Raw genomic sequence first — 144,179 nt, forward strand, 5'->3', positions numbered from 1 at the left:
AGACCTCAGATGGGGATGTCAGGAATCCAGATGATTGCCTCGCTCATGCCAATGCCCAGCTTCCATGTGCAGAAAATGATCATCTTTAAGCCGAGTGTCATTGATGACCCCCCACCCACCTGCTGAGTGTTGCCAGCCAATACACCCAGCAGAAGGAAGGCAAATCTCACCAGTCTTTCCCCAACAAAGCCAGCTGGGTGCCTGGAGCAACACACACTGCCTGGTCCACTGTGGCAGCCAAAGATGCCAGCTGTCACCTGGCAGTCTTTGCATGATGCAGAGATTCAGGGAAGCGCCATGGCTAAGTCAGTAACACCTCCCCGCCCCATGTGGCAGCCACAGACCCACAGCATGAGCACTGAGGGAGTGTCTTCGCTTCCAGACACCGTGCCAGTGATGGGTGGGAGTGCCAGGCAGGCTGGTTCCCATGTGCAGCCTAGCACACGGGCTTTCCCAGTCGTTGGCATCTGAGCTCAGGAGTCCATAGATATAACTTCTCTGAGTTTACTACCACTCGAAATTAATCAGTAGTCCCTGTTGTCTCAGACTTTCTTTATGAGAAAATAGATGCACAAACCAGGCAAAGAGTTACTTATAGTTATTTGCATTTATGAGTTCTGGCTAGAACCCAGGGGCCCTTCTAAGTCTTGGTCTTCAGCCAGGTGTTGAGTATATGCTGTGTGCCAGGCACTGTGTTACGTGCAGATAAGTGTATGTCTACTGAGAGAGAAACATGAAGTTATGAATGTTACCTTAGAAGTGATGGTACAGGAATAAATGTGGGTCACCTGCCAGGGGGACCCCAGAGTAGGAAATATATACTTCTGTGGTAGAGAGGGGAAGCAGGTGGGTGAGGTCTTGAAAGTCTAGGGCAAAGGTAATGCTTGAGCTGTCTCCTGCTCTTTCCAGTGAGTTACTTGAATTTTCCATTTGCTTAAACTCGTATTAGAAGTTTAAAAATTCACTTATTTATTTTAGCTTCAGTTTTGTATAAGTTTGAGCATTTACTTATGAAGAAAGCATTATCATCAAAGCTGTGTGAATTTTAGCAGATTCACAAGCCTCTCTTCCAAGGGGGCTTGGGTGAGTTAAAATATATACAGTGTTTAGAATGAGGCCCTGCACTGTATGCTATGATTCTTTCCTTCCATCCCAGAGGACACCCTCAGGTGGAAAGTGGGTCTGAATTAGTCGCAGTAGCAGTTCAGACACCTGCAGTTTCCAAATTGTGCCCCTGGAGGCTGCAGGAGCCATGTCCAGCTTCCGTGAGCTGGGGTCTGTGGGTGCAGCCCATGGCTCGGTTAACCTGCAGTGCTGCTCTGAGGATCGCGGTGGGAGATCATTGGGGATATGGACATGAAGCTTACTATTTCTCAAAAGACAACCATGTGGCCCGTGGGTTTGTTTTTGTTTGCCATAGGCCAGCATGTGTCTCATTTGCTAAAATGCACAAACAAAAAAGTCCACACTGCAAAACACTGCTATTGAGAGGCATGTTTGGGCAAATCAGGAGAGAGTAAAAATCCACCACAGCCATTTTCAAAGTCTGCTGTGCTTGCGACGAGGCTTGGGGAGGTTCTGCACAGAAATGACATGCCTCATCAGGTCTCGGGTCTTGGGTCTTTGGTATTTGCTGGCATCACGTCAAGGGAGGGGTGCGGGCTGGCAAAGCCCAGGACAGGTTATCTGTGAGGGAAAGTTTGGATTTTAGAACAAAGCAGTAGGTAGAAGCTTATGGCCAAAATCTCAGTCCCTAGGAGTGAGACCCACTAAGAAACATCTGGGGTGGGAGGACCAACAGCTAGCTGGTCCCAGGTGCTAGGGGTGGCTGCACACAAGCCGATATGGGAAACAAGCAGTGTTTGTCTGGCACTCAGGATACTGAGCATCTCCAAGTCCTCACAGCCTGAGGGAGGCTGGAGGAAGCTCGGGATCTGGGATATGCCAAGGTGAAATGAGCTCAAAACTCAGCTGTGCTGCCCATTGGAGCACACAGACTTTGCAACTGCTCTGTCTCTGTGCCTTCAAGGATGTCACTGTCCCTCCCCCTTCCCCAGGATTTTGTCCTCCAGAGGAGTCCCCCATCTACAGCTTCCTTGCTGGGGGACTTGCTGAATGATTCATGTCACTGCTTGAACACCTTCAACAACTGTCCCCAGAATACAGAATTAAGTCTAACCCATAAACTCAGCGCCTAAGGCAGCTTACTCTGCTATGGCCCTGAAGTCCCACTGCTTCCTCTGCTCCATGTTTCAACTCCACAATACATGCTCACCACAAATGAACCCCTATTTACTACCTCTGGGCCTCTGCTGATGCTGTTTCCTCTGCCTGAAGGCCTATGGTCTTCTCTCATCCTTGTCATTCATTACATGAGAGACTGTCTATTATGTGGCAGAGACTATTCTGATGCTGCTTGAAATGGCCATGGTAGTAGACTGCAAGAAAGACCATAAATCCTTCCCCTCTTTGACTCCACCTGCCCTCCTGTTCTGACTCTGGGTTCAGCCATGTGACTGGTTTTGGCCAATGGGATAATAGTGAATGTGATGCAGGCAAAGGCCTGAAATGTGCTTGTACTCTTTCAGCTTCTCTTGGAAATCTTCTGCCTCTGTGTGAATGAGCCTGGGATAGCCTGGGGGACCCTGAGAAATCTTGTGAAACAGAGATGATGGCTCAGCAAAGGGCCCTAGACCAGTCAGCCCCAAGCGGACCCCATGTCTGTTCACAGATGCCTGAATGAGTCCAAACTGTCAACCACAGAATCCTGTGCTAAACAAATAGTCGTCTTAAGTTACACTTTTTGGGCGCTTTCTTGAACACAATAGATACCTACTGCAGCCATTGATTTGTCTTATCAGTCTAATCTTCTACCCCTTCTATTGGTACTAGCAACCTGTTTTTATAGTGATTAACACCCTCCTCCAGTCTATGCTGGGCTTCCCAGTGGTGCCAGTGGTAAAGAATCCACTGACCAGTGCAGGAGATGCAAGGGACATGGGTTTGATCCCTGGGTCAGGAAGATCTCCTTGAGAAGGAAATGGCAACTTACAGTATTCTTGCCTGGAAAATCCCATGGACAGAGGAGCCTGGCAGGCTACAGTCCCTGGGGTCACAAAGAATTGGACACAACTAGGCACACACACCTAATGCCATTCCATGCTATGTGCTTTTGGTGAAGCTAATCCACCTGTTCCTCTGACTCCAAGACAGTCAATCAGTGTCCATCAGTGGCCCCTAGGATGGGCACATGATAAGATTCACATCTGGGATTTTTGTTGGAATTCCTAAAGTAATAATGCTCTTTTTCCAGCACAGTGGCTAAGCTAGGAGGTCAGCCTCGAGTGCTCACATAGCTCCCACAGAAGAGAGAAGGACTGAGACAGAGTGAGTCCTGCCAACCCAGTTTCCAGGGTTGGCCTGTGTCTATAGTTTCATCTCTCCCAGTTTTTTTCTTTTTTTTTTTTTTTTAACAAGACAAAAAAATTTTCCTGTATTTCTGTTTAAGCCAGCATGAGTGGAATCTCTGTCATTTACAGCTCCAAGTTACTGACTGATACACTCCTCAAATGCCACCTTCTCCAAAAAAACTTTTCTTCATCTCCCAACAAGAATGGAGGTTTCTTTAGATTCTTGCACATAGTCAAGAACACTAACTTCAAGTCAGAGACTTGACCTACAGTGATCACAGGGCTTGTTTTGGAGATGGGCATGTGACCCATGGATAGGCCAGTGGCCGTCAGTTCTGGGACTTTTACTGGAACTGTTAAAGAAGAGAAGTTCTTTCTCTGTGGCATTGCTAGACTAGAAGGATGAAGCCAGGAGTTCATAACCTCCATCTTACAACCAAAATGAAAAGCCTGTCTGGGAGTGATGACAACACAGAGGGAAAGGAAAAGTCAAGGCAGGAGATGGGATGGTGACAGCTTTAAGTCCCTCTATCCAGCTGAACTTGAAGACCAACATACCCCTAGACCTTTTAGAGAATCTAGTCAATATCTTCTCTTTTTTGTTTAAGCTGGTCACAATTGGGTTTTTGTCACTGAAAGAGACCTGAAGAACCTCTCTCTGCCTCAGGGTTGTCCTCTGTGAAATAAGGTTTGACAGGACCCCTCCCACACATGTGAGATGTCTAGCACAGCACTGGCACAGAGTGGGGGCTCCACACTGGTCATGGTCCTCTGGCCTCTGGCATCTCCCAGGAAGCAGCTCTTCCTCTGTTGGCCAGCTGACTGTCAATTGCCCAGAAGGCCAACAGCCTTCTTTCCTTGTTGCAAATAGCATCGTCTCATCTGAGTGGACAGTCGGGCTCAGTGGAATGTATATTTGTCCCTGATCTCTGGTTTCTAATTGTCACCCAGGATGTGCCCAGCAGGCAGCCTGCTGTGTTCTGTGCACCACAGCCAGATGATAAATCTTTGATTTTTGCTCTTCTCTGCTTCCTGGGAATAATGGGTCCATAATGAATTGTGTCCACAAGAATAGCTGTAATTGTAACAGTGCTGCAGAGAGAGAGCTGGCAAATCAACCAGTCCCGTGAAATGTGCCTACTTTGTTCCAATCACTTTCTTTGGAATGGCTACCAACTTTATTTTTCCATCTCAAACTTTTAATAAGCAGTGGGCTTTCTGTGAGAGAAGAATGAAAGCTATACAACTGGGAGATTTTATTCTTTGTTTGTTTGTTTTATTCCCTTATCTATACAATTTCCCTAAGAATTTTATCTCAAGGGGTAAAAGCCTCAGCACTCCTTCTTCTCAAATATCTCAGCCACCCTGGTATTGTATCAAGGGATTGACACCTACCTGATATCCGGAGATGTGGAAATCACTTAGTTGCTGTCCAAGGTGCTGATAGCTGCTATTATTATGGAAATCTCAGAGGAGATCTCGAAGCTGCACTGTGCACAGTCACAGAGACCAGTGGTTAGGGGACAGGGTGTGTGTGTGTGTGAAAGTGAAAATATATGTCACTCAGTCATGTCTGACTCTTTGCGACCCTGTGGACTATAGTCCGCCAGGGTCCTCTGTGCATGGGATTTCCCAGGCAAGAATACTGGAGTGGGTTGCCATTCCCTTCTCTAGGGGATCTTCCCCACCCAGAGATCAAACCCAGATCTCCTGCCTTGCAGGCAGATTCTCTACCATCTGAGCCACCAGGGAAGCCTCTGTGTGTGTGCGTGTGCGTGTGTGTGTGTGTTTGCAGGGCTGAAAAGATTGGTACGAGGGGGTGGGGCGGCCCTGATCATCCTGGGTTGTTTCCTGTAAGCATGTCTTCTTGGAAGTTCACAGCCATCTTGACTCTGAGACCCTAGGATTCAAACAGAACCATATGATGAGCAGTAAAGAGTAAGGATGGTAAATATGACTTTCTAACATCCATCTTGGATTATAGATAAACATAAGAAGAATCAGTATTAATTATATTTAGCACCTTTTATAGTACTGTTTACTTGCTATATGCCAGGCACAGTGCCAAGTATTAGTATCCATTTTCTCACTTAACCCTTAGAACATCCCAGTAAGTTAGGTACTATTATTGCTTCATTTTTTTTAGTCAATAAAACTGGAACTTGAAAAATGGCTAGACTCAGGGCAGAGACTGAGTTTTGACCTCATAACCCACCTTGTAGATACCATGTCAGGCCTAGTGAACTTGCCTGGGACTGCATTCTAGAAGACCCAGAAGGTTAGCCTCCAGCTCACTGGGTGACTTTAGAGCAAGTAAAATTTCTCATATGGGCTTTGAATTCTTCAGCTAAATGAGTGGATCAGCTCTAAATCCTCCAGGTAGCCCTGATTCAGTGGCCAGATGCCTATCATTGGAAATACACCTTAGTCTTATCTAGGGAAGTCCATGGTCACTAAGTCACAGAGGGGGTTCAATCATGGGACAGTGAGATATGTACCCATGACCTTTAGAGTTCTTCCTCCTATGAGAGTCTGATGCCAATTTTTTTCCATCTGTTTTCAAATCTAAAAGGCCAACATTTGTGCTCCCTGAAGCTTGGTCATGCTGATTGCAAGGTAGCTCTATTTTCCAGCTGCAATTTGCTCAAGTTACTCAGGAAGCAGGGAGGAAACACCCATCCATCACTCAGTCTTCCTCCTGAAGACCATGCTTGGCTGAGCACGGGACACTGGGTGGGAGGACCCTGAGACAATTACTCAAAATACGCTTGCTGCTGGTGCCGCCATTGTCTCTGAAGACACCTCATTTCCCTACCCCCAGCAGTGCTCTCACTTGGTTGAATGCTGAATGTACATTAGGGAAGCTCATCCCTTTCATATTTCTGGGGAAAGTCTGACACAGAAGGATAGGTACCACTTAAGATGTCAAGGCCACAGCGCAACTGGCAGGTAAATTTCTGCGTAAAAATTCCACTTTCAGCTTTGGAGCAAGGAGATCATGTAAGATTCTCTGATGTCAGTCAGACATGAGGACTGCCTTCAGCCAGAGAGGAAGAGGGATAAACAATCTCGGGAATCCAGCCAATTCTTTCACCAGCTGAAGATTTCAGTACTGACTGCCTCTACCCTCACAAGTCCAGTCTTTGTACAAGGCCTCTCCCAAGATCCCTCTCCATGTCTGCCATAGATCAACACCTCCTACAGTATTACCTCTTTTCTATTTCTACTGCCATATCCTCTTGGAATAATGTCCTAACTTATCTTCCTGCCTCTAACATCTCTGTATGACAATCCATTCTGTAGAAAGTTGCCATTTGAAGACTGTTGAAGGGGGATTCTGGACAGCAGCTTTCCAGCATAGATTTCCAAGGCTTCTTGAGTATTTACAGAAAACAACACTTCTATGGCCCGTTCTCCAAGCCTAACACTTATTGTGTGCTTACTCCATGATGGCAGGAATGGCACTAGCCACTTCATGCATTAACTTGTCTTTCACAACAGCCCTATGAGGTGAGTAATTGTCATTTAGCTGCTAAATCATGTCCAACTCTTGGCGACCCCATGAACTGTAGCCTGCCAGGCTCCTCTGTCCATGGGATTTCCCAGGCAAGAATACTGGAGTGAGTTGCCATTTCCTCCTCATAATACAGCTGAGTAAACTGAGGCTGAGAGATTAAACAGCCTGCCTAAGATCTCCCAGTTTATAAGTGCCTAATCCAGATTTAAACCTGAACAGTCTGCATTTTCCCTCTTTTTTTAAATTACTTTTAATAGACTTGATTTTTTAAAGTAGTTTTGGGCTTATAGAAAAATGAAGTGAAAAGTATAGAGAGTTCCCATATATCCCATTATCTTTGTCCCTCCCCAATAATAGAGTGTCCTCTATTGTTAGCGTCTTGCATTGGTGTGGTACATTTGATGAACTAATATTGATACATGGCTATTGACTATATAGTAGTCCATAGTTTACATTAGGGTTCACTCTTGGTATTGTATATTCTATGGGTTTTGACAAATGTGTAATGACATGCATCCACCATTATGATATTAAACAGGATAGCTTCACTGCCCTAAGAATCCCCTGCACTCCATCTATTGATTCTTTCCCCCAACTCTTGATATTTTTATTGTCTCCAACTACAGACCCAGCTGCCTAGAGGCCCTTCATAGTTTCTAGCTTCTTTCACTCTCTGGAAGAATAAGGCAGGGTGGGATTTGACAAAGTCAGAGCCCATCATCATCACCAACGGTGGGAAGGGACTTCTTAGACTGATTAGCCCTGGTTCTTAATGGACTCTGTTTGCCTGTCTCCACAGACTTGACAGGTGGCTGGGGGTGGAGAGATGGGACTAAGAGTATCATCAGCAGAGTCAGAGAACTCAGTAGATGGAGCAGGTGATGGAATGAGGCAGCAAAGAGCTGTTGGGTGGGCTCGCTCCGGCCACAGCCATGAGGTGGCTAATGCTACTGCACCTGCCTGTGGCAAACATACCCACAGCACGTCCTTCAGAAGCACCACCTCCAACCACTTACGCAGTGCCGTTTCTCTGAGTCTTTCATGTGCATGTGGGTTTCCTGGGCATCTTGTTAAAATGCAGATTCTAATTCACTAGGTCTGAGGAGAGGCCTGATAGTCTGCATTTCTAACAAGTTCCCAGGTGATGCTGAGAGAAGCAGGGATGTAGGAAACAGAAGATGAATTTACATTGGGCTCATTGCCTGTTTTGTCATTGGGCTTGCTGCCTAATTTCCTTAAAAGCTCTGATTATTTCTTATGCTTCAGAGAAATACTTGCACCTGGCTGAGTTCAGTCCTAAGTTCCACCATTAAATAGGGACATTTTCAACCTCAATGTGCTCAGATGAAGGCACCCGGGATGGATAATGAGGCAATTATTCAATAACCAATTTAGTCTTTCAATAAATATCTGCTGAGCTCCTAGAGTGTGCTGAGCACTGTCATCTTGAGACCAGTCTAGCAGCCAAAGGAACCAAAACTAAGCAAACAATCAAAGTAATTTCAAGTTGTGATAAATGCGTGGAAGGACGCTAACAAAGGCCTAAGTTGCAGACTATTGAGAGGGAAGGGAATATTTTAGAATAAGTGGTTGTACAGGTTTCCTACTGCAGGTGTAACAAACCAACACAAACTTAGTGGCTGAAAACAAAACAAGTGTATTCTCTTTCAGTTATAGATGTGGATGAAGTTCAGAATCAGTCTCACTGAATTAAGGGTCAAGGTGTCTGGGGACTGCTTTCCTTCTGGAGGTGTTGGGGAGAATGTTTCCTTGCCTCTTCCAGCTTTCAGAGGTTACCCATATTCTTTGGTTCATGACCCTTTCCTGGAATCATGCCACCCTCTGTGTCTGTTGTCACATCGCCTCTCTGACTCTGGTCTTCCCACTTCCCTCTCATAAAAAGACCCCTGTGATGACACGGGGCCCAAGAAAATAATCCAGAATAATCTCCCCAGCTCAAGATTCTTAATCAGGGGATTCCCTGGCAAGCCAGTGGTTAGGACTCAGCTCTTTCATTCCTGTGGACATAGGTTCTATTGTCGTTTGGGAAACTAAGATCCTACGAGCTGCATAGCATGGCCAAAAAAAAAAAAAATTCTTAATCACACCTGCAAAGTCCCTTTTGCCACGTGAAGTGACAGACTGACAGGTTCCGGGGATCAGAATGTGGACATTTTGTAGGGGGTCGGGGAGCAGATGTTATTCTGCCCACCACAGAGTCAAGAAAGCCTCTTTGAGGAAAGAATATGTAAGCTGAAAACTCAGCAGAAGTCAGAAATGAGAAGAGGAGAAGGAACAGCTTTCTCAGCAGAGCAAACAGCAAGGGCAAAGACCCTGGGGAGAGAGCTTTGAAAGCCCAAGCACTGGAGATAACCCCAGGGTGGGGAAGTACAGGAAGCAGACAAGATGAAGGGGCAGCAGACGGCAGGGGCCACATGGGCTATGATGAGGACTTTGGGTTTTATTCCAAGTGTGATCAGGAGCCACTGGAAAGCCCAAGCCTGTTACTGATGTGACCTGACTTGTGTCTGAAGGGACGATGGTTAGAGTTCTCCTTACCAGATGAAGGAAACCATCAGTCCTGTGGGGAGCTGAGTTTGGGTGTAGTGTGGTAGTGTGGTAGTGTGGTAGGGGGAGGTATCTTGATCCTAACTAGCTTGTTTCCAGGCGACCCACATATACAACTCCAAAGACACTCCTTTTAGAGTTCTTTCACTGGTTCACACTCTTAACCTCCAGTCCCACAAACTAGACGTCTCTCATTTCTCTAAACCCTTTGATGATGTTGCCTTGAGGATTTGTCCCTTTTTCTCCCCTGTTTCCATCTTTACTCATCTCTGCTCAGGCTCATTCTCTTGACTTTAGATGTCCATATCCCTGTCTTCCCTACCAAAGTGTCATCTCTTCAAGGGCCTCTCCCATATATCTCTCATCTTTGCATCTTGTCACTAATTGGAAGCATGGCTCTAGTAATCCCTCTGTACAAATACAGGGCTGACAAACAAATGGTTTCAGCTGCAGATCAAAAACTACTCAAATATGAGATGAAGATGGATCATTCAAAGTAGCTCCCTCAAAATCCAAGGTGCTGGCATGAATGATAACACCACCAGGAGTGGACTATTGAGAATAAAGTCCATATGGCAAGAGGGTGGGGGATGGTAGAGATGGTGTTGGTAAAAACATTCATGCCTTCAATAAATATTTTTGTGCATCTACCACACCTCTGGAGAAAGAAATGGCAACCCACTCTAGTATTCTTGCCTAAAGAATCCCATGGAGCCTGGCAGGCTACAGTCCATAGAGTTGCAAAAGAGTTGGACACCAATGAATGAAGCATTTCCTGTTCCCACCCCGAAAGAGGTAACTGGATAGTCTTCAACTTCCTCTAAATGCTGGGAGTGAATTTCCTTTGCTTCACTAAGCCCTTAATACTCCAAGATAAACTGGGCTCTTCTTAGATCCAGATTTACTGGTGCATGGCATTGAATCACAGGGAAAACTGGGCCAAAAAGATCCCTGTATTTGTTAAGAATTAAAAAAAAAGAAAGAAAGAAAAGAAAGAAGAAAGAACTCCCTCTCCCTTCTCCCTCTCCTTTTATCCCCATATGTTCAAATGGTCACATGGAAGTTGAGTCAAGATGTGGCCTGTACAGGCCTATTATTATGCCAGAGACACAGCGGGGGGTGGCATTGTTTTGACAAACTTGAAAGGCTTCAAAACCCAAAAGGCTTAAATGTAACATGCTGTCTCTGTAAGCTGTCACTCAGAAACTGCTCCAACCATTGATCTGGGGAGAGTGAGGACAAATCAATGATTGGGTAGGGAGAGGTCTGCCTTTCAAGTCCATGCTTCTCTTATTTGCTGTTTCTGGCCAGGGAGAGGGATGGTGGGGGCGGGGGTGGGGAGTGTGGCGGGGGTGGGGTGGGGAAGGCACTGGGTTATTTTGAAAACCTTACCTTAATCACAAGGAATAAACATTAGAGACTGTAAGCACAGGACCCTCATCTTACAGATATTATGAGTGAGGAGCCTTACTACTGACTTTCCCAATCAATTCCTCCACTCACCTCACCTTAAACCCTCCCTGGGATTAAGGAGTCCCAGAGGAGGGGAAGGTCCTTTTCATCCTGGTCACTGACATATAGAGGGAAAAACTGAGGGCTATCCAAAAGTCTGAAACAACTCAGTTGGTTAGTTTAAGAATATGGTTCCTGTGTGACAGACGAATGCACGTTTAAGTCACAACTGTTTGAATGAAGACAAAGAACTGCACTTGGCCGAATGATTATACTGTTTGAAAGCCTAGACTTAATTTTCATGCCTCAGGCCCAGGATCTGCTTCTGTAAAACAGCTTTCTCTGCCCCACTCAGCCACAATTTGGCACTTTGTGCCTGATGAATTCTTCTGAGAAAGCTTTTGCTGAAACAATTGCGGTTGTTTGGAAGCACTGTCCACGGTGTGTTAGTCCATCTCCTTGAGAACAGGCTTCCTCGGTGACCCCGTGGTAAAGAATCCACCTGCCAATGGAGGAGACACGGGCTCGACCCCCCCTGGAGGAGGGCATGGCGGCCCACTCAAGTATTCTTGTCAGGGAGATCCCATGGACTGAGGAGCCTGGGAGGCAACAGCCCATGGGGTTGCAAGAGTTGGATATGACTGGGTGACTGAGCATGTACACACCAATGTCTCACTGATGAAGAAATAAACACTTGACCACACAACCCTATATTATGTTAGTTATAGAAAAAGATGAAAGGGGGTGTGTCTAGTTCTGAGTCAGAAGGAAACAGGAAGATAGAAAATGAGGAAAAGGAAAGAATAATAAAAGAGAGGGACAGACGGTAAGGTTCCAGGAGGGAGACACAAATTTAAAAGGTAGGGGCTCAGCTGACAGTGAATTCTTATTATCACTCCTCTCTGAAGTGCTAATGAAAAGATTAATGGCAAAGAACTCCATTGTTCAGACTTCTTTGGCTGCTCTTTATCTTCTGCAGTTCCACTCTGAAGGGGACAGCTTCAGGGAACTAATTTTCTGTACTGCAGCCTAAAAGGCAGAATGCTACCACGAAAGCTGGATGAAACCAGATTTGGCTCCTTGAGATGGCTCACGGGGATCTTTGTCTGTTGGTTGAAAAGCAAGGTTTTTTGCATCTACTCTGATCACCCATAGAACTGGATATCGTTCTCCCTGCTCAATCACATCTGTCACAAAAAAAGAGAACCACAGAGAAAAGCAGAGGATAAGAAAGGCACTTTTGGGGTTCCCCACTTTCCATTCATTGAAATCCTCAGCAGTTGCATGGGTCATCTCATTTAATCCTCACCTTTGGGTAGGTACTTTTATTATTCCCATTTACAGATGAGGGAACTGAAGCTGAGAATACATAACTTGCCCAAGATCAGAGATCTGATCCTCATTAGAGCCCAGATTTGAGACCAAGATGGTTTGATTCCAGAGCCCACTCCCTTCACCAGGATGTTGCTGGACTCTGCCCACCAGGAGGCAGACTATCACTGATGGGTGTGGCGTGACGGCAATGATGTTTGGTGGTGGTGGTGATGATGACGACACGTGAAAGCTAGTTTATTATTACTGAGGGTGTTTTGTGCCTAACATCATTACTAAGTGATTTACCTACATTGCCCTATTGAAACCTCCTGACAGGTAGGTGAGGTAGGTTTTATGGTTTGTAGATAGAAACTTGAAGTCCAGAGAGATTTAGACTCACCCAAGGTTGGAAGGACTGATGCTGAAGCTCCAATACTTTGGCTACCTGATGCAAAGAGCCGACTCATTGGAAAAGACCCTGATGCTGGGAAAGACAGAAGGGGATAACAGAGGATGAGATGGTTGGATGGCATCACTGACTCAATGGACATAAGTTTGAGCAAGCTCTGAGAGATGGTGAAGGACAGGGAAGCCTGTCATGCTGCAGTCCATCATGACTGAGCGACTGAACAACAACAACAACAAAGGTTGTCCAGTGAAGGGTGCAGTGGTGGACCTCAGAATTGAGATCAAGTCTGCTGCTGCTGCTGCTGCTATTAAGTGGCTTCAGTCATGTCCAACTCTGTGTGACCCCATAGACGGCAGCCCACCAGGCTCTGCCATCCCTGGGATTCTCCAGGCAAGAACACTGGAGTGGGTTGCCATTTCCTTCTCCAATGCATGAAAGTGAAAAGTGAAAGTGAAGTCTCTCAGTCTTGCCCGACTCTTAGCGACCCCATGAACTGTAGCCCACCAGGCTCCTCCATCCATGGGATTTTCCAGGCAAGAGTACTGGAGTGGGGTGCCATTGTCTTTTCCATGAGACCAAGTCTACCTGGCTCTAAAAATGATGGTAAGGCTTGGAAGGGTTAAACCAGAGGACATCTTCACTGACCAGACTTCAGTCTGACCCACAGAACCCCCGTGGAGAAAGGGATCTTCTAATTCATCCCTTTGCCTTTGGAGGGATAAACCACTGTTATCTGCTTCTGATAGCTGCAATGGGGTCAGAGGCTTTTAAGGGGCTTGTTCAAGGTCACAGATTGTTTGACATCATCTCAAGTCCCCCCTACCCAAGACTGTTAAATGATTAAGAGTTGTCTGCACTGCCTCCCTGAGTTCTCTGGCCACTCCATTTCATTCCCCCACCTGGTACCTAATGTCCACTTGATGTTCCTGCGGTGCTGCGTTCCTTCTTATTCCTGCCTTTGCTGCCTTTCTTGAATCCTTTTTACTCACTAGAATTTATCTTGCCATGTCCCTCCTGACCCTGCCAGGTGGCTAAAGTCAATTTGATCAAACTCATTTGCACTAAAGCATTAATGGCTTATTATAGCAATCCTTCTGGGTAAGTGCTGCATTTTAAAACACCTCATCTAAATCCTGGACCAATGCTGTACACTGCAATATAGTGGCAGGCAGCCTGAGAAATATTTTGGTGAGGGTTTCTTTCTGGTTAGGCAAATCACTTGACCTGGACACTAAGGCAAGTCTCCCCAGCATTCACCAATTCAGAGACGTCTTTCCTTGGCAGATCTTCAGTTGCTTTCATCTGCAAAATGGGGATGGGGTTTTTTTTTGCCTGGAAGGAGGGGGTTGGGCCTGCCATTCTCCAGCAGCATTAAGATCAGTTTAATTCCAGAAATCTAATCCAGAGAGGCAGAGACTGTCAGGCAGCCAGAAAAATTAATGAGAAAATTGGAGTAAACATGATGTGTGTCTTGTTGACTGGAGTTGGGAGAAGGTGACTTGATGCCAGTCTGCAGAGTCGGGCTCTCTGGGGTGTGTGTATGCGGTCTACGTGCCTCTTTGGAAGTGCTGTGCATGCCGAGCTAATGAATTCAAAGGCACGGATGAGAGCTTAGAAAAGAATGCCTATACCTGGATAGTTTCTGGAGAACCTTTCATTTACTTGAATCACATCTTAGATCTACCCTCTGTGATCAAATTAATGAGGAGTAGCACACACACAAAGCCCCTTGGTGTCGGATAAAAAAGACATCATGCTCAATAGGAATGGTGAGAGGGAAAAAGCAATAAGAGATTGAAGAGCTTCTGTTATTCTCTGCCTGGGTATAAGCTTTACAAAGCAGGATTTCTTCTTTTCTCTGCCCTAGAGATGCAAACATCAGAAATGAAAGTTGCCATTTGATTGAGTCCCTTGTAATGGGGAGATTCTTTTGCAAAGGATGTACACAGAAGGAGCTGCCATTACCTGACAACCCATTTGCTTTAATCGATCCAATATTTTTATTACTGGCTCATTCTTTTGAGAGAAAATTTGCTTGGCAGAAAACAGGTACAAGATGGATAATGGGGACCTAGTTCCTTCATCTGTGCTCAAGGGAGGAGAGAGTCAGGGACAAGGGGAGCTTACAGTGAGAGTGGCTCAGATTATCTTAATGACTCGAGGATTTTTGGTGACCTGGAAGGTCATATGTTACCATTTTAATCTCTATTACAGAGGGACGATAGCATAGTGCAAAGGCAGTGCCCGCAGGGAGACAACAGGTAACATAAATGGTAAATTGATTCGTGTAGGAAACACAACAGGCCAAGCCCAAAGGTAAGCAGTACTTACCCTGGATTTCTGGGCTCAGCTGGTAAAGAATCAGTCTGCAATGTGGGAGACCTGGGTTTGATCCCTCGGTTGGGAAGACACCCTGGAGAAGAGAAAGGCTACACACTCCAGTATTCTTGCCTGGAGAATTCCATGGACTATACAGTCCATGGGGTTGCAAAACATTGGACATGACTGAGTGACTTTCACTTTTCACCCTCAATTTCTAGAATATAATGGGGAGTGGTGGGTACTGTGCTGAGCTACAATGCACTTGAACTGTCAGGGATCAACCTCTGGAAACTAGTTGTAAATACACTTTATTGAATCAAAAAAACCTAGATTAGAGCTCCAGTTCTGCCTCTTACTGGTTATGTGACTGCGGGAAAGTTATTTAACCACATAAAGTGAAAACAGGAAGTTAAAAAACAGCATGAGAAGGATGATTGCTATATTGGTCAGTTTAGGCTAAAATAAACTGCTGTAACAAACATCCACTGTTATAGGTTGTATTGTGTCTCCCTAAAAATCATACATTAAAGTCCTAACTCCCCAGTACTCAGTTCAGTTCAGTTCAGTCGCTCAGTCGTGTCTGACTCTTTGCGACCCCATGAACCGCAGCACGCCAGGCCTCCCTGTCCATCACCAACTCTGGAGTTTGCCCAAATTCATGTCCATTGAGTTGGTGATGCCATCCAGCCATCTCATCCTCTGTCATCCCCCTTCTCCTCCTGCCCTCAATCTTTTCCAGCATCAGGATATTTTCAAATAAGTCAGAATGTAACCTTATTAGAAAGTAGGGCCATTACATATACAATTAAGATGAGGTCATTATGGTGGGCCCTAATCAAATATGACTAGTATCCTTATTAAAGAGAAGAAATTTAGACACAGATATGTATATTTGCAAGATACCAGGTGAAGATGAGGCAGAGGGGCCTTCCCTGGTGGTCCAGTGGTTAAGACTTTGCTTCCAAAGCAGGAAGTACAGGCTCAATCCCTGGTCAGGGAGCTAAGATCCACATTCCTCACAGCCAAAAAATAAAACAGAAGCAATATTGTAACAAATTCAATAAAAAGTTTAAAAATGTCCACATCAAAAACAAAAAAATCAAAGATGAAGGCAGAAATCAGGGTAATGCTTTTACAAGCCAAGAAATGCCCAAGATAGGTAGTAAACCACCAGAATGTAGCAGACAGCATGGAACAGATTCTCCTGCACAACCCTCAGAAAGGATCAAGCCACAGTAACATCTTAAACTTGAACCTCTAATCTTTAGAATTGTCAGACAGTAAGTTCGGGTGTTAAGCCATGCAGTTTGTGGTACTTCGTTACAGTATCACTAGCAAACTATTGTATCTACTAAGTTCTAATGGCTCAAAACAAGTTTATATTTTGCATATGCTACATGCCCATTTGGGGTTGGCAGGCAGCTCTGCTATCATAATCTTTCAGGTACCCAAAATGATGGGAGAGTCACCATCTCAACTTGAAGCTTCAGGGTTTACCTTAGTGACGAAAGAGGGCATGGAGATTAGCAGGTGCTTGTGTGCTAAGTGGCTTCAGTCATATCCGATTCTTTGGAACTCCATGGACCGTAGCCCACCAGGCTCCTCTGTCCATGGGGATTCTCCAGGCAAGAATACTGGAGTGGGTTGCCATGCCCTCCTCCAGGGGCTCTTCCTGACCCAGGGATCGAACATTTTGTCTTATGTCTCCTGCATTAGCAGGTGGGTTATTTACCACCAGCGCCACCTGGGAAGCCTGGAGAATAACAAACAAGTCCTTAAATACCCTGCTCACATTTCATTGACCAAACCAAGTCATACTGAAACCAAGCAGGACCCTATGGTCCTTGCCCTCCATGTCCTCAGCCTACCTTTTGTCTGTGGAAAAACTTTAGCAAAAGAATAAGTTTAATCAGAGAAGTGAGAAAATGCAGAAACAGGAAAATAGTCAGATGAGACCAAACACTAATGGTTAGGTGAGTAAGCAAACCCAAGGACCGTTACCTCCTTCTCAAAGGCTATAGATGATATTCTGAGCCATACTCTGTGAGCTGTCTTATAGACACTGAAACCCCCACCAGGTAGAAGAAGTTAACTACATGATGACCAGCCTGTAGCCATGACATAAGCTGCCACAATTTCAAGAATTGGCCTCAAAGAAATGGGAACAAACCAACCCTGGAACTAAAGACTGACTATACTTAAGGCGATCAAGATGACGCTGATCAGGCCACTGCATGACCAATTGCAAGATGACCGTCAGAGCTGACTGTGCTATTTATTTATGTAACATAAATAGGTAAATGGATAAAAGATCTTATCCACTGATTGTCAGTGGAGCAGGGGGAGTTGGCCTTTGGACAGGACTCGCTCTCCCTTTTGGCATCCAAAACAAAGCAAACTGCCCTTTCCACCAACCTTCCCTCTTTATTGGTTTTTGAGTGGCAAGCAGCTAGACTTCTCTTTCTATAACAATATGACCATGCGGAATATCAAGGGTGGGGGTGGGGGTGAGAGGAAGGAAGTATAATTGTCTAAAGTATCTAGAAGGAGAAGAGAGCCAGATGATAGACATGAGTAATGTCTATCACAATTATTCATGAATATCAGTATAGAAAAAACAATTGGATAAAAATTTACCAAAAAGGGCTGATTGATGTTAGCTTATACTTGAATTAAATATTTTCCTGTATTTTCTAATATTTTCACAAAAGATATATGTATATCACCTTAATAAGCAGCAGGGAAACATTTACTTTTAAAAATAAAGGTTATATAACTTATCAATGGTTAATGAATAGATGAACCACTTAATAAATGCATGGGCCAAACAAATTTTTTTAAAGGCAAAAACCCCAACTCTAAATCTCTCACTTTTTTTTTCCTGTAAAAGGAATGGATAAGGTTGTCATTACATGTAATGAAATTTCCTTATTTGAGAGACTTTATATATAAGATGGAAATGAACACAAACACCACTAGGTTAGTTTCTTATCGTGTAGAAATTTGCTGATAGAGTAGATAACTTTGAACTGTGTCATCCCGTTTACCATGTTTATATTGATGAGATAAACTTCCACAAAGGAGACTGATGAAGATCATGGGGAGGGGATGTTTATTCAAGGGAATATACTCTCTAGGCCCAGAGGAAAAGAAGGTATATGATGGATGAGAGGTGGTGTCTTAGGGCAGGTTTCCCAGAAGAAGACCCTGAGATGATACTGTGCTCGCATGTTATTTATTAAGGGAATGCTTTGAGGAGAAACTGGTGAGGGAGTGTGGGCAGCAGAAAGAGGCCAGGCAAAGCTGTGATTTCATGCTCAGTCCCAGCCTGACCCCTGGGGGAGCTCTGGACTGTTAAGTGACTACCTTAGGTCTGGCCCTGACTTGAGGCAAGAAAGCTGAATTTTCAGACCCCCGCCCTCGTTGGTCATTGGTTCTCAGGCATTTCCAGCTCTCCAGAAGCGAGGGCAGAGCAGATCCAACAGCTGGAGGCAGGCCTCTGCAAAAAGTAGCAGGTGATTCATCAGAAGAGCACACAGAAGCTGGCTGAGGGATCGCAGAAATGGTGAAGGGGATCCAAGGGCTCTGGGTGGGACACGACGGATGGAGTAGTGGAATAGTGCCCACTACAGATGGAGATTCCCTGCAGACTGAGGTCCTGGCACCCAGATAACTTGGGCTTCATAGACTGTGAATGGGGCTTAAGTAAGAGCCCATGAGAAAGAATTTTAATCAAGACAGACAACATGGCTCTTAACCATGCCAGTTTCTTGCTGGCAGTGGTTGGGGGGGACCCATGTGGCTTTTGGCCGTAGATACCTGATATGCTACTGTTGTGAAGGACTGGCAGGTGGTTTCAAGTCTACATGAATAGCTGGGGGAAATGTGCATTGTATTGACTGTGTTGAAATTTTTTACAAACTTGAGGGATGAAAAATGACTTGTTGGGTGGGCCTGGTGCCCTTATGAAGATGTGACCTCTCTTACTATCATCTTGCCCTCTCTTACTATCATCTTGACTGGAATCCAGCCTGCTTGCTTCTCGCTCTCCCTCCCTCTCTCCTGCTAAGGACTAGAAGGCTTAAGTCAAAGTTGTCTAAGGCCTGCATGAGAGAAAGCACAGGAAAAACACTTGTAGAGAATCAGTCCTGGGTTCAAAACCTGGCTCTGTCACTTACCCTGAATCTCAAGTTCCTTACATATAAAACTGGGAGTGATAACCCGTTTTGTGCTGTGCTGTGCTCAGTCTCTCAGTCGTGTCTGACTCTGTGATTCTCATGGGCTGGAGCCTGCCAGTCTCCTCTGTCCATGGGGATTCTCCAGGCAAGAAAACTGGAGTGGGTTGCCATGCCCTCTTCCAGGGGATCTTCCCAACCTAGGAATAGAACCCAGGTCTCCCGCATTGCAGATTGATTCTTAACCATCTAAATCACCAGGGAAACCCAACAGCTATACCCGTTAGGACTCTATTGAAGTTATAGGGGACTGGACCCCTATATTCTGAGTCTTAATTTATTCATCTATACAGCAGTGTAATAAATGAATGATAAATGATGATTATGACAATGTTGATCATTCTTACCTCTCAGAATTGATGTGGTGGGGTGGTGGGGGAGTGGTTAAAGAACTAAATATAGCAGTGTGCTGTGAATAGGTTACTGCCCCTGGCCTATCCTGGGTGCTCCTCTAACCCTCAGTCTCTTTAAAGGAAAGAAGAGTGGCTCTTTCCACAATTGCCACTACTGCTCAGGACATTTTTCATATAGACGTGAAGCTCATTTGAAGTGCTGCATCCTGTGGTTTCTAATAGAAATCCTATTGCTTTCCCCCCAGCCATTGTGAGCTTATGACTATGGCTGTCTGTGGGTGAGTGGACACAGGGCCTTCCAGTGGGAAAGAAAGCCCATCAGACCAGATCTGCTGGGTCCAGGTGGAATAACTATGAACGGGGAAATGTCAAAGCCTTCTCTTTCTCCTAGTAAAGGCCTTTGACCAAAATGGACCTGTTTAATTTATAGGTCGGAAGCACAAACTGAATCTTGTACCATATGCATTTGTCTCCTCTCTCTTTTCTGCAGGAGTCTGGGGCTGGGGGAGGGATTAATAGGCTTACTCTAAGAAGGAGAGACGCAAGGAGTGCCATCGAGTCCTTTGTGTTTACAGCACTTGAAAGGATGGATCTCTAACAAGTCTAATTTAATCTTGGCTCAAGTGAAGGAACAGTGAATTCCAGGCTGGGAAGAATAAACTGAGATGCCATAGGACATTAGAGATAATTTAATTCAACTCCCTCTCTCGTTAGATAAGGAACCTGAAGCTTGGGGGTGGAGAGCGGGCACTGGTGTGTCCACAGCCACGTAACAAATTGCTGCTGACTGAGCCTGGGAGCTGAACTGAGTCCTGGGCCAATGCTCGGGGCTCTGCCATTCATTTCTGTGCCCTTGTTGTGATTTTTGTCATATTTACATGACATCTGTACCTCTGTTAACCTGGTTTCTTTATTAATTGAGTTGATTTGGTTTTTTATTCCTAAATAAATTTATTTTGAAAGGAAACTGCTGCAAAGGGAAAGCAAGGATCATTTACCACAAATAGAAGGTGACTGTAAAAATAAATGCTATGAACCGAAGCAACACAGTTCAATTTATCAAGGTAGTGCTATATGTGAAGAGACTACTCAGTCTTTGAAAAGGGAGAGTCATAATGTTAAAGAGAATTTAAAAGGGAAAGTGTTTTTATTTTAACCATAGGAGAGGATGTTTTTTAATGTGTTGTGAACTATCTAAAATTCTCTCATATCATGAGTGACTAAGTTTATCAGGAAAGAAAATGGGTGTGAAAGTTTCTAAGGAAGTCTAATACTTTACCTAGATTAGAATTCCAATTGTGTCACTTACTTTGAGCAAGTTAACTTAACCTCTTTCTGTTTCAGTTTTTTCACTCATAAAATGGGAACAAAAGTGCGTGTGTGCCATGGGATTGTTGCAAGTATTCAATTAGACAGTACATATAAAGCTGTCAGAACGCTGCTTGGCACAGAGCAAGCACGTGACAGCATCAGGTATTCCTGTAATTATCATTATTAAAATTTTAAGTGGTATTTACTCTCTAGTAGAATTACAAATTTATTTGTAAAGATTTACATAGTAAATATCTTAGGCTCTGCAGTTTGTATGGTCTCTGTTGCAACCACTCATCTCTGCCACAGCAGCCAGAAAGCAGCCAGAGGTAGTACATAAACAAATGGGCATGACTGTGCGCCAATAAAACTCGATTTACTAAAATAGGCAGCAGGCGGGACTTGGCCTGCAGGTTACAGTTTCTGCTAGAGGCTCATAGGTATGGAAGACAAAAGCATTCTATCTCACACCTTCATTCAAATCCCCAGTTTTTCAAGCCAACCTCACACACCTGAAACGTGGGTTCTTTCATCTTAACTGACTCCCAAATGACCATGGGGCTGGACAGCCACTGAACTTGATGTAGAGGATCAAAGTTAAAAGCACAGGTTTGGGTGTCAGGATGACTTTAGTTCCCTGCTCACCCTTCAAGGGGTATCATTTTCTTTTTACACAGGAGGAAATTGCAGCTCAGCAGGGTGAAGTAATTTGCTCAATGTCACACAGCCAGCAAATTGACGTCTATTCCACAAACATGAAATTTGGTTCTAATCCAGAAACCCCAGGGCCAGCAGCATGTCCTCATGACAATTCCTTTGCTGGTTTCGAATCTCTGTGGTAAGGGAGGGGAGGGCCTGAGGAGGATTGATACAGCACTGGGAATAATGCTGCTGGCTTAGGGTATGATTATGACCTTGGGAGGAGGGAGAATCTAGTTCTCAGAGACTAGAAGACCGAGCGGAGAGTGTACAGGGCCAGACAGTTCCCTCTCTCACTGGGGAGCCCTAGTTGTGTACTTGGGCAATTCTTATCTCTCTGTGCCTCACTTCCCCTAAAAGTAACAATAAGAAGCAGCATTTTATTAGTACACAGGGCACAGTGCTTTCCAATACCTTAATCTCATTTTCTCCTTGAAAGTTGAAACTGCCCTGAGATGTTTATCCCCACTTCAGATGAGTAAGGTGAGGCTAAAAAAGTTCATTTCAATTGCCCAGGGTCACAGAACTAGAAATAGCACAGCTGGGATTTGAGTACTAGTCTGTCTGGTTATGTTTTTCCAGTTCAAAATATCCCTCAATGGAGTCTCTCTTTGGGGACTCCTCAGGTAAGAGGGATGTACATGGATGCTAATTCCAGAATCAGAGATAACTCAGGTCACACTTTTAGCATGTGCTTGGCACTGTGCAAAGTCAGTCCTTCCAAAAGACTTTATAAATGGGTGTGGGGGTGGGGAATAACAGATCTGCTAACCGAGGTTCCTAGACTTTATGTAACTTGTCCAAGTTTACTCAGCCACTAAGAGCCAGTTAGGCTTTGAATTCAGGTCAAACTCATTCCCAAGCCCATGCTCTTAATAGAGCTTATCATTCAATCAAGGACACCTTTGAGAGAGAAAGGCACTATCAACAATTATGCCAGGATAGCAGATAGAAACAGGGGTGTGTGGTCATTCCGGTTCCTGACCATCGGGTTCTCTGCATCCCTCAGGACCACCCCAAATCAGGATGACATGGAGAGGAAATCTACTACAGCTGACAGAAGCACCAATTTAATTATTACAATTAACATTTACATTGATCTTAGGAAGCATTTTAGGGAAGAGGTAAAGTCCTGTGGAAATAAGGCATTTGGGGTTTGGTGTTTGACATTTTTGGAAGCGGTGAATTTAATTGCCTCTAGAGTTGCTACAAGAAGTAGTCAAAGAGCAGCTGGCACCCTCCCCCTAGAGACTGGTTTTCTTTCACTCTCTGACTGCATGCACTAAGTGAAAAAGAGAAATAGATTAAAACAGTCTCCAAGGAAATGGAGATAAACAACTTTAGATTTGCTATGATAAGAAGACCAAGGAATTTCTTAGATTCAGGAAAGAGACCAAACTACTATCAGACTATTGCTTGAAACCACACATACCTCTAACTCAAGGCTAGTATCACACGTAGGCAGTGCTGGTGGCTGTCTCCACTGGACACTTGGAGGCATGCTGGGGAGAGTTTTCTGCATCAGAATTCCTAGAATTCTCTCTGCCCTAATGGCCTTATCTCTTTGGGTAGAGATTTTGTTCCTCTAGGAGCCCAATTTTAAAAATAAACAACCTTACAACCATTTGAGTTCATTTTCAGTCATATGCATGGTGGAACTTCTTACATATCAGATCTCCTTTTGAATTTGACTGTTGGCTGGGATATAAGAAAGGTAAACTGTGCTAGGGAAATGGTCAGAGGGGAAGCCTCAGGACATGGATTTTTGTCAAAGGAGGTTACCTCAGTGTGGGGTCCTGGGCAGCCAGGAAGCAGCAAAAATGTTTTGAATAAGTGGTTCTCAGTAGAGCAAAAGTGTTGGGGGTGGGGGTGGGGGGAAGATGGCACTAGGAGGGTAAAATCTATCACTGCAGCCTTGCCCATGCAAAGCTCCTAGGTGATGGCCCTGTAGAGAATGGCGAGGTCATGGGAGTCAAAGTGGTAAAAGGCAAAGAGGCCAGGGAACCAGGACCCTGGGAGGGAGGCTGGCATGACTCTGCTAATGTGAGGCTCTAGGCAGGTTAATTGCCCTGTGATGCCTCACCTACCAAGCATGAAGTTTGGCTGAAAATGAAATAATCTCTGAGGTCTTTCAGCTCTAATACTAAATGCGATTCTGGACTGAGTGCCTAAGTGAATCTTGCTGTGCATAAGTGGGTGGCTTAGGGCTAAGAGGCTCTTGACTAGAGTGCAGACATGATCCAAACCACAGATCTCTCCCCTCCACGTCATCCCTTCTCCTCACCTTAATTCTCTTGATGACCAAGGAAAGCTTTTAACTTCTCCTTGTCCTATTCTTTTCAACCTATGGGAAGGGGAGCAGAAAAGAAGGGACAGCAAGAGGGAAGAGTGGCTGAACAAAAGCTTCTGATGGGTCCTCTCTGATCGGGTGCCACCTTGGCTAAGAGGACACTGACGAGAGTCAAGATGTTTGGCCATTAACTGCAGCAAAGAGGAAAACCTTATCTGGAGATGGTCCAGGGACTGACCACAAAGACTGGGAAAACACACTGGGAAATATCAGCTAAGACATTTACCTTCTCAGTGTTTTGCTTTTTCATCTTTAGTGAGGAGTCAGATTTGAAGTAATATTTAATGAACATCTACCCTCATAGGGTGCTTGGTGAGAGCACTGTCCCAGGTGGGCCGTGCATCTTAATCACCTTGGTTTCCTCCTGAGAGCATCTTCTCAGGTGTGCTGTATGTCTCCTTTGGAGAGCTGACCTCAGGCTGAGACCTTGCTGGCAGATGTCAACCATCCAGGATCTCAGGAAGATGTGGTTAGCAGCTGGGAACCTGCTCAAAGTTTGGTGGAAGATGTCTTCTCTGGGGCTGAGATTGCAGCAGCCCCTTGCCTTCTGGCTCTGGCTGTCGAAAAACTGTCTCTCTGCCTCCCGGCTGGGGAGGGGCCAAAAAAAATACGACACCCAGTTGGGGATATGATGGGTGATGGAAGTAAAGTCTGATGCTGTAAAGAGAAATATTGCATGGGAACCTGGAATGTTAGGTCCACGAATCAAGGCAAATTGGAAGTGGTCAGACAGGAGATGGCAAGAGTAAATATCGACATTTTAGGAATCAGCGAAGTAAAATGGACTGGAATGGGTGGATTTAACTCAAATGACCATTATATCTACTACTGTGGGCAAGAATCCTTTAGAAGAAATGGAGTAGCCATCATAGTCAACCAGAGTCCAAAGTTTAGTACTTGGATGCAGTCTCAAAAATGACAGAATGATCTCTGTCCATTTTCAAGGTAAACCATTCAGTATCACAGTAATCCAAGTCTATGCCCCAAACAGTAATGCTGAAGAAGCTGAAATCGAATGGTTCTATGAAGACCTACAAGACCTTCTGGAACTGACACCCAAAAAAGATGTCTTTTTCCTTCTAGGGGACTGGAATGCAAAAGTAGGAAGTCAAGAGCTACCTGGAGTAACAGGCAAATTTAGCCTTGGAGGACAAAATGAAGTAGGTCAAATGCTAGCAGAATTTTGTTAAGAGAATGTGCTGGTCATAGCAAACACCCTCTTCCAACAACACAATAGAAGACTCTACACATGGACATCACCAGATGGTCAATACCGAAATCAGATTGATTATATTCTTTGCAGCCAAAGAAGAAGCTCTATACAGTCAGCAAAAACAAGACCGGGAGCTGACTGTGGCTCAGATTATGAACTCCTTATTGCTAAATTCAGACTTAAATTGAAGAAAGTAGGGATAACCATCAGACCATTCAGGTATGACCTAAATCAAATCCCTTACGACTATACAGTGGAAGTGACAAATAGATTCAAGAGATTAGATCTGACAGAGTGCCTGAAGAACTATGGATGGAAGTTTGTGACACTGAACAGGAGGCAGTGATCAAGACCATCCCCAAGAAAAAGAAATGCAAAAAGGCAAAATGGTTGTCTGACAACGCCTTACAAATAGCTGAGAAAAGAGAAGTGAAAGGCAAAGGAGAAAAGGAAAGATATACCCATTTGAATGCAGAGTTCCAAAGAATAGCAAGGAAAGATAAGAAAGCCTACCTCAGCCATCAGTGCAAAGAAATAGAGGGAAACAATAGAATGGGAAAGACTAGAGAGCTCGTCAAGAAAATTAGAGATACCAAGGGAACATTTCATGCAAAGATGGGCTCAATAAAGGACAGAAATGGTATGCACCTAACAGAAACAGAAGATATTAAGAAGAGGTGGCAAGAATACACAGAAGAACTATACAAAAAAGATCTTCATGACCCAGATAACCATGATGGTGTGATCACTCACCTAGATCCAGACATCCTGGAATGTGAAGTCAAGTGGGCCTTAGGAAGCATCACTATGAACAAAGCTAGTGGAGGTGATAGAATTCCAGTTGAGCTATTCCAAATCCTGAAAGATGATGCTGTGAAAGTGCTACACTTAATATGCCAGCAAATTTGGAAAACTCAGCAGTGGCCACACGACTGGAAAAGGTCAGTTTTCATTCCAATTCCAAAGAAAGGCAATGCCAAGAATGTTCAAATTACAGCACAATTGCACTCATCTCACATGCTAGTAAAGTAATGCTCAAAATTCTCCAAGCCAGGCTTCAACAGTACGTGAACAGTGAACTTCCAGATGTTCATGCTGGATTTAGAAAAGCCAGAGGAACCAGTGATCAAATTTCCAACATCCTCTGATCATTGAAAAAGCGAGAGAATTCCAGAAAAACATCTACTTTTGCTTTATTGACTATGCCAAAGCCTTTGACTGTGTGGATCACCACAAACTGTAGAAAATTCTTCAAGAGATGGGAATACCAGACCACCTGACCTGCCTCTTGAGAAACCTATATGCAGGCCAGGAAGCAACAGTTTGAACTGGACAGGGAACAACGACTGGTTCCAAATAGGAAAAAGAGTACGTCAAGGCTGTATATTGTCACCCTGCTTATTTAACTTATATGCAGAGTACATCATGAGAAATGCTGGATTGGATGCAGCACAAGCTGGAATCAAGATTGCTGGGAGAAATATCAATAACTTCAGATATGCAGATGATACAACCCTTATGGCAGAAAGAAAGAAGAACTAAAGAGCCTCTTGATGAAAGTGAAAGAGGAGAGTGAAAAAGTTGGCTTAAAATTCAACATCCAGAAAACTAAGATCATGGCATCTGGTCCCATCACTTCATGGCAAATAGATGGGGAAACAGTGGAAACAGTGGCAGACTTTATTTTTGGGGGCTCTAAAATCACTGCAGAACGTGACTGCAACCATGAAATTAAAAGACGCTTGCTCCTTGAAAGAAAAACTATGACCAATCTAGACAGCATATTAAAAAGCACAGATATTACTTTGCCAACAAAGGTATGTCTAGTCAAAGCTATGTTTTTTTCAGTAGTCATGTATGGATGTGAGAGTTGGACTATAAAGAAAGCTTCACCCTCAAGAATTGATGCTTTTGAACTGTGGTGTTGGGGAAGACTCTTGAGAGTCCCTTGGACTGCAAGGAGATCCAACCAGTCCATCCTAAAGGAAATCAGTCCTGAATATTCATTGGAAGGACAGATGCTGAAGCTAAAACTCCAACACTTTGGCTACCTGATGCAAAGAACTGACTCATTTGAAAAGACCCCGATGCTGGGAAAGATTGAAGGCTGGAGGAAAAGGGGACGCCAGAGGATGAGATGGTTGGATGGCATCACTGATGCAATGGACATGAGTTTAAGTAGGCTCCAGGAGTTTTGGTGATGGACAGGGAAGACTGGTGTGCTGCAGTCCATGGGGTTGCAAAGAGTCAGACACAACTGAGCGACTGAATTGGCTCACTTTTATTCTATGCTGCATGCGGCCTTCTGTTAAATTCCTGCTGGATTCAAGTGCCATATGTGAAAGCAGCCCCACTCTCATCAAAACTGCCATCTTGATGTTTAGATGGTTCATAAAGAGCTTTCACAGTATTTCATCGTTTGATCAGCACAACTAACCCATGAGGTAGGAAACAGATAAGGTAAGACTTGAGACACATAGCTGGAAGTGAAACTAAAACTTTTTTTAACTCCTAAGCCCAGAGCTTTTACATATTATGTTATAGAGAATGAAAATGAATTCTTTCTGAGCCTTCAGTTCATCTGGATAGATAGATGGCTATGTTTAAAAAGAAGGAGGAAAGAGCAGGCCCTGGAATATCCCAGATCCAGGGAGGGATACATTCAAGCTAGGCTCCTCACCACTCCCCTCTGGAATTGTTGAGAATTTGGCTTCTTGATATAACCTTGAAGTAACTGCCCTACGCTATCTAATTTTGCCCCTGGGCTGTGTCTACCTGGACAAGGCCGACTTTACTCCTTCTCAGCCTTTCCTTGGGAGCTGGTATCCATCAAACCCCATCAGGGACTTCTTCAAATGCTTTCATCCTGATGTGTTGCCTTCCAAAAGCAGTGAGGATGTGGGCTGCGGCTGATCTCCAGGAGGAGCTTGGCTTGGTGTTGAGCATGAGGCTTTAGGAGGCAATAACAGACATGTCCCCAGGTCCCAGCTGGGCCTGCATGGCCACCCAGGTACCACGTGCTGTTTTCCACCCAGGGTCTACATTAGGCCCTTGGCTGTGGGAGGCAGAGCAGCCGTGAGCCTTGCTGTCCATTCTGCAATACAACAGTGGCCTCTCGTGGCTGTCAGCAGAACTAAGACATTCCTGTCTGTCTCTGGGTTTTCTTCATTTTTTCCTGTTTGTATGTATTGAAACCTACTGAGTGTCAGCTATGGTTCTAGACACTCTGGACATATCAGTGAACAAAACAGTCTTTACCCCTCATAAGGTTTACACTTTCTTGTGTGAGTTGTGGGTAGGGGACAGAAAATGTACATACATATATGTGTAAATATACATGAAAAACTATAGAAGAAATATAGAAAAAGAATTATAGAAAAGTAAGGCAGGGAAGAGGGTTTGTGGGGGGAGGGGAGGGGAGGGGAACACTTTGCAATAAAAGCAAAGTCTCATTAATAGGTGACACCTAAGATGGACATGAGAGAGATGAGGGAGGGACACCCAGGGAGTTGCTACAGCAAGGATTAAAGGCCTTGAAGTGAGGGACACCTGGCCGTGTTACGAACAAGGTGGCCAGTTTGAATGGAACAGACTGAGTCGGGGAAGAGCAGCAGGAGCTGCTGTCTGAGAGGTGGTGGGGCCAGATCACACAAGGTGCTGGGTCTCCAAGTGTGGCCCCCAGCTGGGCAGCGTCAGTGTCACCTGGGCACTTGCTAGAAATGTAAATTATCAGGCCTTGCCCTGGACCCACTGAGTCAGAAACTCTGGGAGTGGGTTCCAGTGGCCTGTGTTTGAACAAGCCCCCCAGGTGAATCAGATGCTGTTGCATTGTGAGAACTGCTGACGTGAGGCCCCCTGGGCCATCTTGAAGACTCTGACTTTTATTCTGAGGTGAGAAGACATTAGAAGTTTGGGGGGCAGAGGAGTGACGTGATCTGACTTAAAAAGAGAAAACCACACTTGTGCCCTGGTCCTACCCTCAGAGATTCTAATTTAATTAGTCCGCGATATGGGCTGGGCAGTGAAATTTCTGAAACTTTCCAGGTGATTCTAATGTGCAGCCAAGAGTGTAGCTCCTCTGGCTTCCAGGTCAAGAACAGACTGCAAGGGATCAAGGGAAGAAGGAGAAGCTCAGTTGGGAGGCTACTGATGTAATATGGGTGAGTTAGGAGGATACTGCTATTATACAGGCAAGGAGTGATGTTGGCTTAGACCAGAGAGGCAGCAGTGGAGGTAATGAATAGTCAGGTTCTGGATCTATTCTGAAGGTAGAACTGTCAAGATTTTCTGATGGATTCGATGCAGAGTGAAAGAGAAAGTGAAAAGTCAGATGACTGTCATGTTTTTACCCAGTAACTGGGAGGACACAGTTTCCTCTTTGCTAAGGTGGGGAAGACAGTGGGAGGAAGAGGTTTCCCCCATGGAGCAGGATCAGGAATCAAGATTTTGAACATGTTGACTTTGGGATGTCTATTTGAGATCCAAATGGAGATGCTGAACTAGGTTCAGGGGAAATGCTCATGCTGGACATTCTGTGTGTGAGATGTCGGTGTAGGTGGTACTTAAAGCCCTAAGACTGGCTGAAGTCACTTAGGAAGGGAGTGTAGATGAAAAAGAGAAGTTCAAGGGAGGCTCCAAGAGCCAGAGGTATCCCAGGAACCTAAGTGGTAAAGTGTTGCAGGAGAAAGGGAGTGGCCAACTGTCACAAGTGGATGACCAGGCAAGTAATGTGAGGACTGAGACCTGGTCGCCGGATTTAGCAGCATCAAGGTCACGGGGAACCATACTGACTGAGAACAGTGTCAGTGGAGGGACTGGGAGGGGGCAGAGGCCTGTTCATGGAATGGGAGAGAGGAATTAGAGACACAGAAGACAAACAAATCTTTTATGAAATTTTGCTGCAAAGGGCAGGTGTTGGAAGAGAATAGAGTGAAGAAAGGTCTTTTTTTAAAATACGAGAAACATAAAACATGTTTCTATCTTTTGTTGGGAACACTCTTCCAGTGCAGGGAGATTAGTAGATATGTTAATAGTAACAAACATATATTAAGCACATTTTTATCCTCCTGGCACTGTTTTATTCATGGTGCACATGAATTATTCTCCTCACATTTTCTCCTCACCACCATCCTATGAGAAGTTTCTATTATTATCCCCAGTTTACACCTAAGGAGCCTGAGCTCTGAGAAATAAATGAATGTTCCCAAAGACACACTGCCAATAAGAGGGGAAAGCAGAGGTTCCATCCTGGAATTGGCTCCAGAGCTACAGCCCTTGATCCCTTCTCTCCAAGCCCCATTGTCTGCCTTCCTGCATGTGGGTTGCCCTTTTAAATCCTTGCATTTTGGGTGCTCAGCTAGAAGGGAAGAAATGACTCAAAACAATACCAAAGCAACCAACAATTAATTAGAAGCAATCATGCCAAAAGCACCACTAGAAAGTCTCCCAGTTATAACTAGAAGGAAAACTTACAGTTTTCTCTTTCCACTGCCCCTCCTAACACGATGTTGCTGTCTACGGCCTGGAACGTCCTGGGTGCACAAGCTGGCCTTTCCCGCCCTGTTGTAGCCATCTGCAAGGCAGTCTCACAGGTTCTGCTCAACACATCTCCTTCCTTTGTTGCCAGCCTTGATGCTCAGGTGTGCTCCCTACCTCTTCCGCACAGAGTGCCCCTCTGCCCCAGGCTGAGTGGCCTCCCCAGCTCAGGGTCTGCTGGCAGACACTGTTGTAACAGTCCATACCCTTGGTAGAAGCAAAAGAAAACAGTATCTTGACTGGGTTGAACAGTGTCCCCTGAAGCTTTATGTCCACTTGGAACCTTTGGATGTGACTTTATTTGGAAATAGGGTCTTTGCAGTGTAACTAGCTGAGGTCATTCTGGATTACAGTGGGCCCTACTCTACTGATGGTTGTTTTTATAAGAGAAAACAGACACACAGACAGACCCTCAGGGAGAAGGCCATGTGACGACCGAGGCGGGGACTGCAGTGATGCAGCTACAAGCCCAGGAATACCAAGGATTGCTGGCAACACCGGAACCTGGGAAGAAGCAAGGAAGGATTCTTCTGTAGACTCTTCAGAGAGAGCATGGCCCTGATGACCTTGACCTCACACCTGAACTTCCAGAACTGGGAGAGAATAAATTCCTTTTGTCTTAAGTCACCCCATTTGTGGGAGAAGTTTGAGGAAACTAATACAGTATCCATTGGCCAACATTTGGCAGTGCTCCTGTGAGGGATTCTGTGATACTTCCATGCGCTATGCCTGTCAAGTAGCACAGCACTGCATCAAGATCACCATTAAGAATGCATGAAGGAAAGGGGCAGAATGATACATCCGGGAGGATCCTTGGAGATAATATAGCACAGCCAGCTTCTTTTAAAGATGTGGAAGATAAAGTCGAAGAAGCCACGTCAAGGTCACGTGGCTATTTAGCTTATGTTCCACCCCTGTAACCTGGAACCCTGCTGGTACCTAGCAGGTGCTCAATAAACATTTGTCCGATGAATGAATGAATGGGACCCAAATGCCTGATTGTGTTCTCAAGACTTGCTAAGATCAAAACCCATACTACATTATTTAAATTAGCAATTCTTTTTCCCCAAATGCCACGACTAATACTATTAGCTATGAATCGATTTCTATTGCTGAAAATGTCAAGGCTTCTTGGAGAATCCAACCAGAGAAAATTTCTAAAATTGAAGCATAATGCTTCATAGGTTTTCCTTTACTACCCAAAAAGGACTTTCTTGTTCCATTGGACATTCTTCTTTAATAAATGGCTGAGTTTCATAAAAGTAGTGCCACCTAAAATTTGCTAATATTATACCAACCCATTAACTCTAGTTATGCTTATCTTCAGGCCTTGGAGATAAATTCTTCACTGGTTGTTCATAAGCATAAAGGAAACATGACTAAAAACCACCATTCATCAGGTAACAATGGTATGTTGGATATTTGTCAGGCACTTTGCTACATTATTACCTATCTTCACAATAAAGATTGATAACACCTTTCAAGATATTGATTGTACCTGTGTTGTCCACCTGAGTGGATCTGAGTGTCCACCTGAGTGGATAATACCTTTCAAGATATTGATTGTTCCTGAGTCTGCCACCAGTCTCAGAATGAGCTCTTTTTGGAGGTCTGACATTACCAGTGACAGGCTGATGGTTTGGTGAACATGCAGGAAGATGTTCTTCTGGGTTTTAAAACTTATAAGAACTTATGTTACAGATAAAGTTTCTCAAGTGTGCAAAGAGATATGTCCAGAGATAGTTGTTACAGAAATGTTTGCAAGAGCAGAAGATAGGAAACATCTAAAATGCCCAACAACAGGGGTTGGTTAAAGGGCACATTCAGTTGATAGGATTCCAGAAAGCCACTCAAAAGGATGAGGCAGATCTACAACTATTCCCATGGAAAAATGTCCAAGATGTGAGGTCTGAATAGTACAGTCCCATTTGTGTAAAGCAAATACAATGATAAAAAATATACAAAGGAAGGAAGGTGGGAAAGAAGGATGATATAGTCTTATTTGTGTAAAATAAAGATAATTACATAGGGTATATATAGAACGGGAGGGAGGGGAAACATTTCTGGAACAATGTATAAAATACTGATCATACATGGGGAGTATAATAACTAGGGAACAGAAAGTAGGAAGCAAAAAAGATTTTAACCTCAAAACCTTCTTCACGCTTCATATTTTAAAACAATGTGCATGTATTAAACTAATTTAAAACCCAGTTATTTAAAAATACTAAGAAAAATATTGAGTATATGACTTGTTATTAACACCCTTGGGGTTTACAAAGAGACCACAAAGAAACCATGCAAGCTCATTTCTGCACTGATGCTCAGAAACCAAGAAAATGTTGGCTCTTAGCAGAATTTATACTGATTCATGCAACATCAGCTTAATAAGATGCTCAGAATAGACAGACTAGGGCTAGTGTCACAACACATTCAAAAGAGAGTGGCCAAGTGATAGAGGAAAGATACTCCAGAGCACAAATGTTGGACAGATGGATGGTGCAAGATGGTTCCCAAAATGTTACGAATTCTCCAAAGGATACAGAAAAATGTAATACGTAGCATGAGTTCTTAATTCATAAGGGGCCACTTTTTTCCTGAAGCAAACATTCATTTCCAATTTCTTTTTCCTGCTGTAGTGGGCTAATGTAAGTCAACAGACATTAAGCTGTAAAATTACAGAGTGATCTTTATATCTCCTGATTGCATTTTCTGTGCCAGGCATTTTACACTTCACAGCCATCTGTGAAGTAGGGGATTCACAAATAGGTAAACTGGCTTTCAAAGAAGTCAAGTAATCTGTCCAAGTGGAGCCCCGCATTGAGCCTCCTGTCTGCTAAGCTATGTGTATCTCAGCATTTCAGGAAAGGGGCTGGCTTAGGCATCATCTCATCCTGAGGGAGAGGAAGCTGAGGTCCATGGAGGAAGAGACTTGCCGAAGGGTCCCTACACCAGGGTCCACTGGTAGTGGCTGAGGCGGGCCTTGAACTTGGGCATCTGCTTGCAGTACATGTTCACCCACCTTAACTTTCCTTTAACTCTTAGGTATATGGAAGGTGTTTCAGACAATGTTGAACTGAATTAAATTGGGCTCTTACATGTACTGTATTGTGAGGCCTCCAATAACGAGGCTCCTTTCTGAAACTTGTACTTCCCAAATCTGAACGTCCTCTTCTCAATTTTTGCACTGTCCCTATGGCCCTTGTCAATTCCATACTTTGTGGATGGTTGATATATATGGCACCACTTAACTTCCTCTAAACCAAAAATATGTGTGAAAGCATAGAGCTTAACGGTTATTTCCTTCTAACATGTATTTTGAAGGGTAATGCTGATTTTGTTACTCCCTTCTTTAAAACCATTAATTTTTAGAATAAAGTCACAGGTTCCTATCCTGTGTTTATGGAAGGAGGGGTCCTCAATCTGGTTCCCTGACACTACGGCATTATCAGGAAACTTGCTCATCTTAGTTTTTCTGCTCAAATGCAACTTTGTCGTTCACACCTTCTGAACATGCTTTTCCACCTGCCTGGAACATTCTTCCCCTGAGCAATTCGTCTGTAGGGATTAGCTTAAAGGCCATTTCTTTGGGGAGGTGTTTCCCAAGCCTCAGGGCAGGCTTTTGAGGTTCTTGTCACCCTTGTACTTCCTGGGTCACTGTAATCTTTCCCAGCAGCCTGTGGGCTCCAAGAGGGCAGAAACCACATTTCTCTTGTTTATCACTCTGGGCAGTGTTCTTAGTGGTCAGCCTGCAGGGACTAGTGTCTTACTTGTTGAGTAAGTAAACAAACAAAAAAAAATGCAATATACATAAAAGATCTCAGGTTGTATAGAAAAGGTGTACACATCTGTGATTTCATAGTTTATCACTATTTTATACCCAAGTAGATAATGTAAGCTTATAATGATATTCCCAAGTTATTGACAAAAGACTCTACTCAGTGTGCTGCCAGAGAAAGTGGCAATGAAATTCATTTGAAAACTATCTCCATTAAAGCGGTCAAACTGAAAAAAATCTTCTTACAATGGGAACATTAACTATCTGGAAAAACAAAACACTTAGCAAAATACCTATTGATGCCAGCAAAACAAAGTGTTATTCTACTCTGAATTAACATAAGCTGTATTTATGAATTTTTATATTACAAATGGGTACATTTCATTTTCCCCCATCTTATTTACTCCCCAGGAGGTTCACGGGTAATAGAACAAATGAATTTCTTTCTCCATTAGCCTGTCATTGCCACTTTCAAATGGCTTCCTGCCCATATACTCCAATATTTTTCTCATAATAAGTGGTAAAGCCTTCAGTCTTCTCATTTCTTAACCATGTCCTTTGTGTTCCAGATGAGATAAGCAGTATAGTACCTTCCATCTGCATCAGGGAAGGAGGTAAACTGAGGCAAAGATGCTAAATGATTTAAGTTTATGTAATCAGAATTCATCCATCCACCTGTATCAGTGGTGCAACAAATTTTTAGTGATTGTCAATTTGGTGCCCAGCTCTGTTTTAGTTGCTGATAATAGGAAATAAGGTAATGTCCTTGTTTTCATGTAGTTGATACTGTAGATAGGGGGAATAGACAAGGAGTAAGTAAATAAATATCTAAAGGAGTGATAGATGGAATATTTGTGTTCCCCCAAATTTGTATGTTGAAATCTAATCTCCAGTGTGACAGTATTAGGGGGTAGTCAGGTGGGGGGTCTTTGGGAAGTAATTAGGTCATGGGGGTAGACCCTCACGAATGAGATTAGTGTCCTTATAAAAGAGACCATGCTGAGCTCTCTCACCTGTTTCTACCACATGAGGACACAAGAAGAAGAAAGCCATCTGCAAGCCAGGAAGCAGGTTCTTACCATACACTTAATCTGCTGGCACCTTGATCTTGGACTTCCCAGCCACTAGAACTGTGAGAGGTAATTTTGATCTACTCAGTCTATGGTGTTCTGTCACAGTAGCCCAAATGGACTAAGACAAATAGTGACAAACACTATGGTAAAAATAAAAGTTATTATTAGAGTTATTTAGCCCTGACTCTAATCCCAACCCTGGGCATACCTACTATTGTGTGGAAGCCTCTCTGAAACAGTGATGGCATTGTTGAGATCTCAATGCCAAGAAGAAACCAGTGAAGGGAACATCTGGAGGAAGGCATTCTAGGCAGAGGGAACAAGACCAAAGGTTCTGCAGTGGGAGCAAGCTTGGTATGTTCAAGGAACAGCAAGGAAGTCAGGGTGGCTGGGATGCAGAATGAGGTGTGTGGTGGGCGATGAGTGTGGACAATTGAGGAGCCAGCTTATAGCGAATCTTAAAGGCCACAGTGAGGAGTATGGACTGTCTTTCAGAATTTTCTTCCAGTGATGGGAGACACTATAGAATATAAGCCGAGGATAACATATGGCTTATGCTTTTAAAGTTCAGTCTGGTTGAACTGTTGAGAATGGATGGATCACCTGGGAACAATAGTGGGGGACATCAAATAATACAGGCAAGAGAAGATGGTGTTCTGGACCAGACACCATCAATGTCAAAGGAAGTAGAGGGCAGTGGATGGATTAGATATATGGTTTCTGAAGTTAAACAAGAGAAATTGCTAATCTATTGAATATTGAGAGTAAGGGAACTTGAGTCAAGGATGAAACCAATTTTGGGCTTGAGCAAATGACTAGATGATGGTGCTATTTACTGAGAGAAGATGGTGGGGATAGAAACGAATGTATTCCTTTGTTATCAGGGCAGGGAATAAAAAATTCTGTTTTGGACATATTAATTTTGAGATGCCTTTTAGAGGTACCTGGCCAATTGGAGATGCCAAGTAGTGAAGTGTTAGATTCACAAGTCTGGAAGAGAGCACTTAGAGGTAGAAATATCAAATTGGAGTCACCAGTGTGGTGATGGTATTTAGAACTTGAACGCCACTGATGTCTCCAAGGAAGAGAGTGCTGTCGGAGAAGGGGCAGCCACACCTCCCCAGCCCTCACCCCTAAGTCCCATATTAAACAATATGGTCATACACCATGCCACAACAATTTCGCTCCCTCCCATCCAACATCCAATTACATTAGACAAAACATTTATTGTCTCTTCTGTAAGAAAGGTGTTACACTAAGGAATAAAGGGCTATAAAGATAGGTGACTAATACATGATGTCATCTCTCAAGTTGCTCATAAACTGGTAAAGAAAAGAGCAAATATAAAAGGTAGAATGTTATTTTATTTCCAAGAGAGTGGAGGGGTCTTTAAAAGGTAGACTTGGGAAGACACGCTGGGAGCAGATCATGTACATGCCTGCTAAGTCACTTCAGTCGTGTTTGACTCTTTGTGACCCTATAGACTGTAGCCCAGCAGGCTCCTCTGTCCATGGGATTCTCCAGGCAAGAACACTGGGGTGGGTTGCCATGCCCTTCTCCTGGGGATCTTCCCCACCCAGCGATCAAACTCTTGTCCCCTGCATCACAGGTGGATTCTCTACTGCTGAGCCACTGGGGAAGCCCAGAAGATTATGGGGAGGTCAATTTTTTTTTTTTTTTTTTTTTACTGCCAAGAAAGTAGGACCGTATTGAAGATTTCTGAGTTTCATGACCAGATCAACACCTTTCCTTCCCTGTCGAAGTCTTGTTCGGCCTCTCTGGTCTGCCTCAAATCTCACCCTCTTCATATTATTGCCCACCCTCTATTATCACTCACTTTTCATCTTTAACTCCTTCAGCTTTTCCTATCTAGTGCTAATCCATTTAGTGCTTGATGCCACACTGTCTCTTTCAGATAGTTCCTTTTTCAAGATGTCTATAAATTCCTTCTGAGTAGGATCCTGGTCTTAAATTCATAGTCTCTGGCTCAGGAGGGAAACATAATAAGCCCTCAAGCAATGACTGCTGCTTCTAGTGTCACTTCAGTGGATTCTTCTTTGACCTCTGATTAGATCCAGATCTCACAGACTCATTTTCTAGCACACCTCTCAGTTTTTAACTATCTACCCTACATATGGGGGCTTCCCAGGTGACTCAGTGGTAAAGAATCTGCCCGCCAAGCAGTAGACATAAGTTAGATCCCTGGGTTGGGAAGATCCCCTGGAGAAGGAAATGGCAATCCACTTCAGTACTTTTTGCCTGGGAAATCCCACGAACAGAGGAACCTGGTGGGCCACAGTCCATGGGGTTAGAGTCGGACACGACTGAGCAACTAAAACAACCCTACATGTGACTATTTGAATAGGTTCTGTCTTTCCATAGGCTATTAGTTCCCAAAGAACAGGAACCACTTCTGATTTTGCTCATGATGATATCCTTCATTTGTGTGCAACAAACATTTGTTGAAAAACTGAACAGGCAGGGCCTTAGGTGTTCAAAGGGTCAGGGGCTTGAGCAGAGCAGCCTCAAGCATGATCCATCCACCTGCTTGTAGTTTCTGAAAGAGCAATGAAATTCACATGGCAAAACTACCCTTAGATGGAATTCTTTCTGATTAACTTCCCTTCTGCTTAGGGACAAACTTTCCCAGAGAGTGGCTCTTCTCTGGTAAGGAGGCCCCCTAGAAGGCTGATTTATTGTCACTTAGGACACTTGAGTCTTCCTTCTTCACACAGCTGAGCAGGAGGCAAAGCAGTGTTCCCAACTGTCAGGAAGAAGCGGCCTGCTGGCAGCAGCTATGATCATCCAGGCAGATGGAGAGACATATGTATATTTACATATATATTTCCTAATCAATAGGTTCCAGTGAAAACATGAAAACTCATGAACATGATTGGAATTTAAGGAGCTCTGAAGGAGTTTAATTCCTTAAAGAAAATTAGCAAATTGGAATTTTTTTCAGCTGCAGATAACTCCAGGACAAAAATGAATAGTACTATTGAATGATCAAACTTTCCTACCTACATTGCCAAATCCCCTCTTCCAAATTAGGTACTGCTAGCATTTCCTCTGAAGAAATAAACTTTGAAATATTTTAACCTTATTCCCGGCCCCTGTATGCTTTTCTGACAGTCTTTCCTCATAGCCACACAAGCTTACTTTTCTTTTAACAACAGGCCAAGCTTGTCCCCTAGGATTTTTGTTATTGCTTGCTCATAGCATGTGGCCAGTACATATCTGTTCATGAATAAATAGGTTAAGATAAGCCAATTATGCCCCAACAGAAACCCATAACTTGTCTGTCTGCTGTTTGAGCCAAGTGGAGATAATATAAGTGATGACTTGAAGATTTAACCTAAGATTTAATGCTGATTCTTGCATGTGTCAACTGGAAAAAAACAAACAAACCAACAAAAAAAACCACCACCACAACCTAAAAGTTGAGAATTATGTTTTATTCAGTGGACTCCAAGGACTTTATACTGAGGACCTAAGTCCAGGATCCAGGCTCCCAGAGAGCTCTGAGGGATTGTTCTGAAGAAGTAACAGAGGAGCCAGGTACATGAGTTTTTGCAACAAAAGCAGAAAGGTTACTGCAGAAGCTTACTGTAAATCAAAGAAAACCCCGATATCTCAATTTAGTGAACTGAACACTTCTCTATGTCTGGGAAGATGTGAGTCTGGGTCACTGAAATCATCCCTTTGATAGGCACCTTACCTATCTAAGGCCAGTATCCTGCTAGTCTCCATCCTGAATCCCCTTATGGTGCACAACTGGGGAAGGCTGCAGTGGCTGATGGCTTGATGGCTGCACCATCCTTTGTTTACAGATATAGCAGGTGACATCTGTCGTCCACACATGTGATTATCAAGGAACACAGCTTGCAATTTTACCCACCACAGAATTGCATTTTACTCCTGTAATTCACATGAAGATGAACTTGTTGCAATTACCAGTTGCCCACAACTTCCGTTCCTCCCTCCTTTCTTAATAGAACACTTTGGGGAAGTGTGTCCAGTTAAAAAACATACAATTTCATCTTCCCAGGCTTCCTTACAGCTACAGCAGGTAGCATGGAACCCAGTTCTGGCAGTGAAGTCAGGTGAGGCTTCTGGAAAGCCACTGCCTTCCTAATACAAAGGTACAGACTCAGCGGCTGTGTCTGTTGCTTCTCCCTGCCTGGAATGTACACGTGATGCTGAAGGGAAGCAACTGTCCTATGTAGTAGGTACCATCAGAACTCTGTCCATAACCTTTTGAAACTCACGTGAAATTGTTATATTGACTACAGATTTTTCTACTGAAAGCTCCTGTACCTCTGGCAGAGGGCTTCTGCTGGCTATAGGATCATGCTTAGCCTGGTCGGAAGTACCAGAGAGTTAGTGATGCTTGAAGCAGCCCTCACTGACAGACAGAAGTTGGTGTATAAACATCCAAGCTCCTTGGCCTTCAGATGGGACAACTTTGAGGTGTAAGCTACAAACACAAGGGGCAGATAGAGTGTCCTGACTCCCCCAGAGGGCCTGAGCCCAGTTGCTCACAGAAATAATGAACTCATTCTGTACTGGCTCCCTTTTTCATCTCACTCCTGGGTTCACCTTCCAGATAAACTACTTGTAGAGGAATCCTTTCTCTGGGGAACCCAATCTCAGACATCTTGTGACTGTGCAGATGAAGGCTACATGCTAAGGATGGAAAGAAATCTAGAAGTCTTTCGATAAAAAAAGACTTGGATGGAGCCCTTGATGCCAAACTTGGGCTGTTCTAGCCTAGGGCTGAGTTTCTCTGGACTTTGTGTTATTTAAGAAAAATAAACCTCTTACTTGGGTAGGCCACCACAACTGGGTTTTTGTGGCATGCAGCCAAATGCAACTGTAACTGAGAGACATCTGGAGGAATTCTCAGTTGAGTCCAAGTGCAACCAGTCATCAGCTGGACATGCCTGCTAATAAAGCTGACGCTATGGCTACGTGATTACCAGACCCTGTGAGAGTTGGACTGTGAAGAAGGCTGAGCGCCGAAGAATTGATGCTTTTGAACTGTGGTGTTGGAGAAGACTCTTGAGAGTCCCTTGGACTGCAAGGAGATCCAACCAGTCCATTCTGAAGGAGATCAGCCCTGGGATTTCTTTGGAAGGAATGATGCTAAAGCTGAAACTGCAGTACTTTGGCCACTTCATGGGAAGAGTTGACTCATTGGAAAAGACTCTGATGCTGGGAGGGATTGGGGGCAGGAGGAGAAGGGGACGATGGAGGATGAGATGGCTGGATGGCATCACTGACTCGATGGACACTGAGTCTGGGTGAACTCTGGGAGTTGGTGATGGACAGGGAGGCCTGGCGTGCTGCGATTCACGGGGTCGCAAAGAGTCGGACACGACTGAGCGACTGAACAACTGAACACTATATTGCATGTCATAGCTTGCACAGTATTTGCTTACATGTTGCTGTATTTAATCCTCATGTTAATTTTGTGAGGTAGGTGTTATCAACTCCACTTTACTGAAGTCCAGAGAGGCCAAGTCCCAAGATAGGGGCTAAATGGTCATTCTAAGGAGTCTGTGGCATTTAAGAAATGAGTTGACATCTACTTGTTCTTTTTGCCTGTCTCCTGAGATCCTGTGCTTTTCCATGCCTGCTTCACTGCCATGGGACTGCAGACATTTGCTCTCCCCACTGCCACACCTCATCACAAACTCTACACACTAATCATAAGCTCTGTAAGACAGGGGTCCCCAACTGCCCCAGCCTCAGACTGTTACCCCTCTGTCGGTGGCCTGGGCTGCACAGCAGGAGGTGAGCGGTGGGGGAACAAGTCAAGCTTCCTCTGTATTTATAGCCACTCCCCATTCATCACATTGCTGCCTGAGCTCCACCTCCTGTCAGGTCAGTGGTGGCATTGGATTCTCATAGGAGAACCCTACTGTGAACTATGCATATGAGGGATTCGGGTTGTGCACGTCTTATGAGAATCATCCTGAAATCATCCTGCCCACCCTCACTCTCACCCACCCACTTCCCCTGCTCTGTCTGCCCATGGTGCCAAAAAGGTTGGGGACCACTGCTCTAAAACATGTGCTAAATTATCTCTAGGCCTTTGCTCAAGCTCTGCCTTTCCTAAGAATGCTTTATTTTAGAAATGGGAAACTGCTGTACTTGCGCCAGGTGAGGATGGTCTGGTAACTTCACTCTCATGCCAACTGTAGGCAGGACACCCATCTCAGTATGGCTCATAGCACCGAGAACATATAGATGCTTAGTAAACATCTGTAAAATTTAAATGGGTAGACATAGTAGCATCCAAGTTGACTTCAAATTTACTCCTGCTCAAAATCATTAACATCAAATTCCACCAACATAAAAATGAATACATCTCTACAGAAGACTTCAGACAAACAAAATATACTCCACTGAACATTTAATGCATTACATTCAAATACAACTTTTTTTTTTTTAAAAGGACAAAATTATAAGTATTCATTAAAAAGGTAACTATTTAAACATTATCTGAACCATATTAAGTAACTCATTTACTTTTATGAAATGTGTTGAGAACCTAGAGGTTATGCATAAGGCTTAGCATTTTTAACATTGCTGGCCTAGGAGAGAAAAGACTGTATTCTTTAAATGGTGATTCAAGAAACCTGATATATTCAATACTTGTGTTACAATAGCTGGTGTGTAGAGGTAAGACTAGCACCCATGACTGGCTGGGCCCTGGAAACAAACATGCCATGCTCCCATGCTGCTCTGGGATACAGAATACAAAATCTGACCTAGGCTGAAACAACGTGCAGGGCGTGGAGAGGACTATGGCGCGGGTTCACTGAGGACAAAAGGGAAAGCTGGGAATTTTCACTTTAAAATATGTGTTAAGTGAGGTGAAGAAGCCAGGAGCCTTCTCACAACCATTCGGTGTCAGCAACTCCCAAGATACTTATATCAAGGTGGCTGGGAGGAAATAAAAATGTCCACTGGGCCCGACTCAAGAACTGAAGTGTTGGAACAGATACAACTTTGAGGATAGGTTTATCAAACAGCTTATAAACAAGTGGCATACCAGTGCAAAAGATGCCTGACTGGTAAGGAATTTCAGCTGGCAAGGAATCTCTAAAAATGTTTATATGCCTTGTCTTGGTAAATTTATTTTACAAAGCCACCATTTCATTTCACAAGGATGATAAGGGTCATTAAATCCCAATACAAGACAAAATTTATAAATGAGATGACAGAACTATTTCAAATCCAATTTGCTGAGTAAAGGCATGTTCACCAATTATAAAATCTAGCAAGACAGAAGGATAATTACACTACCACTATTGTCAAAAGACTGTTAGACTGTAGCTGAAGTTCAAAAGGTTAAGGATTCTACAAAAAGATAACAGGAGTATTAATTATATATGAAGAGTATTTGATTAGCTAGAGAAAATGTTAGCGAGTGTGATTTTCTTCCTGTGAACAACTATTTCAGATTTAGAAAGTACCAGCTCCACTTAAATTTTGACCTACTTTATCAGTGGCACCATAACCTGGAATACTCAGAGTAATCCTATTACTTTGGCCACTAAATTGTCACCATTACACTTCTAAAGTAATTTATCCAGGATACACTAGAGTAGCCTATATCTGTTATACAGTATTGTGCAACTTACAGTTTTTTTCTGAATATTTCTTGTTTTTCCCAAGCCCTGTTTCCCAGGACTTGGATCGTTAAATATGTCTACCTTAAGGTTCCAAATACCTATGTCTATTATGAAAACATTGGGGGGGGGGGGTAAATTCATTCTCTTTAATGTGACAAGCTACATTCTAAAAATGACCCCAAACCTGCTATATAGGTACAGGTTATGAAGTGTTATCTAAAGATCTGAGGGACATTTAGGGGACAGACTCAGACCTTAGGAAGGGATTTTAAAGAATTTTAAATTCTAAAGAGAAACATTCTGGGAAGGGAAGAAGTGTTCTATAATCTAGGGCATGTTCCAGAGCCCTTGTTCTCATAGCCAAATGTATGAAAACAGTTTTCTTTAAAGGAATACAGGTCTATGAGCCAAGACAAGATTTGGCTAAATGATTGGTAGCTTCTGTTTGGCTCTGGAGGTTTCCATGGAAACAGCCTGAGAGACAGAAAAGGCAGCATTATCGTCTTTATCTGAAATGCCACCTGATAAAACTGCATATTGATTCATTCGTGCTATCCAGAACCAGATGTATGACTTCTGCTAAGCCTTCACAAAGGGAGGCAGGAGTTCTATCTGGTCACACTTCAAATTTCCTGCCTTCCTCCATTTGAAACCTTAAATTAAAATTCTGATAAAACCTCCCCTGAACATTTCCCTCAGGAATCTCTAGTTCAAGTAAAGCTTCAGTAATCAGAAGCCAAATGAAGAAATTTGAAGCACACAGAGCTCCATTGCCAAGTTCTTAAAATTATATGACGCCAAGCTCACTGTAGTTGAAGAAATGACTCTGAAGAGTATTTACAATTCCATTATATCAGATCTCAGCCAGGCAACAAATACTGTCCGAAGTGTTTATTATACACAGTTGAATCAAGTGGCATCATTCATAATTTTTCTCCCTTTTTATGTCTAGATCATTTGTGTGTGTGTGTATATATATACCTATATATCTGTATCTATATATTTAATATAGTAACACACAGCACACACCATTATCTAATCTTATTTCAGGTTAGTGCTTCTCAGAAAGGCCACAAAAGCAGCCCTAGCTTAAAATTCTACATCTGATGTACACAAAAATAAAAACCTCAGCAACAATAAAATATAAACAAGACAAACAAGGTAAGGAGGCATGCAACCTTTAGCACCGTATTTAAGACGATAGAGTAAAGAGTGTTGACAGAGGTCTAAAGAGGAATTCAGCTGTGGGTTTCCCTCTGGAATGAGATCACAAACACAGAACTGTCTCATAGAGTCCAGTACTTTTAAAAGGGAAAGCCTGAGAAATTCCATTAACAGAAATGTCAAAATCCATAATTTACCAGAGACAGATGATTTGACACTGCTTCTTATTCTAAAAACAATAAAGACATTATTCTTTAGGAACAAATTTTTCACTTTGGGAGATCAGCTGAGAAATCACTGCCAGCTCAGTGAGCTAAATGATACCTCAGTAAGTTAAAAAGACTGCTATACCCTCACAAGGACCAATTTACTCATTGAAAGTAGCTTACTCATGGAAAGTAGCTTACTCATGAGCAGTTAGGTCCCTGATATCTGTATAGCAATATATTCATGGGCGATACTGGAAAGATTCAATAGAGCATATACAATTGTATGCTCTACCAGCAAGACATCCGAAAAAGACCCACACCTCTATGCACAGCATTGATGTGGGAATCCAAATCACAGAATAAAATCTCAGGTAGGTCCTTTCTGTAAAAAGGGACTCAAAGTCTAGGGAAGGGTTTATTTAGAAATGAGCTGAAGATTCTTATGGTTTAAAGGTGGCAGGTAAGAAGTCAGAGGGCTAGAAAGGACTTTACATATCATCTAGTGCAAATCCCTCATCTTACTGGCGGGAAAACTGAGGCTTCAAGAGAAGTGTCAGCTTTAAGCAATGAAAGAACTGTGACTAGAAGAGAAGTCATGTAATTTTGGGTGTGGTACTTTCCCCGTTACACTGATCTCTCAGGCCCCTTTAAATCTCAATGTGTATCTTTAATCAAGCTTGGGGAAAATGACTGAGAAAGATCAGAAAGGAAACATGCTGAATTTTTAGAAAGATTTTGGTAATAATTCATGTTCTGATAGGCTTAATATTAATGAGGGGGAATCCTACTTATTTTTTGATAAAAATGTTATTTTCTGCATGAAACATGTTCTTTTTCTGCAAGCTGTTTTTGTAGGTATGAGGGTAGCTCACAGTTGGCAGCTTTCATATGACCCATCTTTGTAGTTAGAGTTCGATTCAGTAGATCCTGTATCATCAGGTGGGCTGAAATGACTGCTGTCTTGAGAATCAGTATCAATACTTTTCGTCTCTGACTGAGGGTGGACAGAAACTTGAACTGCTATCTCCTGGCCTTGTTCACTCAGGGAACCATCATCTGAATCTCCTCCTGGTGAATTACTCCGGCCCATCTCTGGGTTAATGACAAAGATGCCATCTTGCGCATTCAAGGCAGGTCTCTCTTTAATTCTCTCTCCCATCTCATCAGGGTCATCCACTCGCACAGCCTCAAACATCTCCTCTACAAAGGCCCGGCAGTTTAGAATAAGGGGTGGCAGAGGGACGCTTCTTGCCAGTTCTTCGATATAACGAGCAAACTCCATGGTTTTAAATTGCGTGACTTTGGCAAGTTCCAGAGTCTTGGCCGAGGTGATGATGGGGATGCGTTTTGCAATCTCAAAGGCCTTCTGGAGTTTCTCTGCCCCTTCAGTTCGGAAGAATTCATTGATGGCTTTCTCAGTTTTACGAAGATGGCTGCTCATCATGCACAGCCGTGTAACATTCAAGATGAGCGTGATTGTAAAGGCAATCAGGCAAACAACCATGTAGTAGACACTCATGTCTCCCGAGGTGAAGATAACACGCAGGGTGACCGAGTAGGAGGCACGGGTTGGAGAGGTGATATGACACGTATAGAGCCCACGGTCAGCAAAGGCTACGTTGGTGATATTCAGGAAGTTATCAGAAACCAACCATTTTCCACCTGATAACCCAACAGAAATAAAAAATTACAGCATAAAGAATACTATTACTAAATATGCAAACTGCCTTATCAATATTTCACCTCTTCATGAAAGCACGTTACATCAACTCATCTATTAGGTTCTGCTATTTTGTTAAATGATGTAAGACAGGGCAGACTTTTATGTTCAGAGTCTGAATTTTAAACAGGCTGGAACTTAAAAAAGGGAATCAAGATCTTCCTGAAACTAACGATTATTGTGGCTGCCTTTTCACTGCTAGATGTAAGACACCTTTCAGGGAGACAGGTGTGTCAACATAATGCTAAGTGACTAACCTTAAAAAGAAACGTTTATATGTATGTGTGTACGTGTCTATATCACAGTCTCTACCTACACATTCTCATAAACTAGAAGGCTATGTCTCAGAAATACTAACTGGCTTACTAATAGTTACACAGTCTCTACCTACACATTCTCATAAACTAGAAGGCTATGTCTCAGAAATACTAACTGGCTTACTAATAGCTAACAGTTACTAAGTAACTGTTCCATTACTAACTGGCTAATCTGGCATGCCTTATACATGTTAATTTGTCTTGTTAGAAAAGGTTGGTTGATGATAACATCTTGATTTTCTGGCCAGAGTAAATAAACAATGGCTATTTATAGGGTAATGAGTAATTTTTACTTCCTTTTTAACTTTCAATAATTTACTGTTTACTTATTTACTTAAGAAAAGACAAACTTATTTTTTAAAAACCCTACCAATTTAATGTATTTGTTCAATTACTAACTGGCTAATCTGGCATGCCTTATACATGTTAATTTGTCTTGTTAGAAAAGGTTGGTTGATGATAACATCTTGATTTTCTGGCCAGAGTAAATAAAGCACAAGCCAAAAGCAATGTCTCACAAGTGAGGGTAAATGAACAGCTTGGCAGAGGGAATAAAAGTTGCCCTAACATGCCTAGGCTTCTATTTTAAATTGAAAACATGCTGCCTTTCTCCCATACACGAAGTTATCTTCATTCAGGAATTTGTATACAAATGTATAGGAGTATGAAAACCAAAGCACAAGGACGAACAGCCTTGAATAACATGGCTCTGCCTGCACAGTTCTCACCTCTCTGCTAAGTCCTCAGTGTGCTCTGTGCTTTAACTATACAAGCCATTCAAAGATAGGATAGTACAAAAAAAAAAAAAAAAAAGATAGGATAGATGGGCTAACATGGGGTGGAGGGTATGGATCCCCATGCCTACAGGTGGTGGCCCAGAGGAGGCTGGGGGACTGCTTGTTAAGCACTGCTTCAATGCCTAATCTTCCAGCTCCCTTTCATCCCTTGGATTCTACGGTTCAGGATTTAGGGGCACTTCAATTAGTAAGCACTATGGACCGTGCCCATTCTTATCTACATCAACATTTATCTAAATTCTGTAGTTATATTTTTACTAATGTAAAAAGAGAAGGAAAACATGTAGCTATGAATATAGTCATTATTTTACAAGCTTCTGTCTATAAACCTGGAGCTATAAAAAAGATATCTTGTGAATCCACAGTATATGAACTATATACATAGACTCCATTCATCAACCACTATAACCACAATCTAAACTCTCTAGCTCACTTGCTGATAATAGCTCAAGATTTATGAACCTTATACTAGACTGACATGCTCTTTAAACTCCTCTCACTTGAGATTCATAAAATTTAATACAATTGTCCAGAGCTGCTGCTGAAAGCATCAGTGATAGATGTTAGTGGTTTTCAAAGTAAAGGCAAAATAGAAAAATAAAACTGCCATTCCACTTGGCTGGTCTCCTAAAATCGGTTTATACGACCAGTCTATAATAATCACACTGACTGAGTAACTCACATCTTAGATGTGTTTGTCAGGACCCTAGGGCCAAAAAAGATAAGAGTCTAGTTCAGTGGCTCCAAATAGGGAACCCCAAATCATGTTCAAAATACATGTTCAGGGCACCACTCTAGACATTCTGATTTAACAGATCTATATTCTTAAGAAGCTCTGTTCTTTCTAACATTCTAACTCTTCAATTCCTTGGTGGCCAGTTTCTCAGTCTATAGAAGGTTAAAATGTTTAGCATATACTTTAGAAGGAAGCACCATCTGTCTCCTTTTCTGTTTTCCAGTCCAAGATAAATAGCCAAGAGATTAGACTATCTTTCTAACAGAAAATATAAGCAGGCCTTTTCCAAAGTGTAGCTTGTGAGTATACCATTATTTAATCTTTACCCCATTGATATTTCATGGCGATTTCTTTCTAAGGTATTTTAACACAGGTAGTCTTCAAAAAAAAATCTAACAGAACACTAGTTAAAGGAAACAATATTCTGATTGTGTACACAGGTTCTTAAATAGCAAAATCAAATAAAAACCTGTCAAAAGGTAGACCTTGGTCACCTTACTACGATGCCTGTGTGATTTTTTAAGACTGAGAGACAAAAATATGTAAAGAGAAACTTTCCTATTTTCATGCAGTTAAGGTACAGAATTAAAAAGAGAAATGAGCTGGAAGGGCTTATAAAGTTCCTCCTCAATGCCCTTCTGATTCTCAGAGGGAGTTAAAACTTTTATGTACTGATCTTTATAACCATTTTCAAAAACATCCGGGATTCCTCCAACATTTTTAGTAATTCATTTCTGAGTAAAAACAAAAAAATTATTTATGACAAGTTCACTTAACCAAAATCCTTCTTGCTCTACTCATACAGGGCCAGCACACTGTACTACTCCCATTACAGTCTAGGTAAATGGTGCCCCTGGAGCTGTACAGTACAGAGTCCACACAGCTGTGTGCAGCAACCCTGATGGAGCCAACCTTGAATGAAGAAGGAAACCAGTTCGCCAAGAGGGGAGGAAACAGCTCACCATCATTATGTGAACACTTCTTAAATTTGTAACTATACTTTATTTTTTTTCTTCTTCTGGTTCAGTAATTACCATTATTTCACTTTTCCTGATAGGTATAATACCCCGGGCCTTTCAAAAGTTTTAACTATTTATTGTAGTACCTCATCTTGGATATTTCTTGTTGAATATGCCATAAAACCAAGATTGAAGTAACAGGAAATGAGTAATCTTGACTAATTATGCTTTGGGATAATTACCTCTGTCTCTGTCATCCAGCTGCTGTCCTTTTGAGTTGTACCAAGAGACCTGTTCATAGTGGTCGACTGTGAGAAGACACTTGATTGAAACACTAGTTCCCTCTCTGGCTATGATGACGTCATCACCTGAGTGGGAATCCGCTGACAGTTCAAAACTTGGAAGAAATGATGCATTGGAAGAACTGTGATTTGTTCCCAGTGGGATCATTTGGTTGAAGTCTACATCTTCCAAAGCAAAAGCAGCTGGCACAATAACACTCACCACTAAAGTGGATAAACAACGAAGTGGCTTCATGGGAAAAGGGGAGAAAATCTTGTTTATATTTGGAGAACTCAATAGCTTCTATCTTATAACAAGAGCACAGTGGGTCATGGATTGCTTGGTACCGGAATTTTCCAAAAAAAAAAAAAAAAAACCAAACAGGTAGATCCAGGTATATTCTGGAGTCTTCAAGATTAAAAGATATGAGTGGAGACCAACCTGAAAGAGAGCCAGATATAAAATTTAACCAACAAAGACTCATAATGGAGTGAAAGTTTATGTTCAAGAAATAAATAGATGTGAAACTGATTAGAATAACTGACATAAATATTATGAAGTGAAACAGTGAAAATACCACCTAAAAATTTCAACAGAGTCAGCAGAAAGAACACTGAACTGGGAAATGGCAGATCTAGATTCCGGTATTAGCTTTGCTAATAACTAGCTGTAAGCCCTTGGCAAATAGCTATGCTTGTTTTCTCATGTGTCAAATGGGGACTAGATGAGACAATCTCTAAGGGCTCTTCTAGTTCTGAAATGTTGTGATTCTATTTCACTCTGACAAATTCCATGCAAGAGGGAGCCAATGAAGGCTAAAATATTTAACTTAATGATCTTTTATTCCAACCTGCACCATTACCATCTGCTGTTATATCAATAATGTAAATCAACTGCTACATAATAATTATAACCATGGAGTTCAAAATTTGAGTAATTCAAGTATACAGACATTAGATATAAATAATGCAGGGCTACCTGAAGTAGTTTTTTTTGTAATATTAGAAAATTGCACCACTATGCATAAATAAATAGTTACTGGCTTTTGAGGCTATAGAACTTTCCTCTTGGGTAAGAAGATTAAACAAAAGAATTTTCCTTTAATAATTTTTTCAATATCAAGAGATAAAACACAGTATATTTAATAAGCTTGTAAGAATACCAAATTTCTAACTCAAAGTCTATAAACTAGCTATGGGAGGAATTGACACCTTAAATGTCTAGTTAGCAGAAATACAAACTACAGAGAAAGATTGTTAGACACATTTAGAAGAAGAGTAAAATATCACAAATAAAAGCAAAATAATATCCCATTTCAAGAATCTATGTGATTATGATCAACTTCCTGGTCATCTGATTCCTCTTTTAAAATCACTGACTCTTAAAAATTTCATTTCAATTTCTATAAAATATGGGATGAAACACCTAGCTTTATTTCTTGTAAGGGCCAAACTAAAGAGTTTTGGAAATGACACTTACTTCCCTGTATACTCATACAAAAGCTGCTTGATCATGTAACACAAAAATCAACAGATCATTGTATTTTGCCATTAAACTGCTCAGAGTCTAAATTTGACAGTTAAGTTGTAAATATCATATAAATTTCATTAGTCCTTGAAAGGATGGTTAGATGATGACAATAATTTTCTCTATCTTGCAAATTTAAGGAGGGACCATTTGAAGTAAAACAAAGAACTTCAGAGTTTGCTATACATAATAGATGAACACTGTATGTTTTCATTTCTTCCCCAAATCCCATTAAAATGACACAAAGCTCTTGGGCACTGAAAGGGATTACGGAAGTGATCTGATCTAACCTCTTCACCCTGACTTGCTCTTCATATTATATAGTAAGCAGGAGAATCCTGGCCTCTATTGGGAGGGAGTTGAGAGTGGAAACAATGGAAATAAAAGCTTACAGAATGACTGAAGTAAGCCAGGCACTGTGCTCAGGCTTGATATATATAAGTTCTCAACTTCTTTTCTACAACAACTGGCAAATAAGATTTTTGTCCTTTATTCTAGACTACTGGTTCTCAATGGTGATAGGAAACGAATGTGCTGAAAAGTACTCCAAGTTTCACCCAGGACTTCCATAAGGAGATTCTGTGGCTTCATCCAAGTTGGCATTTCCCAAATTTCATTCATTTCTTCTACTGTCATGATTTGTTTAAAAACTATATCTTTTTATTATTTTATGCTTTTCTTAAAATTATATTTTATGCTTTTCATAAATTATTATTTATGCTTTTCTTAAACTCATTGTCTTTCACAAAGTCTGGATAAAAGTAACTGTACACTAGGCACAATGCAAACAAAGCCATGTTATTAACTTGCAGAGAAACTTCTGTTGAAGGCTCTGAGCTGCAGGCCTGCTCTCTTTGTAGAGAAAACAAAACAAACCTCCCACAACTCATTTATTCTAATAGCACCTCACTTCTTATCCTGCCATTCCTTTCCTCCCCACTGCTTCCTACCACTAAGTCTATAACCTGCTATCTTAGACTAGGGGTATACATTTTCACCTATTCAACAGTGTCTACTGAGTACCTACTATGTGCCAACCTACTGTACCACAGACACTGTCTCTGCCTTCATGGAACTCAGTCAGGTGGAGGACATGGCCATTAAATATATTCAAAATACACTAAATGCTACCCAAAGGAAAGTACAGGATGCTATAGGGAGCTAACCATGTCGCAGAAAGCTTCCCTGAGAAAGTAAGGTGTGTGACAGGACCTGGGGGATAAATGGGAATGGAGAATGTTGGGGAGAGCCATCGAGGTAAAGGGACACGGGGCAGAGAAAAAGCAGATCAGTCATTGGTTAGCGAGGTAGTCAGGAAAAAGAGCTACAAGCAGTCATAATGAGAGACGGTGGCCAGAGAGTCATGGGTCTCATTCCTGATCCTGAAGAGGAGCAGTTTGGCCCGAGATAAAAACTGGAGATAAGACTTTGGGAACTGGAGTGGGAGGCTGAAGTGAGTGAAGGAAACTCACTATAATTAAGAATTGTCCAAGGTGAAGCAGTCAAAGAACTGAGAGGCTCAAAAGTGAGGTAGATCACCTGTGGGGGTGCTACTGTCACCCCAGGATCAAGGAAGAAGACACCAGGAATGGAAGAAATGGACTCACTCTCTCTGCTCTGAGATGTAGGCATTTCAGGGGAACGAACAGCCTCCACGTGAGGGGGCTGTGGGGCAAGTGTCCCGGCAGTGTTACCGCAGTGTGGAATTCCTTCTTCACGCAGCTTCCCCAAGCCTCCTCGCAAGGCCTGCTGCTTCTTCCCATCCAGCTCAGGAGTTTACCTGGACGCAAGACGGCTATTCCCTGAGCCCTGTGGCCCTCACCAGTACACGACTCACCTGGCTCTGTACTTCCAGGCAGTCTACTCCATCTCACCTATGAGCCTCTTAAGCACAAGGACTGTATTTTTTAACACTATGTGTCATAACTAGCACATACTCAATAAATACTTAATGATGAATAGTTTAAATTTGATCAAGTATGTGATGGATCTTTGTAAACTGACAAATGTTATACAACAGGGATCATAATTATTTAGACTTACGTGCATTTACTAGCACTTGTGATTCTTTTCTGAGACAAAAAGAGCTACTGCTAGTAACCTCAAAAGATCTTAAAGGCATAATGCCTAAATGTATTCCTTGAACCGACCACTAACCCTCAATGTCTTCACTTACCATCGTGTCCCAGGAAATAATGGTGGGAATAAAAGATAACCAAGACCAGTTTCCAAACCAGGTTGAACATCTCAATCTCCTAGAGAACTTGTTAAAAATAAAGATTACTGGGTCCCACCCCAGACCAGTGAATAAAAATCTCTGGGTTTGGACCTTGTAATTATGGTTTTTAATTAGCTCTCTGGGTGATTCTGAGGCAGAGGGCTCATGGACTAGCAACCCCTAATATACTTCCTCATTTCCTCTGTAACAGCCCTACCTAATGGTGCTCGACTATCTGAACACTTTAAGCACAAAAGAGCTATCACTCAGATTCCACTCTGGATTAAGTTCACCCTAGAAACTCATACTTGCAGGCCTCTGATAGGCAGAGTGGCAGAGAACTTCAGTGAACACTCTCTAACCAGGTTTCCTAGGCTCGACTCTAATCAGCCTTGCAACTTGTTAATGACTTAATCTCTCTATGCCTCAGTTCCCTCATCTTTAAATGAGGGAAAATAATAGCATCTACTTTCACAAGACTATTGCAAGGTCTGAAAAAGACAGTATGTGAAAAACAGAGTCTGGTAACAGTAATCACTGATAACTCTAGTTATTATTATTGTTGACATCACTTCGAGTACTAAAATCAACACTTTACAGCAAAACCATTATTTAAGATATATAAAACACTTTTACTTGGAATACCATGAAACCACTTAAAAATTTTGGAGGGGGAAGGGGTAACATCATAAGGTAATTTCAGTCTTTAATTTTAAATTTCACACTCCTCTCTCAGTGCAAATATTTCACAAAAATATGGATCAAAAAGGCATTGTAAAGAGACCTTGGAGACCAACACGACGTTACATTGTTTTCACCGCATCCTAAGTTTGTGCCAGAGAGCCTTTGTTGTTCCTTTTTTGGAGCTCTGCCTTCTTGGATCCAGGAGGAAGTCAACTCACTAAGAAGAATGTTCCCTTGGAATGTGGACTGAGACACTGTGGGTTAGGGACATTTGAGGAAGAGAAGGATTACAGGGAGCTGAGGCAACCGCGTTAAAGGACAACAGGGATGCAGAAGGGAAAAAGAGCAGCCAGGAGATGGGGTCTAGGGAGGCGGGTGGTGGTGGTGGAAAGAGTTACAGAGGGGAAGAGAAAGAGGCTCACACATGGTGCTCTGGCTCTTGACAGAGTTCTACTTCCTGGCTCCAATAAGGCTTTTTTTTTTTTAAAGAAATAAACATCTTTATCTAATTTCATTCGAAATTAAAACCACAAAAATGAAAACTGAATGTGCAAACAATGAAAGAAATGGAGAACTGGTCAGGTGGGAGAAAGAAGATTAAGTTCAGCAAAACCTGGAAGACAGGAAAAGAAAGGGCTAACTATATATAAGACAGGGAGAAGTACTGAACAGAAGTGTAATTGTGCTCTGAGCACAAAAGAGAAAGGGAGACTTCATAAATTTTAGGAATGCAATTCAGTTTTAAGTTTGGGACTTTGTATATCATGCCTGCTATTCTCAATGGGGCAGCTGACATATGGAGGAAGGGTAAGAAGAGTTCAAAAAGGAAAATCAAAGTGCCACTTCCTGTAAACAGTTAAAAAGAGCTATGCTATGCTTGTGGGTGAAGTTACTTAGTAGAATGTTTTATTACCTGTCTTCTGCATGAATAGGAATAACAGAAGAGTGTGATATTTAAATTTAATCTAACTCCTTTTTCATCTTTCAGGTACATAAAATGTTAGCTTCTCTAGGATCATGAATAATCAGAAATATAGATGATTTTAACCTACAGAACCATTCTGGATATTGGCTGTATCATTAAAAAGGAAAAAGAAAAGTGCCTAAGTTATCATCCCTAACAGACTGCCTTGTTGCTGTGCCTGCCAACTTCTGAGAGAAGAAATATTTCCATTCTGTTCCAATTCTCAACAGAGAATAAGGAAGCAACGTGGCTAATTTCCATTCTCGTGGCTCAATATTAAGTTGGCTGAAGAAATGGCTGTTTGCAGAAATAGTTCTGGGATAATTCAAAGGAAGGAAAAACACTGAAGCCCAGATGGTACTGGGTTTTGCTCCAAGAATACTGGGATCGTAATGGTTCATTCTCCATAATTAAATGCATTCGAGCTGTATTTACAACTCATCCACTATTCTCTGCCTGCACTGTTACACTTGAAAAATGGAGAAGTTCCCTTACACAAGGCACACAAATGGTCAGTGACATTCTGAATTGGCAAAGGGGAGAAAAAGGAAATGAAGAGCAGACTATTAGCACTCCTCTATCCTTTCAGAGAACAAACAAAAAGCTGTTCTGCTTACACGCAAGCCTTACTATAGCAATCTGTAACATACAAAGGTTAGTAATACACAAACAGAAATCACCATTTTGAGGGCCATTTTCCAAAAAGTTTCTAACTTAACATAGCCCTTATGCTCCCAACAGAATCTTGGAGCCACTGCATACCTCATCATTGGCGCTTAGGCACTCAAACGTCAGCATATTTTCTGGCACACTGAGGAATACCCTCTTCTGTATTTGCTGAAGCTGTGCTTCAAACCCAAGGTTATTTGTTTTGCCCCTGACTATGATCATTTTTGCCATAAGCATCTGCTGAAGCTACACAAAGACACTGATTTCCTTGCTCATTTTTTTCCCCTCTGTGGTCTGACCCTACCCCCAAGTATCTCAAATTTCAGGATAACTAAAAAAAAGCTCTTTATTCTCACCCTCAGATCTACCTGTCTAGCATATATATAACTTGAATGATAGCCACACAATACAAATCTTCCAGTTTTGCAAGATCAAAGTTACAGTATCATCATGGCTGTGTGGTTAGGAGTGTGGATTAGGATTAAGAGTGCTTGATCCTATCCTTGTGTGAAGCTATGGGATCAAGAGGCCTTAGTATATACATCTATTGAATAAGGTTATTAACAGTAACCACCTCATAAGGTAGTTGTGAACATTAGATGAACTAATGTACATTTTAAATTCATGCCATTATTATTCACCTTCTCCTTCTTCCTTCTAGATGTTTTTCAATTAAGTCCTGCTGTCCCTGCCCTAGGTCACCTGGGTCCTTTTACCTTACCTGGGTACCACACTATCCTCTTAATTCTTAAATGGGTCTCCTTAATTCCCACCATATCCCTCTGATGTCCCAAATATTGCTCCCCTCAGAACTGGTCCTCAACACAAATCCAAAAGAGTCAAGGCAATTTTAAAATCCTCTACCCATGAAATAAGCTTCACATTTTATGGTATCCATAATTCTTCAGGAATGGATTCAGGTGGTAGAACAGAAGCACGAAGTTGCAGCCCAGCTGTGCCTGCATGTACACTAATTCCTTGCTAAAGGAATGAATGGATTAGAAGTCAAATTTGGTCTTTAGTTACACCTGTCACTAATCAGTTATGATCTCTAGGGGTCTTAGTTTTCTTACAAACTGATTATCATTCCTATTTTCCTTTAAATCCTATAATTTCCCCAGCTTCCCTATCATGGCTCAAAGCTTTAACTATACTTATTTCACTCTCTATTATCTCCAAATAACTTTCCACTTAAAATTTTTGGTTCTAATTGTCCCTTCTGCTTGAAACTTCCTGCCCTCCCCATCTTCCTGTGGAATTTGGACCTTCTCTACAATATCCAATGTGTTTTTGATCTTATTCAAGAAGCCTTCCTACCTAAGCTCTCACTCTTCCTTCTGGATTTCAGATGAATTCTTTTGCTGTCAGTCCCCTAGCACATTCACAGCACTCAACTGTAAGACTTCTCAGTTTCCTTCTTTTATGAGTTATCTGTATGTCCAAAAGACTGTAAGCTTACCAAAGACAGAGTCTAAAACCCCCTTGGTAGGGCAGTGGAATCAACATTCTGAATTCAGACACCCATTAATGTGGCAGTCAGAAAGGGACCTGCTATAAACGTCTTACTGACTTTTTAGTCTCAATCTCTGGAAATTGTTAATGGAGAGATATGAAATATGGAAATATGGAAACATAGTTTTTCTCTTTTTTGGTGGGCCGAACACTCTAGAGTTCATTTGATCTATAACTCGTTTTCTCAAAATGCAATTCTTAGATCACTTAAATTAATCTGGGGTGCTTATTAAAGATGCAGATTTCTTGGTCCCACTCAAACTTAGCCCATATATCTTTTAATTTTTCATAACCATATTGTTATTCAGCAATTTGCAAAATGTGTTGCAGGGGTCCCTGGGGGACCCTGAGACGTCTTCAAAATGATTTTCGTAACAATACTAGAACATTATTTGCCCTCTCACTCTCATTCTCACACAATAGGTGCTGTTTTCCAGAGGCTACATAATGAATGATATCACAAGAGAATGAATGCAAAGGAGGTATGACAATCTAGCTGTTGTCCATTAAGTCAGATATTAAAGAAACTTGTAAAAATGCAAAACAATGCCATTTCTCTCAAAAATTTTTTTTGCCGGCAAACTATTCTTCATAGACATGCCTTTTATGTTAACATTTAATGAATTTAATTATTTTAAATAAATAACTCTTTGGAAAATTGTTTTGACATCTAAAATGGCATAATAATAGATATAAGCCACACAAACAAAACCTCTTCAATATTCTCTAAAAGTTTTAGAAGTCTCAAGAGATTCTAAGATCAAAAAATTGGAACAATTTTCACTACAATTATCATCAACACTATTTAAAAGATAAGATTAAGACACAGTTAAGCGGCAATGGCACCCCACTCCAGTACTCTTGCCTGGAAAAATCCCATGGACAGAGGAGCCTGGAAGGCTGCAGTCCATGGGGTCGCTGAGGGTCGGACAGGACTGAGCGACTTCACTTTCACTTTTCACTTTTATGCATTGGAGAAGGAAATGGCAGCCCACTCCAGTGTTCTTGCCTGGAGAATCCCAGGCAGGGACGGGGGAGCCTGGTGGGCTGCCGTCTATGGGGTCGCACAGAGTCGGACACGACTGAAGCGACAGCAGCAGCAGCAGCAGCAGCAAGCGGTTTACCAAATTTCTATTCTTAAACTCCGAATTCTATGCACTTTCCATTACAACAGAAGATCAGAAGAAAACACCTATTTTATACTTATAGTGTTTTTAGTTTGGGGGGAATACACATTTTTAACATGCTTCCAGGTGATACTGATGCCCCTAAATTTAGAGGATCACCATTGAAGCAAATAAACTATCTGAAGGGTTTTAGGAAGTGACAGTTATTATGTCTAGATATTAAAATAACTCTGAAAACATGAAATTGAGTTAGAAGTCTCGGGTTCTTAAAAGGTCAGGTGCCTTCACCTCTCTGGGACTTTTTTCACATCTGTACATCTGTACAATGAGGGTGTCTGTGTAACTTTTTTCTGGCTATCAGTTTGGTTTCACGCATTCTCATTGCCCAAGAGCAAATGAAGAGGTACATCTTTTTGATGAGGGGTCAGGGGTAATTCAAAGTCATAAATCACAGCATGTTACTCTTCAGCACAGAAGCCTTCAAATGCCTTTCCACTGCTTTTCAAATAAAAGTCAAAATTCTTATCTTGGCTCACAAACCCTACAAAATTCGGCCAGTTTAAGTTCCTGGTCTCATCTTCCTCTTTTCGGCCCACTCACAGTGGCCCTTTGCCTTTTCCTTAACCCGGCTCAGTTTGTTCCCATGATAAGGCCTTTGCAGTTGCTATTCCTTTTGTTCCTAATACTCATCAGCAGCTCTTCATAAGATTTACCCCTCGCTTCGTTCCATCACTTTGTTCTGCTTAATTTTCTTTAAAGCACGCACTACTATCTTAGATAACCGTGTTTGCTTGTAAACTTGTTTATGGTCGGTTTCCTCCACTAGGCTGTCAACTACTTGAGCACAAAGCCACAGTCTCTCGTAAACCAGGGCGTCCCAAAAGCCCAGAGAAGTGTCTGGCAGGTAGGTGGAGCTCAGTAAATATAGGATGGCCGAAAACCTGCAGCAGCCCAGGCCAGGCTTGCAAAACGGCCACGGATACTCCAGCTTCTTTTACCTTGTACCCTAACCCACCGGCTCAAACCCACGTCTCGGGTGCCCCACTAAACTCTCCACACCCTACAGCGACCCCGATCTAACCCTCACTCACCAGACGCCTGCCGAGCTCCTTCCGGCCGGAGCTGCTGCTTGACCCGGAAGTTCTCTCGGTTAAGCGAGGCCGTCTCCACCCTGAAAGAGGACTTCCGGGGCAGTAGTAGCAGCTTGTTGAAGAAGGCAGTGGCGGCGGTGAGGGAGGAGGCGGCCTGGGTGAGGGGCTTTCCCGGAGGAGGCGGGCCGGGTGTGGGGTCCCGGGGTCGCCGAGGAACGGGGGGAAGCAGCCTGGGGCTGGGCGGCTGGCCCCTCGCGGTGGACGCTGATGCTGCGAAGCCCGTGTGAGGAATTCTCGTCGTTGTCAGCGTCGGAGAACTTAGGAGCCCAGGTTTACGCCAGAACTCCCGTTGGGCACCCGGTCTTGTAATTGGGAAGAAGGGAGAGCAGATTTTGTCCGTCTTGAGACAAGTGGTTATTTTAGTAAAGATAGTAATGCTCCAGGCAACCACTTCGTACTAACAGCTGCTGTTACCCGTGAGCGATATGTGCCAGGCTCTGTTCCGAGCCCCTCACGTCCACTGGGTCGTTTTGTCTTTCTAGGAACTCTGGCATGTAGGTTTTACACATGTGGAACCAGAGACTCAGATAGGTGACTAATCCCACAGTCACTCAGGTACAAAGTTGGAAGAGTGTCAGCCTAACTCCAGAGCCCATTATATTATTATGTACTATATATAACATCTAATGTGTGTGTTAAGTACATATCACTGTGTTTTGTAGCTTGGCGAGAGCACACGGATAGCAAATAGATGGTAAAAGAAAAAGTAAATATGTGTATTCAGCTACAGGAAACATTGATGGAACTTTGTGCAAGAACTGTGTAGCTCTGGGAGTTCTCTGGTGGTCCAGTGATTAAGACTGCACCCTCACTGCCTAGGACTGGGGACCAGGGCAACTAAGATCCTACAAACCACGCTGTGTGGCCTAAATAAATAATTTGATTAAAACAACAACAAAATAGCAACTCTGTAGCCTTTCCTGTTAGGCCCCTGTAAGTAGGCAGAAATTGTCTTAAATTAATTCCCAGTCTCCAAAACTTGTCATACAGTTCAGTTTAGTTCAGTCCCTCAGTCATGTCTGACTCTTTGCGACCCCATGGACTGCAGCATGCCAGACCTCCCTGTCCATCACCAGCTCCCGGAGTTTACTGAAACTCACGTCCATTGAGTTGGTGATGCCATCCAACCGTCTCATCCTCTGTGCCCCATTCTCCTCTCGCCTTCAATCTTTCCCAGAATCAAGGTCTTTTCAAATGAGTCAGCACTTTGCATCAGGTGGCCAAAGTATTGGAGTTTCAGCTTCAACATCAGTCCTTCCAATGAATATTCAGACTGATTTCCTTGATGTTTTAGAAGTGTATAATGTATCATATAATGTATGGTATATCATATACTCTATGGGCTAGGATCTATGATGTTATATAAATCTATCTTTCTAGCTTTATGCCTCCCCATCATTCTCCTTCTCATAACAACTACTTCCGGTATCTGTCTGCATTCCACACTTTAATATCTCAGACCTTTGAGCTTTCCTTTGTGTAGTTTCCACACCTTTGAATTCTCTCATTGGCGTCTTGATCTGTCAAAATCCTCAAAATCCTAAGTGCCCTTGTGCTGGCTTTGGCAGCTAATATACTAAAATTGGAACCACCCAGAGAAGATTATCAGGGGCCCTGCTCAAGAATGACTCCCAAATTTGTGAAGCCTTCCAAATTTTTTGGCTATGCTCCAGTGTCTTGTAGTTTATAGTCCATGGAAACTTGAATAGAATTTGCATTCTACTATTATGTGAAAATTGTATAAATCTTAATTATGTTGGTTTGATTCACAATGCTTTTCAGGTAGTAGACCTGTTTCTCTCTATATTCATTCTATTAATGGATATTCATTTTTCTAATTCATTCTATTAGTGGATATTCATTCTATTAATATCCTTCTATTTCTCTGTATATTCATTCTATTAATTTTTGAGAGTTTTATATTGAAACTCTGACTAAAAATCTTAGTTTATCTATTTAAAAAAATAATTGTAATATATAGTGGATCCATATGTAACCTTGTTCAGTTTTTCCAAGTCTCCTGTAAATGTGTTATCATGCTTTTGTAATAAAAAAAAAACTAAAAAAGACCAAAATCCTAAGTGCCCTTTAAGGCAGATGTTACAAGTTCAGATGCCTACAGAGGTTACTCAGGTAACATAAATGAGTCAAGTGGAGTTGGGTGGAGATTATGGGGATCTAGAGAGCACTACCCTGTCTAAAAGATCCCAGCAAATATTTGGCATGAGGCAGAGAAGGCAATGGCACCCTACTCCAGTACTCTTGCCTGGAAAATGCCATGGGCAGAGGAGCCTGGTAGACTGCAGTCCATGGGGTGGCTAAGAGTCGGACAGGACTGAGCGACTTCACTTTCACTTTTCACTTTCATGCATTGGAGAAGGAAATGGCAACCCACTCCAGTGTTCTTGCCTGGAGAATCCCAGGGACCGGGGAGCCTGGTGGGTCTATGGGGTCGCACAGAGTCGGACACGACTGAAGTGACTTAGCAGCTGCAGCAGCAGTTATTACCAAGTTGAATGTGGGCCCAGTGTTGTCAGATCTTTCGGTTTTACAAAGGAAGTTGGAGATTTCTATTTGTATATGAAGTCTGATTTTTAAATGTTAAACCAATTAGTATAAAAAAGCATTAAACACTCTGCAGGCCAAACAAAAACCTCTGTAGGCTTGATTTGGAACTCAGAATTCCAGTTTGTGATCACTGTTCTGTGCTATTTAAAGTTTTTAAAGGTATTTAAAGTTGAATGTTATTTCCTGATCCTCGCATACTTTTCCTTGCTGCCTGTCCTTTAAATTTTTTTGTGTACCTCAATTATAGTGCTATTTACAGGCTGCCTTAGTTGTTGTTATGTCTCTCATTTTTAGTATGTTAGAAATGTTTTGATGGCATCGATGGATTGGATCTAATTATGTGGTTAGATTGTGTATGTGTGAGTTAGTCTCCTCTGACTCTTTGCAACCTCATGAACTGCCCCTGTGTCCATGGAATTCTCCAGCAAGAATACTGGAGTGGGTTGCCATTCCCTTCTCCAGGGGATCTTCCCAGTCCAGGGATTGAACCTGGGTCTCCTGCATTGCAGGTGGACTCTTTACCATCTGAGCCACTAGGAAAGCCCGTGGTTAGTATATATAGGTACAAGATATGTGCTTATTCATACTTAAGGTCTGGGTGTGTGTATGTATGTGTGAAATGCATTTTTTTTCCTCCCCTGGTGATACTTTGTTATCTCAGAAACCAGCATCTCCTGTTTGTAAATACACCAGTAATATCTTTGTTTTAATCGCTAAAGCTCTGTACTTCTGGAAGGAATTGAATTGGTTAACTTTGCTGTTCAAAAGCTGGCGTGATGTAAATCTTATCCTGATAGCTGAAATTTCATAATCTCTCTGAAAAATTGAGGTAGGGACGATTAAGAACTAATAATGTTTTTAAAAAAATGTCAATTAAAGGAAAAGTTAATAAATCGGACTTCATTGAAATTTAAAAGTTTTGCTTTGTGAAAAATTATGAAGAGGTTGAAAAGATAAGCTACAAACTAAAATAAAATATTTACAAAGCACATATCTGACAAAGGACTTGAATTGAGCTCTCAAAACTTAACAGTAAAAAAAAAAAGTCCAATTAGGAAGCGAGCAAAAGATAAAAATAGCTGTTTCACTGAAGAGGATATACAGATGGCAAGCACATGAAAAGATGTTCAGTATTATTACCATTAGAGAAATGCAATGTAAAGCTTAAACCCATATTAGCGCACCTATGTCAGAATGGTTCAAATAAAAAAGAACACTGCCAAATGCTGATGAGAATAAAAAGAAACTTGATTTCTCGTATATTGCTGGTAGAAATGTAAAATAGTTCAACTACTTTGGAAAAGAGTACGGCAGCTTCTTAAGTCCAAGATTGCCACTAGTGGCTCAGACGATAAAGTGTCTGTTTGCAATGCAGGAGACTCGGGTTTGATCCCTGGGTTGGGAAGATCCCCTGTAGAAGGAGATGGCAGCCCACTCCAGTATTCTTGCCTGGAGAATCCCATGGACTGCGGCGCCTGGCAGGCTACAGTCCATGGGGTCGCAGAGTCGGACACGACTTGAGCGACTTCACTTTCACACAGCTTCTTACAAAATTAAGCATGCACCGGTCATTTATTCCAGGGAAATGAAAGCTTATATTCCCATAAAAGCCTGTATATAAATGTTTATAGGCATTTTAGTTGTAATAGGCCTAAACTGGAAACAGCCCGGGCATCCTTCAACAGGTGAGTGGTGAAACAACTGAGATGCACCCATACCAAGGAGCACTGCTCAGCAATGAAGAGGGAGAAACTACTAACGCAGCGACTTGCATGGATCTTGAGGGACTTTTGCTGAGTAAAAAAACTCAGTCTCAAAAGGTTACATGCTGTATGACTGCATTTATGTAACATCTTGAAATGACAAAAATAGAGAGATGGAGAGTGTCAGTGATTGCTGTGGGTTAGGAGGTGGGTGGGAGTGGCTAAAGATAGCTAAAACACAAGGGATCATTGTAATCGAATTATTCTGTATCCTGACTGGTGATGATTACATGAATCTGCATGTGATAAAATTACATAGAAGTAATTATGCTTGCACGAATGAGTGTAAAGCGGGTGAAATTTTGAGTTAGATCAGGGGATGGTATGTATCGGTATCCTGGTTATGAAATGCTATAGTTACACAAACTGTTACCTTGGGGAAAATTGGGTGAAGAGTATATTAAGAGCTCTATTATTTCTTACACCTGCATGTGACTTAGTGATAATCTCAAAAAGTTTAAACAAGTAAAAAAAGCCTATAATTAATTTTTTGGGGTCGGGGGGCTTTTATTTTACCAGGCAATGATCTAATCATGTCAAATAAAGATGATCTTGAGACTGCAGTGATAACTGAAGCAACTCCCATCCGTGAAGATGAGAACTTTGAGCCAGTCAAGAATTTTGAGTCAGTTGACCAGAGTGCCAACTCGGAGAGTAAATCAGAACCCGCAGCTTCTACTCGGAAAAGACCAGAGTCCAAACCTTCTAGTGACCTTGAGACAGAAGTTTTCCCTGTTCAGGCATCACAGGCTGCAGGCAAAGTAGAGTATCTATTAAAACACTGAAATTAAAAAATATTGGAGCTAAAAGGAACATGGAATCAATACAAACTTGGAATTATACTTATTTACTTCCTTTTAAAACCATAAAACACTAAATTTTCTCAGTTCTATAAATGCTTACATGCAGTTAACATACATCTGCCAGTCAGTACATTTCTTGAGCCACACAGTATGTGTTTGTTCAGCCATACTTTTGGCCAATAATTAGCTACCTTGTGTATGCACTCTGACTTCCCTCTAATTTTTTCATTTTTCTTTGGTTTTTCTGGCTACTGGGAAAAATAGGAGACTGTTTCCAAAGATGTACCCCAGTCCGGATGGGGCTATTGGGGCAGTTGGGGCAAGTCCTTGCTGTCCTCAGCCTCAGCTACAGTAGCCACAGTAGGTAAGGTCATCAGTCATTTTGTTAATTTTTGTGCATATTTTGCTACAGATCTGTGTTAAAAATGACTTTGTTAATCATTCTTCCATGATTATGCAGAGGCTTTATAGTTTGAGGATGCATTAGAATGATGGGCTGATTTATATTGCCACTAAAATTTATAATTTTCATTAGAAGGTTGACATTTAAGAATTATAAATATAAAACTATTATTTAGTGATAATCAATTTTTGGGGGGAGGAGATAAGGATAAACTCCCCAAAATCAGTTATATAAGGTCAAAGTAAAGTCTTGTAGTTGTAATGAATTTTAAAATCTGTGGGTTTGAATTTTGGTTTGTTTCTTAAGTTTTGGTGGCTAATTGCAAATAATATTCAAATATGAAAATGTTATCATTTTTCTCATCAGGACAAGGTATTTCAAATGTCATTGAGAAGGCAGAGACTTCCCTTGGAATCCCTAGTCCTAGTGAAATTTCAACGGAAGTCCAGTATGTAACAGGTCAGTATGTGGAAATGTTACAGCCTAGAATTATAGATTGAAATGGAATAGTTCAGCTCATTTCTTCAGTAGATGTTTATGAAGTGTGATGTTCAGAGTGTCATGGGACTGATGAGAAAGGAGACTTGAAATCTTTGACTGACAGAGATGTATGTCCTTTAACCACTTAGGTGTCTGTTTTTCATTATTTATGCATTGGGATGATATTTTATATTGCAGAGGACTGTTATAAACATTAAATAAAACCATGAATATAGAATGTAAAAATTGCCTACCTTTTTGCTTGGCACAATTGAGTAAGAGTCTAATAAGAGTTAGCTGTATGTGAATCTATTGTGGCTTGAAAAAATATTTTAATGTATTAGTTTTGGTGTTGTTGCACTGTCACTAAAGTTGGTTCATTTTTTTAAGCCTTTTTTTCCTGTCCTTCAGTTTGCATAGTTTTTGTTGTGGCTTTGCTAATCTTTTGCTGTGTCTAATGCTATTAAGTCTACTCAATGACTTTTAAAAGGACCTGGGTTCCATCCCTGGGTTGGGAAGCTCCCCTGGAGAAGGGAACAGCTACCCACTCCAGTATTCTGGCCTGAAGAATTTCATGGACAGAGGAGTCTGGCAGGTTACAGTCCATGGGGTCGCGAAGAATAAGACACGACTGAATGATGTTCAGTTTTACTTTCATTATATTTTCAACTCTAGAAATTCCATTTGTTTCTTTTTTCTTTGAATTTTCCATTTCTCACCTTCCGATGTATTTATTTTAGTGTCCCTGTCTGCTAATACTGTCATCTCTGACATTTGAATCTATTTTTGTTGACTAGTATTTTTTCTTGGTTATGGATCACATTTTTCATTTCTTTGATTCTCGAAATTAAAAATGTTACATAGTTGAGTGGATTTTGTTGTCTTTTAAAGGGAGTGAGTTTTGTTTGGAGGGCAGTGAAGATATTTGTAGCTTGTGTGCATGCTTAGTTGCTCAGTCATGTCCAACTCTTTATGACCCCCTGGACTGCAGTCTGCCAGGCTTCTCTGTCCATGGGGTTCTCCAGGCAAGAATACTGGATTGGGTTGCCATGTCTTCTTACAGGGGATCTTCCCAACCCAGAGATCGAACCCAGGTCTCCCACATTGCAGGTGGATTATTTACCGTCTGAGCCACTGGAGAAGCCCAAGAATACTGGCGTGGGTAGCCTATCCCTTCCTCAGGGAATCTTCCCGACCCAGGAATCGAACCGGGGTTTTCTGCATTGCAGGCCAATTCATTACCAGCTGAGCTACCAGGGAAGCCCATTTGTAGATTAGGTTGATCTTTTTAAGACTTCATTTTAAGCTGCTTTAGGGTGAATCTAGGGTAGCCTTTATAAGTGCTAGTTTAGCTTAGCTACTAAGCCTCTGATCCTTCTGAGGTTTCTATCTAATTTCTAGGTGTTTAACTAGGTCTGTCTACTTGATTGTTTGGAAGTCAAGTATCTCTCAGCCTAGCATGAGCTTTGGGCATTGTTTAGTTTACAGCTTCATGGTCATTCTTTGCCCAGTATCATGGAGTCTTCCAATATAAGAATAGCTTAGTATTCAGCCCAAGACTCAATGGCATGCCTGTGTAGATAGCTGGAAATCTTTACCTCTGTAGCTCCCTCCTCTTCAGGAAGGCCTTCAGGAATCCCGTCTGCTGGCTGGCTGTGCCGGCTGCTCTGCGTCCCGTGTGTCTCACTGTGGCCTGTGAGCTCCTGGGACGCTTGGCTTTCACTCGGGCAGTGGAGGGGACTGCTGAGGGAGGTTTATGACGCCCTTGGTGACAAACGTGATTTGAGCTCCTTTATAATCAGTAACTGCCTGCCTGCCTGCCAAGAACGACCACGCCTCTCTACTTTGCCCGTTACTGAGGGTGACAGAGTCAGTCACCGTTGTCCTGTTTCGTTCGCCTTTGGAAATGTTGAAATCCACACCCAGCTAGTGACCAGTGACCTAAAGGTGATTCCCCTAGTAAGACGGACTTTCCTAGAGAAACCTGAGGACTGCGTGCTTGGTATATTTTAAATGTTACATTTTATTTAAGAGGATTAAAGCCCTGATATTATTTTCCTAAAAAAAAAAAAAAAAAGTCAAGTCTGAAGATATTGTGGGTTCAGTTTCAGGCCACTTCAATAAAGTGAATATTGTAATAAAGTGAGTCTCACAAGTTTTTTTTTTTTAGTTTTCAAGCACATGTAAAAATTTATACTATGTTATAACCTATTAAGTGTGCAGTAGCATTATCTCTTAAAAAAAGTGTATATACCTTAATTAAAAAATACTTCATTAATGAAAAATACTAACCATTATCTGACAATGGAGGGTTACACAAACCTTCAGTTTGCTAAAAAAAAAAAAAAAAAGCATTATCTGAAGAGTGCAGTAAAGTGCAATAAAATGAGGTGTACTTGTACTCTGACCTGCAAATTCCAGGTGCTTCAGCTTTCTTGCCTGTTTCTTCCACTTAGTAAGACTACCATGCTCTGCTTGGGTTTCCCTTCCTTGTGCTGTGGTCTGGAAAGCAAACCAATCAGAATTCTCTTCATTTTTTTCTTTTCTCTCCTGAACCATAGTCCAGTATAGTCTGTTGTCTAGTATCTGGAGATAATTGTTCTTCATATTTTGTCTACTTTTCTAGATGTTGTGGTAGAAGGGCAAGTCTGACATCAGATAATCCATCATAGTTGGAAGCAAAAGTCCTCCCTACAGTAGATTTATTTGTTGATCTTCTATAATAGATTTTAGTGTTAATAGTACAGATTAAAAAAAAATCTCCCTAATGCATGTCTGAATCTTATGAAGAAGGATAATTTTCTAGGATAAAGTTTAAAATAGTCTGGATTTGAAAAAAAAAAATCAGATTTATTGAGTTAATAATTTACATAAAGTTTGCTCTCTTTAGGTATAGTCATCCTGTAATGTCCATGGGGATTGGTTCCAGGAGCCCTCCAGTAGATACCAAAATCCTCAGATGCTCAAGTCCTTTATATAAAATGAGTATCCACAGGTTTGACATCACAGAACAGAGGACCAACTGTTTATAGTTTTATGTATTTTGATAAGCATTAAGTCCTCTTTACACTGTGTAATCATAGTCCATTGTGGCTATTCAGATATAGAATATTTCCTATATCTGTCTATACAGGACACAAGAATATTTTTACACCACACCCCCCATGCCCCTTTGTAGTCATTCCCCTCCACCAGTTCTTCACTCTCAGTGACCACTGACCTGTTTTCTGACCCTGTGGTTTTACCTTGTGCAGAAAATCATGTTGTCTCTTATATATAATCAGTAGGTTGTTCAAAAGACTGGATTTTGTTTTGAAATGAAAATGAAAAAAAGTTGCCTTAACTTATATTTTAAATAAGCAAATGGTTTAAAATGCTTGAGAAATGCTAAGGCCTTGTATGTTGGAAGTAAGATCTGATTTTAAAAAACTCATATAGATGCTAATAAAGCAAACCTATTTACGGACTGTCCATATTTACACATCCCTTCCCTACTATAGGAGAGACAAGTGCCAAAGAGAATGGAAACTCCTCTCCAATGAGTGGGCCGTTTGGGGTATTCTCGACCATCTCTACTGCTGTTCAGAGCACAGTGAGTAAAAATTGCCAAGGTGGCCTGCTTCCTTCCATGGTTATAATGGGTTTTGTCTCTCTCTCTTTCTTTTTCCTTAAAAGTCACGGGGACTGATTACTCTTATGGTAGTTCAAATTGCCGAAGATCATTCACTTTGATCTTAAGTGTAGAGTGAGAGCTACTTGCAAAACTTAGAAGTAAAAGAGGGAGGAGGAGATGAGTAATGGAGAGGTAATGTACATAATATTTTATGGACTAAGAATTCTTAGTTTGTTGATCCTAGAAAAACCTCTCTGCTTTACAAAAATATTTTTCTCATAATTACATCTTTTAGATGAAGGGAAAATGAGATGTTTATGATGAGTACTTATAAAGGCATAGATGATTAGAAACATTTTTGAAAGGATTATATAGGAAGCTTAATATCTCCTGCATGACAATAGCTAGTACTTTTTATTTTAACTTTTTACTTAGTATAATCTATATTCAGAAAAATGAAATCATAAGTGTTTGGTTTTAATTTTCACAATGTGCTCATACTCAGATTGAGAAACAGCATGGTGGTATATCAGATGTCTCCCTGTGCTGTCTCCCTGTCTTCTATGCCTCCCTCTCTTGCCTTCTAAGGTAGCTACAATTCTGTCTTCTACCAACATACATTAATTTTGCTTGCTGTATAAAGAATCATAAAGAATGTACTCTATTGTATCTGGTTTCTTTCATTCAGTATTATGTTTGTATAATTTATTCATGGTATAGCTGTGTGGTATATTCCATTTTCTTTGTTGTGCTTCATTGAGTGACTGTGTAACACTCATTCCAGAGTTGGTAAGTGTTGAGGTAGTTTTCAGTTTTTAGCTTTTATAATAGTACTCCTGTGAACATTCTTGTGTGTGTTTTGATGAACCTCTACACAATTTTTTGAGTTTTTAACCATGGGTACAGTTGCTAGGTCATAGGATATTCATATATTCAGACATACTCATAGTTTTCCAAAGTGGGTATACTGCTTTACATTCCCATAAGTACAGTATGATTGTTTTAGTTGCCCCACTTTCTTGCCAGTTGGTATTGTTATCCACTATTTTACATGATCAAAACATGCAGGTGTCTTTCTTCAACATTATTGTGACGAGGTTACATGTGTTTCCTAGGGAAAGAGTGTTATCAGTGGGGGTTTGGATGCCTTAGAATTCATTGGAAAAAAGACAATGGATGTAATAGCAGAGGGGGATCCTGGATTTAAAAGAACCAAGGGTCTGATGAACCGGACTTCTACGCTGTCTCAGGTACTATTTGCATTTATCTGTTTACTTTCTGTTTCTATTTTGATGTGTATTTTTGCCTGTGTTAACTTGGAACCTTGTTAGTATTTCCTTTTGAGGACTTTTTAGTGAAATTTTTTTTAATTAAGGTTTTTTTTTTTTTTTTGGTGAGGGGATGCACAGCTCTAATGCTTAGAAAAATGCGCAGTTCTTTTTTTTTCCTCCTCTTTCCTTCCCTCAGAATGTCTTCTCAATGTAGTATAAGATGCCAAGCCCTTTTAGGGTTGTTTATTAGATTAATAGTAAAAACCATGTTCAGAAAAACACTTGGTTCCTAGGGTGTTATTTACCCTGTGTAGGAGCAAATTATGTGATCATATTTTCCCTGCAGCTCCTGAGCCTATCTGATTTGAATCACAGTTCCATAATGAAAGAGCAGTGTTATTCATCTCAGTTTTGCTTCCCTCGACTTTCAAAACTCATCCTTAAGCTTTTGTTATGTATTGCAGTATAATGCCTCCACCTCTCTTTCAGGTTTTACGAGAGGCAAAGGAGAAAGAAGAACTATGGACTTCCAATGAGGTTACCATGGAAACAGACAAGAAAACTCATTATGGGCTACTCTTTGATGAATTTCAAGGCCTTTCACATCTAGAAGCTCTGGAGATGCTCTCTCGAGAAAGTGAAATAAAGGTAATTCCAAACCAAAAATTTCATCTGGGGTAGTCTTTCAGCAAAAGCACACTGCATAGTCTCTTTGCCTTTGTGCAGTTGGAAAATGAAATGTATGTCAGGTAGAGGCATGAGACACTCTGAAAATACTATGCCAAAACAAACAAATTAATATTTGCATTAATTGCTAGAAAAGAATGAGTCAAGTGTTGTTTCTCTAAATTTTTAAAGACAAATGGACAGATTAACAAAGATGTCTCAATAGTACATCTATTATTTGTCCTTCATCTTGTTCTTTTTTCCAAGTTTCTTTGGCTTAAGATGCTGATTTGGATTTAGTTACCTGTTAGCTTTTAATTGATTCAAGACTGTTTCATTTTCTCCTAATTTTTAAGCTGAGTTAAGCACTAATTTCTATACATTTCTGGTGTATATTGTTTTTGACTAGATGAAGTACATTCAGGGTGGTATGGCTGTAGTGGTTTATATTGTTTTTGGAAGCACAAATTCTCCCTATCTTTCCTCTTGTGTTAAGGTTCTTAAGAGCTTGTGAATTCATAATTTTCATTTTACTATGGTCTATAACCTCTTCTGCATTTGAGAGTGTTTTTCTTTTTCATGCTTATTATCTTATATCAATTCAGGTGAAGTCTATTCTTAATTCTCTAAGTGGAGAAGAGTTAGAGACTCTGAAACTTGAACTGGAGCAACTCAAAGAAGCATTTTCCCTGGCAGAGCTCTGTGAGGAAGAGGAGGAAGAGAAGAAAGGTAATATGGAAATCCAGCATTTGAGTGGGAAAGATGTAGTGTGTTTATGTGCAGTACGTATGTAGATGTCAGTACATATATAACCATCATATGTCCTAAATATTTTATACCAGTCTTGCAAAATTATAATTTTTCCTTGGACACTTTATATACCTTTGAAACTAGCTTCTGAAGTAAGTACAGGGTATCTTGTTGGCTATTTATCAAAGAACTTGAACATGGCAGTAAATGGTCTGTGTATTGTATTAGAACTGACTTGTGAGGAAAATCTAGATCATCAAGGTCAGCTTTTAATATCTGGGAAAATAAGTGGGGCTTTCAGCATAGCCCTGTGGCATTAGAGTCCCTATATATTATTCATTCCAAGTGATGAAGGCAAAAAGATATTGGTCACCAGAATGTACAGAGATACTGAAGAATGCACTACAGAGATCTATCACAGAAAACAAGTCACTATTTTAGAAATATAGGACAGTAAGATATGGGGGTTTGGCACTACAGAATGGCAAAGAATAATAGCATTGATTGATCTCAAGACTTTTACAAATCTCTAACTTTTGCCATTAGATTTTTTAACCAGCAGATGGGGAGTGTTAAAGGGTTGGGGCAAGGCACAATATGCCCTGTCTCAATGTAAGCTGATAGCATAGATTTTTTTTCTTCCATGGCCTCCTACCTGATGGGGTATTAATTAATGAATATTGGGCAGGGATCTATTCTGGTCTGTGGTAATTTTAATGGGTGATGTGGAATATATTTTATTTATTTTTAATTGGAGGATAATTGCTTTACAATGTTGTGTTGGTTTCTGCCATACATCAACATGAATCAGCCATAGGTATACATATGTCCCCTCCTGTCTCCCTCCTGCCTCCCACCCCATCCCACTCCTCTAGGTTATCCCAGAGCCCTGTATGTACCACATCTTCTTAAAGCATTTGTCTGGTTATATAATATCTTGCTAAATAGATAATATTTATATAGTATCTTACTCTGTGTTAAAGAGTCCTGGTACGAAATGGTCCTTGAATATGAATTTTTAAAGCTGTCTTGACATACTGAGAAGACAGTAAGCATGGTAGATAAAAGGATGGATTTTGGAGTTAGACCTGGGTTCTCAATCAAGATCTGCCATTTATTAAGCCTTGTGACTTGAGCTTGTAACCCTGAGCTTCTGTTTCTTCAACTATAAGTAGAGGTGGCTAATCCTTCTCAGTTTGTTATAAGGACTAAATGAAATGTTATGTTTAATGTGTGGCTCATAGTAAACACTCAACAAATGGTGGCTATTATTTTCGTTATTAGAATGGCAGAAGTAAATAAATAAAGATGTTCATTTTCAAAGTCTCACTCAGCAGGACACCTATAAATTGATTTTTGATTTGCTTAAGTTGCTCCATTGCTGCTAAGTCACTTTAGTCGTGTCTGACTCTGTGCGACCTCAACAAATGGTGGCTATTATTTTCGTTATTAGAATGGCAGGAGTAAATAAATAAAGATGTTCATTTTCAAAGTCTCACTTAGCAGGACACCTATAAATTGATTTTTGATTTGCTTAAGTTGCTCCATTGCTGCTAAGTCACTTCAGTCATGTCCGACTCTGTGCGACCCCAGGGACGGCAGCCCACCAGGCTCCCCCGTCCCTGGGATTCTCCAGGCAAGCGCACTGGAGTGGGTTGCCATTTCCTTCTCCAATGCATGAAAGTGAAAAGTGAAAGTGAAGTCGCTCAGTCGTGTCCGACTCCTAGCGACCCCGTGGACTGCAGCCTACCAGGCTCCTCCGCCCATGGGATTTTCCAGGCAAGAGTACTGGAGTGGGGTGCCATTGCCTTCTCCGAGTTGCTCCATTATTCCTAACCAATTCCTGGTTATTTTATGAACTTAATTTAGGTTATTTATACATAATACCATTAACAGTATTTGTTTAATTTAGTCAACATCTCACTTTGTATAGTAATCAGAAATCCTGATTTTCAATACCATTCAGAGGACTCTAGGGAATTTCTAAACAGATGGATTTGTGTCTATGAGATTTTTATTACCTACCTGTTTGCCAGAGATCAGGATTCTTCAAAGACAGCATTGGAGTGCTGCATGCCACCCTTTCCAACAGACCTCCCTAGTGATTCTGGTTGAGAATGCAACACTGACCTTGGTATTTAATTATATCTCAATGAAGTTTAAAAAAAAAAGTATGGTAGGATAGAGGAGAGAAAACCACAGAGCCTGATTCTGGTGATATTGATCATCTTCAGTTTCTGTCAGCATCCTTAGCCTTTACCCTTCTATCTTATGTACCTGATCCCTTCATTTTTGTAGGAGACTTCCTGCTTGTGGTGCCAGCCTATCTTCTGAGCCCTCCCCCCCCCAAAGCACCAACCCGGTCTTCCTTTTGTCTTTGTATACTTTTGTTCTAATACAACAACTGCTTTTTATGCTCAAATTAATGGGGAGTACATGACAAAGATCTCCATTTCCCCCCTGTATTTTATCTTTTCAAAAAATACTTATTTGTTTTGTTTTTTAGATTCCACATATAAGTGATAACGTAGTTTTTATCTTTCTCTGTTTCACTTATTTCACTAAGCCTAATACCAGGTCTGTACATATTACAAATACAGACATTTTTTGATTAACCTTCAGCAGTAAAAGTTTTTTGAGCACTTAAACCCTAATATGTGTGTGTGTGTTTATATATATATATATATATATATATTTGAATGTGTATAAATTATAAACATGTCCCCATAATAATATGTTAATTTACATTTTAAGTGTATCCTAGAAAATAACTTCTTAAAGAGTGAGATAAATGGCTATAAGTAAAAGTCATTTTTTTTCCCTCCTACACTTACTCTTTGAGATGCTTGCATCCCACTTGAATGCACATTCATCCCTTGATCCCAAATAATTTAGAGCTTTGCTGGGAAAACAAAATTCCCTGCTAAGAGTCAGATTTTTAGTAGGCTATGATTAGGAGTTGTTTAAACAAGTTACAAAGGTCACAGTTGTATCATTGAGTGGGGTCAGTTTTTCCCAAATTGTGTTATGTCTGGGATCACTAAACGATTTGAATGGTCTGCCTTGAATCCCAAGGGAGGACAAAAGACTAGCAGATAGAGAAGAATCAAGGCAGATTTTCTTCCCCCTAAGGATTTTGGGGAGAAAGCAGGTATGAAGCTGTAATAATTTGCTTTGGTAACCATGAACTAGTGACTGAGAGATACTCACATAGATTTTAAGTGCTAGGAGATTTCTGTATACAAGAGTTCTCTCTGTAGTCTTTGGTGCAGAAAACACTTGGGCTCTGCTTCAAAGAGGAGATTGGCTAGTATTTAGATGAATAGAGAGAAACAGAGAATTTCCTGTCATTTGTTTGGATGTGTTGATTGTTTTTGATCTTGACTCACCTATTTGCTTGCATGTTTCTCAGGTATTAAGTATTCCATGTTTCACATCATTGTTCATCAAGCTTATTCCAATAGCTTCCTCACCATCCTTCCAACATCTTGGAATCCTTTTTCCTCTTCCTTTCTTATTATCTACCATTATTCTTATCTGGATCCTGGATTATTGCCTCAGCCTTCCTGCTTTCCTTCATGTTTCTCTTGGATTCCATTCCTACCAGAAAGCTAAAGTGATCTTTCTAAAATTTTAATTGGATTTACCTGTCTGTTTAAAATCATTCAGCAGCTCCTCACTCTCTTTGTGGAAAGTTCTGAATTCTTCACCATGGTTTATAACATCCTTTAATACCTGAATCCTGCTTACTTGCCTAGCTTCATTCTATCCCTCTTCTCCTTCTTCCATCAGGACAATCCCAACGTATGGAACTTCTTGCCTTGCTTTCTGGATCTTTGTACTTGTTTTCTCTGCCTGAAGCCATTCTCCTGGCTAACTTGTACTCATCTTTTATGTTCCAACTTAAATTTAGTTTCTTGGGAAGCACATGTGTAGTACTCGGTTAGTACTCTGCCTTCATCAGTTCTCCATTCATGCTTATAGGATGGAATACAAAGAGCACAGGCTGTGGATTGGGGGTGGGAAGGGCAAGGTTTGACTCCTAATTTGTTATGAGATTTGGGGGATGTAAATTAACCTCTTCAGGCCCTATTTTCTTCATCTCTAAAATGGGATAATGATGCCTTTTTTTTTTTTTAACAAGCCCATTAAAAGAATTCATAATAAAATATACATTAAAAAGGATTTTGTAACCACTAAAGCACCTTGCTCGTATAATTCGCTTCTGCTGTTAGTACTACTGCTGCTGCTAGTATTTCTCTTTTCTTCCCCTGCAATGATCCACTCCATTCTTTGTACAGTGTTTTACATCGGACTTGTTTTTCTAGGGGATGAAGACTTTACCAAAGAGATAACAGAGCTATTTTCCCAGCTGCATGTCTCCTCCAAACCAGAGAAACTTGCCAGGGTAAGTTTTTCCTCTTGGTGGGTTTCAGTTTTTTCAGTTTTTTACATACATATGTTTAGTGGATAAAGAATGTAAGGTTGTAAATTCCTGGCAAGGATGTCACCAACACCAAGGGTACATTCTGAGATCCATACCTTGTATCCGCTTTTTGGTTTCACAGGTTAGTGTGCTAAACTCACACTGCGCCTCCCACCTCCAATGCCCCTACACGTCTGCCATCCTCACCTGTTTTCATATGGATTGCTTTGCTTGTCCTAAAGCTTAAATTAGGCCCCGGCCGTTGGTTGTGCTCACCAGCCATTGTGATACCAATGGGCTAGTTCTCTATTGAGGTCTTACTCTCTGTTGACGTTCTCAGGGCTCTGAGTGATTCACAGATGATGGCATGACCCCTGCAATTAGGTAACTAGAGGTTGCCATTTCCCAGAACCCAGTAACTCAGATAATGACCATTTAGCTTGTGGAAATGAGAGTTCTTGGCCTGGACCTTGCTCTTTGGTGGTGGTGCCTGAGCTGTCTTCACACAACTGGAGCACGGAAGGACTTTGGTCAGAGCTCAGAGTGGGTCGGGAGAGACTGTTAGCAGAGTAGGACCCGCCTACCATTTACGCCAGTGTGCCAGCTCTTGGGAACTATTCTCTGGGTCTTGGGCTGCCTGCTGCCTCTTCACTCTCTTCTCCTAATCCCGAGAAACGTCTTAGAATCAGCAGGTACACATTGCTTCCTGGCCAGGGAGAACTGACAGCCATTAAATAGACATCAGAGTCATCTCTTGCGTACCCCAGGGTAAGAAATATGATGCTTGAGGGAAGTTATGCATTGCTCTGTCATTACCAGTGAAAATGCTGCATTCTCCAAGAAAGCTTTCAGCACCTAGCCTCAGCAGCTCCTCTCCCTCATCTTGTCTGTAGCATTTTATAGCTTGGATCATAATGTTTTTGTTTTGGAAATAATATCCAGCTTAGAAAAAAGTTGCAAGAATAGTACAAATAGCCATTCATATACCTTTTATGCAGATGTACCTGATAACATTTTACTTCTGTTCTCTTTTTCTATCCCTTTCTCTCTACCTCCCTCATACACACATGCACACACATGTTGTAACTATTATTGGGATTATTTCTGGCCCTGTCATGTGCAACGCAGGATCTTTAGTTCCACAACCAGGGATCAAACCCATGCCCTCCACAGTGAAAGCACGGAATCTTAACCACTGGGCTGCCAGGGAAGTCCCTGGGACTATTTTTTTTAGAGTAAATTGTAAGTATGATAGCCCTGTACTCCTAAATATTTCAATATGTGTCTCTTAAGAATATGGATATTCCCTTCCATAACCACACTAATTATCAACTGCAATGAATTTAACATTGATACCATACTTTATGTAGTCTGTTGTCTGCATTCCAGTTTTGTCATGACCTGATAATGTCCTTCATTTTTTTCCTCTAATGTTGGAGCAAGAACATGATCATAAATTGTATTTTTTTGTCACATACTCTGTCTCTCTTAATCTGTATTTGCTTTGTTTTTGTTTGTTTAGTCTCTTTTAATATGGAATAGTCCTTAGCCTTTCTTTGTCCTTTATGATTTTGACATTTTTGAGAAATACAAGCCCCTTCTCCCTTTATAGAAGTAGAGTATTCCTTACTTGAGGGTTATCTGATGTTTTCTCATGACTAAAGTCAGGTTATGCATTCTCAGCTGAAAGAGCTCATAAATAATGTTGTATCCTGCACAGGGTACAACATATCTAGAGGCACATGATGTCCATCTGTCCCTTATTGGTGGGGTGTTGTCTGATTTCTTACTGTATGGTTATGATTTTGTTCCTGTGCTGCTAATGAGCTTTCTGTGGGGAGACATTGTTAAGACCATACAAATACCCTGCTGCTCATAATTTAGCATTCTAGATTTAGCAACTATTCATGATTCTTGATGCACCAGTCTTTACTGTGAGGATTGCCAAATGATGATTTGTTTCAATCCCAGTACATGCTTCACATTTACCAGTTGGCTGTCAGCATTCTGCTGAAGAGTTAAGAACTTTCCCTTCTCCCTTTGTCTCTTTATTATCTGTTATTGGTATGGTCTCATGGGTTTCTATTTTTTTCCCCATTGGTTTGTAATTCATTACTGTCCTTAATTACTTTGGTGTTCAAATTGTCCTTCAAGCTGACTCCTGTATGATGTGTCCCTATTAGTCTTTGAGTACTTCCTTATTTGGGGGCATAATAAGATCTTGTGCCTTCCATATTTCTCCCTAGAATCAACCTGAAATTCAAGGAGCCATGGTTCGTTTTTGCTATTTGAAGCCAAAACTTGGGTGCTAGATGTACTCATTGCTTAGGATATCTTTGCTTCTAGGCTTGTTGGCAGAGCTGTGTGTGTATGTGTGTTTGTTGGCAGAGCTGTGTGCATGTGTTAAGTTGCTTCAGTTGCATCTAGCTCTTTGTGACCCTATGGACTATAGCTCACCAGACTCCTCATCCATGGGATTTTCCAGGCAAGAATACTGGAAGGGATTGCCATGCTCTCCTCTAGGGGATCTTCCCAACCCAGGGATCGAACCTGTGAGTCTTATGTCTCTTGAGTTGGCAGGCAAGTTCTTTACCAGTAGTGCCACCTGGGAAGCTGCAGAGCTAGGAAATGTATTTAACTACACACATGTGCACCACCCTGTGTATATGCATAAGTGTATGTATGTGTGTAAATGTGTATACTCATATACTTATTTTAGAGATCATGAGTTCATACCAATAACCCCAGTTTCAGTCCATTTTTATGGATTCTTCCTTGCCTCTCCCCATTTTACATTTGTCTCTTTCACAGTAAGAACTCTGTCTCCCAGTAACATTACCACACTTTCTACTTTCCTCTATTCTGTAATGCATTTGAAATGTATGCTTGCCCATACTACTATAAAACCAATCTACAAAAAAATTTATGATTTATTTACTGTCTCCTCTGGTTAATTTAATTTCATCTTTGAATATGTAGAGGATTAACATGTTTTCAAGTCAAAACTTCAAAAAAATATACACAGAAGTGTCGCTCCCTCCCAATTCCTATCTACTCCATTCTCCACTCTCCTTTTATATTTTGAACTTTCTTGTTTTCCAGCATATTCTTCCTATGTTTCTTTTTTAGATAACAGATATATTTTTTTATCTCCTTCTTATATAAAAGTATACGTAGTATATGTATACTCCATGTAGCACTTTATTCACTTTAACTGTTCAGAGGTACTTCATAAAATTATCATTGGTTCTTATTTGTTTTTAAATGTGTGTATCTTACCTCCCATTCTAACAGTTAAATTTCTTCAAGGCTGGATCTGTGATATGCTTTTTTGTTCTTTAGATCCCACCTCTGCCATCTTACTTTCTGTGCAGTCTTAAACAAGTTGCTCAATCTCTCTGTGCCTCAGCTTCTCTGTCTGTGAGGCAGGGATAATGTAGGGTTCCTGTAAAGATTTAATGTGTTAATACACACAGAGCATTTAAAAGTGCCTGGCCCATAGTAAATATACATTGTTTATGGTCCTGAAGAAGCTATCTCAGTGTGTTATACATTTAGATGTTCAATAAATATATGTTTACAATAAACCTTTATTTTGCTAGGTGCTAGGGAAAAAGTAATGAAAGAGACATAGATTCTTTGCTCAAAGAGATTATAATAATAAGTTATTAGTCCTAGTCATTCTCTGAAAGCAGTTTTCATATTGTTTATATTTTGGGTTTTGAGACTTAAGATATACAATGGTTAAGGATAAGGGCCTGATTATTTCCAGGAATTTATATGAGAGTCTGTATGATTCAGAGGAAAAGCAATGAAGTAAAAATCTGAGAGCACAATTCTGATTCTTATTCTGACCCTCACATGTGATGTGGGCAAATCCCATTCCTTCTTCAGGCCTCACTTTTTTTAAGCAAAATAAATAAATAAGCTGTTGCAGAAGCTAGGCTCAAAGGTGCCTTTTAATTTTTAGGTCTTCCCTAATGGCTCAGTGGTTAAATAATCTGCCTGCAGTGCAGGAGTTGCAGGTTATATCACTGGATCGGGAAGATCCACTGGAGGAGGAAATGGCAACCCACTCCAGTATTCTTGCCTGAAAAATCCCACAGACAGAGGTGCCTGGCCGGCTACAGTCCATGGGGTCGAAAAGAGTTGGACATGACTAAGCATGAGCCTAGAGGCTCAGATAGTAAGGAATCTGCCTGCAATGCAGGAGACCTGGGTTTGATCCGTGGGTCAGGAAGATCCCCTGGAGAAGGGAATGGCTGCAAACTCCAGTTCCCTTGCCTGGAGAATTCCGTGGACAGGAGAGTGACAGCTTATGGGCTATAGTCCATGGGGTTGCAAAGAGTCGGACACAACTGAGCAACTGACAACAGCAACAAGCACTGATGAGTCTAGATCTCAGACTAGTTCCAGACTGATCTGGGTGTGGAGGGTGGCTACCGTTGGTATTTTTTTGAAAAGGATGATAAATTACACTGAGTTGATACAATAGACTGTAATAACGTCACTTAATGTATTTATTACTAGAGAGGTTATTTTAAGTATATATTATGCCTACTAAAATGATTCTTAAGTATGTTAAATTTATAGTATCAGTTTTCTTTCTGTTTTATATGGCCTTATCTCTTATTTTTCTTTTTTCCATCTCACATAAATCAGTGTCTGTTTTTTCTCTCATTTTATCTCCTCAAAGAAATTGTAAAGACTTTCACATATATTTAGACTATTCGTCAACTGTTAGAATTCTTAACAGCCTCATCTTTCACTATTCTCTTCTATATAAATTTTACCTCCCCAACCTCATCTTTTATCACACTTCTCCCATATTGACCTTGGTTCTGTTCCTTGAATATACCAATCTGGTTTCCCTCTGCTTATGTCTCTCATTGTCTAAATATTTTATATGGCTAATACCTCTTACATTTCATAATTCAGCTCAAATATTGCTCCTCAGAGATTTCCTGCCCACCCAAATGGAATCTGCTTTCTACTCACCCACTCTACACTCTTTAGCACTCCATTTTATTTTCTTCATGCATTTACATGTTTGCTTGTTAATTGTCCTTTGGTAGTAGAATAAAGATCAGGGCTGTAGTTTGTGTTAGTCACTATATTCCCAGCATCTAGGACACTATGTGCTACATATTTGTAACAAATGAATGAATGTGCCCTATTATCTGGTCTTACCAGTTATCTGACAGTTTTCTCAGTACACCTTGTGTTTTCTTGCTTCCAAACCTTTATATAGTTAATGTGTTTATTTATTTATTAATTTTGAAGGTTAATGCATAAGTAGTGGGAAGGTTATAGATCAGAGCCAGATTATGCCTGAGGGACTTTTGGGAGTCCCTGTATTACAGGGGAAAGAACCTTGAAGTGAATGTCGAGTACATAGATTTTACTCTAGCTCATTCATGTGTACCCTTGGTTATAGTACCACTTATTGATCCTTAAAGGCTCAGCCCTAATACTATGTCTGTAATAAAGCCTGCAATTCTCTCAGTTTTCAGTTGGAATGACTCTCAAGGTCTTCTTTGGATTCCTATTGCTTAGTTACAGCTCTGACCACATTCTGTCTATATAAAGTCACTCAAGTGGGTTAACTCATGTAATGACAATAAACATTTCCTTAGAAACCTGGACTCTCTTAGTTGCAAGTGACAGAAACTTAAGTCAGACTGGATTAAGAGAAAGGCATATTTATTAGCTCAAGAAACTAGAAAGCTGGGGCTTCCTTGGTGGCTCAGTGGTAAAGAATCTGCCTGCCAATGCAAGGAGACCTGGGTTCAGTCACTGGGTTGGGAAGATCCCTTGGAGAAGGAAATGGCAACTCACTCCAGTATTCTTCCTGGGAAATCCCATGGACTTAGGAGCCTGGTGGGCTACAGTCCATGGGTTTCAAGAGTCGGACACAACCTAGCAACCAAACAACAACAAGTTGAAAAGGTATTTAGGGGACTGTAGGCATACATAAAAGGGTTGTTGAGGTGCCCATCTCCTGGGCTGTCTTTGAAAGTTACTTGGAGCAGACAGTGTTTGGATGGAGAAATGAAAGAAAATTGAATTGCCTTGATTTAAGGGGAAAAAATGGGAAAGACACTCTGGAATAAGTAAATAACATGAAAGAACAGGCACATTATTGGACATTATTAATCAGTTCATAAAGTGGAAAGTGGTGAGAGAAGCTGGAGAGGTAGGTAGACTAGATCATGGGCACTTTTTAGATCATGTCAAAGAGCATGATCTAGTTGATGGGGAGCCATTGAAGAGAAGCGGAGAAATCAGCTATGGGCTTAGATAGATCACTGGTACCACTGTGGAAGATGGATTTTAAGATGAGCCAAATTGGAAGCAGGGAGACCAGAGTGCTATTGCCATAAAGTATATCTGGACTCCTGTGGTGGTAACAGGAAGAGGAGAGGCAGATTGGAGAAATACGTAGGCTAAAATCAGACCATGTTGGTGCTTGGAAAGGAAGAATTTAGGATGGCTCAGGTATTTTGGCTTGGATGACTGGTGGTTCTTCTAAAGCTCAAGGGAATAAGAGAGGATGAAAAAATTAGGGGTAGGGAGAGAAAGATGACATTTAATTAAATTTTGTCCATGTTACACATGATATAGATGCCATAGGATATCCTGATATGTATGTCAAGCAAGGATTTGGAATATGTTGTTTTCAGGAGAAGTTAGTGCTGGAGGTAAGGATTCAGGAGTCAGCAGCAGATAGGGAATAGTTAAAACTACTGAGTTAGGACTGATGGAGAGAGAAGAGAGTAGGGTGAGAGAAGTAGAGAGCCATGACTGCTATTTGGTTTGAGCAGTATTGACTAGGAAGGGCTATGGGGGACTTTCTAGAGGGATGGGAATGTTCTGTATCTTGATCTGGGTCACATAAACATAAATATGTACACATGTAATGTGTCATACTCTGAAAATTTGTGCACTTTATGTAAGTTACACCTGAGTTTAAAAACAGCCAAAGGATTAGAGAATTCAAGAGGGAATGAGTGGTCATAGATGTTAAGAGTTTTATAGCGATCTGGTGAGTTCAGCACTGAGAAGTTCAATGGTATGTTTGGGTGAGAACAAGAACGCTGACTTCCATTGTGCTAAAATGTTTCTGATGGAGGCACAGGAATCTTGGTGAGCTAAATTAAATTGCTGATGGACTATACAGCTATCCCTTGACAGCCTCAGAAGTATCCTGCTTCCAGGGACCCCTCTTGATACCAAAATTCAGGGATGCTCAATTTCCCGATACAAAATGGTGTAATATTTGCATATAACCCATGTACATCCTCTAGTATAAGTTAAATCATCTCTTGATTACTTATAATACCTAATACAGTGTAAATGGTGTGTATATAGTTGTAAAAGCAATATAAATGCTGTTGAAGTTGCCAGCCTTTGGCAAACTCGGGTTTTGCTTTTTGGAACTTTCTGGATTTTTTTTTTCTGAATATTTTCAGTCCATGGTTGATTAACTCTGAAGATGTGGAGCCTGTGGATATAGAGGGCTGACTGTAATCTTTTTCTTATTTAGGCAAGAAATACAGCCTATGAGTGGATCAGGACATCTCTGGCCAAACCGTTGAAAGAGAAGGAAGAAGGAGAAAAACATTTGGAAGCAGAAAAACAGTTGGAAGCAGAAAACATTGAACAGATCAATAACAAATCAATAGAGGTAAAATGAAAACAACTAAGGCTTTTTTTTTTTTTAATTTAAGATGGGAGTATCGTAAGAGAAGGCCCTAAGCTATTTCTATTTTTGTTGTACTGCTATCCATAATTTCTACTTTGTGATCCAAGATCCCAGCATCTTAGTTCCAAACTACAGGATGGAAAGAGTGAAGAAAAAGAGACAAAGGGTGCATGTGTGTGGCGTCATGAGAAGGTTCCCAGAAGCTAACATCTGACACTTTTTATTCTAATCGTTTGGCTAAAACTTGGTCACATGGTCACACTTCAGGGGAGCCTCTTTTTTACATCTGTGAGCCCAGTTATAAAATTATGTAACAACTCTAGAAGAAGAGGAGGTTTATTGACGGGCAGGTACTAGTCTTTGTTGCTTTCAAGGTACTGAATACTTCAGTATGGGAGAAGCAAGGTGGTGTCATTTCCTCTTGTATAAAAAAAGCCAAGCGCTCAGACTTGTTATGCTTTGTTTTGTTTTCCATCCAGGATATCCATGCATTTGCAATCCGGAGCCTAGCAGAACTGACTGCCTGCTCAATTGAACTTTTTCACAAAACAGCGGCTCTGGTTCTACATGGCCGGAAACAGGAAGTAACAACCATAGAAAGGAGCAGAGCCCTTTGCCAGTGAGTGTAATAAGTATCCCTCTAAAAGGAAGCATATTGCTGTAAGAGTTTTCTCAGTTTTCTTTCCAAAGTTTTAGAAACTTTCCTCTCAATAAGATGTTATTCACGTTGCACCATTCACATCTTTGAGGTTTATTTTGGATTTTGTTTATTTTCATTGAGCCTTAAATCTGCATTAGAAATTTACCTTTTTTAATTAACCAACTCATACTCTGAAAACTATTTTTTCCCCAGATTATTGGCCTTAGTTGGAATAGAATTGTACATAAGTGAAAACAGAAAATAGTTCTGAGAACCTCAGTTTTTTTTTAATTTAAAAAAAAAATTATTTATTTATTTTTGGTTGTGCTGAGTCTACATTGCATAACAGTTGCTAGATTTTGAGTGCTAACTATATGCCAGGTACCATGCTAAGTGAAGTGAAGTGAAGTCGCTCAGTCGTGTCTGACTCTTAGTGACCTCATGGATGGCAGCCTACCAGGCTTCTCCGTCCATGGGATTTTCCAGGCAAGAGTACTGGAGTGGGCTGCCATTGCCTTCTCCATGCTAAGGGATACATATAAATGTATCATTAGTAATCTTTAAAACAAACTTCAAGATAAGTGATCAGTCCAGCTTTAAAAATGAGGAAACGCAGACTTAAGTAAATTGCCAAGTTTTGCAGACTGGGATTTAAACCCAGGTCTAAGTTTCAAACCCTTTTTTTTTTTTTGGTTTGTTTTTTACTATATTGATGATTTTGAACAAAATTTTTAAAAATAATAGAATGTAGATAATTACAGGAGGAAAAAAAAAAACCCCTACTGTTTTCTATAGTCACAAGAGGGAGAAAACAAAATCCTACTGTTTTCTAACTAAATCTCCTAATTAAATAATGAGAATTTTCATTGGGAAAAAAACGTGAGTGAGAGTGTCTAGTGTATTAGGATTAGAAGAGACCCTTGATGGTCTCTGGGCCTCTTCTTCACTACACTGTTGCTGCCCCTCTACAACATTCCATAAGGAGGGGGCCTAGTCTTGTTTTAAACATTTTTAGGATGAGAAGTGAAGTTGCGCAGTCATGTGCGACTCTTTGTGATCCCATGGACTATAGCCGACCAGGCTCCTCCATCCATGGAATTGTCCAGGCAAGAGTTCTGGAGTGGTTTGCCATTTCCTTCTCCAGGGGATCTTCCCGACCTGGAGGTCAAACCCAGGGCTTCTGCATTACAGGCAGACACTTTACCGTCTGAGCCACCAAGGAAGCCCCATCCTTAGGATGAGGGATTCACAAACCTACAGCATCCTGTTCTTTGGGAAAGTAGCTATTTCCACTGCTTGGAATGCTTTTCAAGTCATGGCTCTTCGCCTCACTGAATTCAGTTTTTACTTCTAAGAGGTTCCTTTTTTCACCTCCAATCTAAAATGCTATCTTCAACCATTTTCTCATTCTTTTTTCCCCTCTGACTCTTTCAGTATTACATAGATCAATTTAACTTCCTCAAGGTTTGGATTTATATTTTATTTATTTATTTATTAAGATTTATTTATTTTATTTTTGGCTGCATTGAGTCTTCATTGCTGTGCACAGGCTTTCTCTAGTTGTGGCAAGTGGGGGCTACCCTTCAGTGTGGTGGGCAGTCTTCTCATTACAGTGGCTTCTCGTTGCAGATCTCAGGCTCTAGGCGCCTGGGCTTCAGTAGTTGTGGTTTACAGGCTTAGTGACTCTACAGCATGTGGGGTCTTCCTGGACCAGGGATTGAACCTGTGACCCATACGTTGGCAGGTGGATTCTTAACCACTTGACTACCAAGGAAGCCCATTTTGTTTTGTTTTTTAATTTTTTTTAATTAAAAAAAAGTTTTATACAGTTTTTAAAGATTACCTTTATTTTTTTTTTTAATTTTATTTTATTTTTAAACCTGAAACACTGTATTAGTTTTGCCAAACATCAAAACGAATCTGCCACAGGTATACATATGCTCCCCATCCTGAACCCTCCTCCCTCCCCACACCATCCCTCTGGGTCGTCCCAGTACACCAGCCCCAAGCATCCAGTATCATGCATCGAACCTGGACTGGCAAAAAGTATAAAGATCCACAGTTATTACAGAATATTGGCTTTATTACCCATGTTGTATAGTACATCCCTGAGCCTGTCTTAACACCCAATAGTTTGTACTTCCCACTCCCTCACCTACATATTGCCCCTCCCTCCCTCTCCCTACTGGTAACTGCTGTGTTCTCCATATATGTGAGTCTGCCTCTTGTTTATTTTATTCATTAGTTGTATTTTTTTTACTCCATATATGTGATATCATACAGTATTTGTCTTTCTCTATCTGACTTATGTCCTCTTAGTCCATCCATGTTGCTGCAAATGGCAGAATTTCATTCTTTTTTATGGCCAAGTAGTGTTCCGTTGTCTATATATACTGCATCTTTATCCATTCATCTGTTGATAGACACTCAGGTTACTTCCATATCTTGGCAATTATGAATAATACTGTTATGAACATTGGAGTGCATGTATCTTTTTGAGTTAGTGTTTTTTTTTTTTTTTTTGATATATACCCAGGAGTGGAATTGTTGAGTCATACGGTAGTCCTATTTTTAGTTTTTTGAGAAAACTATACTATTCCCACAGTGGCTGCACCAATTTACATTGCCACCATCAGTTACAAGGGTACCCCCTTTTCCACATTGTTGCTAACATTTGTTATTTGTGTTCTTTTGGATGACAGCCATTCTGACAGGTATGAGGTGATATCTCATTGTAGTTTTCTAAAAAAATTTTTAATTTTTAAAAATTAAAAAAACTTTCATTGGAGTGTAGTTGATTTACAATGTTGTACTAGTTTCAGGGGTACAGCAAACTGAATCAGCTGTACATATGTCCACTTTTTTTTTTTTTTAAGATTCTTTTCCCACGTAGGCCATTAGAGTACTAAGTAGAGTTCCTTGTTGTATATATAGCAGGTTATTATTAGTTATGTATTTTATATATAGTAGTATGTATACATCAGTCCCAATCTTCCAGTTTATCCCTCCCCACCCTGGTAACCATAAGTTTGTTTCCTATATCCATGACTCTACTTCTGTTTTGTAAATAAGTTTTTTTTAAAGATTCCCCATATAAGTGATACCATATTTGTCTTTTTGTATCTGACTTATTTCACTCAGTGTAATGTTACTGTCTTATTGTGGCTTTGATTTGCCTTTTCCTGATATATTTTTGAATTCTTTATTTTCTTAGCTCATATCACCATTTAGTGCATATTATGTATATATAAATATATCTATATGTTTATGTCTGTGTATAAATGTATACATACATAACTATAAACATATACAAATACCCATCTCTTTCTATATTTATAGTCTCCCTCTTAATCAGCAAGTAAGTCAGTATTCATGAACACTGGTACTTTGCTTGTTTACTAATATATCCCCGGTGCTCAGAAGTACCTGGCACATAGAAGCCTTTCAGTATGTGTTGAATGAATGAATAAGTATTTTAACTATTTTTCTAAATGAAAAGTAGGATCTTTCAGGTACTACCTTGTGTCCTTAAAATGTATCTTAGTTATTTCCTTTGATTTAATTTGAAAGCATAGTTTTTTCCAGAGAATTTTGTAGGAAAATATTTCTCTAAGGACTAAACCTTCTCTTCCTGTAGTATGGGCCTCCAAATACTTGCTTTAAAAGCTGCCTTCTTACATTTAGTATCAGGTGTGGGGTTTTTTTTTTTTTTTTCTGATAGTAGCTTTATTTTAAAAAACAAAGAGAAAATAATAAAACAGAAAAGAACCCTTCTCTTTTCCCTTCTTTTCTAGGATGACAGTTTTGTTGTGTAAAGAATTGTCCTGTCTGTCTAAAGAGTTCACCACCTGCCTAACAACTGCTGGGGTAAGAATTCATGACTTTTATTGGGCTAATGTCTGTTTTGTTTTGTTTTCAGAATAGCTTTATTAAGATATAGTTTACATATCTTAAAAATTTGCCTATTTAAGTGTACATTTTAGTGATTTTTAATGTATTTACAGAGCTGTGTAGCCATCACCATAATCTAATTTTAGATCTTTTTCATCACCTCTCAGAAAACCTCACACCATTAGCAGTCACTTACTTTTCCCTTCCCCTCTGTATACTTCTAACCTTAAGCAACACTAATATATTTTCTGTCTATAGATTGGCCTATTCTGGGCATTTACTATAAATGGGATCACTCAGTATTGTGGTGTTTTGTGTCTGGTTTCTTTCACTTGTTTGTGGTGGTTTAGTTGCTAAGTCGTATCTGACTCTGCGACCTCATGGACTATAGCCCACCAGGCTCTTCTGTCCATGGAATTTCTCAGGTAAGAATACTGGCATGGGTTGCCATTTCCTTTTCCAGGGGATCTTCCTGACCCAGGGATCAAACCTGCGTCTCCTTCCTGACAGGCAGATTCTTTACCACTGAATCACCTGGGAAGCCCTTCTTTCACTTAGCATAATGTTCTTGAGATTCGTCCACATTGTATCAGTATTTCCTTTTTATTACTAAATAGTACTCTATTTTATGGATATACCTTATTTATCTGTTCATCAGTTGATAGACATTCGGATTGTCTATGCTTTTTGATTGTAATGAATGTTGTTACTATAAACATGCATATATGTTTTTATTTCTCTTGGGTGGATAGTTAGGAGTAGAATTTCTGGGTCATATGGGTAATACAGACCATTAAGGAACTGTCAGACTGTTTTCCAAAGTGGTTGTACCATTTTACACCCCTGCCAGCAATGTATGAGGGTTCCAGTTTCTCCACATCCTTGTTGACACTTGCTATTTTCTGTTTTGTTTTTAAAAATTTTACCTGAGCTAGTAGGTGTGAAGTATTATCTCATTATTGTTTTTTTTTTTTTTTTTTTGCATTTCCCTGTTGGCTAATTATGTTGAGCATCTTTTCATGTGCTTGTTAGCAATTTGTATGTCTTTGTTAAAGAAATGTCATTTCAAGTCCTTTGCCTCTTTTTAAGGTTATCTTTTTATTGTTAGTTTCTAAATTGGGATGTTTATTATTTCTTATTTATTCTGATTTTAATTACTTGTCTTTTATTATTTACGATTTATTATTGAGTTATAGGGGGCTTCCCTGTAGCTCAGACAGTGAAGAATCTACCTGCAATGTAGGAGACCTGGGTTTGATCCCTGGGTTGGGAAGATCCCCTGGAGAAAGGAATGGCAACCCACTCCAGTATTCTTGCATTGAGAATCCCACAGACAGAGGAGCCTGGTGGACTACAGTTCATGGGGTTGTAAAGAGTCAGACATGACTGAAGGAGATGGTGAAGGACAGGGAAGCCTGATGTGCTGCCATCCATGGGTTGCAAAGAGTCAGACATAACTGAGCAACTGAAATATTGAGTTATAGAAGTTCTTTAGTTTTTCTAGATACAAATTCCTTACAAATATACGATATGCACGTTTTCTGCCAGTCCATGGGCTATTCTTTCACTTTCTTGATAGTGAATAGTGATATAATCCAAATTGTCAATATTCTCTTTTATCACTTGTTCTTTTGGTATTGTATCTAAAGAATCATTGCCTCACCCAAGATTATGAGGATTCATTCATGTTTTTTTCCTAAGACTTCTTTGTTGCAGCTCTTATGTTTATGTCTGTTATCCATTTTTTTGTGTAGGATGTGAGGTAGGGGCTCAACTTTATTTTTTTTTGCGTGTGGATATCCAGTATTCCCAGCATCGTTTGTTGAAAAATTTTCCTCTTTTGAATTGTCTTAGCCCCTCTCTGTCTAATATCAACTGACTGTAGACATGTGGATTTCTTTCTGGACTCTTATTTCTATTGCATTGATCTGTATGTATCTTTATGCCAATATAGATTACTGTAGCTTTGTAGTAGGTTTTGAAATTAAGCAGTGTAAGTTTTCCAACTTTGTTATTCTTTTTCAAGACTTTTTTTGTCTGTCTTGGGCCCTGTGCAATTACATCTGAATTTTAGGATCAGTTTATCTACATCTAACTGAATTTTGCAACTCATTTTTGTTCTTTTATATACAATCTTCAGTATATTTTGTGCTGCTCTCCTGAGACCTGTGATGAGAATGTAGACTTTGGTAAGATAAGAATTCCGAAGTTTGACTCTAGTGTTAAGGGCAGCGCCTTACTTTGACTATGGTAACTCTAATATTTTGCAGTTGCCAGCCAGTAGAAGAGTTGTAGTTAAAGCTAAAGTTTTTTTTGTTTGTTTGTTTGTTTTGTTCTGGTTTAAGGAATTGTAAAAATTTACTGACGGTGTGTGAACTAAGGAAGATGATTCAGACATCAGTAATCATGAATTGGGATAAAATCAAGGGCGTTTTAAATGGACAAATAAAAATCATTTTGTAGTAAACCAAGCTCATCCATACAGAGAACAGATAGGTGGTTGCCAGAGGCAAGTGGTGGGGCTGGGCCACATGGGTAAAGTGAGTCAAAAGATACAAACTTTCAGTTATAAAATAAATAATGTACAGCATTGGGGATGTAATGTACAGCATGATGTCTATAGTTAATAGTACCTATTGCATATTTGAAAGTTGCTAAGAGAGTAGATTTTAAAAGTTCTCATCACAAGAAAAAAATTATTTATGTATAGTGATAGATGTTGACTGGTCTTACTGTCCTCATTTTGCTGTGTATGCAGATAACAATCATTATGTTGTACATCTGCAAAAATACCTGCAGTTTATATACTGTTATATGTCAATTATACCTCAATTAAAAAAAAAAAAATCAGCTGGTGGTAAGTATCAGTATGGCAGCAAAGTTATTCTGGGCCCTTACATTTATTTTAGTTAAGAGCATGGCCCAAATTAATTTTTCTCACTTTGAATTTAGATTTTTCCTGTAGGGGACAATTCTGTTATATAGCTTCTTTTTTCCTCTTAGTGTTTTCTTTAAAAGAATTTCTGGGTTTCCTAAAGTTAATCTTCTGAGGCTAAATTTTTCTATGTATTTCATAAAGATGTCACAGCAAGTTGGCTCTGAGGTGCTAGCTAATACATGGAAGTATTAAATTTGCATTATTTGTTTTCATGTTTTCCAAATGGTGTATCTTAAAAAATCAATTGAGTCTTTTGAGCACGAGTTTTATATCTGCAGATTTTGTTTTAAAAATTTTTCTGGTTTTCATGGTCAAATAGACCATTTCTATCCCCTTCTGAAATGAAGATACTTTTTAAAGTTAGTAAAAACTACAAAGGAGTACACTCTCAACTTGGATATCACAGAAGGATAGAAAGAAGGAAATATAAAGCCCTTCCTGCTCTGATTCAGACTTTTTCTATGCTTATATTTATGTATGGGTGTGTATGGGTGTGTTTCAAAGTGGGGTCATACTGTACCTATTTTTTCTTTTTTAAATATGCTATGCTCCCTTAACATATTATCCTTTGTTCTAGGTTAAGGAAAAGGCTGATGTCCTTAATCCATTAATCACTGCAGTATTTCTAGAGGTTAGTAGTACTAATTATTATTATTATTTTTTAAGTCTCTAACTTCTAGGGCATTGTGTATTAATAACTCTTCTTAAGTGTTTTTTTTTTTTTTTTTTTTTTTTTTTGTGGGGGTGCTTCCCTTGTGGCTTGGCTGGTAAAGAATCCACCTGCAATGTGGGAGACCTGGGTTCAGTCCCTGGGTTGGGAAGATCCCCTGGAGAAGGGAAAGGCTACCCACTCCAGTATTCTGGCCTGGAGAATTCCATGGACTGTATAGTCCATGGGGTCGCAAAGAGTTGGACATGACTGAGCGACTTTCACTTTACTTCTAAGTTTTTATTTTTTGGCTTTTTAAAACTACTTTAGCTGTGTTGATGCAGGTATGACCAAAATGATGTATATTTGATACATATTTCCTGTCCTTTAATTACAAAGCTTAAAGATGCCAGGTAAAGTGCAGAGGAAGAAGCAGTTAGGCTGTCATTACTTAGTACTACCCCTTGGTAATTAGTGGACAATTCTCAGTAATGAAACATCTTCTGGAGACCAGCTGGTAAACATGAGGGGCTGGAAATTACAAATAGGCTAGTATTGCTACTTGAAGGGCTAAGGTTTATGCAGAGGAGATTAGTTACAAAACAAAAATAAAACATTTTGTCTTTTTCCTTGCCTGGGAATTTTCTTTATTTTGTCAAAAGGGTACATGTATTTATATAACCCTCTTCAATTCATTAGATTTAAGGAGGTGGGTGGTTTAAATCCATGGATGGATTATAGTCCCTCCATATGGGATGCTTTCTGGATTCTGTGGTTTAAGAACTCTTATCTTGTAAATTAATTGTGCAAAAATTTAGATGTTTGATTACCTATTTAAAGCATATTATCTAAGTCTAAGGGGAAAAGTATATTTGATAATCAGTTAGGTTTTAAATATGAATTAAATATTTTTGCCACCAGACTGTTACTTCTTTAGTTTTAGATTCTTTTAATGTTACCAATGAGGGAATGCCTTTCATTGCTTAACTGAATCGTTTTCCTTTAATAGTTAAGGAAATCATTCTGATCACTTAAGCAATTAAATATGTTTATGATTTAATAGATGACAGAGTGGTATAGATGAAAGGAGCTTGCAAACCAGGAGCCCAGTCCTGTTCTGGATCTCCCCTGATTTGCAGTATGATCATGGACCAGGCATTTACCTTCTTGGCAGTCTTGTTATGTTTATATACAGAATAAGAGATTTAACTAGATGTGCTGTGAGGTCTCTTTTGGCTTGAAAGTTTGGCATCAGATGTCACATTGAAGTTAAAATAACCATTTAAATTTATGCTACTGATAAATCAAAAAAGGGTTAACACACTTGATATGGGTACCTTTCTGCTATTTTTGAGTTGGTTGTTCCTGCTTTTAGATTTGAACACTTTTGTCCTTGAAATTATACTTTTTTTTTAATGTAATGAACTCTGTTCTTCTGGAAAGTCAGAACTTGTCAGATATTAATGAAGTCTGGTAAACTCTGGGCATAATGAATCCTAGCTTTTCATAAATACATCTCTTATACTAAGCAGAAACATATCTGTACTTTATCATCTTTAAAAGTAGTATTCTTTGTTTATACTTGTGAGCACCTGTTGCATGTTCACAACTGTGCTGAGTCCATGGAAGAGGAGCAGTCACAACGGACTATAAATTCTGTTGATTTAGAATTCATAGCCTTCTGAAATCCTCTTTGAGTAATTGAGTAAAATGCTTGTGACAGGATCTACCCACTCATTCAAGGAGTCAATAAGCTTTGAATGCCGAATTTGAGCAAGATGCCAAAGAATGGCTATTATTTTTGATGGACCAGTTGGACAAAAATGGTGACATTCTTTTTTTGTGTTATCATATCATCTTAAGAGCTGGGTCATTCTTTTCCTTTTAACTTCAGTGAAATGATTAAGTCTGTATTCTTATTTGCCAGGCTACAGATTTAGTTAGATTATAAAAATTAGTTTGGTTTTTGTTGTCTTATATTTTCTCTTTTAAGAGACAGCAATATTTTCATTTTCTTATTTTTCATTTCTTATTCCTGTAGGCATCAAACAGTGCTTCCTACATTCAGGATGCCTTTCAGCTACTTTTACCTGTATTGGAGATCTCTTTTATTGAGAACAAGACTGAATTACCAGAGGCATGAGCTTCATGTCCAGAGGCCTTTGTCCGAACATTAAGGAACAGAGAAGATTCTACCTGAGACTTGTGATGGCTGAGAAATGCCACTCACTTCTGGGTGGCCCTGCAGAAGTGAGGGAGAAAGGTTATTTTGGTATATAAAAATGCTGGCAGGAGAGCAGATTTGAAGGAAGTTTGTTGTCTTCACTGCTTGACTGAAGTATTCAGGTCCTCACACTGCTCTTCCCAGTTGTTATAATTAATAAATTATTTGAAAAGAAACTTTTATAGACAGTTCAAAAATAATAGCTCTAGGTGAAAGTTAATGGGATACTCAGGCAAAGATATTGATCTTTCTTTGGCAATATGTAAAACACTTAATATTTTTGTCATGGATGTCATTTTATAGTCCATGGATATAATTGGTTGTTAAGAGGAAAAGAAATTAAAAAAAAAAAAAGAGGAAAAGGAATTCAGTATTTTGGAATTCATGTGCTTGATCTGTTAATGCCATTTTCTTTCTCCTTTCTATAATAAAATCTATTGCTTTTAAGAAAACTGAGTGTGTATAAACTCTGTAGTGATTGCCCTTTATTACATGGATTTTTGGAATTGGTTAGAAAATTTCATCTACTCTGTAATTCTCAGTAGATATGTGGCATTGAGGAGAAGTTTATAGAATATACCTACCTGTAGCCACATTAATTAACTATAGCCAAGTGTCCTTTGACTTCAAGTTGCTCTCCTGTCCCACGATGGTAAGCTTCAAGTTGTTGTTGCCTCCCACTCTACCAGATTCAAGACAAAGAAATGCAATTTGGAGAAACAGTTTCATGTTTGTAGATATTCTGAGTTTCTAGGATGTTTTTCATGCATACCCTGTATGCAGGATGACTTCTGTAATAGCTAGCTCAAAAGGAGGGTTGAAGCTCTTTCAGCGATGGAGATTTTGTTACTTGGTTGAAATGGATTGTAGAGTCCCATGAAAATGATGTTCATGTATAATAGGATTAAGACACAGTATATTTTTCTTCATTCTTTTTTGTTTCTTTTAATGTATTCTTTAGCATGTTTATAAATATAACTTTTATCCTTCAGATTCTAAGCCGCCTTTTGCTTTCTTCAGCAATTTAAAAGATTTATAAGTCCTCTGGAAAATCCCATGGACTCAGGAGCCTGGTAGACTGCAGTCCATGGGGCCGCTGAGAGTCGGACACGACTGAGCGACTTCACTTTCACTCTTCACTTTCATGCGTTGGAGAAGGAAATGGCAACCCACTCCAGTGTTCTTACCTTGAGAATCCCAGGGACGGGGGAGCCTCATGGGCTGCCGTCTATGAGGTTGCACAGAGTCGGACACGACTGAAGCGACTTAGCAGCAGCAGCAGCAACAGCTATTTTGCTCTCCACTCTTTTGGAAAAAAAAACAAAAGTTCTCCAACTTGGTGATTTTTAATGTTTCAGGTAACTTTTATGAGCTCTGCCCCATATCTTTTAAACCTTTAAGTAAAATGTAATAATTCTGTTAGTTTATCCTTTTATTTAGTTTTCCAAATGTAAGCCCCAGTATTTTCCCAGACCAAAGAAATAGCAAAGTGAAGCTATAACATAGGTTGATACCAAGACTATTTCTGTGTGTCACCTTATTTGGGGTAGGGGGCAGTTTGTTAAGCAAGGCAGATTTGGAATCAAAAGGTTCACTGACATCACTAAAATGTTAATTCTGCTTATACTATGTTCTAACATGATGAGAAAAGTTTTTGAGTATTTTTTTTAATAGACACATTTCACTGTTCCCAAAGTGAGCAATTCTGTAATTTCAGAAAAGCAGTTGTGTTATGGTAAATAAAGCTGGTGTTCCCAGCCCTAATGTGTGCCTCAAGCTCAGTTGCTCTGTCTGAACTCAACATGGTATTCTTTTGAGCAAGGTTTGGAAACTGGTCACGCTGACTATTACCTGTTTGGACTCTCATATAAAGGCAATTTTCAGCTTTTACTCTTCTATCTGGAAACATATCTAAGGTTTTTCTTTAAGAAAGGGGTATAGAGTGGGAGATAGAACAGTGACTGTTTATGCCTCTGTCCAGATTGCAGCCCCCAATTTCACCTATTTGAGATTAGACCTTACAAAAGGCCAATGTGACTTACCGCCTCTTCTTTTTCTCTCATCCCTCTCATCAGCTTCACCCGCCCACCCACATGTGTTTCAGTGGATTATGGAGACCACCAATGAAGTGATGAAAGGGCCAGTTGATTCTGCATAACAGTTGCCTACCTTTCACCTAGAATATAATGAAAAAGAATGAAAGTTCCTTGATGTAGTAGAGTTGAGGGAATAAGAACGTAAACATTCATTGATAGGTGAAGTAGGTAGGTTGAGGGGGCATATTGGAACCTGTTGGATTAAGGTGATGGTTTTGGATGATGCATGCTTCATTATCCTATTTGGAGTGAGTACATGATGTAGTTTGGTGACGATTCCTACTTTTTTTTGGTGCTGCTGCTGCTAAGTCGCTTCAGTCGTGTCTGACTCTGTGCGACACCATAGACGGGAGCCCACCAGGCTCCCCCATCCCTGGGATTCTCCAGGCAAGAACACTGGAGTGGGTTGCCATTTCCTTCTCCAATGCATGAAAGTGAAAAGTGAAAGTGAAGTTGCTCAGTCGTGTCAGACTCTTAGCAACCCCATGGACTGCAGCCCACCAGGCTTCTCTGTCCAGGGGATTTTCCAGGCAAGAGTACTGGAGTGGGGTGCCACTGCCTTCTCCCTTTTTGGTGCTACTTCCTTTAAATTTTCTGGTATCAAAGATTTACTGCTATGTCTTAGTATGTGCCACCCACCTCTTCCCAATTCACTTAGCACCTTGATAGATTAAATGTTATTACTAGAGTAAATGTTCCTATTCCTACTATTGGATTTTTTAAAGGCTGTGATTAAGAGACTTCATTAATTTGATCTAAAGGAAATACAAATGCTCATAAACTAATGTCAGCCCCACATTTATCTCCAGTGTACACACTGGCCAGTGCTATGCTTTTAAGCTAGTTCTGAAGGGAAGTCGTTTTCCCAAATCTGCTGTACATGTACCAGTATCCTTAATTTTTTAAAGCACATTTTAAAAATTGGAATCTGTCACAAATTTTCTACCAGACAATTCAGCCAATTTCAGCCAAACTTGTTTAAGCCTGAGTTGTTTACATCATAATTGTGGCTGTTTATGTCATATCCGAAGAACTTCTCTTTAGTACAGCCTGCTCTTTGTTGCTTCCAGTTGCATTACTGAGCATAATGAAAACTTCATGGTTAGCATGTATGTTGAAGCAAAAGTTTCAAAGTAAGAATTGAGTATTCTTAGGCGTTTAGAGGGGCTTCTCAGGTGGTAAGAATCAGTGGTAAAGAATTGCCTGCCAATGCAGGAGATGCAGGTTCGATCCCTGGGTCGGGAGGATCCCCTGGTGAAGGAAATAGCCCACTCTAGTATTCTTGCCTGGGAAATCCCATGGATGGAGGAGCCTGGTGGGTGACAGTCCATGGAGTTGCAAAAGAGTTGGCCATGACTGAGTGACTAAATAACAACAATAAAGGCATTTAGAGCATTCAGTAAATCAACAAACACTTAAGTACCTGTTTTTCTGTGTTTGTTTTGCTCACCATTGCATTCCCAGCTCTTGGTATTGGGTCTGGCACATGGTAGGAAATACTGTCTGACTGTAAGAAAGAAGGAGCAAGGGAAGGAAAAAGAACAGGATGCTTAGTGCTTTCCTGCTACTAGAGAATATGGAGCTAGAATATCAAACATATAAGGTGGAAACTTCTGCTTCTGTTAGGTCCATACCATTTCTGTCCTTAATTGTGTCCATCTTTGTGTTAAATGTTCCCTTGGTATCTAATTTTCTTGGAGAGATCTCTAGTCTTTCTCATTCTGTTGTTTCCTTCTATTTCTTTGCATTGTTCACTTAAGAAGACTTTCTCATCTCTCCTTACTGTTCTTTGGAACTCAAGAAGAAAGGCTTCCCTGACCAGGAATTGAACCTAAGCCACAGCAGTAAGAGCACCAAATCCTAACCAGTAGAAATGGTATGGACTTAACAGAAGCAGAAGATATTAAGAAGAGGTGACAAGAATACACAGAAGAACTGTACAGAAAAGGTCTTAATCCAGATAACCATGATGATGTGATCACTCACCTAGAGCCAGACATCCTGGAGTGTGAAGTCAAGTGGGCCTTAGGAAGCATCACTACAGACAAAGCTAGTGGAGGTGGTGGAATTCCAGCTGAGCTATTTCAAATCCTAAAAGATAATGCTGTGAAAGTGCTGCACTCAATATGCCAGCAAATTTGAAAAACAGCAGTGGCCACAGGACTGGAAAAGGTCAGTTTTCATTCCAATCCCAAAGAATGTTCAAACTGCCGAACAATTGTACTCATTTCATATGGTAGCAAGGGTATGCTCAAAATCCTTCAAGCCAGGCTTCAGTAGTACGTAGACTGAGAAATTCCAGATGTACAAGCTGGATTTAGAAAAGGCAGAGGGATGGGAGATCAAATTGCCAATGTTCGTTGGATCATAGAAAAAGCAAGGGAATTCCAAAAAAACATCTGCTTCATTGATTATGCTAAAACCTTTCACACAACAAACTGGAAAATTCTTAAAGATGGGAATACAATACCACCGTGCCTGCCTCCTGAGAAATCTGAATGCAGGTCAAGAAGCAACAGTTAGAAGCAGACATGGAACAACAGACTGGTTCAAAATTGGGGAAGGAGTACGTCAAGGCTGTATATTGTCCCTGTTGATTTAATTTATATGCAGAGTACATCATGCGAAATGATGGGCTGGATGAAGCACAAGCTGTAATCAAGATTGCTGGGAGAAATACCAATGACCTCAGATATGCAGGTGATACCACCCTAATGGCAGAAAGCAGAGAAACTAAAGAGCCTCTTGATGAAGGTGAAAGAAGAGTGTGGCTGGTTTAAAACTCAGCATTCAGGAAATTAAGGTCATGGCATCTGGTCGTATCACTTCATGGCAAATAGATGGGGAAACAATAGAAACAGTGACAGACTTTATTTTCTTGAGCTCCAAAATCACTGTGGATGGTGACTACAGCCATGAAATTAAAAGATGCTTGCTCCTTGGAAGAAAAGCAATGGAAACCTAGACTGCATATTCAAAAGCAGAGACATTACTTTGCTGACGAAGGTCCACATGGTCAAAGCTGTGGTTTTTTTCAGTAGTCACGTATGGATGTGAGAGTTGGACCACAAAGAAGACTGAGCACCAAAGAATAGATGCTTCTGAACTGTGGTGCTTGAGAAGATGAGAGTCCATTGAACAACAAGGAGATGAAACCAGTCAATGCTAAAGGAAATCAGTTGTGAATATTCATTGGAAATACTGATGCTGAAGCTGAATCTCTGATACTTCGGCCACCTGATGCGAAGAGCTGGCTCGTTGGAAAAGACCTTGATACTGGGAAAGACTGAGGGCAGGAGAAGGGGGTGACAGAGGAAGTGGTGGTTGGATGGCATCACTGACTCAATGGACATGAGTTCAAGCAAAGTCCAGGCATGGTGAAGGACAGGGAAGCCTGGCGTGCTGCATTCCATGGTGTTACAGAGAGTCGGACATGACTGAGCTACTGAACAACAACAACAAGGTGGAAAATGCTCATTTCACAGCTGGGGACATTGAGGCCTCATAGAAGGATGTGACCCCCAAAGTCACATGGCTTGATAGAAGGCTCAGTGGAGACTTGAACCTGGATCTTTGGATGCTGGCCTTGTCACTCCATTACACCAGAGCCTCCCTGGGGTTCTGTACATGTTTACTGGGATAAGGGCTGCAGGGAGCAGACTGCAGAATGTGTAGCTTCTATCCTGTAGGAACTCCGTGGATGCCACTGAGTGATCTCTGCGTGGTAGCTGTAAAACCTGAGAAAGAAGTGAGGCAGCTGCTCTGTTGTAAGGGATTTTGAGGCTGAGTTGGATGGACTCATCCCAAATGTGGTTGTGATTGTTGGGCAGGTCACATTGTAAATGTTGGAAGATGCATCCTCAAAACCCTCAGATTTCTGTTTTGGTGGTTTGTGTCTTAGGCCTGTTTCTGCTGTATATAGAACTATAGAGTGATGTATTGTTCATCAGCCACCAGTAGTTACAAGGGGACACTAACACGTATGGAGCAGGTTGACTCCCAGGCACCATGAAAGACACTTCTTTGTACATCCTTATAACTGCTCGAGGCAGGGCACTGCCATTTCCAGTTCATGGGCCTTCAGGGTGGCATAGAGGTGAGAAGCAAAGACAGGCTCAAAATGGATTCTCAGTTCCCTCATTTTCCAACTGTGTGATCGTGAGCAAGTGACTTAATCCCTTAAAATTGCAGCTTTGTCATCTGTAAAACTGATCTTATAATAGCACTAATAAATAAAGTCATTGATAGTATTAAATAAAATAATCTGCATAAAGTGCTTAGAATAGTCTGCCACATAGCAGTGGGAACTAATGCTTAGTAAATGCTATGTGCCAGGCACTGCTGTGAACATTTGTTTTGTGTGTATTAATTTAATTCTGATGAGGTAGGAACTGTTTACAGATGGAAAAACTGAGGCACAAGGAGGTTAAATAACTTGCCTGAGATCTCATACCCAACAGGTGATAGAGTCAGGATTCAAACTCAGGCAACTTGGTACCAGAGTTCCTGTTTTTAGCCATTACATTACCCTGCCACCAAAAGCTGTCGATAAACCTTTCCAGCTATCAGCTACTTTATTATGATTATGAAACAGATTGAGCATTAAGTGACTCTCGTGAGACTTTACCACGGTAAATAGCAGAGCCCCTGCCATGTGAGCCCACGTTGTCTGGCTCGCAAACTCATGTTTGTTTTATTTTATTTCTTTTAGGAGAAAGGCTTGAAGGTGCCTATCTAGTGATAAGTGTCTGTAGGGGAGCATCTGGGCAGATTATCCAAAGCCACTAGGAGCTGGCACAGAAAGGATGGTGTGGTGATGAGTCATGTTTGCAGCCGCAGGAACAAAGATCTCAGTGAACTAAGAGCATCTGTATCAATTAGTGATCAAAGTGGATAGAGGAGTACATGAATGTTCATAACAGCTTTATTTGTAATAGCTCCAAACTGGAAGCTCGGTTTGAAGATGTCCTTTAGTGAGTGAATAAATGGTGGTGTGTCCCCACCATGGGTTGCTACTCAGCAGTCAAAAGGAACAAGCAAACTACATGGAAGATCTTGGCTGACTCTCAAGGGAATTACACTGAGTGAAAAAAAATCCAATCCCCTCAAAACTGCTTAAGGTATATAATTCCATTTCTGTAACAGGAATGACAAAGTTACAGAAATGAAGAACAGATGAATAGCTGTAGGGGGTTAGGAATGGGGATGGGGGAAGAGGTAGGTAGGTGTGTTTTTAAAAGAACATCATCCTTGTGGTGATGGACTAACTTGGCTGTAATGGTGGCCACAGGGATCTAGTAATAAAGTATATAGACTAAATGCACACACACATACACACATACTGTGCACAGGAAACCTGAGGAATCTGAATGAGGCAGATAGATTGTATCAATGTGTATCCTGGTTGGGAAATTTTAGTGTTGTAAGATGTTACCATTGGGAGGAATTGGGTAAAACATACACAGACTTTGTTTCTTATAATCAAATGTGAATCTACAGTTATCTCAATACTTCTTTCAATTTTTTAAAAAAAGGAGGGCTTTGGGCCAACAGAGCCAAAGAGTCAAGAAACATTGCCCACTTCCTGGGTTTAACAAAGGCCTCGGGGCCTCTCAGGTGACTGTCCCTGTTACAGGGGCTCAGAAGCAGGAACGGTAGTAAGTATAGCACCATCTGGCTCCTCTTCATAAGCAGGTCCTTGGGGAGTAGGTTCCAAAGTGGAAAGTGTTTGAGAAGTTTTTTGGGATAATTTTAATCCATCGTTGTCACTGCAGATGGTGACTGCAGCCATGAAATTAAAAGACACGTGCTCCTTGGAAGAAAAGTTATGACAAACCTAGACAGCATATGAAAAAGCAGAGGCATTACCAACAAAGGTCTGTCTAGTCAATGCTATGGTTTTTCCAGTAGTCGTGTATGGATATGAGGGTTGGACCATGAAGAAAGCTGAGCGCCAAAGAATTCATGCTTTTGAACTGTGGTGCTTGAGAAGACTCTTGCAAGTCCCTTAGACTACAAGGAGATCAAACCTGTCAATCCTAAGGGAAATCAGTGCTGAATATTCTTTGCAAGGACTGATGCTGAAGCTCCAATACTTTGGTCACCTGATGCGAAGAACTGACTCATTGGAAAAGACCCTGATGCAGGAAAAGATTGAATGCAGGAGGAGAAGGGGACGACAGGATGAGATGGTTGGATGGCATCACTGACTTGATAAACATGAGTTTGAACAAGCTCTAGGAGTTGGTGATGGACAGGGAAGCCTGGAATGCTTCAGTCCATGGGGTCACAGAGTCATACACAACTGAGCGACTGAAGTAACTGTTCATTGAAATCCACCCATTTAGTCGAAAAGATATTTGTGGAATTCTGCTTCCAGCATTATCAAAGCCAGATTCTGCATCAAACGGGTGAAAGAAGCATTATGAATTAAATAAAAGTTATTATAAACAAAGGTTTGAACAGAAGCTACACAGGACAGCGGGATTGTAATGCTGGTTTAGTTTCTAACTCTCAAGATTTATATGGAGACACTTTCAGTGTATTAATCTTGATAATGATAATAGATAATGTTAACACTGATTACTATGTGTCAGGCTACTGTGCTGAAGGTTTTAAGTACATTATGCTATTTATTTTCACAACAGCCCAACAAAGCCAGAACTGTTATGATGGCCTGCAGAGGTGAAGACATTAGCCTGAGGTTATATGATGTGTGGTGGGGGTGGGGGGCGGGGTGTGGCAAGCAGACTCACCACCAGCCCTGCCTGCCTTTATAGCCACTGCACCGATGGCAGCTTGGTTCTCAGCCGTGAAAAGAGGAGATTGGGCTGTTGGGTCTGGATTCTCCATGGCTCTAATGGATGCTGAGCCAATTAGCTAGTTCTCACCTGAACCTATCAGGGGGTAGTAAGGAAATAATGTAAGAACTGCCAATCTTGCCCTACAGGGAAGAAGGTAAGTCTGGGCAGGCTGAGGGTCAGAGAAGGTAACGAAATTATTTTTTACCCTTCAAAGGGATGTGACTGACTTAGGACTTCCTGTTATAGCCTAATTAAATCTGAATAATAAGCCCTCTCTCTCCAGTAGACTTAGGATCTCTAAAGAGTCCTGATGGTTGAAAGTATATCATAGCCTGTCTCTTGATTACTTGAAAGACAAGCAATGCTGCTGCTGCTGCTAAGTCACCTCAGTCGTGTCCGACTCTCTGTGACCCTATAGATGGCAGCCCACCAGGCTGCCCCATCCCTGGGATTCTCCAGGCAGGAACACTGGAGTGGGTTGCCATTTCCTTCTCCAGTGCATGAAAGTGGAAAGTGAAAGTGAAGTCACTCAGTCGTGTCTGACTCTTAGCGGCCCCATGGACTGCAGCCTACCAGGCTCCTCCGTCCATGCGATTTTCCAGGCAAGAGTACTGGAGTGGGGCACCATTGCCTTCTCCAAGACAAGCAATAGGATGAAAAATATTGGTATTCTGGTTCATCCAATTTCACATTAAGCCCTCCTGGAAAAGCAGCTGGTGCTGTTAACATACCATAGGAAGGAAACCAGGATAGGACCCCTGTTAGCCAAGATAAATACCAAGATCCAACAGGAGAGGACAGATAACACACACCACCACAAACAAGCAGAATTACTGCTGAGGAGTTTTCTTCTGCATCTCGAAGTTCCTCTGGGCTTAGGGAGACTACCTTTGGGTGGTTTTTGGTTCTATACTTCAGGGTTAGCATGTCTTAAAAAGGGGGTCAGTCAAATGAAATTAGGGTGAGAGAACGCTTCTCCCTAGAGTGGGCGGGCCCATCAGCTGTCAGCAGCTGCTTAAAATCCACTTCAGCTTGCAATCCTTACCCTGATCACTTTCCCTGAGGAGGCAGAATGGCAAGATGATTTAGAGCAAGGGTGAGCCCTGGAGCCACAGAGCCTCAGTTCACTTCCCAGCCCCAGGCTGTGTGACCTGGCAAGTTGTTGAACCTCTCTGCTGTTTCATGCCCTGTAACATTGGGTTGGCATCCGCCCCACAGAGTTGGGTGAGGTGTTACACAGTTGCTTGGCACAGTGCCTGGCCACAGAAATCCCTCCATAAATGTTAGCTCCAATGATTATGACTCTAAGATATCTGAGGATATTATAAGGTCCCCAAGGCTTCCTGATATTCTGCAAGCCAGAGTAGTTTCTGTCTTCATTAGGCTCTAGGACCTCCAGGGGGCAGAGAATGGAGAAATGGGACTTCTTGCCTTAGTCCTTTAGTTTTTCTTTTTGACTCTCAGCTTCCTCACCTATAATATGGGAATACTAGGATCTACCTCTGTTCATCTCATAACACCTTTGTGTATCTCTTAAGACACTGTATATGAGAGCACTTAAAGAAGAATTGGCACCATGGGGCCTAGAATGTTAAAAGATATTCTTGAGTAAATGATTCCCATTCTGAGACTGTCTCTTCCACTGTGGAATACGGGTAGTAATCCCTAACTTCCAGAGTGAGGACTGAGGTGATAAAGCCCTTGGAACTCAGTTCCAGTGCAGAATCTGCTCCCCACACTGTCCCCATCTGTGGTCCTGTTTCCTGATTAAAGGAGCCAATATTTCTGGTTTGCAAGCTTGAGAGATGCAGCAGGGGAAGTAAACGCCAGACCAAGCTTCATTCTGGCCATCCCAACCAGTCTGAATCAGCTAGATCTGCTTATTTCCCTCATCCTGAATTCAGGCTGCTGGGCGGACCTCAGATCCCCACCCCACAGTAGTGAGATTTAACGTAAAGACTAGCAGGAAGGGCTCTGGGATCTCGAACAAAGCATTTGCAAACCAAATGATATTCCTCTGAATTCTGGGTTTCTCCAAAGTCTCCTTCTTGCCTTCTGCTCTCCTCCCTACCCCAAAAGATGCCCTGGCTCATATTTTCAGTCCCAGTGCCCATAATACCACACACCTAGACAAATCATCAGGACCGTAAAAGCAGTCAGCTTCTGGCAAGTCCTTGCTGATGTGGGCAAAGTCATATGGCAATGACTGTATCACCTTCCCTGTGTATAAAACTTGCACAAAAGTATTTCCACACCCATTTAAAAGAAATAATTTTACTTATTTTTGGCTGTGCTGGGTCTTCGTTGATCCCCGGGCTTTACTCTAGTTGTGGCGAGTGGGGGTTACTCTCTAGTTGCCATGGGTGGACTTCTCATTGTGGTGGCTTCCCTTGTTGCAGAGAACTGGCTGTAGAGTGCAGGCTTCAGTAGCAGCAGCATGTGGGCTCAGCTGCTGTGGCCCCTGGGCTCCATAGCACAGGCTCAGTACTTGTGGTGCATGGGCTCAGTTGCTCCACAGCATGTGGGATCTTCCCCGACCAGGCACTGAACCCATGTCTCCTGTATTGGCAGCAGATTCTTATCCACTGCGCCACCAGAGAAGCCTCACACCTGTTTTAAGGTGGGGTATCTGAGGTCTGGAGGGGTTGAGAGAAGTGTCTGTTCGCTCGGTTGTAGGTGGCTCTGCTGAAATGTGGGTTTTTCTGGGTTCTGCTCAGCTTCCCCAGGAGGCAGAGGAATCTCATACACCCAGCTGAGATCGGGTCAGACTGTCTCAGCTGATGAAGAGTATCTTAAGGTGTGAGTGCTTTCCTAAGCTTCTCATCGCCTCCAGGGGTCTCTGCCTTCTCCATCTAGGTGAGACGCTGACCCTGGTATGAATTGTGATGGCCTTGATTGTGGTTAGAGGGCATCAGGGACTACTGTTCTGGAGGGGCTCCCCACCCGGGCTGGAGTCCAGTCCGGGCTCTGGACTCCAATTGACTTGGGTTCAAATTCTATATAAGCTATTAATACTTCCAGCTATGTTACCTTAAGCACCATAAACTCTTAAGAGCAACTTCCTTGCCTGTGAAATGGAAGAAAGCAAGCACATTCCTTATAGGAATGTCTGGATTTTCCCAGGCAATTTAATTTATAGGCTCCAGTGCAAAATGGAAATGGGGTTCCCTGTTCAAAAAGCAAGAATAGAGCTTTTTACCTTCTTCCATGGTTCTTCAGGGCTTCCTGGGTAGTTCAGTGATAAAGAATCCACTCGCCAATGCGGGAGATGTGGCTTAGATTCCTGGGTCGGGAGGATCCCCATGGAGGAGGAAATGGCAATTTACTCCACTGTTCTTGCCTGGAAAATTCCATGGATGAAGGAGCCTGGTGGGCTTTAATACAGTCCATGGGGTCGCAGAGTCAGATACAACTGAGCAGGCAGGCACCCATGGTTCCTCTCTCAGCATGCCATGGTGTTTTTATTTGGTGTTGAATCTTGTGCTTTCTCAGGTACAAGGATACTTGGCAGGCTAGCGTAGACCTCACAGGCGCCTGGGGCCCCCAAGTGCAAGTGAATAAGTGAAAATCGCTAAGTCATGTCTGACTCTTTGTGACCCCATGGGCTATACAGTCTATGGAATTCTCCAGGCCAGAATACTGGAGCGGGTAGCCTTTCCCTTCTCCAGGGAATCTTCCTACCCAGGGATTGAACTGAGGGCTCCCACATTGCAGGCGGATTCTTTACCAACTGAGCCATAAGGGAAGCCCTGAGACAAAGTGAGTTGGGCCATGTGTTAGTGGAGGCTCCAAGACCCCAGCACATGTTCATTGTCCATCTGACATTGCTTCTAAGAGTCCAATCCAAAGATAAAATTATTAAGCATTTCACGATGGTAGCCACAGAACATTAAACCCCCAAGCACGGGCCCTTCTGAGCATGGGCCTTGTGTGTTGAACTGCTCACACACCCATGAAGCTGGCCCTGTATGTGCCTGCAAGCCTTTGGCCTGGTCTCTGGTCCACAGTAAGCCCTCAGTAAGTGGTTAGGAGAGAGAGTCCAGCTTTGCTATAGCTCATTAGGAGTTCTCAAGCTTAAGCCCTCACTTGAGCTTTGCATTTCCAACCTGGTTCATAGGAGAGTCAGGGAAAAGTGTTATCACCTTTGTACCAATGGGGAAACTGAGGCCCAGAGAAGGGATAGTACTTGGCTATATTCACTGTGCAGCTGGTAACAGTCACAAGTGAACAGTGATCTCCAAACTCTCAGGCAGTGTTAAGCATCTCAAGTCCTGCCCGTCCTCTGACATCGTTACCTGAGATTGTGAGTGGCAACAGCTCATGCTTCTCCCATCAGGATGTCTCCCCTCAGGAGCACAGCCCTTGCCCCAGCCGGCTACCAGCTTTCTGAACAAACCCCAGCTCCATGCCAGCCTCCTCCAGGAAGCCTTCCCTGCCAAGGACCTAACCACAGTATGCTTTTATTTCATATGCACATTCACCCCAAATTCAGTTATATGTAGTTTTATTTCCTGTGCTTTTTATATTACCAAATATATGAGCATATTTGTGGCTTATCAATGGCACCCCGCTCCAGTACTCTTGCCTGGAAAATCCCACGGGTGGATGAGCCTGGTAGGCTGCAGTCCATGGGGTTGCAAAGAGTCAGGCACGACTGAGTGACTTCACTTTCACTTTTCACTTTCCTGCATTGGAGAAGGAAATGGCAACCCACTCCATTGTTCTTGCCTGGAGAATCCCAGGGACGGGGGAGCCTGGTGGGCTGCCGTCTATGGGGTCTCACAGAGTCGGACATGACTGAAGCGACTTAGCAGCAGCAGCAGCAAACATTTTTAACCTCATTTATAATAGCTTCATAATATTCTATTTTAGAGAAGTTCCATAGTTTATTTGGCAAATCCCTTATTGTCAGACACTCAGGTTGTTTCAAATTATTTTTCAGTTTCTGGAAGGGAATGTACAAGTTCTAACCTGGGGATAATCACAATACTTGGCTCATGGGTCATTGTGCTGATTAAATAAATTATTATAGGAAAAGTGTTTAGGAAATGAAACAAGTACTGTATGTGTGTTAGCGAAGGTTATTCTTTTAGGCCTACTATTTTGATAATGCTATTAGTTGTTACCATTTTATATGCATCTTTGAACACATAAGTGATTATTTCCTGGGTCAGAGGGGAGAGCAGTGTGAAGGCTGGCATAAAATGCATCCCCAATTTATGGAGGGTGTGCTTGCCACTGACAGGGAGACCAAAGGGGTGGAACTGAGCCCCAGGCTTTGGCTGGAAACATCTGTCATGATCTGACTGTGATGCCTTATGAAGTATGAACAATGAGTTAGTTCACCTCAGGGCTGAAAAAAGGAAGCGTAGAAAGCATGCAAAATAGAGATGCCCAGGAAAGTATCTGCCAGCACAGCAAAGAGACCAGTTTGCCCTCGAGCTCCAGATTGGTAAGTGGATATTTCCTCTGTTCTCTTGGCTTCTGCTATGACTAGTGAATTTGGGCCTTAGATGCTATGGTGTTGAGATAAAATTGAGTGGGACCATGGAGTCTTAGACAGTCAAGGATCTGCAATATTAGGCTATCACTTCAGGTCAGCACTGGGTTGGGGGTCAGAGAATTAACAGCTGCCTTTGTGGTTGGTCTGCCCCCACACACTTCCCCTGCCAGCTATTTCCCATCATGGAGCTGTGACTTTGTAACTTAATAATCTGTCTTTAGGATGGTCCTTGTACAACACAAATAAGGAGGGGAGATATGCATTTCAGAGGATAGAATCATAGAATTTCAGAGGTGAAAGGGAGTAGATTCCATCTGGTATTCTTCTGGAGCAGGAATTCTCAAACATTCATTTGTGAACCAAAATCCTACATCAGAAGTACCTGGGAGCTTGTTAGAAAGGTAGATCCTAGCCCACACTCAGCCTGATTCAGTGAATGTTGAGTGGGTCCCAGGACTTTGCCCTTTTAAGAATAACCCCAGATAATTCATTCTGATACAGGTGGGCTACACTTTGAGGAACTCTATTCTATTAGTAGGATTCCCTAGCAGGTTGGTTGCCTCTAGTGTTGGGGAGCTCACCACCTCAGGAGACAGCCTATTCCATTTGGGAACAGTTCTGATTATACAAAGTTCTGTTTTATGTGGAGCTGGAATCTGCCTCTGTATAAACTCCACCTACTGGCCCTAGTTCTATCCACCAGGGCTGTGCAGAGAAAGTCCAGTTCCTCCAGGCTTCTATGGGCAGGGAGACTTGAGAAGTATGCATCCATGAGAGTTTGTGAGTCAAAGGTGCATTGGAAAGGAGCCCCTAGGTCTCTGAACTGGCTGGGGCTTTGAGAAACTCATTTCCTCTTCTCACCAGGGTAGATGCCTCCTTCCAAACCTAAGCGGAGGTGTCCCCAAACCAGAGGGCAGATTCCCTGGGGAGGAAGAGAAGTCCTTGGGCAGCTTACGAGAGGCTGTGAAAATCAGTTCCTGTGATCACAGGATGGTGGGAAGCAGGGCCAATTCCTGGCCAGGCATGCTGGTGGTGGGTTCCTGGACCTGGGTTCCAGCCCAGCTCTGCCTCTAAGCTCCCAACAGATTCTCAGCAAGTCCCTGCCCACTCGGGCCTCAGTTTTCACATCCACACAACTATCATTTCCAGTCCTTTGCAGTCTGAAATCCCATATTTAAAACCCAGTGCTGTCTGATCTGGCCTTGTCTTTGCTGCTCTAGTAAGTTGTCTGGTGGAGGTGGAAAGAAGGGAGATGTCAGTGTTCTCAGAGAATCCCGAGACCACGGCTGAGAAGCAGAGCAGTCTCATGGGCACCGGGCAGGGATGAGTCATGAGGAATGGAGGGGCAGCCCCTCCTGGCAGTCGTCCCTGGAGAATGTGCACTTGGGCCTGGAGGCAACCTCCCTGTGGGGCTTCATATGAAAAGGGGGCTCCTCCAGGCTTCCAGGCTGTTGGAGGCTTGGCTCAGGGAGGCAGAGAAAAGGAAAACAAAGAGGGGCAAATGGTCCTTATTCTGCACCCCAGCCTGGCTCTCCGCCTGACCCAGCTCCTTCCTTTGCTGAGAGATATCGGAGGTTTTAGGCAAAGAGAACTGTATGTGAGCACCGATTCCATGGATTCTTGGGAAATTCCTCTCACCTCCCTGGGCCTCTGTTTCCTCATCTGTCGAGTGGGGCTAGCAATGCTGACCTCATACGGCTGCCCATCATAGACAATATCCACAAACACCCTCTGTAAGCTAGAATGTGCCAGGAAGATGCCAGTTGCTGTCCATCTATTTGTTCTCAGGTTGGTGTCGGAGAAGTAAGAAATTTCACTCAAGATAGATTTTGTCCTAAAGTGCGAGTTACTCCTTACCTGGGATTTTTTTCTCTGTATCCTGGGCATGACCTTCTGTGGGGCTGGTGGGAGAAACAGCCAGCTCAGCAGGCTCTTCCCAGGGTTTCTGAGGTCTGATTAGGATTTAGAAAAAAATAATTTATCAGGGGCTTCACTGGTGGCTCAGTGGTGAAGAATTAGCCTGCCAGTGCAGGAGACGCAGTTTCGATCCCTGGGTCGGGAAGATCCCCTGGAGAAGGAAATGGCAACCCACTCCAGTATTCTTGCTTGGAGAATCCCATGGATGGAGGACCCTGGCGGGATACAGTCCATGGGGTCACGAAAGAATCAGACATGACTGAGCAGCTAAACAATGACAACAAATGTTTATCAGGAAGTCTGGAGCCCAGGACGAACAATACTGGAGTGAGAGGCTCCTGCTTACACTTCTAAGTCTTTTCAGAAATTTTGTATAAAGTTTCAAATTAAACATAATACTGTCATCCCTTATAATCCCCAGGGACAGGCCATTGTTGAAAGAGTGCATCAAACATTAAAAATCCAAATTCAAAAATTTAAAGAAGGGGAGTTTAAGTATAGTTCTCCCCATCAAATCTTGCAACATGCTCTTTTCGTAATAAATATTTAAAATACTGATTTCAGCCGGAACTACTGCAATGCTTCACCATTGGTGCCCAGAGCAATTGAATGCAAAACCATTAGTCAAATGGAAGGACCTCCTCTCAGGACAATGGAAGGGTCCTGACCCATTATTAACTAGCGGTCGAGGATGTGCTTGTATTTTTCCACAGGATGCAGATTCTCCAATTTACATCCGGGACAGACTGATTCGCCATGTTGCAGTCCCCAAGACATCCAGTTCCCTCATTGCTTCGATCATAAAAGAGGAGCCTGCCAGAAGGGGAGGCAAGATAAACATCGAGATCCCTGCGAGACTGACAGGGCTGCTGCAGCGCGAACTCCAACCAGAAAATAATTCTACTTATTCTGTTTTGGCTTGTCTACCCTCTCCTTATGTTTTTCTCTTTACCAACGATTCTGGAAAACTTAATGTGCATATGACTTTCACTGGTGGACCCAATTTAGTGACTTGTGAACAATGTATGCTCTCATCTTGTTTAAACCCTCAATATAATGTTTGCTCCTTTGTAGTGTTACAACGTCCACCTTATCTTATGATGTAACCACTTATTGATATGTTAATTATGGTCTCGCTGTGTTACAACTACAAGATTTAATGTGATCCTGATGGTTTGTGGGCCTACTTATTTTAGGAATATCAGCTTTAATAGCAGCAATTACTTCTGTTACTGTGGCAGCAGTATCATTGACTCAACAAGTGCGTACTGCCCAATATGTTGATACCATGTCTAAAAATGTTTCACTAACTCTAGCAACACAGGAAGCTATAGATAGGGAATTAGAGATGAGAGTAGATGCCTTAGAAGAGGCAATAATGCATATTGGGACTGAGTTACAGACTTTAAAAGTGAAAATGGCTCTGTCTTGCCACGCTGATTACCTGTGGATATGCGTGACATCTTTAAAGGTAAACGAGACAGATTATAAATGGGAAAAAAATTACAAATCATATTTCAGGTGTTTGGAACAGCTCTGACATTGGCCTAGACTTAGGGAAATTTCATAATGAAATACAGACCCTGGAACACTCTCGACTGGATCTTACCGCCGCTGGAACAGCTAATGACTTATTTCACACTTTCTCCAACTTTATTTCTGGAAAAAACATTCTGTCTAATATCTTTAGATCTAATTTTGCTTCTCATAATCATTCTTCCTTGTATTGTCAGGATTCTTCGGTAGAACATTCAGAAGCTCGTGACTGAGCTGCATCTGGCTGTTTTAAGAAATAAAAAAGGGGGAGATGCCAGGAGCCGGCATATTGCATATTGAGTGCATATTGCATATTGCATATTGAGTGCAGCACTTTCCACAGCATCATCTTTCAGGATCTGGAATAGCTCAACTGGAATTCTATCGCTGCCGGGAGCAGGAGCTCCGCCCATGGCAAAGGTCATGAGGAAGGAGGCTCGGCACACGCAAAGGCGGGATCGAGCCTCAGGAGTCCCCCTGGAAATTCTCGAGCATCTACCCCCAAACCAGAGTCTGCCCTCTTTCGGCTTTGTGCTCTCACCTACACCTCTGACTTTACGGGGGCTGTCCCCCACTACCTCTCTCTGAAAAAAGAGTTAGCTTACAGCTCCAGTTAATAATTCCTGGGTGTGACAGTGTTTCAACCTACAAACTCCTTTGGAAATCCTCTAGCCTGCCTGAATAGGTTTTTCCGGCCACATGTGATTGTTCAGAGCCTCCCAACTGTGAGAGGCAGGAGATGTTCTAAACTGTCTAAACACAGATTCCTTTGAGTAGTTAAAAGATTGATTAGAAATTGTATTGGTGAAGGGTTTTTCACTTATTGGGCCAATGTTTGCTGCTAAGTCTCCATACTCCTTACCTACTGTGTCCTTGGCAGTGTATTGATTGATATAATGGGTGTATAGAAATGTAAGTAGTAGCCTCAATGTTTGTAACGTTGGACCCTTGAGTTAATTCTTTTCTTGATTGAGCCCACCTCACCTTTGCCCTATAGGAATGCAGCTTTGTCCAATGCTTTTTTGGAGGCTGGTGCCTGACTTTGGAATAATCACCTTTAGAGAAAAATAAGTTTCTTAAAATGTTAACAGGCCTCCGGGCCAGAAGATGATGTAATTCACCTGAACTTTTGCATATGATAAGTTTGAAAGCCTGGCTTCAATTAGGATCAGGAACTGCTGTCCTTGCATGACTCCACCCCTTCCCCCATTATCCTCTATGCATAACTTAAGGTATAAAAACTACTTTGGAAAATAAAGTGCGGGCCTTGTTCACTGAAACTTGGTCTCCCCATGTCGCTCTCTCTCTCAAATTCTGGCTGAGTCTCCATCTGGAGCGCAGAACCCGCCATGCTTGCTAATTATGCCTGGGCTTCTAAGATCCGACCGGGGAGGCCTCAGTGTCTCCTCTCCTTCGGGAGAATGGAAGGATGCCTGCGGCCTATGTAAGTGGTGCAAACTTCTTGTCTTGAAGTTTTATTGGTCTCCCGCGTAAACCAAGCTACTCAGGCTCTTTTCTCCACTGAATTTTCCTACTGAGCTATCCTCATTCTATTACTCTTTATATCTTTGATAAATATTTATAAATAAATAGGTCGCTGACGCCATCCCCGCTTCGAATACCCTGGATCAGCCGGGGCTGGACCCCGGCAAGAGGCCATGCCAGCCATGAGCAGAAATGGGCACTGGGGACATACACACATGGGTTGTTGAAGGGTGAATGGCCGAGCTCAGGCATGCTACGTGCACACACGTCACCCATGGACACTCACTTGTCATTACATATACCAGGCACACAGCATCCCTTCCCACAGCCCGCAGGAGCCCAAAGGCTGACCTCAAAGTTTCCCTCACAGGCAGAGACTCCAGGTCCTACCTGGGGAGGTGCTTAACTAGGGCCACCAGTCAATGTTGATGGGGGAGCTGGCTGTTTCCCTCAACAACCATCATGGTCTACTTAGTTGGGGAAGGACCCTGGACTGTGTGGGAGAAATCCTAGATTCTAGTTCCCTCATGGCACCAATTTCCTTTCTTGCTTTTACAGATGCCACTTTTCTTCTCTGGATCTCGGTTTATATCTCAGTGAAATGGGCCCATAATCCCTATCCTACCCACTTCTGAAAATGGCAGTAGGGCTCAGATGTGATGCTCGATATGAAAGTGCTCTGAGAAAGTTGCAAAAACTGAGCAAAAACTGAGAGAAGGAAGGGGCAGAGGAGAGGTAGGCATGGGAGGAACAGACCCTGATGAGTTCAGGTCACACTGTCAAGCCAGTCTCTCATCTGTGCATGCTTTCTCTCCACCACCCACTCCAGACTTTGGCAAAGATGATGAAAGAGAAGGAGCATGAGAAAGAGAAGGGGAAGCTGAAGAGTATGTCCTGTGAGAAGTAGCAGCAGAAGGTTGAGAAGGTGGAGAGGCCCCTGTACTCTCTCTGTGTCAGAACTCAGGAAATGAGACTTGCCGGGCCCACAGCTCATGTGGACACGCTCTCTGGGGTGACTGTGCTGTCCAGCTTTAAGCTTCTCCTGGCCAACAGATGTCCTGGAGTAGGGGAGGCTGGCTATGCTCAGGGATAAGAGGGCCCAGAAAGGAAGTTGTTGGCCAACTGTGAATTGACTTCAGTACTTTGTGAATGGACCCGTCAATGTCAAATGGCTGTATAAGAGGATTCAAAAACCACATACAAATTACTGAGTAGGGTTGAGAGGCTGGGGAAGCAGGACTGTGGGCTTCATAAGGCATGTTGATTTAAGGATGCTGTCCTTGTTCTCAGACCAAGGACTGGTCTGATTCAGTCCTTGTGATTCCTTGTATCAGACCAAGGAATCTGCTCCTGATTCCTCTCCAGCCTCACCTCAGCCGGGCAGGGGCATGGTCCTAGCTTCCTCAAAGAGTCACTGGCCTGAGTCCTTTGTCCAAGCAGCAGCATCCCCAAATAACATTCTCCCTTTCCTCTAGAAATTTACCTTCCTAACCAACTTCTCTTTGAAGCGTGTGAAGAAGCAGATTAATGGATGCAGCTGCCTTCTGCCTTGGGCAGCTCTTGGAGAGGCTTTACAGTAGGAAAATTGTGATGCCACCCCATCCTTTTACTCTGCTTACTTCTTCCTCCTCCATCCTCCCCTGGTAGCCTTTGATGCTGAGGGTGGGGGTTCTTCCTTACACCTTTCCCAGGCTCTCTAGAAGGAATCTGACAGCAGCCATTTATAGTTAAGGTCAGAGACTTCAAGAAGCTAGTGTCAGAATTTGGACTAAAATCTATGTCTCTTTGTTGCAGTGTCCACTTTTCTGGTCCTTACTGCCCCAACTATATCACAGGCAGGGTGCTTAGAGTGCTTCTCAATTACTTAACATCACAACACAATAAGTCTATAATTATAGATGAGAAATTCTAAATTATAGATGAGAAAAACAGGTTTAAGGAGCATCAGAGACTTGCCCAAAGTTAACACAGTGGTGGAGTGGGTGGGCTTCACATATGAGTGTGTATGAACATATTGCCTATCCATACAAAACATGAAAGCCAGACTCCATCCACTTAAAGGTTCACTGTCTCTCTCTCAGGGCCTCCCCAGTGCCATAAACCTAACGCAAATGAGCTACAACTGGATCAGGGCATCTTGGGATGAACTTAACTGAATCAGAATCCTGTGGCATAAGCAGAGATGAAGGGAGGGTAGAAAGATCCAAGGGTAGGAGAGAGGGGCTTGGTTTCCAGTTCTGCCAGTGAGCAGGCAGAATGCCTTAAGTACATCTCTTACAGTGTTTATAGTTTAGTTTCTGCACCTGTACTGCTAGAAATAAAAAAAATCAAAGGTCATACTTAGGTTTTTCAGGGCATTTGGCTCCATCTTCTGGCCAATCCCAATCACTGCAGCCTTTTGCAGTGTGTCCATCCACTATGGATATCAGGTAATACTGAGGCTTCTAGGAAACTTCTGGTCGCTTTGGGGATCAGGGATGCCTGGGGGCAGAACCAGAGGTGACCTGAAAGCCCAGGAAATTTCTGTGGCTTCTGAGTCACACTTGCCATGTGCTGCTAGTGGGTGGGTGGTGACTCAGGGAGGGAAAATCCCCAGTGCCAGAGAAGGATGGACAGTGGAGACCATGGAGTCCAGCCACTCCAAAGAACAGGTGGGGACATGGAGGTCTGGGAAGAAGCAGGGACTTGCTCCAGCCTACACACATCACACATAGGTCCCAGGTGCCCTGACACCCAAACCCTCGGGCCTCCTGTCTGCCTAGCTGACTCCTATCCCTTTCTCCAAGGATTCCATCCCAGCTGGTCATTCTTCTTGTCCTCCTGAGACAGGCCTATCTACTTAATAAGCACGCTGCTCCATCCACTTGCTTCCATGGGATCCACTCTCTCCTGGTCCCAGCTTCTGCTCTGACTGGGTGGGGTGTCCATCTACCTCTTTATGCCAGGGCTTTCCTGGAGGACTAGGGGGCATGGAAGAAAGAGGGAGGCAGAGACCTGTGTCTCCTTCAGATCTGCACCACTCCCAGCCCCTCTGAATCTCAGTTTCCCCTTCCAACATTCAACCAACCCCTACACCAGATTCCTGAGAAGATTAAACGGATTAGTTGGTGTGAAGGTGCTTTGTGAGTTCTTGAGCCCTTTAATAAAGAGCTTCAAGTTAGCACATCTATTTAGGTGCTCCCCAAGCCACATAGGATGCCAGGTGCTAACTGGAGCCCAGTTAGTGCATGGGCTGTGGGGCCCGCCTTGGAGATGGGAGATGAGCCATTCTTCTAATGTCCTAATGTTCTTCTAAGTCTTCAGGATCGCAGGCTTCTTGACAGAGTTTATAGTTGAACTCCCTCCTTCCACCCAGATTCTGCTTATTTCTGAAAGATGAGTGAGTCCTAGTCCAAGAGAGTATCTTAGAGTTACACCCACTGACCTGGATTCTAGGCTTTGAAAGCTCAGGAGCTATAATGGGAGAGGCAGAGGAGGATCAGTTTAGCCAACTCTCTTCCTGCCCCTTGTCTGGACATAAGATCCATGGCCTTGGGTCTTCCCTGGTGGTCCTGTGGCTAAGACTCCATGCTCTCAATGCAGTGGGGGTGGGTGGTGGTGGTGGGGCTCAGGTTTAATCCCTGGTCAGGGAACTAGATCCCACATGCCAGAGCTAAAGATTCCACAGGCTGCAACTGAAAATCTTTCAGGCTGCAATGAAGATCTAAGATCCCACGTGCTGCAACTAAGACCTGCTGCAGCCAAATTAATAAATGTTTTTTTTTTTTTTTTAAAAGATCCACGGGCTCTCGCTTGGATGAGTGAGATCTAGATAAGCAGCCTCACAAAGAAAGGAAAGTTTTTTTTCCACCTGAGTCTTGAGTTCCCGGTACAGTCTTGATTTTGTTTGCACTTCAGAGTGTTGGGGAAACAGGAGGCAAGATGGTCCTCTAGAGCAGCCCTGTTGAGGTCATCTAGAGCATCTAGAGTTGAAGTCTAGATCTACAGGTCTAGCATCTAGAGATGAGTCCTCTAGAGCAGCCTTGCCTTGCTTGCATACTCCCAAAGGTGGAGGGATCACTACCTTTTCTAGGAAGCCCAGTTTCTCCTCAAGCAGCTCTAACCCTTCAAAAAGTCCCACTCAGTGATTGGAAAGGGTGGTTCTGAGACCTCCTGTACCATAGTCACGAAGGGTGACGCACTGCATCAGACCAGCGGGGAGAGGCCTGGAATCTGCACCTACAACAGCCTCGGCAGGTGAAGAGGAGCCATTGGCCCCCCTCTCCACACTGGGAATGACAGCCGTTACCATTGGCCCCGACCCCCTGCCCCCACCCCCTGCCCTGCCATCCTCAAAGCCTGCCCTGGACACAATCTACCAATCGTTTCTGATAGGACACAGTTTTTCTTTTCTTAACACTCTTCTGTCACTTCTCAGGTTCTCCTCTCTTTTTCCTGGTCTCCAGACCTGTTTTGTAAAGAGAACATCATAGAATTTGGGGTCTGGAAGTATTCTTAACAGAACACCTTATCCAACTGCTCCTTTTATAGATGGGATATTTGAGACCCAGAGAGGGCAGTGGCTTGCCTCAGCTCACACGGCTGTTCCATGGGTGCCCATAGGAGACCCAATCCCATGACTCCTGGTGGGTGCCCTTCCCACTGAGCAGTGCAGTTCTGTCCTGCTGGAAAAGCCACACTGAAGGCCAACACCCCTCTGAGACCCCTTCTTAAAAGAAGCCATCATGGTGTCATCACGGGATTCTCCCTGGCCAGCAGAGCTCTCTGAGTTGGGTCATTCAGATTTTCTCTTGAAAGAGAGTGGGTCACTGATGCTATTCAGCACTGGGCTAAGAGGTCAAGCAGACTCCAGGGTTGGGGGTTGTGGTGGTGATTTGTGTACCACGTATGCTGAGGAGCAAATAGAGGAAGAGGACCAGCAGAGAGAAACTAGAGGTGGGAGACTGTGCAGTGAGAGAGAGGGAGAGGGAAAGAGGGGCACTTAGAGAGTGAAAGAGATTGCAACATACATTAGAGAGAGACAGAGATACACACACATATATATACACAAAGAGATAGAAATACAGGGATAAAAACACAGAGAGACATAGAGGGAGAGACTGGAATAGAGACATGTGTGAGAGAGAGGGAGGGAGAGATAGGGGATGGAGATTGACTTAGACAGTATTTTTCCGTTCTTCCCCAAAGTCTCGCTACCCCCTGCCCTTGTCTGCCTTCCCCGAGATGCCCTGAATCTCTCCCCAACCACCTTTCACTTGAGTGAGCTCCACTGGATTTCTGCCTCTCTCAGTGATGCGATTCCCAACCAGCCTGGCCCTGGAGGGGTTTCTGGGAGGGGGTGGTGGTGGGAAGCTCACAGAGCTGCCCGGGAGCAAATGCTGCACACTGGGGAAGCAAACCCTGCCTTCTGCTCAGAGGACCACCTGTCAGTTCTCGTTACCTCCGCGACTTGGAGATAGTTCTCTTCTTCAGCAGACAGAGCAGAGCTGCCAGCTCCCAGTGGTTGGCTCGCCTCCGGTCAGCAGCAGTCTTCCTGGGAGTGGACTCTGACTGAGAACAACAGCTGAGTGAACAAGGCCCAGGCTCTTTTCATCGGCACCTCCATGCCTGTATTCACTTGACACCCTTCCCTTCCGGGGACAGTCCTTTCTTATTTATTTATTTATTGGGTACTGTCCTCCCTACCCAGGCCACACCCTACTCACCTTTCCACTCCTCCAGGAAGTCTTCCTAGCAGCAACCCAGACTCAGATGAATCCTCCCTTTGTAAACGTTCTCTGTTCCAAAATTATGTCACACAAAGGGCTATTTTACTAAGTTATAAGCCTATCAAGCTTATAACTCATGTGAGTGGAAAAGGAAATCACTAAATTTGTATGTTTGTGACAATAAGAGCTAGTCACCATATATTAGCGAGTAACTCATTTGATCCTTGTGACTGTTTACAAAACAGGAACAGGGGGCCCAGAAAAGTCACTTGTTAAAAGGCCACATCTACAGTCAAGGACTGCAAAAGAGCTTTTATGGCAGATTCCTCCCCCTTCTCACGTGGCTGACCGGTACCTAACCGTCCACCACTGGAATTTTGTCCTTTTGTTTTAAAGCGGTAATTCCTGTAAAATACAGATTTTTCTTTCTTTCTTTTTCTTTTGTGACAGAGGAAGAAACATGTTCCAGACCATCATAGATTGCCTCCTTGAAAGACAGACACCTAAATTAACTAGCACTCTCTTGTGTTCTGGGTGTGTCCTGTGGACACACTAGTTCCTTGGGATGTTAAATAGATTTTACTAAAACAAACAAACTAATTCAATGTGGTTAAACTGCTGACTTTGCAGCACAACTGCTCAGTGCCTTAGTGCTGTGGGTCTGTAAAAAGAGGAGGAATGTGCTGCATTCACTAAACAAATCTAACCGTAGCCTCTGTTCTTACAGATCACCTCTCATATTGGGCTTCCATAGACCCGTTGTGTAGAAATACTGCCTGCCTGCCTGAACCCACTGGGTAACCCAGCCACCACTGACCACAGTCTCCAGTTGTTCACTCTTCCTGTGGTCTCATACTCGGCCACCTGCATTTGGTGGTGCTGCCTGCCAGGTGGCTTCTCAGGTAGACAAGATAAACCCAAATTATTCGCATTCACCTGCCTGGATACCCTGTCACCAATCAGCTTCCTTTACAGAGTCAGAACTGTGGAATATCTGGCCTCTTCTATCTTTGACTGACCTCACTCGCTCACTCACGCTTTTAGAAAAAGTTTTTTTGCATCTCCAAGACCCTGAGAGGTCCCTGAGGGGATCAGACCTGGGCTCTGGGTGGATGTGATGGATACACAGGGGAGGGGGAGGGATGCAGGATGGAAGGAGAGCTCATATCCAGCTCTGGGGTGGGGTGGGAGGAGAACTGGGATTCTGGGAGGCCACTCCAGGGAAGGTCCACTAAGAGCTGGACCTAGAAGGGTGACAAGGGGTGATGAATGGAGCTTGTGGCTGAGAGGGACTCCAAGCCAGTGGGACCACCAGGGTCCCTGGGTAGGAGGAGCCCTCCTGTGCTCTCCTCCCCCACAGCTAACTTGGGAGGGAGGCAGCATCTGTGTCTTGGACTCTGGGGATTGTCTTGTTCTCACTGTACCCAAAACCTGCAGAGGGACCTTCAGGCTTCACTGGGTGAATGGGTGCCCGCCTCGTCTCCAGCCCCTTTCTCCATGCTGTACTTTCCATTTGCCCAGGGCTTTGTTCTGGCACCGAGCCATGAATCTACCGAGGAGCAAACCCCTCCAGACAACCTGTCATTTTCACATGGAGCTTTTGATGATGTTGAAGACTTGAAGTGGGTTTCTACAGAATCAGGGGTCCGGGAGTGTCAGAGTCGACTGAACACCAGGAGGGCGTCTGGGTACCTAGGACGGTGGCAAGTGAGGACAGTGGCCACAGGCCAGACCAGGAGTAGAGGAGCCTTCTAAGTAAGTATTTCTGAGTAACTTTGAAAATTACATGTCATTTGTGTACAGTCCCCCATTATCCTCGCTTTTATTTGCAGCAGTTTCCTTTCTGTGGTCAACTGAGGTCCAAAAATATTGAATGGAAAATTCCGGAAGTAAATAACTCCTAAGTTTTGAACTGCACGCTGTCCCGAGTGGTGTGGTGAAATCTCGGGTTGTCCCGCTCTGTCCTGCCTAGCGCGTGAATCACCCTTGTGTTCAGCTAACTTGTCCATTAGTAACTCAGTAACCAACTTCGCTTCAGACCACTTTGCGGTCTCATGGTGCTTGTGTCCAAGTCATCCTTATTTGACTTACTAATGACCCCAAAGCCCCAGAGCAGTGATGCTGGCAATTCGGATATACCAAAGTGAAGTGATAAAATGCTCTGTTTAAGGGAAAGGGGGAAATTCCTTGACTTAATAAAGATGAAATTGTTTGCTGAGGTTGCTAATATCTGTGGTAAGAATGAATCTTCTATCCGTGAAATTGTGAAGAAGGAAAAAGCAATTTGTGCTAGTTTTACTGTTGTGCCTCAAATTGCAAATTTTGCTACCACAGTGAGGGATAAGTGCTCAGTTAAGATGGAAAATGCGTTAAACTTGTCCAGTAAGATATTTCGAGAGAGAGTAAGGCCACGTTCATGTAACTTTTATTACAGTATATTGTTATAATTGTTCTATTTTATTGCTAGTTATTGCTAATCTCTTCCTGTGCCTAAACTTTATCATAGTATGTAGTCATAAGAAAAATCATAGTATTGATATATACAGGATTTGGTACTATCTGGTTTCAGGCATCCCTGGGGCTCTTGGAATGAATCCCTCGTGGATAAGCAGCGACCCCTGTACCAGAAAGCACATAGATTCTGGAATCTAGCTTGCTTCTTGTCCCAGGCCAGTGTGCTTGGCAAGGGCCTCTCATCCCTTTTGTGGGCCTTGATTTTACTATTTGCAAAGTGAAGACTCCATCTGTCTCCAGGGTTCAGGGAGGCTGTGAGTCCAGCCAGGAGATGGAGGAGAGGAAGGTGACCTGGGAGGGTGCAGGGGAGTGGAGGGGCTGCTGCCCTCCCTGGCAGCATAACCCAGGCACACCCCAGATTCTTCCCCTCGCTTCTGACCCGCTTCTCAGAAAGGACCAGCCTACAGTGGTGGCTGCTGGAGGGGGCTGGCGTGCCAAAGCTGGAATTCTGTCTCCTACCTTTTACCTGGTGGGATGGGTTACATAGCTTGCAGGTGACAGGCTCTGTGGGGGCTGAGAGTCAGGCTCATGTGCCTGCACACGCAGGCTTTCTGGCCCTTCCTGGAAAGAGAGGTCAGGGAGCTGTGCCTGCTCCTCCTCTCCCCATCAGCTGTCAGCCCCTGCTGTCCTGACCACCCCTGCTTCTCTTGCTAATACGGGCACCACAGCCTCCAAAGGGCATCCTCCTGCCCCCCACTGTGGGGATTGCTGGCCAGGACTCATGGCCACATTTCATGGGCAGGGAAACAGAAGCTGAGAGAGGCCAAAGGACATGCCCTTCTGGTAGAACTACAACTCCTGCCCTGGTATTCTTTGCACCATGCTGGTGACTCTAAACCTTGGAGTGTAAGAGTTACATGAGACTTAGCTAAAATGCAGATTCTTAGGCCATCATCCCCAGAAAGGAGATCCAGAGCAACATCAATGGTGCCTGAGCATCTGTATTTCTTCTAACTGAAGTATAGTTGACTTACAGTGTTGTGTTAATTACTGCTGTATACCAAAGTGCCTCAAATACATATATATGAAATATTCTTTTTCCATTATAATTTATCATAAGATATTGAACAGAGTTCTCTGTGTCATATAGTAGGCACTTGCTGCTTATCCATTCCATCTTTGAAAGCCTGCATCTGCCAACTCCAATCTCCCACGCCACCCCTCCTCCAGCCCTCTCCCCCTCGGCAGCCACCAGTCTGCTGTTCTGTGCCCGTGATTCTGTTTCTTAGGTTCATCTGCGTCATATTTTAAATTCCATGCGTAAGTGGTGTAATATGGTATTTGTCTTTCTCTTTCTGACTCACTTAGTATGATAATCTCTAGCTGCAACCATGTTGCTGCAAATGGCATTTTTTAAGGCTGAGTAATATTCATATATATATAGACACACATATATATATACCACATCTTCTTTCTCCATCTGTCGATGGACGTTTAGGTTGCTTCTATGTCTTGGCTATTGTAAACGGTGCTGCAGTGAACACTGGAGCGCATATATCTTTTCAAATTCCCGTTTTCTCTGGATATGTGCCCAAGAGTGGGATTGCGAGATCATATGTTGGTTCTGTTTTTAGTTTTCTGAGGAACCTCTACACTGTTTTCCACAGTGGTTGCACCACTTACATTCCCACCAACAGTGTAGGAAGGTTCCCTTTTATCCACATCCTCTCCAGCATTTATTTGAAGACTCGTTAATGATGGCCATTCTGACTGGTGTGAGGCGGTACCTTATTGTAGTTTTGGCTTGCATTTCTCTAATAATTGGAGCATCTGTGTTTTTGACAAGCACTCAGGGATGATGGTACACCCCTGCACTATACCTCACTTTCTAAACCCCAGAGGTGTGGTGTGGTGGGAGGAGAAATCCAACGGGAAAAAACCCTTTATTGAGTTCTCATTGGATCAGGTACTTTACATGCATTATCTTCCTACAAGGAGACATTGTTATTCCTGTTGCATAGCTGAGAAAATTGAGTCTTAGGGAAGTTAAATAGTTTATCCAAAGTCTCATGGCTGGCAGCTACAAAAGTCTGTCTTTGAACTTGAGTCTCACAGCTCCAGAGCTCAAATCTCTTCTGATGGAATTATCTGCATGACCCCCTCCTCCCGCATCTCCGACTCCATCTTTTCAGGCTGGAATTAAAAATCTCCAGCCAATGGGAAAGGTGTCTTTCTTGCAGAGCTCCAGCAGGTGGCAGTGTTGGACTGAGTATGTGGGTAAGGGTGGGCGCGGCTAATTGGAGGACCAGCGGCCTCAGTGGAAAAGTCCCTGATGTTGGGAAGGATTGAGGGCAGAAGAATAAGAGGGCGTCAGAGGATGAGATGGATGGATGGCATCATTGATGCAATGGACATGAACTTGGGCAAACTCCGGGAGATGGTGAGGGACAGGGAGGCCTGGTGTGCTGCAGTCCATGGGGTCGCAGAGTCCGGCAGGACCGGGCGACTCAACAACCAGTGGGAAGGTGTCTTTTCTGCAAAGCTCCAGCAGGTGGCAGTGCTGGACTGAGTTTGTGGGTAAGAGGAGCGGGGTAGGGGGGAAGAGGAACCGCTAACTGGAGAACATCCTCTATTGTTTTCCTCAGGTGGTTTTGGAGCCTGTTTCCCTCCCGTAGTCTAGCCAAACTAGGCTATTAAATCTGCATTTGCTGAGCTGATGCTGTCTGTTACCTCAGATCTGATCTTCGTGGCTGGGCTGCCCCAGGAATTCCGGGTCTCCTCGAACCCTCATCTGGTAGAAGCCAGCTGCAGCTGTGCTCTACGTTTGCCCAGTTATTCGTCTGGCTTCCTGACATGCTTTCTCTGCGTTACCTAGTTTAATCCCCTCTACCCCCAAACCCTCTCCGAGTTAGGTGCTGTCATGTCACCTATTTGTTCAGAGGAGGAAACTGGAGCTCCGAGGAGCTAAGCCGCTTGGTGAAGGTCAGGGTGCTGGTTCACTGGCAGAGCCAGGCTGGGACCTGCAGGTTTCTGGCTTCGGAGCTGCGCACTTAATCTTTACGCTCTCATTTCAACTGATTGGCAAAGTGATGCGTGGAGAAGGAAGAGATCTACATCCGGGAATTAGCAGCATTGCTGGCGTGTGAATTCAGGCCATCTCGTAATTCTGGGCCTCCTCTTATTCTCGGGCCTCCGGCAGCTGTGGATGAGGCCCTGGGCAGTGGGGGAGTCCCTGCCCTCCCCGTCTCCAGGCACAGGATGTTTGGCGGGTGCTGTGTTCAGAGCCTGGAGAAGGCAATGGCACCCCACTCCAGTACTCTTGCCTGGAAAGTCCCATGGACGGAGGAGCCTGGTAGGCTGCGGTCCGTGGGGTTGCTAAGAGTTGGACACGACTGCGCGAATTCACTTTCACGTTTCACTTTCATGTATTGGAGAAGGAAATGGCAACCCACTCCAGTGTTCTTGCCTGGAGAATCCCAGGGATGGGGGAGCCTGGTGGGCTGCCGTCTATGGGGTCGCACAGAGTCAGACACGACTGAAGCGACTTAGCAGCAGCAGCAGCAGCAGTGTTCAGAGCCAGGCTGGTGTGGCCGGGCGCATGGATGGCATCCTGGGGGCAGTGAGCCTGTCAGTCCTGTCATCATGAATTCCCAGCTCATAACGTGGTCTAGAATACAATCAGTGCTCAGTTAATATTTATGGAGGGAATAGACATTACTCTTCTTTGACTGTCTTCCCAGGCCCTCTTCCCTGGCTGCTCAGCTCTCAGCCCGCAGGAGTTTCTCCTCCGTGGGGTCCTCTAGCCCTGCCAGGGGCACACATTGGCTTCTTAGCACAGACTGTCTTCTTGTTCTTCAACTTTCTAGATCCGTCCTTTACCTGTCCTGCCTCCACTCCAGATAAAAAGACCCTAGCGGACATTCTCTCACCTTCCTGCCGTACATCACAGTGTCTAGCCCGGGGTTGAACGTAAAATAAGCTCCATGTGAAAACAACAGTCTGTTTTACCCAAGCAGTACATATACACTGTTGGCAAAGAGAAAATAAACCAAAGGAAGAAAATTAAAATCAATCCCATGATAATAGGATCCTTCTCTTCAAGGATATTTTAGTGTAACTGCTTTTCTCTTTCTCTTTTTATTATTCAAGAAATACATGTTTATTGTACAAACATAAAAAAATATGGATAAGCAGAAACATTTTAATTCACTTGGAATACCACTTCATAAGCCTGTCGACAATTCAATTAACAATCATAATGGCAGTAACCACCTCCACATGCTGAGGGTCTGCTGTGCACCACTCCATATAATTTTTTAAGAACTTTATTGAGGTATGATTTATATGCCATAAAATCCACACATTTTAATTAATCAGTCATTTTAATGCAGAGACTTTTAAGTAAATTTACAGAGTTGTACAACCATCAGCATAGTCCAATTGTTGAATACTTCCAGTGCCCCAATAAAATCCCTCAGGACTGGTTATAGTTAATCCTCATTCCCAACCTTCAGCCCCAGGCAGCCACTAATCTATTTGCTCTTTCCATAGTTTTACTTTTTCTGGACATTTCATATAAATGAAGCAGTGTGCTAGATGGTCTTTATCAACACGAATGATGATAGATGCTTCTCATTTACAGATGAGGAAACTGAGGCTTTGCAAGGGTAAGTGACTTGTGGGCAGCTGGCACAGGAGGAGAGAATGGAGTAGCAAGGACCCAGCTAAGGTCTGTCTGGCCCACGGTCTTCCACCGCCTTGTCACTGGGACATGACTTCTCATGTTCTAGCCCGTGCAACTGCATGTTCATATGTGTGTACTTCTCCCAAAGGGATTGATCTCTGTGTATTCTTCTGCCACTTTCTCTTTATAACAGATCGTGAGCATGTTTCTATGTGGATAAGTGTAGAAGTGCCCCAGTAGTTTTGTGACAAGTACTGGGCAGCATTAAAGCATGAGAGCCTCCATGGGCTGGGGTTCAATACCACTTCTGCCACTTACTGGCCGTGTGACTTTGGGAAAGTTACTTAAAGCTTGTACCTCAGTTTCCTCGTTTGTGAAAGGAGATGGTAGTGTCAGCTGACCTTACCCAGCTAGCTAGTACAGCCCACCTGGCGCTGGGCATGGCTCAGCCCCTGCCAAATTGGTTTGCTGAAATTTTTGAACTAATGGATGAACCCCGTCTTTGCACATCGATTTCAGCCTGGAAGCTGGTGTTGGGGATGGGACATCTCCTCACTAGACCGGCCAGCCAGAGAAGGTGATGCTGTGCCCCTGCTGTATGCTCTGCAGCTGGAACCTTGGCTATCTTTCTGTGGAGTCGTGGATGAAGGACCTGAAGAGTTGGGGAGATGGACAGCCTTATTCCAGCTGGAAGTCTCTTCCCAGGGAGTTTAGGAACTGAGTTCCAGAACTGGGAAACATGCTGGGATCTGCTCCAGACTATGCTGGTTTGCAGATTGTGGGTGGGAGGGCAGGATGTGGTAGGAAACAGCTCACCAACTCGAGGGGTGGGGGTGGCATTTGTCTGTGTTCCCTGGTGATTTGGCACTGATGCTCCTGGGCACTTGTACGGTGTTGGCAGACTTGGAAAAATCCTGTAAGGCTCTTTCCTTCAGTAGGGTAAGAGGTGGGGCCACCAGCTTTACCCTCTGAACAGTGGGGTCAGCGAGGCCAGTGTGGGGACCACCACACACATCCTGGGGGTGGGGTGTGGAGCCAAGGACAGTGGCAAGGAGATGGGTAAGGGGCCTGATCCCGGGGGGAAGCCCTGGTTGCAGTGGTGGGGCTCAACCCTAGAGACTCAGGGGAACCTGCTGGTGCCTGAGGCAGTGCTTGAAGCCGATAGAAACAACCTAAGGGGTTCCCATGGAAATCCAGGTTTCTGACTCCTCTTGAGAACTAGAAATTCAACAGCACAGCTTACATTTCTACAAGGCAGCACCCTGACTGAGGCTGATGCTGGCTGTCCCTTTTGGATTAGTCACCCATTCTCTGGTCTAATACCGTCCCCATTACTCCCCAGCATCGTCTAGCCCAGGAGCCCAGTGCCATAGCCATTCACCCACCAACTCTGGGCCAGTTTCATCTTTGAGTTGGTGATGTCTGGCCAGGGAATGTTGCACTCAGGACCCGGCTCCCTACTTAGGGTGTTCAGGGGGCTGTGGTGGAGGTAACTCCAAGCTGAGACCTGAAGACCCAGCCTGCCCTATGACGTGTGCCAAGCAGGAGGTCCAGCAAGGGCCCTGAGGCAGGAAAAGGCTCCTGTGCTCTGGGAACTCCTGGAATGGGTGCTCAGGACAGACTGTCCATCAGGAGGAGGAGAGAAAGCCTATTAAGACAAGTCAGAGAGCCATCCCAGCTGTGAAGAGATAGGGCAGCCCAGAAGGGCCCGCTGAGGCTGCTACAGGAGGACCGAGCTGTCAGAGGCTGAATGGAACTGGCAGTCAACCGGCTCCTGATATATCTCTGCCCTGGGGCTGACCTGGTTCCTGGCTATCAGGGAAGTTGCTGCCCTCCCCTCTCAAGGGGGCGTTTAGTAGACCATCCCCACTCAGTGGAATCCGAGCCTCCTTCACCAGCTCTGGTCTCATTGACTGGGATTTGACATCAGGGCTGGAGCTGGGCTGGGAGGGCAGCTCCTGCACAGCCAAATGTTATGCATCCCAAGGGCCCCCAGGAGTCCTCCCACTCAGCCAGTGAGCCAGCGGATTCAGGGGCTGGAGGGTAGAGGGGAAGAAGAGTGCTGTGGCGCTGCCTTTTGGGGTCCCTTTTGTGAGCTAAGTCGCTTCAGTCGTGTCTGACTCTTTGTGACCCCATGGACTGTAGCCTGCCAGGCTCCTCTGTCCATGGGATTCTCCAGGCAAGAGTACTGCAGTGGATCACCATGCCCTCCTCCAGGGATCAAACCCTTGTCTCTTATGCCTCCTGCATTGGCAGGTGGGTTCTTGAGGGGAGGAGGCAGCTCAGCTGACCTCTGTGTCCATGTGGCTTTCTCCCCTGGGCCCCAAAGAGGCAGCTGGACTCATCCTGCTGGGGAAGGAGCAGGGTCCTGAGCCTGCAGGAGTGGGGATAGGGTGTGCTGACTTAGGACTTGCTCTCCCTTGGGGCTGTTCTGAGCTCTGGGTGCTTCCTGGGACTTCAGAGGACACAGAGGCCTCCCCTCACTCCTTATTTTAAATATAGCTTGGAGTTGGTGATGGACAGGGAGGCCTGGCGTGCTGCAATTCATGGTGTTGCAAGGAGTTGGACACGACTGAGTGATTGAACTGAACTGAACTGAATTTTCTCTAACTGTGAAAGAAATGTATGTTTATTATAAAAAATAGCTAACAAGGTTAGACTATGACCCTTTTAGTCCATATGCTTCTGTGGGGTGCACTTGCATGGGTATGACATGGAGGTAGGGACTGTGGAGGGTGAGGGACACTCGGCTTGGACAACCTGGGTTCAAAACCTGGTTCTGACACTTGGCAGCTGCATGGCCTCCATCCAGGGAGCTGCTTGATTTCCTTGTGCCTCCATCTGTGAAATGGAGAAAATGGCATCATCTTTCTCATGGGATGACACAGGTCACACTATTTTATGACGTGTGTTTTTCACTTTACTACTGTAGTCAGTATGGATGTTATTCCATAAACCTGGGCATGTAAGCAGAGGTAGATTAGATCTTTAAATCAAAGATTTTCTTCTTTAGCATATCCACCCTGCCCCATTGGTGGGCTCCCCGTGTCCGCACCTTGGGCCTCCCTAGGACTGGCCTGGAAATAATGAGTCTTGTCCCGGATTCTTTGCATGTGCTGGGCCGTGGGCCCATTGCCAGGTGTCCCTTCATGGTGAACCTGCTGCAGGTTCTGTGCTGGGTTTGCCCAGGGAACTTTCGTCAAGACTGACAGTGTGGGGCTGGAACTCAGGGAAAGCCCCCGGGGCAGGCTGCCGCCCTTCTCCAGGGGCCTCCAACATCCTGTGGTGCAGACAGAGGAGGGGAGACTCGGGAAGCGAGGAGGGGGCAACAAGCGCCTGCAAAACCTGATCTCCCCTCTCTCCTCTCACGTCTCTCTCCCTGTCAACAGCTTCTCCCTTTCCCTCTGCAAATCGCCCCAGTGACGTTAGAATTTAGAACTAAAACCCAGAAGGGAGATTGCCTTGCATCACCAGTCTCCCCTGAGGCCAGCAAGCGGAGCCGCAGCTCGTGTGGGCAAGGAAGGAACGCAGGGAGAGCAAGCCACAGTAGCTCCTGTTCTCGCCAGTGCTTCTACAGTGACAACACCTCCAGAGAGTATCTCAACTTATTATTCTGTCACTGTTTTCTAAATGTAATTAAGAATTCTTTTTTTACAGGGTAAACTTTATTAGCTGTAAGATAATCCAGCACGTTGGCATTTCCTGTTTCCCCATGCTTTCCTGTTACATGTAACTAGAGCTAACATTCTTACACCTAAAATGCAGATGGATCTCTGGTGTTTTCTCATAATTCCTGGCAGTAGGGTTACTGGCCTACCTACAGTAGGTAATGAGGCCTACCTCAACAAATGTTTAAGTGTATATACAGTATAGTTAACTGTAGGTACAGATCTCTATAACTTACTCATCTTACATAATTGAAAATTTTTTTAATGTGCCATGGAAATAGGCAATCTATCTGAGCATAACTGAAGGTTTATTCTCACTGGACAGCACCTACCTCATCCCCCTCCTTCAGCCCCTCATCTGGTGCATTTCTAAGGAACTTGGTCTTTTTTTGTCCTCTAGCATGCGTGCATGCATGCTCAGTCATGTCTGACTCTTTGCGACCACATGGACTGTAGCTGCCAGGCTCCTCTGTCCATGGGGATTCTCCAGGCAAGAATACTGGAGTGGGTAGCCATTCCTTTCTCCAAGGGATCTTCCTGACCCAGGGGTCGAACCCTTGTCTCCTGCATCTCCTGCTTTGGCAGGCAGATTATTTACCATTGTACCACCTGAGAAGCCCTGATGGTTGTGTAAATTCCCGGAGTCCTGAGTTCTTCCCAGGGATCGGAGGCGATCTTTGGCATCACTCCAGGGACTTCACAGGCTTGACTCTTGGGATCCAGTGGCTTCTTTCTCTGAGGTGTTCTGAATACCCCTGGTCACATAGCACCTGGGGGAATGTACCTCCTTCCTTAGTGGCTTCCCCGACAGTAGCACCTGGAGCTCACCTCACCTGGGCCCAGGGATGGGGAACAGACAGGTCCTCAAGAAGCAGATGCTGCTGGCACAACCCTGGGGTGGACCCTGGCGAGGGGAGAGGCTCTTGAAGAATGTACACATCTGCTTCATGGCAGAAAAGGGCACAGGTAGGCTGATGCCCTGGAGTTCTGATGGCATTGTGGGGAGAAGGAGGCACTCTGAATAACACATGCTCATTCCTTCATTCTTAGAATGGAGTAGCTTTGTAGCTGAAATTCGGCCTCTGTACCCTGGTACTGAATAGAATCTCAGAGACAGAGTCTGGGGTGAAGTAGAAAAGAATAGATTGATTGTTTCCCCAGGAAAAGGGGCCACAGTGGGCTAATGCCCTCAAAACCGTGCATCCCCCCTGGAGGGTGGTAGTGAGGTTTATAGCAGCGGTTCAGAGAGGAGGGCGTGGTCAGCTCATGGACATTCTTCTGATTGGTTGGTGGTGAAGTAATTGGGAGTCAGTATCATCAACCTTCTGGTTCCAGCAGGTCTGTGGTCTCCGTGCTTATGGACATCATACAGTTAACTTCTTCCACTTGGCGGGAGCTTCAGTGTCTGCAGAACAGCTCAAAGATACTGTTAATGTATGTCCCTCGAGGAGGAACCGGGACCCTGCCCCAAGCTGGGGTTTCTTCACTGCTCCTCCCTCGTCTCTTCATCCTCTCCCTCTGTGATTAGCAACTGTTTGAACCTGTCCTTCCTTTGGAACTCAGGGAAGGTCAAGGAGGCTGAATGAAGCCTGTTTCCTACAAGCAAGAAACGAGGGATAAGGAAAGGCTTTTGTGCCCAGGAGCCCCACAGGGGCCTGCTTGGGTTCAGTTTTTTCTCTTCTAACGTTTTTCCTCTGTCATTGCTTCCAGACGCCCATCTGCAAACTGGAATGGGTCTATGATGGAATTTTCATTTGTCTGTGGCAAACTGAGAAAGAAAAAAAAAAGGACTGCGTGTGAATTTTTAATGAGGCTGGGTTTATTTAATTTCAAGGACTGTCTTTTATTATGAGGCAATGACCTTCCTTTTGGTGTTAAAATGTTCTTTCTTTTATGAAATGGTTATGAAAGTAAATGGCATTTTCTTTCATCTCCTCACATAGCAATTGAAAAGCCTGGAAGTTCTAGGTGGGGGCCCTTCCATGCGTGACCCCGCTTTCAACTTCTGTGTTTGTATGTAGGTTTATCTAGTTAAAAATTTAAAAAATTAGAGTCCACCGATAAGTCCTTTCAAGGGTGAGCCTAGCCCATGGCTTTACTTCTCATCACATTGCTTCCAACAAACTGTTCACTCAGCAGATCTCAAGGGCCCACCACACTATGTCCCAGGCCTTGTCCTGGGAGCTATGGTGGTGGGGGGTGGGTCGCAAGCTTCCCAAGGTCTCGACCCTCCTGTAGTGGGCTGAAAATGACCTTGCAACAGATATCCGTGTCAAAGCTCTTAAACTTGTGAATGGACCTCATTTTGCAGACACTGTGATTCAGTTACAGATCTGGAGAGGGGGCATTTTCCCTGAAGTAGCCAGTGGACCGTAGATGCAGTCACATACATCCTTACAAGAGGGAGGCAGGGGGAGTTCTGAGAGACACACTGAGGAGGAGGAGGTGGTGTGAAGATGGAGGCTGAGACTGGAGTGATGCAGCCTCAAGGCACGGAACACTTGCAGCCTCCAGGGGCTGGATGAGGCAAAGAACAGATTCTCCCAGGAGCGTTTGGAGGGAGGGTGGCCCTGTCAACACCCTTTTTTTGTCAACAAAATCAGGTGACCCTTCATTTTGGAGTTCTGGCCTCCAGAACTGTGAAAGAATTCCTGTTGTTTTCAGTCGTCAAGTTTGTGATAATTTTTTATATCAGGAAACTAATATTCCCTTCACTAAGTCAAAGAGGGCAGCTAAGCCAGACTGAGTTACTGGGCTTGATTGTCCCGAAGGAGTCAGCATTTACTCTATTGCTTATTACAAATCCTGTGTCATGAATTTCGACTGGTCCGAATTCTTGTGGTCCAGCCTTGCTGGAAATCCTCCAAATCTCTCTCTCCCAGGCTTGGACCTGCCCCTGAGACCTTGCTTCTCACTCTACTCCCCATGGATTCTACCCTGGCCCCCAGGTAGTAATGTCAGTGTCAGGTGTGAACTTTACTCCAAACGCAGGTGTGTGCAATAGCTAGTTCATGTTTCTAAAACGGGTTGAATCTGCTGCAAGATTCCATGGTTCTGGGTGGTGGGTGATTCCGTTGCAGTCATCGCTCAGGCCCTTCCTTGTCCCTGGCATGTCCTGAGGTCTTGTGTACCAGGGGTTGGTGGGGGGCGGTGTGTATGGCTCAGACCTTGTGTCCACACACTTGCAGCTGATCCTTCGTTGTTCAAGCCTACGGGATCTTGAAAGCGTGTGACTCTCTATCTTCTGTGCCTAGCTGGCTCCTGGAAAGCACACAGGGCACAGCCTCTCAAGGTGTGTCACAAGACATCCCCTTTGATCTCCAAGCGCCTCACTGCCTTCGAGGGCAGGAGGCACCTGCAGACCACTTGATCCACTCAGCCCTGGAAGGCATTTCCTGTTGCTTTCTTTTCTGAGTCTTTCTGTTTCTCAAACTCCCACACTCACCTTTCTCTCTCCCTCTGAGTGACAATTCAGAGGAATCCCCCTGTTACGGGTTGAATTGTGTCCCACTCTTAAATTCCTAAATTGAATCCCTACTTCCTACCACTTCCCCATCAGTGACTCTATTTGGAGATGGGGCTTTTAAGGAAGTATTTAAGGTTGAAATGGGTCATTAGGGTGGGGGCTTTCAGTTCAGTTCAGTTGCTCAGTCATGTCCTACTCTTTGTGACCCTATGGACTGTAGCACGCCAGGCTTCCCTGTCCATCACCAACTCCCGGAGTTTACTCAAACTCATGTCCATTGAGTCGGTGATGCCATCCAGCCGTCTCATCCTCCGTCATCCCCTTCTCCTCCTGCCCTCAATCTTTCCCAGCATCAGGGTCTTTTCCAATGAGTCAGTTTTTCGCATCAGGTGGCCAAAGTATTGGAGCTTCAGCTTCAGCATCAGTCCTTCCAATGAATATTCAGAGTTGATTTCCTTTAGGATTGACTGGCTTGATCACCTTGCAGTCCAAGAGACTCTCAAGAGTCTTCTCCAACACCACAGTTCAAAAGCATCAATTCTTCAGCACTCAGCTTTCTTTATAGTCCAGCTCTTGCATGTATACATGACTACTGGAAAAACCATAGCTTTGACTAGACAGGCCTTTGTTGGCAAAGTAACGTCTCTGCTTTTTAATATGCTGTCTAGGTTTGTCATAGCTTTTCTTCCAAGGAGCAAGCGTCTTTTAACGTGGGGCCTTAATGGCATTCTTTTTTAAAAAAGTTATTATTTATTTAGTTTTGGCTGTGCTAGGTCTTTGTTGCTGAGCAGGCTTTCTCTAGTTGGGACAAGCGGGGGCTACTCTCTAGTTGCCTTGCTAGGGCTTCTCACTGGGTGGCTTCTCCGGTTGTGGAGCACGGGGCTCTGGGTGTGAAGGCTTTAACAGTTGTGGCTCACAGGCTCCAGGGCTCAGGCTCATTAGTTGTGGTGCATGGGCTGCCCCGCAGCATGTGGGAGCTTCCCTGACCAGCGAACAAATCAGTATCCCCTGCATTGCGAAAAAGATTCTTAACTACCGGACCATCAGGGAAGCCCCTAATGACATTCTTAAGAGAAAGGGACACCAGGGATTTGTGGGCACAGACAAGAGGCCAAGTGAGGACACCGGGAGAAGGCGACTGTCTGGAAATGAAGTCTCATCAGAAACTAGCTCTGACAGCACCCTCATCTCCGACTTCCAGCTGCCAGAACTGTGAGAAAATAAGCTTCTGTTGTTTAAGCCCCCAGTCTGTAATATTTTATTCTGTCAGCCTGGCAGACTAACGCACCACCTCAGTGAAGCTGTGTGTATGCTTAGTCGCTCAGTAGGGTCTGACTCTTTGTGACCCCCTGGACTGTGGCCCGCCAGGCTCTTCTGTCCATGGGATTCTTTAGGCAAGAATACTGGAATAGGTTGGCATGCCCTCCTCCAGGGTATCTTCCCCACCCAGGGATTGAACCAGGGTCTCCTGCATCTCCTGCATTGGCATGCGGGTTCTTTACCACTAGCGCCACCTGGTGGGTTTTTTCAGTGAAGCTGAGTTTTTCCAAAACGTCATTCTTCTGATGGCCACCCTGCTCCGTTTGCCCAGAAACACCCAAGGCCCTGAGGAAAAGGACCGTCCTGTGAGGTGATGTTCAGAGACAGGTAAGCACCTGCAGTTCACGGGGTCGCAAAGAGTCGGACACAACTTAGTGACTGAACAACAGCAAGAAGCACCTGCAGCTTCCCTCTAGGGCGCCAGGAGCACCCAAACACAGCCAGTTCACCGTCCTGCCATTTAGCCCCGGTTCTGTTTGCAAGCAAGTGGCTGTCCTGGGGGTGTGTGCTTCTCAACACGTTCCATTCAGGACAGCAGTGCTCAGAGCCTCCAGCTCCCCCTGTCCGTGCCTGGGCAGAACAGGTGCACATGAGGCTCAAACCCTGGAGGTGAGGATGGAGGAGGTATAGGAGTTTACTTATTAGTGTTTCCCAAAATGTATTCTGTAAGGTAAGAGGTAATACTTCAAGGAGTTCTGTGGTGTAAGATTAGGGAACTGTTGGGTTGAGTTAGGCATATTTGGGGTTTGTTTTACATTAGGTTTCACAGTATCTTTAATGTGCTAATATCCACTGTGAATCTCTAAGGGGAAATTCACATAGACAGCATTTCCCAAACCTAGGGGACCACTTAGCTATCTTTTCACTGAGCATCTCTTTGGTTCAGTGTTTGGTGGACCCCATTTTGAGTTCTGTTGATACTCAATGGAGAATTATAAAGTATGAGATCTGGAAAGGATGCTTGAGATTCATTAGTCTGAAGCCCTTGGATTTAAATTTGGGAAATTGAGGCTCAGGGAGGTTGAAGGGACTTGCCAGGATTATCCACTTGTTAAAAAGAGCCGGGGCTAGAACCCAGGTCTTCTGATTCCCAGCATGGTATTCTTTTCTTTCTTTCTTTAAAAAAAAACAAACAACTTTTAATTTTGTATTGGGGTAGAGCAGATTAACAATCAATGTTGTGATAGTTTCCAGGGAACAGTGAAGGAACTCAGCCAAACATATACATATATCCATTCTCCCCCAACTCCTCTCCCATCCAGGCTGCCACATAACATTGAACAGAGTTTCATGTGCTATACGGTAGGTCCTTGTTGGTTATCCATTTAAAATGCAGTGGTGTGTACTTGTCTATCCCAACTCCCTAACTATTCCTTCTCCCCATCCATTCCCCCAGCAACCATAAGCTCGTTCTCAAAGTCTGAGTCTGTTTCTGTTTTGTACTTAAGTTCATCTGTACCACTTCTTTTTAGATTCCACATGTAAGGGATGTCATACAACATTTCTCCTTCTCTGTCTGACTTACTGCACTCAGTATGGCACTCTCTGGGTCCATTCATGTCCCAGCATGGTGTTCTTATTTCTACATGCCTGCTGCCTCCTCTGCTGACATACACGGGAGGCAGGTTGCTGGAAACTGCTGGCTCCAGGGAGACACAGGCAGGCATCCAGCCTTGACCCGACTCCTACTCAGTCAGGGAGCAGTGCTTGCTTTGTGGTGCTTAATTCCAACAGTGAGTAATCTGGAAGGGTACTCAGCATCTTACCTAATTTTTATTTTTAAAGGAAGAAATCATTTTGCATTTGATAAATCAAATCCAAATCTATTTTATCCGGCACATTTCCTGGTAAGATTGAAGGCCTCAGGGAAATTTAATCCCATGTTTCTGATTCATCTTCATTTGAACTCATCTATTTTCATTTTCTATGCTGTTTCCCTAGGCCCAGCCCTCTGAGCTTTCTTATAATCTCTCTTCTCTCAGGAACAAGGCATTCTATTTAGACAAATGGGAAGATTCTCTACCCTCAAATGCCATGGCCTACCTCCCCCTAAAAACACCTGGACAATTTCAAGAACCTTTCAAACTGGAGAGAGTATGTCAGATGGCTGCAGAGAATCAAAAGAGTGTTTAGGTCAAGAGAATGGAAATGATTAATGGCCCCTCCAAATCAGGCCTAGGAAACTTTTAGAATGATTCAGCCTAAAAGATGGTCAAGGGGTGATTTAACAGTTTTAGCAGAAGAGCAGTTAAAATCTGGGGACCAGTTGCTCCAAGAACAGAAGAGGAAGGGAGGATCTGAAGCAGCAGCTTGAAGGAATTCAGTCAGACAGATGGGAGGATTACTTGTCTGAGATGGTCTTTCACACACTGGAATGAATGTGAGGGATTTACAGAGAGGCTATGGAGTACTGGAAAGATCACAGGCTTTGAAGGCTGTGACCAGACATACTGCTTTTGAGATTTGTAAACTTGGGTGAGATAGTGACCTTAAAACCCTGTATCTGCATCTGGAAAAGCATAAGTGATATATCTACCTCACAGTATTGTTTGGAGGAGAGGATAATATATGCCACATTCTTGGCTCATGTAAGGGGCTCAAAACTGGTGATGCTTACTATGCTGGTGGTCCTGTTGATTATAATGAGTGATCAATGAGCATTGGTTCTCATTCTTTCACCCTTACAGTCTCACAGGAGATGAAGCCTTATGCTTATAAATTATCCAATAACCAAGGAAAGGGAAGTGGCTACCTGGGGTGCTTGAAAGAACTAGGATTTCTGGGTATGGAAGACATTTTCCTCCCTCCTGGAGGAAAATAGGGTCTCACTGATACTAAGATTATTTTAAGGACCAGGAGAATCTGATATCTAGAGACATTTTCTCACATTTGGAATCATTACATGCACAGATTATTTGAGTAAATTCTTCTTGAATGGTGATGTGGGGCTGTAGTTCAAAGAGACTTGAATACATCTAAAATTAAGTTTTTCAGGTCAGGGAAGAGCCTAGCTTTGATAGAGAAAGTTATAGGTAGCTGAGGGTCCTATCTGGGACACATCTGAGAGGTGCTGTTTTGGTTTTTGCTCTGCATGACCACTTTGTTTTGGTTTAAGTTTTGGCTTGTGACTCAAATGGTAAAGAATCAGCTGCAATGTAAGAGACCTGAGTTCGATCCCTGGGTTGGGAAGATCCCCTGGAGAAGGGAATGTCTACCTACTCCAGTATTTTTGCCTGGAGAATTCCATGAGCAGAGGAGACTGGAGGGCTACAGTCAATGGGGTCTCAAAGAGTCAGACACGACTGAGCAACTAACAGTTGCACTTGCATTTTAGATTTGTTTTAGCAAATACCCAGAATTTTCAGTGAGCATAGCATCGTTATGTGGAGTCTCTTGCTGCCAATATACAGCCCACCTGAAAATTGCCATCTCAATTAACTAGACAGGGAAGTATAAGGTAAGGGACAAAGTAAGTTGTAAGCAGTATAGACTGAATTAGACAAGGTCTAGATCAGAATAGCCAGAGTAATCATGGCCAGCTCCCCAAAGGAGTGGGACCTTGTCTGAACCTTACAAGGAGTGATAGTTCTCAGGGAGGTAGAGGTGATAGACCATTTAGGTGGAGAGAGAGCCTGGACCAAGTTTTGAGGCCAGGAATGAATAGGAATGATCATATGGGTGCCATTATGAGATGAGTAAGACATGAGGCAGGTCAGACGGTTGGTACAGCTTACTGAGTCTTTGGAAGTCATGCCAATGTGGCCTTTGAACTTGGTATCATAGGCAATGAGGAACTAAAGGAGGTTTTTTGACAAGCTAATGACATGACAATGATTCTTGGTAAACTGAATTTTTAAGTGCTGGGTAGAAAACCTACCAAACCTACAGAAGAAAGTTAGGGAGAAAATTTAGTTATAACAATAGTTTATCTTCATGGTATAACATTTAGAAAATACAGTTAAATATCAGAAGAAAAAAGTACTTATAGTTACCTACAGTTCTGTGAGTAATCTACTACTCACTGATATTGTTAATTTGTTATAGTTTTTCTTATTTTATTTAGTTTTTATGCATATATAACTTATATATGTAAAATATATATTCAACTTTTTAACATGTTTTAAAAATCTAAGTACTTTGCATTATCCTGAACTCTTCATAAATATAATAGATAAGAAGGGGAAGACAGAGGATGACATGGTTGGATGGCATCACTGACTCAATGGACTTGAGCTTGAGCAAACTCTGGGAGACAGTGAAGGACAGGGAAGCCTGGTGTGCTGCAGTCCATGGGGTCTTAAGGAGTTAAACATGGCTTAGGAACCGAACAGCAACAACAATGTCTCATGACATTCTAAAATACACCAAGCCACAGCCTAGTTGCTAGATATTTAGATTTAAAATTTCTACTTATAATAAACATGATTTGATAAGCATTTTGCATGTAGATGAATGAATGGCAAACATTTTACAAATATATATATATATATGTATTTGTACTTAGATTTGTCTTAAAATACTACTAAAAATATAAATATTACATCAAAGTTTACGGATAAATTAAAGATTTAATGATTTTTGAAAAATGTTGCAAAATTGCTTTCTAAAAGGATGATATCACTTTACATTCCATTAATGGTATTTGATCATGTTTGCTTAAATACCTCTTGCCTGCACTGTATATTCTAAACAAGACAAAAAAAAAAACACCTTTGCTAAATTGAAAGGTATAAATATTTTAATTTTCAGCTCTTTGATTACTTGTAAAGCTGAATATTTTTCCATATGTTTGCATGCTATTTAAGCTTCTTTTATGAATTGCTCTCTGATATCCTTGGCCAATTATTTCTATTGGAATTATAGTATTTTCCTATTACTGAGTGAGTTCTTTATATAGTAATGATGTTTAATATCTATTTTTCTGATAAGATTTCTCTTTGAAAAAAAGTCAGAAGATGAAGATACATTTTAAAAAGAGAAAACAAGTAGCAATCATTATCCAAACAACAAAATATGTGTTATTGTTGTGAATTGTGAATATCCTTACAGGTTTTTTTCTCCTGAACATAAATATACATACAAATAGGAACCTACATCAAAAGAGAGAAAAGTGGGACAGCAATTTCCAAGATATTTTGTAACTGCTTTGTTTCATGTAGCAGACTGTAGACATCTCTTTCATTCCAGTAGTTATATGAAGACTTACATTATCATATTAACTCTTTGGGTAGGATTTCATTGTACAGATAGATACCTAGTTTATTTGATCAATCTCCAAATTAATCTATTGTTGAAGAGGTTTCTTTTCTTCTATTGTGAGCATATCTATTGTAGTTGCAACTATATGCCTCTAGTTAGCTATTTTATACTTCCTTGTCGGTATGTGGTCCAATTTTCTTTTGGTATGCTTATGGTTGGTAGTGGCTTAGTCTCTAAGTCATGTCTGACTCTTGCAACCCCATGAGCTGGGGCCCATCAGGCTCCTCTGTCCATGGGATTCCCCAAGCAAGAATACTAGAGTGGGTTGCCATTTCCTCCTCCAAGGGATCTTCCTGACCAAGGAAATGAACCTGAGTTTCTTGCATTGCAGGTGGATTCTTTATTGCTGTGCCACCAGGGAAGCCCTTGGTGTGCTTACAGTGAGATAGTTATCATTTCCTATGAGCTCCATTTATTTTTCTCTTTAAATAGTTGATTCTATCAGTTTTCATCTATATGAATATTTTCTTTTTTTCTGATTAGATCTGAGTTATCTGAATTAGTTTTTGAATTACCTTTTTGAAATTTAGGGAAAACATGACTTTGTTGAAAGATGGAGGACGGCTGATAATTTGAAGATAGCAATAGAAACAGTTGTGCTGTACATGGAGCTTAACAGAAGATTAGTTTCAACATTTTCTGATTTCTAGTTGTTTTTTTTTTAAAAAAATGGCACCTACATTCTCCTGGACAAAGGCCATGAAAATAATTTCATCTGTATTTCCTCATTCCATACATTCAGTGGGTCAACTTGTTCAGTTTCTTCCTTTGAGTCACCGTTTGGATTAGAACTTGACTTTCTTTTTCCATCATCATCTGGGTCTGAATTACTGCCGCCTTGTGCATGTCTGTGTGTGCACACACATGTGTGTATGTGTCTGTGCATGCATGTGTGTGAGTATGTGCGTATATAAACAATTCTAAGAGGGCAGATCTTTGGTAATCTACTGACTGCTGTGTCCCTGCACTTAAAACAGACCTCAAAGTCAAGTAGGTGCTCAATTGATGTGTTGTGAAATGAAGAGATGGTTTGGGGAAGGAGGATGGGTGCTTTAGCTGCTTCGCCCATCGGAGACTGCCCTTTTAGGAGGAAATCAGTCTGTTTACCCTCTACCCATCTGATCATCCATTCTTTATGCATGGGTGCCTGAAACCCCTTGTGAAAAGAGACAGGTTAAAAAAGAAGAATTAATTGCAGTTATTAGCTAGAACTCTTTCCATAATGTTGATAAAAACTGACTTGAACTAGATTAAATACAAGGGCGGAACTTATTGTAAGGCTGTGGGTTGTTTCTGTGGAAATCACAGAGATGTAGCTGGACTTTAGGAAGGGGAATGAGAGGTTTTGGGGCTTTTTCTTCCTTTCTGAATGTCTGCTTTTGTCTATTATTTCGTATTAATCCTAAAGACCAGTTTCCTCTTCTTCTTGGACCACGGGAATGCAAGAATACAATGTCCCAATGTAGCCATGGGATAGTTCCTGAATTTGCATTTCCTCTATTCAAGAGCCTAGCCTAGACTGAATTAGAATCTCTCAGTCTTATTTCCAAATTTTCAAAAGTTCCAAGCCACTGTGACTTGGGGGCAGGTCCATGCTGTAGAAGGCACAGCTTGTGGGGACCTGTGGCCTGTGGAGTAGTTAAGGGGACTTTGAAGTGTTTGCGGATACCACGAAGGGGTCCATGGTCACTATTATGAGCTAGGCTGTGGGCTGCTTGTAACAGACTGTCTTTATCAGTCAAACTCTACTAAACTTTTTACCTTAGGACTGTCTATCTGGACTTACTCCATTTTGGTCAAGGATTTCACAAGAATATCCCAGAGAGGTAAATGTTTGTAGAACTAATGAAATTTCAAGGATATGGGACTATATGGGAAAGTGTGGAACAATTAACACATGAGAATTGGGATTAATGGTAACTTTCATTAAGGACACAGCTCTTCACTGTGTTTAATTACTCTCTCTTCAACTGGGATTGATGGACTTAGCTGTTCTGTGAGGTTATGTATATTATATGCAGTATTTAGGACATACTTGAACAAAAGAGTATTCGTTGTTTGAAATTATTATTAACTGGATATTCAGTATTTTATCTGCAATCTAGTATTTTATCAACATCCTTAATTATACTTGGAGAGGAAGGTTTGAGTAAACTGGAATTGATTAATCATATTTTTGATGTTCTGGTGTTTTGGCACATCTCAATAAGTGAATGTGTTTGGCATCAAATTTTAAACAATTTATTACAATAGGTACATATTCCTGGAAGGCAGGGCTGAGGGCAATGCAAAAAAAGGAGTGATCCATGGGGTAAATATTAGATTTTGAGTTAAATTTCAGTGTTCTCTTTTCTACCCTAAAAACTAAACAAATCAACCCTCAGAAACCCTACTCAGCTGTGTTTGTACTTTTGCCATTAGAGATTTATTCCTTTGGCTTAAATTTCCTGCCTGCATTCTGAAAAGGTGAATAGCTACTTAGAACAGCAACAAATCTCATCAGGCATTTTATACCTTATCAGAGTCTTTCAATGAATAAGTCATATAGTTCCAGGTGCTTGCTCTTCCATCTACAACCAGTCAAAATTAATTATTCCCCCTTCTGCATTCTGTTAGGTTCATTTATTCGTTCTACAAACCTTTGTTGAGTACCTACTATTTATTGAGTATCAGGTATTTTGTTAGACACTGGATGGAGAGTGATGCCAAAACATCCTTGCCCTTGCCTGTCAGCATTCTCAGCACTGTACATGGGTGTCTGTAGGCCTGGGGCTCCTTGGAATGGGGACCACGACTTACCTATCTCTGTAAATTGGGCTTCTATCATAGAATCACACAGGTGTCAGATTGATGCCTGGTGCTTGAAGAGTCCAAGAAGGGAAAGTTCCAGAAAGTGGCTAAATGAGTTGAAGATACATTGGCTCCATTCATGATTTGCTGATAGGCTGTCCCTTTCTAGAGAGCTGGCTGCAAATCAGTCTCGAATCTCAGTCCATAATCCCTCTGAATGTTCCAGGGTGATATGGAATGCTCTTGCTCCACAAGTGGACTAGTGCTGGGCACAACAGTGTGGGGAGGGGCATGGAAGTGAAGGGAAGAGTCTTCAGGGAAGAAAAGCCATTTCATTTAATGCAAGCCTTGGATTATTATTTCCTCTAGCCCAGCAGGTGTCTCAGAAATTGTCTGGGGGCTCAGACATGGCTTGGAGAGGCATTGTGCCAAGTATTACATTTGATATACTATAGGAAAAGGCAATTCACTTTTTCTGAAGGTGTTGATGACTGCTCTGATTTCTGGGAGAGTTCTCTACATTCATGACAGTTTGACTTCTTCCCTCTGACTGTTCCCTTCTCCATCAAAGCATCATAAACTTCCAGAGCCAGAGGGAACTTTGGACATCAGAAAGGTTACCCCTTTTATTTAGCTGATCAGGGTAAAATGGTTTAGAGAGTTGAAGTTACTTGCCGGAGGCCGCTTAGGAAATTACACTTTTGATTCCTAGTCCGGTACTTCATTGTTTTCATAAATGATTTATAAACTGTATTTTTATTGCAAGAGTCTTTTTTTAAAAATCAATCACATGAGGGTTACATATACACACATGCATATACATACATCTATACATGCGTGCATATACATACAGATAAGGGTGGAGTGACTCTGATTAAAGTAGGGATAATGGTCAATTCTACCATTTTGATTTTCCTTTCATCTCCTTTGGAGCACCTCCAAAGACCAGGAAATATTGCAGGGGGACATGTTTGGATAACCTACACTGTCCTATGATAGGATAACTACACTATCCTGTATTGCATTCTACCTCTGACCCTGAAAGATTTTTTTCCCATAAGAAATCTAATAGATTTCTGGCCATAATCATTCTAGAATGTGAAAGTATGCTAGGCCTGCTTCATTTTGTCTCTAAAGCAACTCAGAAATCTGGTGCGGGGGAGAAGTTACAGACAGCCAGGAAGATGTCTAATATGGTTGGGGAACCAAGAGGGTGATGGGAAAAACTGTCATCCCGCAGCCTTGTTGAAAGATGAAGATAACTCGATCAGTGTCTCTGCACCCACCCACTGCTTTCCAGCAGGAACACAATCTAGTTTCCTTCCTCCGTGTTTTGTGTTTTTACACTCAGATTTATGGTAGATAGAATCATCAAGTGCAGTTTAACATAACACAACTTCCCCCCAAAGGTAAATACCAAATAAAAGTCTTTCTACAACTTGTTAGTGATAAGGAAGATGGACGAAGACTCAAGACACCTGT

The 144,179-nt window shown here is 42.5% G+C and overlaps 2 protein-coding genes and 1 non-coding gene across 6 annotated transcripts; 2 read left to right on the forward strand and 1 right to left on the reverse strand.

Annotated features, from left to right (window-relative positions):
* Positions 1-41,940: 41,940 nt before the first annotated feature.
* On the reverse strand, positions 41,941-59,255 carry MFAP3 (microfibril associated protein 3). 2 transcript variants are annotated; one of them, XM_006072949.4, is made up of 3 exons: positions 59,159-59,255; positions 49,327-49,807; positions 41,941-46,217 (listed from the first exon to the last, which is right to left on the reverse strand). In XM_006072949.4, exons 2-3 carry the CDS (start codon positions 49,619-49,621, stop codon positions 45,424-45,426), a joined length of 1,089 nt encoding a protein of 362 aa, XP_006073011.1. In that variant the 5' UTR covers positions 49,622-49,807; positions 59,159-59,255; the 3' UTR covers positions 41,941-45,423. The 2 variants fall into 2 exon arrangements, with proteins under 2 accessions (XP_006073011.1, XP_006073012.1); XM_006072950.4 differs by lacking the exon at positions 59,159-59,255 and adding an exon at positions 53,896-54,049.
* On the forward strand, positions 59,165-94,460 carry FAM114A2 (family with sequence similarity 114 member A2). 3 transcript variants are annotated; one of them, XM_025292369.2, is made up of 14 exons: positions 59,165-59,295; positions 64,069-64,310; positions 64,617-64,716; positions 65,122-65,214; positions 68,736-68,827; positions 69,964-70,098; positions 70,609-70,767; positions 71,391-71,514; positions 75,864-75,943; positions 83,508-83,648; positions 84,146-84,285; positions 88,101-88,173; positions 91,713-91,766; positions 93,826-94,460. In XM_025292369.2, the coding sequence occupies exons 2-14, from the start codon at positions 64,083-64,085 to the stop codon at positions 93,925-93,927; spliced, it is 1,521 nt and encodes a 506-aa protein (XP_025148154.1). In that variant the 5' UTR covers positions 59,165-59,295; positions 64,069-64,082; the 3' UTR covers positions 93,928-94,460. The 3 variants fall into 3 exon arrangements, with proteins under 3 accessions (XP_025148154.1, XP_025148152.1, XP_044803364.1); XM_025292367.2 differs by having other exon boundaries at positions 59,208-59,316; XM_044947429.1 differs by lacking the exon at positions 59,165-59,295 and adding an exon at positions 59,434-59,635.
* Positions 60,775-60,877, forward strand: LOC112587139. Its single transcript, XR_003111673.1, has one exon. It is a non-coding gene; the product is annotated as a U6 spliceosomal RNA (small nuclear RNA).
* Positions 94,461-144,179: the final 49,719 nt, after the last annotated feature.

Source organism: Bubalus bubalis, chromosome 9 (assembly GCF_019923935.1).
Source record: "Bubalus bubalis isolate 160015118507 breed Murrah chromosome 9, NDDB_SH_1, whole genome shotgun sequence".
Taxonomy (NCBI): Eukaryota; Metazoa; Chordata; class Mammalia; order Artiodactyla; family Bovidae; genus Bubalus; species Bubalus bubalis.

What these genes read in the sequence shown, in the direction of transcription:
- MFAP3 (XM_006072949.4), bottom strand. Translation starts at nt 49,621, where the DNA reads ATGAAGCCACTTCGTTGTTTATCCACTTTAGTGGTGAGTGTTATTGTG. An exon ending in GCTGGATGACAGAGACAGAG is followed by an intron (nt 46,218 to 49,326) that starts GTAATTATCCCA and finishes TTGGGTTATCAG; the next exon opens with GTGGAAAATGGTTGGTTTCT.
- FAM114A2 (XM_025292369.2), top strand. Translation starts at nt 64,083, where the DNA reads ATGTCAAATAAAGATGATCTTGAGACTGCAGTGATAACTGAAGCAACT. An exon ending in AGCTACAGTAGCCACAGTAG is followed by an intron (nt 64,717 to 65,121) that starts GTAAGGTCATCA and finishes TTTTCTCATCAG; the next exon opens with GACAAGGTATTTCAAATGTC. An exon ending in GGAAGTCCAGTATGTAACAG is followed by an intron (nt 65,215 to 68,735) that starts GTCAGTATGTGG and finishes TCCCTACTATAG; the next exon opens with GAGAGACAAGTGCCAAAGAG.